The sequence below is a fragment of the Pseudopodoces humilis genome, chromosome 1, assembly GCF_049639895.1.
Source record: "Pseudopodoces humilis isolate 2021_Gansu_Grassland_sample_001 chromosome 1, ASM4963989v1, whole genome shotgun sequence".
Lineage (NCBI taxonomy): Eukaryota > Metazoa > Chordata > Aves > Passeriformes > Paridae > Pseudopodoces > Pseudopodoces humilis.
Window position 1 is genome coordinate 105,710,122 of NC_142200.1, and position 144,179 is coordinate 105,854,300.

A 144,179-nucleotide genomic window follows, 5' to 3' on the forward strand; every position below is an offset into this window, starting at 1 on the left:
TGGGGCCCTGCTCTCTCCAGAGATTGCTGAACACTTCCCTGCCCACGAGAAGCATTAAATTAATTCCTTGGTTTTTGCTTGTGTGTGCAGCTTTTGCTTTCTATCTTCAACTGTCTGTATCTCAACCCATGAGTTTTCTGGCTTTTGCCCTCCTGATTCTCTCCGCAGTCCTGCTGGTGGAAGAGTGAGCAAGTGCCTGTGTGGGGCTTGGCTGCTTGCTTAGGTTAAACTATGACAATCTGCATGATTTGTCTGTTTGAATCTGAAATATTGCTTGCTTTGCATTAAATTTCTTCAGTACAATGGGCACAATTAGAATTTGGTACCAAACTTCTGATAATTGTGCAAACTTAATAATAAGTATGGAATCCAAATGAAGCACCTTTGTGAAATGAAGGCACTCAGTCCTATTCAGTACTGCCCTGCACTTCATTCTATTCATACACCGTTAAAAAAATGCTCTTTTGCCTGTTTCAGTTGAAACGGTGAACTTGAATCAATCCCTTGAATTTTTATGATTCAGCAATGGAGTTCCAAAACACATGACTCGCTCCAAGTGAAGATATGTAAGGCATGGTATAAACACAGGGTTGTCAGAAATCAGCAGTGTTTTTCTGCATGGCATGCAGAAGTTCTAAATATGAGAGCTGGTCAGCTGTGCAGAATTTGCTTGGGTGGTGAAACCTGTCAGTGCTATAATAAGTTCTCAGCTGTAGCTGTACAATATAAGCACTTTTATTTCAGTACAAAATCAAAGTGTTCCAATGAACTGTTTGCAGTGGAGCTATAAGCTGACCTTTTAGGTTGGAACAGAGTAGTAGGACAATTTACAAGTTAGGCAGAATCTCCTCAGTAAACTGGCTTGTTTCTGGTCTCATGCTGTAAGTCTCCATTATCAATGTAATTCATATAATGTCTGAAAGCATCAGTTGCTCAAGTGGGTTCATCATGTAATAGTTCAACAACTTTATTGCTTCCTGTTACAGCAACTTACTGCCAATAGATCATGAGATATGGATAGAAAAAACAGAGTGAATGAATACTATTGATTTCATATCTGGCTGAGGACTCAGAAGGGATCCCTGTGGCCAGTCTTCCACCCTGTCAAGGTTATTAATGTTTAAACTGAGTCTCGAGTGCAAACAGCATTTGTTTTGCCCATTTGGTAGGAAAGATGAGATACACTTTTTAGCCTGAAGAATATGAAAACACTGACTGGATCACATTTACAAGTGATACTGAGCCTGCAACAGGAAAACTTCTTTAAATGTTTACCTGAAAGGAGACAAATCACTCTGGTTCATTCCTTAGGCTTGACCAAGCTTATTTTCAAAGCCAGTGCACCAGATTTTTACTTCCATTACTAGTAATTCCTGTGTTAAACAGCTGATGAGTGTCATCTTCATGTTACTGAACAACCCTTTGCTCAGCTTCTCTGACTACAAGTCCCTGGAGTGTCTCAAGGTGCTGTTAGCAAACATTATTTGTAGGCAGTTAATGTTTTGGTGTAGGTATCTCTGCTTGAGCTCTTTCAAAAAAAAAATAAATCCTAGCCTCTTCTGAAGTATTGACTTTTATAGTTTAACTATTTTTGAAAATCCTGATTTTTTTCTTGGCTTAAGCAAGGTAGCAAAGCCTGAAAATAGCCCAGAGTAGGATGCCTCCTATATTTTTTCCTAAATTAGCTTTGTGATGGTGTTTGAATTGCTGTCTTAGTTTTATTTGGAATGTTAAAATGGAATGCATCTATAGTTGGAGAAGTTTATCTTCTACTGCTTATTAAAAAACTTTTGAAAAGGCTAAAGTTAGAATCAAGCTTAGTAAATGCACTGAGTATAAATTTTTACATTCCTGGATTATTTCAAAGGCCGTTCAACTGAAAACATGAGTTGCATGAAAGCACTAGGTGTAGATGTTTTCCTTAACCTTAAGTTTGTTTTAGATTCTTGTTGGATTTAGCTGCAGTTATTGCAGTCCTGTAATAAATAATCTTTGATTTGATACACTTTGGCTGTTTTTGTGTTACTACATAATTTTGTCATAAAATGTTTTGGGTTGGAATGGTCCAACCCCCTGCCATGAGCAGGGATACCTCCCACTAGTCCTCAAATAGATACTAGATACTCATCCAGTCTGACCTTGAAAAATAAAAGGAACAATTATTTTGAGAAAGAATAATGGTAACAAGATGATCAAAAGAGGTTGTATTCCACAACTTCTTTATTCAGAATTTTAGAATTCGCTACATTCAATGCTTAAAACCAATGAAACTTTACTTAGCAAGTGGTGCTTATAGAATCTGTGACTAATTTTTAAGCTAATTGAGGTCTTGTCTATTTACTAGAACTGCAGGTTTGTTTCATCCATTAGGTTTTGCCTGAAATAAAACAATACTGTAAAAACACTGTTGAATTAGGAAGTTGTGACATGTGTTGTCTTGTTGCCTTCCTTTGAACCCTCGATGTGCAACTGAATTCATATTTGAATTTAGAAGGAAACCTGTCAGTGCTGATGGCTTGTTTTGTAAGGTTGTCCTTACACATGAAGAAGTAGTGAAGCAATAAAGTTCCAATTGAAATAAATTGAAGAGCAGAAATATTTGCAATATTGAGGGGCAGCTGGACTGTCGAAAGGAAACATGGTTTCAATAAAGTCAGATTTCATTTAGAATGTCTCTTTCTGGGTTGTTTTCTTTCTTTTCCTTGTGTTCCATTTTGTTTCATTCTGTTTCTCTTCGGTGCTGGGAAATGGAATAAAACTGAACAGAATGGACTTAAGAAAAATTGTATGGCTGAAACTGAGACGTTTGTGTCTTCCAAAAATGATTTGGTTTTAGTAAATCTTGTCAAAATGCTTGGCTTATGCCAATGATCAGAGCATGTGGTCTTGAACCAGTGAGTTAGTAGGAGCTGGATTTGTTCTTTGGGAGGACTTGGTTGCTGCTACCCTAAGCATCGCATCCAGACATGGGTTCCACTGAAGAGTTTCTCCAGGCTGCTGGAAATCTGCACAACATCTTTTAGGTGCAGCCACCAGCCACTATGACCAAGTTCCTCAAGGACTTTGATTTCATCTTAAGAGCACTTCGGAGAAATGTTATCTACTGTGTCATGGTGCAGTCCTTTGAAAGGAGTATAACTTGGTCTGACTAATGAGTGTCCGAGCCCACGTACAGAGGAGACACTCTGGACAAAATGAGGGATTGTTGGGATTCTTAATCACTGAAAACATAACAAACAAAGCTTAGTACAAAAGAGGTGAATGAATGGCATTTCCAAAGGTGTGAATTATTTTGTGTGCCTTCATTCTAGGGCGTGCAGACTTGGCCCAACTTCCAGAAAAAAAGTACTGGTCGACTCAGTCACTCAGAACTGGCTACTTAAACTGAAACTTTCACCCCAAGAGGGAGAGAAAACTGATATCCTACAAGTAGCTTACACCAAGCTATGTGTATAATAGTTGTTATAAAGAGTAGTGATAGTAGTAATACCAGTAAATCTTGGAAGTGTTTAAAGAAAGAAATTTTTTTTTTTAAATGAATCTTTTAATTAAAAGATTGCCTGATCCTCAATGTTCACTGCTTCAAGCTGCCCTCTTCCTTTGGATGTAGGACTAGAGTTTGTTCATTGTTTTTTGCTGCCACGTGAAGAATTGCAGTCCTTCCACTCTGAGGCTCTTTTTTTGTTCTCTTTCCAAGACTGATGTTAAAGCACATTAAAACAAATCACTGAAAAAGCAACAGGAGGATATTGCTCTGCTATGCTAAGCAGTTCAGTTGGAAAGCTTTCATGAAGAGCTGCTCTTAATGAACGTGTGACCTATGCAATGCCTACTCCTGCTGTCGGAGTCTTTGAAGCAGAAGACGTGTCCAGTGTGTTTAAAACTACAAAATTTGAATGGTGGTTATCACCACATAGCACTATTGTTTAGCAGCTTAACTGCTTGGTTTATCTTTGTACAGGTGTGTTTTCTGAATTGTTTTGAATCATGTAGACCCTCTTAGACAGCGCATGGTTGCTGTCACCTTTGCTGTCAGTGAGGTGAGGCACAGGACCTCTGTTCCCTATTGCCTCACACTGTGCTTTCCCCTTCCTCCCCCACCTTTTTTCACACCCTTATCACCACTGTGCTTCATCTAATGCCTTTGTGTTAAAAGTAATATTCCACTCTGTGACTAAAGGGATTTAAATGCTGTCTGTGCAGACCAGGCAACTATGATGGAGTTACCTGTTCTGTGCTCCCTTATTTAAATTCCACAAATAAATAACAGCAGTGATGAATCCTTTTATGCTGCTACCACTCAGTCAATGCCTATAGTTCCATATGGATCTTTCTTCTGCAAATTTGTGGCAGGAAATTACAGAAAATATACATGAAAATGTTACTGTACATTTCATTAACCAGAGCAATTTCCTCTGGTAAAGTGGCCAAAATGTCAGTAGATATTCTCTGACAATGTTTCAGATCAGACTGATCTATTTTGGTGGGTCAGATTACACTTGTTAAGAGCCAAGGATGAGGGAAGCACACAATTTGGGAAGAGAATTGAGGGTGAACAGTACAGACATATTTTCTCAGTTTCTGGTCTCCTGATAGCCCTTGATACTTTCTTATGTAAGGTGACTGCATGACAGTGGGCTGCCCTTCTCTGTTTCCATCTGAGCTGATAGCAGAGGGTATGTGAGCAGAGAGGCAATTACAAGGTAAAAAGCAAAGGAGACAAACCCCTTTCTGGCTCAGCTTATCAAGTTATCTGTATCTGTTGTTTCTGCACAGTCAGTGGCAGAGGTCCATTGCAGGGAATCTTTCTGGACATTACTTGCCCCCTTGGACACGGACCCCATAAATGAGTTTCACTGACTCCTTTGTGACTGCCTAAATCACAGCTGTGAGAACAAGATGGGTAGCAGTGAGTGACCAGCAAAGGCCCATGTAGGAGACAGGCCCTGAGCTGGGGAGGTGACATTCTGTGCCATGGGCTGTCACCATGGAGCGTGCTGACCTGCACAGCTGCATTGCCAGAGTTCAGGCAGGTTTCATCTGTAGCAGGTATCACTACCAGGTGAGATGCCATTCAAGTGCTACTCCAACAATTTTAGGGAGGTTTCCCTTGGTTTTAGTCTACATTTCCAGTATCCAGGAACCCATTTGTCACACTATATTAGGAACGGCGAAGTAAAGACACAGACTCTCTTAGCTGGGTTGCCCAAGAGACCTAGTTTTATTATTCCTGATCTACATGTATAGACAGGGTCAAGAAGGTCTGAGAGGTAAAATTCTCATTGGTCATTCAACCAACACATCACTATTATTGGACAATTAGGAACAACACCCTTTGACTGTTTCTTGCAAGTAAACAACAAGGATCTAAACAACACCTGCAAAGGTTGTTGTCCTTCTCCAAGGACTGTTTGGATTCCCCCTTATGCTTTCTCAGGCCAGAGTGAGAACCTTGTGTGACTTAGTTTCACACAGGCTCTGTGCTCCCTGCCTGCTTTCAGCATCCATACCCATTTACTAAGGCTTTGCTTCATGAGTGGTTGGGTTCAGCTCTTACCACTGGATGAAATTTCCCTATCCATTTACTAGCATGTGTGTTTGATTTTAGAAGGATTTAGAGGAGGATAAACTAAACATTCCCTGAGGTAGAGATTTTCTACTTCCTCAGGATTACTGAAGTCTAAGCGCACAATTTGTACAAGCTGTAATTCCACCTCCCAGAACCATTCTGTGACTGAGAAAGATTGAAAGGCTGAGAGGAGTCACAGCAATCACATTCATTTAGAGAAAAACATCAATAAAGTATTCTTTCTCATTGAATTAAAAATAAAGTGAAAGATGAACATTTGAAGAAATGAAAACCTGATTTAACTTTGAGAGAATGGCTAATGCAAAATACAGCTATGAGAATGCTAAACACCGTCTTCTTCTAAAGCCTTTCTAAGGTAAGTGATATCAAAATGGTGGAAAGATTTAGTCTGGCTAAAGTTGTATTTCCATATACATGACAGCATAAACACGAGTGCCAGTGATGAATTCATTGTCCCTCAGCCAGCTCACATGCCAGCATGAAATTTCATGCAGTCAGGGCCATAAACCAGATCAGGAATTGGTCCAGATGAAACTCATCTGGGAAAATATTTTTTTTTTTTTTTTACATCAACAGGCTTTGTAGCCTCATTCACACAGCTACAGGAACCTTCAAATGACTAAGGAGAAAAGGCATCATGGAGAAATACCCGGACAGACAACCAGCATTTTTCAGTGTCTGGGTCAAACAAGACTGATAGAAGCCTGGGAAGCTGGACCTTCAGAACAGCTGTGCTCTGTCAGGCCCTACCAAAAAACTTCTGAGCTCTTACCTAAGTTCAATGAAATTTGATGGGGAGGTAGAGCTCTAGTACAATATTTCATACAGGTTTTGGTGAAACTGGTACACAGGAGGAAAGCTGGAGAGGTCAACATTTCCTTCTTCACTGCAAAAGCTGCAGAACCCAGCTGCCTGAGTACCTCTGCCCCAAAACACTGCTGTCTCTGTGCAGGACGTGGAAAAATGGGGTTATTATGGTAAAGGAGGGAAGGCTAAGGAGAGGAGGCATTACTATTCATACAGCTATTAATTAGGTTTTTTCCTTTGGAAAGTGCTTATATTTCAGAGCTTTTCCCCACAGCTCTGTGCATAAGAGGTAAAGAGAGACCTTTCACTGGAAAGATCAAGATGCCTACAAGGTATCCATCCATAAGTCATATTGATTGCATCAGCCTGATTTTAAGATACTATTTCCATCTTCATACTCCAGACAGAAAAGCCCCTCTCCTGCCTCTTATCTGCAGGTTGTGCTCAAGGAGTGTAAGCACATCCCTGTCCCTTTCTTGGCACCCCCAGAGCTCAAGGGCTTGGAAGTGGTGGCTCCAGCTGCCACCCTTATGGAGCACTCCCAGCCCTTCCAGAGTCAGCACAGGTGGGGCCAGCACTTGCTGCAGGGAGGATCAAGATAAGGAGGCTGTCTTGAAGAGCTGTGGATACTGTAGCAAATCACTCTCTAGCTTACAGGGACTACAGTCCTGCTTCCAAGAGCACAGCAGAAAGCCAGAGGGGTAGGTAGGTCCAACCCAAGGGCCTGTAGGCTTGCAGACACAAGCATCAGAGCAGGCTTGGAAGGCAAGCTGTGGAGCTGAGGCATTTCTGTGGCTCTTGTGAGATGCATGTGTTCAAGGGGACTGGCTTGGGGACAGCAAGGATGTGGAGTATGTGTTTGTGTCTGCATTTGACCTGTGGACTCCCACAGCTCTAGAGGAAGCAGTGGTGTGTGCTTCTCTAAAATAGTTGGTTATATCCTAGGGTGTGGTTGAGTCATATTTATGCTGTTTATTATCTGCTGTTAGTTTAACTAAGTCAGCCAGACTAAAGGGTGAACAAGGCTTTCCCAGTTCAGGCCCCTTCACCAACGCAAGTGGAATCTGCTGTAAAGGGCTGAGCTCTTTCAGGTATCCATGAAGCCACTAGGAAATTTGACTGGTTTAGACCACCTTCCACAGGGATGGAAGGATGGGTTTCCTCACAAGGGTGTTGGGGACTTAATTTCATTGATGTGCCTAATGCAAACTTGCAGTGTGATGATGGGTGTGAAATAGAAATCCAAGGCAGCACATCTGAAAAGTGTGGAGTAAAGAAGGTGCGTGGTCATGCACTGAGCGTTTGGGATGAGATAAACTAATGAAATGGAGCTAATCAGGGTAGCCTATTTCATGTGCTATATAAATCAAATATACTTTATGGTAGTAATTCTGTTCTATAATGTCCACATGTCGAGAGAATGAATAAATTAACTTTCACATGCAATATTAATTTTGGTTTGTGCTAGTTGCAGGGATTAACTTTGACACATTTGTGGGTTTTCCAGGGTCTAGGCACACACATGTGCTGTGTGGTCCAAGGGCACCCAAATAGTGGATTGCTGTTAGGCACAATGCTGGATCAGAGTTTTCATTCGTGGTATACTCACAGTGCTTTGTCCTCAGAGTACATTTTACCAGACAATTGTTTTGGAAAGCTTTGATGGTTCGAAAGGCTGCCTGCTTTCTGAGTACAAAGCCAATGTCAGCAGCTCCACAAACTGCTGTTGCTGTCAGAAAGCACGGTCTGCTGGCTCTCTGCCTCCATCACCCTCTCCTTTGGTTAGCTGAGGCATTCCTGCAGCTTTATGGGGAACAGGATATAGGAACAAGTCAAGGTAATACTTAGTGTTGCTGAAATTAAAGCTGATTTAAAGTGCTCGTGCAAATTGTGTGTAGACATGTGCAGCCAAGACCTGAGAGATGAAGATGAAGGAAACATGCACTCTGGAAAAACCCTCTATGACACTTGCTGTATGTTACAAAGTCACATCCTAAAGCCTGAAATTGTGAAACGTGGGGACTGGTTTTGACATTGAAATTGAGTATCTGTGTAGATAAGCATTGTGAGGTTGTGAAGGTGTCCTGGGTTGAAAACTGACCACAGCTGAATACCTCACCAGCTCTGCTTGAGAACTCTCTTGTTGTAAGGAGAAAAAGTCCATATTAAAGCTGCAGATAGTTTTTTCCCATAATTTATAAAATGTTGGATGTTTCATGACAGTTGTTCAAGCTTATATTCAGATGATTTTGATTAGGAGGAGACAGAGAGAGGTGTATGATAAATAAGGTACATAGCAGGTCATCACCTGAGCAGTCACCAGCCTGAGTGTGCATGGACAGGTGGAGGGCATGAGCTATAATTGTAGGGTGGAGCTGTATCTATGTCTGAGATACCCTGTCTAAGGTAAAGGTTTTTGTTATTTTTATTTAGCATTCCCCCTACTCTTCCTCAGATATAAACAGAAGAAAACAACTGTGTAATATGTAAAGGAAAGACTTAAACTGCATAAAATGGCTAAAATGGGGGAGAACAACACCATGCCACCTCATGTGTTGTCAACAGCTAACATAGGTATGAAAATCTAGAACAAAAAGTGATTTGAACTGTGCCAAATATGAGAGGAGAAAATTTCTGGTCTTCAGATCAAATAGCCAGAGATTTGGTGAGAAGTCAGGAGATAATTGCTAGGAAGTATGGGAATATTAAGACTTTTGGTTATGATATATGGTTTTGTTGAACAAAGTGAGCTGGCTTTGTAGTGCTGTAGGTAGGTGCCACCTGTATCCCCCAGAAGGACAGTACTGGATAGTGACTGCCCACCCTGGTGCTGGTCAGCTGTGTCTATCCCGGGGCAAAAGTGTTTTAGAATCATAGAATCATTTTTAGATTGAAAAAGAGCTTTAATATCTAGTCCAACCACTAATCTAGCACTGCCAAGCCCACCTCTAAAGCATGTCATTCAGCACCACATCTATTCTTTTCTAAGTATCTCTGGGGAGGGTGACTCAAACACTTCCTTGGGCAGCCTCTTCCAGTGCTTAACAACCCTTTTGGTGGAGAAATTTTTCCTGGTATCCAATCTAAAGCTCAGTACAAGAGCTGTAAGATTTCAGCAGTTGTTGTCCCAGACACTGAAGTGCTGAAAAAATAATGACTGATGTGTTGAACATGACTCAGTACCCAGTAGCAGCCCATATGGAGTGGGACAGATCCAGTGCCCTCCTGTTATGCAAGGGCCTGATGGAATTTCTGAAATCTTGCACATCTAGGATACCTAGCACCTAGAAGACCTGAATTACAGTTGCCTGGTTGAAAGACTGTTTATTTGATAACTGAGATCAGTTTGTTACCTGGCAGCATAGTGTAGCATCTGCTAATTGACTGGGAATGAAGCTCAGTGGCAACAAGGAATTTGGAAACACTGAGCTGAGGGAATGCACATCATCAGCTTCAATCCAAGGGTACTTAGTCATGGTCCAAAGTGGCTGGGGTTTGCTTTCAGTTTGATGTTTCATATGCTGTTATCTGTATAAATTCAGTATGTCAGAGCTTTAGAAAATTGCTTTTCTTGCCTTTTCATATTCTCCATATGTTTTTGCTCAGGTAACTGCAGAAACATAGCTCATTTCAGTGTAAAATTTCTTATGTCAATATTTTATCCTTTGTAAGCTGTATAACTAGATGAGATGCTAATACATAACCCAGAAAAGAATTCTCACTTTAAATGGAAATGCAAAAATAATGGAATATTGCCATTCTGGAAATAGTTGTTTTCCTTTGGATTTAGGCTGATTTATGCACTCTCTTTTTTTCAAGTGCTGGCTTACAGCTAGTGACAAGGAGTGAGCCCGAAACCTGCAGCACTGATGCTCCTTGACGTGGTGTTGCTGCCTGTGTACAAATAAGGACAGGGCCTGTAAAGGGCTGGGAGCCTGTCGACTCTGCAGGCAGGGATTTAAAGCTTGTAGCTGGCATAAAAGCAGAGGCGTAAAGCTTTCATCTCAATAGCTCAAATGACAAAGGCAAAGTAGCTGCAGCAGGGCTGGCCCTGAATATTTAGGCAGATACACTTCAGAGTTAGAGCAGTCTTGGTATCCTGGCCGGTCAGATGGAAAGCCACCTTGTGTGCACCTGTACAGAGGTATTTGCATCCCTAACACTGCTCTGCCAGCGTGAGGGAGAGCAGAGATCCAAATTGTTGCTCTGCCAGTGTGAGGGAGAGCAGAGAGATGCCCAGGAATCACTAAGGGGCCCTCACCTCCTGCAGCCCTGAGAACAGCTGGCGACATTGCAGGAGCGTGGGGCTCTTGTCGGAATTGCCAGGGGGTTGGGATGCACAGCCCTGGCTCCTACCTCCAGACAAGTGTATTTCAAGGAAGAAATTTCAAGTGTATTTCAAAGAAACAGCCTCAGAGCCTTGCAGCAAGTTCAGTGTGGTGTAAATTTTTGCGGCAATGCAAGTAAAGAGGAATTTGTAGTTAAAGGTCACAAACTTTGCTTTCAGTACTACAGTAAAATAGAATTTAAAAGAGGCATATAAATAGCAAATATGTGTGTCTTGATGAATGTAACAGCATTTTGAAAAGGACAAAGGATTCCCCTGAATAATATTTAAACTTCCATGTTGCAAATTGCTTGAATGAATAAAAATGACATTTTTAGAAGGTCAGAAATTGCTTCAGAAAGGCATCTAATCTTTAAAGTTCAGTAAAGAAATCTGCTTCTTACAGCCTTGCTTCTGTTCATGTTTCTCTGGACTCACTTCCAGCTGAGGAATCTGAGCTGTGGGGGAACTGAGCCTCTCTGTGTATTAAGGTGTATCAATCTGGACAGTGGCCCTTTCTGGATGTTTTTCATTAACACCAGTGACTGTACAAGCTCAACAAACCTCTAGGAAAGTCCATCCCTTTCCCAAAGAAAGCTGAGGGGGAAATTCTGAGCATTCGGTGCAAATCGCAGTCTACGTGGCAAAGCAAAAATAGCTGCTGTAGCTGGCAGAGGATGCTGATAGGATTTTCTGTAGATGTGTGGTTGGCACCATTTTCCTTCAGCCCTGCCTCTTAGTGAGCTGCCTGAAGTGTCCCTGCTCTTGCTTTTGTGCTTTGCTCTCAGATTAGCAAGATTAGGGTTTTCCTCCCTTTCTGGGAGATGTTTAGCCATGGGTATAGAGTGTGCTGTGGATGGGGGGCTGGAAGGGCATGGGAGAAGCAGGGGCTCCTCCAGGGAAGGCAACTCAGTGTCCAGTGCCTGGAACCAATGGACTGAACTTGCATTTTGGTGCTCAGCCTGTCTCCATTCAGATACACACCTAAATGTGTTTTTGGCATCAGTGGCATTACAGACAACACAGTTAATTTCATGCCACCATATCAAAGGAAAGTACCTGCCCTTAAACCTTGCACCCCCTGAAGCTAATGTCCCAGGGAATGCAGGAGGATGGGGTTGGAGAGATGGTAGTATGACCTTTTGTAGACAGAGTAATTGGTGGGATGAAGTTGCATTTTTAAGGGCCTGTCTGAAGTAGTGCTCTGCTGGTGCTACATTGACCAGTGCATGGAAGGGCAGCGTCTGTGAAAAATGCAGCCAGCAAGGAGCAATGTTGTCTTCTTGGAAATGTTCTCATGATCCCTCCTCCTCTCCCTCCTTGCCTGGCAGATGAGGAGAGCAGTGGATAAACCACATTGCCATCATTTTTAGTGGGTTAAACAAGGGCTGTGGGAGTGTTGAGCTGCCAAACTCAAACTCAGATTTTCCCACCTGGGAGGGGAATGTGGCACAGATCCAAATCTTCCGGGGTCTGACCTCCCCATGGCAAATTCTCTTTCTTGGCCTGTCTTGTTAGTCTTTTGCATAGTAACTGACTGTACCTCACCTGGAAACGACATGTGTTGCTGTGACCTTTTACTTGTTGTTTTCTTTCTATCAATTTTGTGCAATTCCAAGGCACAGTTACAGTGTGGGCTGAGTAATTATGTTGCTGATTTACACGCCTCTTATGTAATTATAGTTACAGAGACAATATCGGCCTCCTTCTCTCTAAAGTTGCACCATGGTAAGGATGTTTTCTCACTATTGCATTTTTGGTAATTCATTTGGTCTGCTTAGACTAGCACAGGCTTCTAAAAAAAAGGATTTTTCCATGCTATCACCAAGGGGTAACAGGCACTGTATGCTCACTTGTTCTTAGAGAGTCCCAAGGGTGCAGGGGTGGATGGCACAAGCTACAGCAATATGTGTGGTTAGCACTAGATCAAGGAACAGAATGAATAGGAAGGCTTGGCCTGATCTCATCAGCAAATTAGATTAAATAGACTTTGCAGGCTGATTGAAGCTCTAGTTGTCAGAGTGTCAGTGAAGCCTGGTTCGTGAGCTGATTGGAAAATTGCAGTTTTCCTTCTGGTAACTTTGAATGTCTTCCTTCCCTTCATCCTGCTATTGTTTCACTCTGGTATTTCAGAGCTTGCTCATTTCGGTTGATATTTCCAAATAAAACAAAGTCATGTTCAATAGCAAAAGAAATATTATTTGGGAATTTGCTGTAGGAACAGTTGTGAGAATTGAGTTTTTCTGATAAATGTGTAAATAACTGAAACTTGGAGTTTGACCATCTGCCTTCATCTGTTTCAGGCCAGCTTACCTGAGTACACCTTTGGATGGATGCTGGGAAGACATCTTCATTTCATCTTTCCTGCCACTCTATACTGACTGACAAGGAATTCAGCTCAAGGTCACTGTGTAACCTGGTAGGTCTGGCTCTTTTCCCGCAATGGCGATGACATGCTGTTGTTGGACTACTTAAGATGTATTATGGCAAGCATAAATAGCTGAATTGTGGGGATCAGAGGTTTCATAAGTCTTTGGACCAAAACTCCCCATCCTTAGTGCGGGTTTGTCAGCAGTGAATTTGGTCTTCAGGAGTTGTGGTAGGAAGTTCTGGTTAGGTCAGAGCAATACACCCACCAGCTGGTGTCTTGTGCACTGGTCTGGTTACAGATGCACCCTGTGCAAAGCGAGAGGCCCACTTTGGGGAGGTCTGAAGTGGCACTGGGGCTTGATTCTGCCTTTGTCTTGCAGTGGTAGAGAAATTTGGTCACCAGGCTCTCATCTCCACTAGATACTTTTTTGGCACAGACCTATCAGTCTCTGGTAGCTCAAGCAAGGTGCCTCTAAAGAGGCACCCCAAACAAAGAAATCCCTGGCTAATTACACCCTTACAATTTGAACTCCTTATCCTTCATGTGACAGTATGGACAAACAGACAAATTACAGTCTGGGGTGTTATCACTCTTCATTGGTTCACTGTTTTGTTACCAGATGTTGCAATGTTGTTGTCTTCATACCTAGGTCAGATTTAGTGAAAGTTTCAGCTGATTCTGCAGTCGGTGTTGTAATGTGCCTGTTATAGTTCATATACCATGGCCTGGGGGCTCTGCACTCTGCCTATTAATTTTTAAGAATTATTTAAGCTGCTAGCTTTGTCTATCCTAGCCCTTATTAATGCTCAGACTGTTAGCTCCAGATTCAACTTCAATCCACCTTTGACTTCCACAACATAACAGCAGAGCTCAGGTAAAATTCAACTTGAAGCCTAACAAATCTAGATATTTATGTCTACTTTCAAATAATATAAGAATGTCAACATGCAGGCTCGCCAGAGACAGGTCTTACCTGGACCAGCCATACTCAGTTCATTTGGTGTGTCTACAGGGTTAAGACCATGGCAGGATCACCCTGTGTGGGAGGGAGGCAGGAATTTGTGTAGTATGAAGAGTTTACTGCTGGTGCCTCCAGTTTTCTGGCAGTAAGAGGTGTCTCATTGGGCTTGACAGTGTGCAGGCAATTTTGTACATGGATACGTGCACCCTTTCAGTGATCCTGGTGAAGGTTTGAACTGTCAGTGCTGCTGCAGTTTGACCTCCCACTGTCCTCCACAAGCATGTCCCCACCACCTCTCAGCATGCTAGTGGTTCTCAGAAATGATTTGGCTAAAAACAGCCCTAACAAGATTATAGTTTTCTTTCGGACAGCCTGATGGACATGACACCTTAGATTCAGACTGGCTTCAAGAGCTGTGAGAAAACCCATTGGCTTCAAACCCCATGGAGAGCTGCTGCCCAAAGGTCTAACAAGCTGTCAGCCTAAATGCTGTTACAGAATGTCCCTCCCTTCTTTCTCAGCACCCTTGTCAGTAAGTGCCTGGAGACATAGGTGGAACTGTCTGCCCTGTTGTTATCTTCCATGGAAATAATGAAGAAGAAACCAGAAGAAAACAAGGAAGTGGGATTTATTCCATCACAACCAAGGGTTCTGCTCACGCTTCTACATGTCTGCAGTTTGCAGAGACTACGGCCCAGAGAAATTTTAAGTGAATAAGTTGCTAAGAGTTTGTTGTGGTGGAGGGTGGAAAAAAAATGAGATCAATTTTATCAGTCAGAGTTTAGGTGACATTTGAGAAATGCTAAATTAACCTTCAAAATGTCTCCAAATGTCTTGTTTAGGAAAAAAAAAAAAAAAAAGGACATTCAGTCTGGGTAAAACAGACAATGAATGAGTGCATGTAAACAAATTCCCTAAAGCATTCATAAATGCATTTCCTCAGCCTCCAGTATTACATCAGGTAATGAATTATTTTCACATCTGCCTTATTGAACAAAAAATACCACCATCTGAGCTTGAAGGTGAAGAGGGAGCAATATATTTAAACTAAACCTGGATGTAGTTTGAACACAGAGAGACTATTTAAAAAAAAAATCTGCACATTCACAATATTGCTTCCCTGTTCCAACTAGAAAAAATGAAAACAGGCTTAGTTCTGTATTTTGTTGAAAATACAACTTTGACTTCAGTTTGTGTGATTCAAATTTCAGACCTTAAAAAAACTGAGATGAAAATTGAATGGAATATTAATATAGGTTAACTCTTGTGAAGATCCTTACCAGCCTTGCCTGGTGCTTGTTGGCCCTCTGCTTGCACTCCCACACATGAGATGCAGACAGATATACACATCCTTCCAAAGAGAGTCTGTCTTTTGAGGATAACTCAAGCACACTGGAGCCCCAGTATTGCTGCTGGAGCCATGGAGGGAATAGATTTTTCCTTGTTGGTCTAGGTGCCAGGGTTCCCTCAAGGCAATGCCTGGACCATTGCTGCTTGGCTCCAGGCATCCTGGCACTTAGACAAGGCCAGTTGTCAAGTTTTTCTGAGGCAGTACATCTCAATAGTCACAGTGGACCACACTCCCCATGGGTATCAGCTGAATACACTGCCTTCAGGAAGGATTAATGCCCACTAATCCTCCATTCAAGAGAAAAAGACTCAGGTGTTTGCCAAGCACCAATGAGCCAGTTTAGTCCTTTCCTCCCTCCCTGCACTTCTATTTCTTCTTAAAAATAAATCCTTCTCAAAATTACAAAAGCAGATCCAAGCAGTCACAGTGACTCAGCTGTAAAGCCAAAAGCAGCCCATATTGCAGATTAAAATTGCAATTGGTAATATCATTGTGCAGCACCGTGAAAATATAAAATCACTCTTTTCCTACTTGCTACATGCAAAGTACCACATGCAAATATTTACATCAAGCCAGAATAGTTGCTAGTAGAGAAAAAGAGGAACTGACATCCTCAAAGGGGTTAGAAACCATTTCCCCAACTTTAGAAACCATCCCCCCATTTTACCAGTACTGTGATCTTGGCTGGGTTTATCTGAAAAGGAAAAAGGAGGCAGACTCAAAAGCAATGTATGACAGGGCACTCATTCACAGATTAATGGTACAGGGAGTGGTATTTCACCACTTTTCTGTGATATTTTTTACTTCCAAAGTTAGCAATCATGATATTTTTAATCTGAAATCCACCCAGAGCTACAGTAACTGCAGGTGCTGCTCATTTCAGTCAAGCATTTAAGAGTTTACAAAGATTTAAACTGATTAAGTGTTAGAGAGGAGTGATGAATTCCAGATACTGATGTGCTAATTACGATAATGCATTTGTAGTGATTGCTTACAAGTGTAATTGCCTTTCTCATTGAATCCAGTTCTCTTTGATCCTTGGTCATGGGACAAAATAGATAGGAGTGTCACCAAATCTCCGAAAACTGGAATGTGACATCTAAACACCAATTTAGTGCTAAGAAGAGCATCATTTATTCAGGCACCTGGTTTCACAGTCTGTTCTTTATATCTCTTTTTTGTATCTTATTCCTATTCTCATAAGGTAACTGTCCCAACACTGCTGATGTTGTCCAAATTCTGGCTTTCTCCCAGACAAACTAAACAATATTTGTGTGTTCCTTTTGATTTCAATGGTAGAATTTCCATTGATGACAATAGGAACAGGAAATCTTCATAATCCTGTGAGTTTCCTCCTGCTATCCACCCATGGTCTTGTTCATCCCTTCTGTTAAAATGCTGTGCTTACTCTGTGTCCTGCTGGGATGAGGTCAGGAGTTTTCTTTACCCAGACTTTGCCCAGCCACTGGTTTCCCTCTGCCTCTTCAACACGTCCTAGAAGATACTTGAGCACTTGACTGACTTTGATTCTACATTATTTATCATTATTTTGTTTCTATCCCAAACCAAGGATGCAAAAATCATGTTAGAATCTGTACAATTTTACCTTTGTTTCTTTCATTACCCATTACTTCTCTAACTATTGCCAGAAGGCATGAGGTATTGCCATGCAGAATATAACTCTGCTTTTCAAATACCAGAAACTGAAGAAGGCTTGCTGAACTGTGCTTACAAAAGAGAAGCTCTTCAGTTTTGATAAGAAAACAACCGAGATGAGGAATCCAGCATTTCTTCCTTATGCTCATTCCCTCCACTAGTTAAAAACACCCAAAATCTGTAAAAGCTTTTTGAAAAAGGTGTGATTTTTATGTCTGTCCTTCCCATTGTGTGTGGAAGTGTATTGAATGACCTCTTTTTTCTTTTCCTTGATCTCCTTTGATCCCCTGATAACACTGGAGCTTATGCTTTATTGTTCATTATTGTTATCATCTCTAGTGCCTTTCTAGTCTTGGGCTTTGCATGCACAGCACCACTTTCTCTAGATAGAGGGGACATTCTTTTCCCCTTGATGCATAGTTTGGTGCTAGATTGTACTCATACACCTTTTTTTGTATAGGGCTAATTTACTGAATGTCCTTGTCCTGCTTTTGTGAACACTCAGCCCCCATCACTGTTTATCTGTTTGACATCTGCATAGCTTAGCAGAAGGGATTTCCTTTATGTTTACAAATCACTGATAAGTATAGTGAATCAGGTCAATGTGATATTTCTTTACTTTCTTTTTTGATCTGCCTACAGGGTTCAGATTGTGTAATGCTTAGTGGCAAAGCAATTGCAAGAGCCCTGGGGAAAGAACCTTCAGTGGAAGGTAATTCCTCAATGCCCTCTTTGCCTGCACATTCCTGGCAGAGGGCACCTGCAGCCAGCTCTGCCTGTCCCCCACATTTCCTTCTGTCCCCTTTCTGTAGCAAGTGGAGCTGGAGGATGAAATGAAAAGGAGACCCCTGCAGTTAGGGATTGTGTGGGGATTGCTCTGGATTTCAGCACATTTCTGATGCACTGTAAGGGATTTATGAAGCTGCAATGGGGTGGCAGGAGAAAGCCCTAAATGGGGGGGTTTGGTATGCCAAAATGTCATGCTGCAGTTGTCTGATTGTAGCTGTGTGTTGTAGTAAACAAACTTTCCTGATAGTCACTCTACTTGAAAAGCCTTCTTTTTTTTATTTTTTTTTTCTCTTGTCTGCTTTCAGCAATGCTTTAAAGAACTTAAAAGCAGCTTTAGAGCAGAAGTGCCACTTCTGTCTCTGCTTGCAGGTATACCACCTGAAATAGTATGAACCATAAATCACTTTAATAGATAACAGCAGAAGCTTCACAAATCCTTGTGATTCAAACTTCAGAGGCAGCTAATGTAGCAATTCAGAAGAGGAAAACTGGAAAACTGCAGTTGTATTTTGTGCTGCTGGCTGGAAAGATCATGAAATGAATACAGCTAATCATATAAAGATTGTCAGTCAATAGAGCAGTGGTTCTGTGTTTAAATGGTTTAATGACTCCACTGGTGAATGTCCTGTAGCTTGATAATCATTTGTCTTTGAGTTAATTATCTGAGTCATATTAGCTTTGTGAAGTAGAAATGGAGTAGTGGGAGGCTTTTATTACACCATAAAAATATTAAAATCAGACTGCTATACTGTTAATCTTAAATGAGAACGTCTTGGCAGAGACAAGCACTTTTTACCCTGAAGCTCACCTTCTCCTTGAACAAACAGCAAAGCAACCAGGCATGCTGAGTCTTTTATTCAAAAGCTTTTACTTTACTGAAAAAACAGATGTCAGAGTTGGTATGACTGTCTCCTAGACAGAAGGGTGGTATAGAGGCAGAGGCAGTGTCTAAGGATGCAGCTGGATGCAGCAGCATGCAGAGGTATCCAAACTGGCTCTGAATATGGAGTAGAATGACCAGGGTACTGTGGCCCCTGACTTTTTGCCTGTAACCTCATGCATGCACAAGAGTGCCATAGGAAGGCCTACTCAAGTAATAGGCTTGGACACAGCTTTTGACCATGAGTAAATATTTCTTGGACTTTTTCCAGTCTGATTCCTTCTCTCTGCAGACTGGGGTTCAGGCTGCAGGTGAAAGTGCATGGTACAAGTTACCCCACAGAAACCAGAGTTTTCCCCAGGGTGAGAAGATGAGCAAGAAGATGAAAGAGAAGTTGACAATGAATCCCCAAACTCTCCATGAATAAAGTGACACCTGTGAAATACTCCAAGACCAGTTTTGAAAGCCTGTCTATGATTTTTTTTGTCACAGCCTGAGGGCAGGGTAGCACATTTTATTGAGTTTAAGAGTTTTTCTCTATTGAGACCTATTGAGCATGGATTTTGTGCTACTTAATCCCAGTCTGCCATGGGAAGGAGTGGAATTCATCAGAATTCTGATCTTGACTAGAGAGGGCTGTATTTCCCCTGAGATTGCCTTTAGTTCCTATAGATGTGACTCTGAGCATGCTTGGTGATCCAGGAATTATGTTATACCACTGCCAAACCCATAAAAATGTCAAGAAGATGTCTGAAGTTTGTGCAAAAATCCTGGAAAGATTTGTGTCCCATAGTGTCATAAAATCCATGTTGTTTCAAGACAATTTGGTGTTGTGTGATATTCCTGTCTCTCCTGTCTGTAGTGTAATTTGAATCCACTGAATTTCAGCAGGGTATCAGGGCATTCTTTCAAGAACTAGGAATGACCTGTGAAATAGGGAGCGAGCATTACTTCTTTCACCGCTCTGTCACCATTTCAGTGGTTCCTCCCATCCCATTTCTTAGGTGTTTTGTTAGATAATTCTGTGTCAGTGTGCACTATTTTTCTCCTAGCATTTTGCATGGCCGACCTGAAAAGTCCTCTCTGCAACCTGTTTTTTAAATGTCAGTTTGTTTTGAGGTGGCAGTTAAATCAGTTCAGTCCTGCCCAAAATAGTAAATGTAAACACATTAAACAGGTCTTGTGCTCTTCCTGAACAGACCCTGATCAACTCCTACTGAAACCAATAAAAAGAATCTTCCTGACTTGTGATAGGGCTGGGTTAATCTACCAGAAATATTTATTCATCACCCAACAGGCCTCCTCCAACAATGCAAACTGAAGTTCATGCTGCTTTATCTAAGAAAAGAAATTAAATTGATTAGATACTTTCAAAATATAGCAGCTTAATTGCCTTCAGGCTTTTGCAAAGTCTCCAGCTGGCTAGACTACTAATCTTTTGCAATTATTCTCATAATTATAAAATTAAAATTATGCTTGTTTTCTGATGATTGATCATGGTTCAGAATGGCTCACACTTGCATTCTTTGATATACAGATGTAGGCCTGATCTAATGAACCCACCATATCATCAATGAAAGGTGATAAAGACCTGCTGAGATACATAAACAGAGAACCTGGCTCCAACTATTAAACAGGTTGAAGTGTGTAATGCTGAATTTCCACCAGGCCCTTTCTGATATCTCTCTGAGTCTCTGTGAGCCATATCAACAGCTTGCCTCCATGTATTGTTAATTAGGTATCTCACCCACGGCTTTGGGATTTGAAGTGAGCGTTTGCTGTAGTCATGCAGTATGGTGCGTTGCAGTGATTCCTCCTGGCCAAATAATGCTCTTTAAGAAAACTGAAGCAGAGCCATTTCCCCCCTCTTGAAGGAGAGGTTAGACTAATTTAAATGAAATTTCTCTCTTTTTTTCCCCCTTTTCATAAGAATGCAGACATTTTTCCAGACTCAACAAGAAGCCCCAAGCCACATGAAAATCTCGGTGTAGGAGGGAAGATAGGCTAAGAGTGAGGGGAGGAGCTGCAGAGGGGTGTGAAAGCAGAGGCAGCTTGTCCCGGTTTTGCCTGAGATAATTTCTTCTAAGTAGCTGGTAGAGGGATGTGGTTTGGATTTAGTATGAGAATGATGTTGATAATTTACTGATGTTTTGGCTGTTGATGAGCAGTGCTTACCCTGAGTCAAGGACTTCTCAGTGTGTCATGCTTGACCACTGAGCAGGTGCACAAGAAGCTGGGAGGGAGCACGGTCAGTGCATCTGACCCCAAAGAGATACTCTGTACCATAGAATGTCATGCCCAGTACTTAAACTGGGGGAGTTACCTGGACAGGATTACTGGTTGTGGGGATGGGGTTTGACATGGGTGAGTACACCATGTCAATGTGATCAATTCTATTGTGCTATACTTGTTTTTCTTGGTTCTCTCTTTCTTTTTTTAATTTAGTACTATAATTGTTATATTTAAATATTATTATTATTATATATAATAATATACATTGTTTCAATTATTGAACTGTTCTTAGCCTACAAGTTTTGCTTTTTGACTCTCCTCCTTGTTCCACTGGGGCAGAGTGGCAGGGGAGTGAGCAAGCCGCTGTGTAGTGTTTAGTTGCCAGATGGGCTTAAATCATAACACATCTCCAGGGTGCTCCTCTGTGAGGGTATTTTCCCTAGAATGGGGAGCCATGAGATGAGTCTGAGGGGTTCAATACCATAGAGTGGATGCTGAACACCATGTGGGACTGGAAATCAGGAAATGTTTATTTCTAGCCCTGGGGATTTTGGATCTGAGTAGCTACATGAAGACCTTTCTTAAGCACTTTGCTTAACCCTGTGGCCAAGCCCATGGCAATGCTGAAGTGCCTCTCTTTTCCATTTGATCCAGAAAAAGTTCTCTGCGTGCAGAAAACTTAAAAATCAAAGTTCTCTCAAAAATAAGAATTTACTGCAAGAGCTTGATTGACAATAACTATTTCCAAATGACCCTACACCTTGTCCCACATTACCAGCCCATTCTTTGGGGGATGTTCTGGGAATCGCTAAGTGATTGATGACATTTGACTTTCCTCTGTGAATTATCTGACACCCACGGCATCTCATAAACACCATCATGCTGAGTCACCTTTAAATTGCTATTTTGGTGCCATATTAATACTTTGCATGCTTCTTCCACCTACATTACATATATACAAATCAGTATTTCCCCTGTGTAGCTTTTTAAAAACTCTCTTGGATTAATCCTCCCAATGAGAAGATTAGGCCATGAGGTCCAAATGGGACTTGGTAATATTTTTCTACTTGATCAGTTTAAAGTCTCCTTTCACTCCTAAGAAACTATGTGAAGGCCTTTTAGCTTTTAGCATGATCAAGGGATCAAGGGAGTCTGATTTATCTTTAATTTTATGTGTAAAGCATTTAAGGGACCCAAATCCTTTAAGTTAAGGACACTTTATCAATTTACTGTTACAATATTTTTTCCCTTTGGCATTAGTCTTTCCTGCCCAGGAGGCCGAGTTCTGCTGTCACTCCATACATAACTTTCGCAATTACAGGCTTTTAGTCACTTCTTTGTAAAACCATGAGCACATGTGAATGTAGCAGAGTGGGAGCCCAGACAGTGGTGAGTGAATCCAGGCTGTCCACAAGCCACCAGTGTGGCCGTGGGCTGCTGCTCCAGCACCAGGCTGTCGTGTGAGACCGAAGAGTGCGAGTGTCTTGGGCAAAGAGGACAGAGGATTATTCTTCAAAGAGCACTGCTTGTATAACTCTGCTCTCATCAGTATTGATCTCAGCCTGAAAGCCTGAACACAAGCAAAAAGGCCAGCTGCTACCTTGTACTTTCCTGAAACCTGTGATGTGACTTGGCAGGGCAGCAATGGGGAGAGCACGCTCATGCCCGAAAGTTCATTGGCTTTTCCAGCTCTCTTGACTTAAGAGGATATTATGTCTCCAAATAGAAGTCCTCTTTGATACTATTCATATAGTCTCCTCACTGCACCATTACAGAGGCATGGACGTTAGCAAGATCCAAAATGAGAGGCACAACTCCTGGTCCCCTTGAAAATCTTGTAGAGAACACCTTGCCTTGCCTTGCTGTGGATTTAGATCTTAATAAACAGCTATAGCAGAAGCTATAAGGACTCTCTTATAACCCAAAAGTTTGTTTCCAACTCATGCAACAAGGTCTGGCTAGGCTGATCATTTTATTAGATTAATTTACTCAAATTTATTCATAGTGAGATTATTCCAGGGGGCAGGGTTTGTTGCACACTTATGTTTTCAAGTAGTTTTTTTTTTCCTTTTCCTCCTTTTCTCACTGACATTATTGTCTTAACAGGCAGCAGAAATACCTCTTTTCAGCTTTCCATTTTACTAGCCTCAACAAACCAAAAGCTCAGATTGTTCTTTGCCACATTCCCTCTTTCCCTTGTTTAACACTGAGTGGTCTCATCAGAGACCAGCAGTGACACTCACACACACACTTAGACCTCTTCTGACAAACGCTTCACCAGATCCCTGTGGAGATTGTATTAGCCCCCTGACCCCACTGGCTATGGTGGTGTCAGTAACCAGGCATCCTCTGGCTGAAGATGCTCAAGGCTTTCTTCTCTTCAGACATTTCCAGCTGATGAGTTCCCAGCTTACAACAGAATTTCTCATTATTGATGTAATCGATTATTAACACAGTGTTGTACTTACCACATTTCTGCTATTTGGGTCCTGAGGATCATCTTTCTATGTGATGCCTCAGACTCTGTTAATTTTTACTGAGTTCATTAAAGTTGCTGAATTTTAACCCATTTTCATTTGCCTGGCTTGAGACATAATCAACAACTAAGATTCTAGTGATGTACCACTGTAAACAACTCAGTCTGAGGAATCAGCCATGTCTATTTGTAAATTCATGCATATGTTTGTATGCCTCACCCTCAACCCCCATATTTTATGCATACTCAGAATAAGATGCCAGTGAAAATGACAAAAGATTATCTAATGAGCCATCTAGCTATAATACTTATCTAAATTAAACACTGTGTAAAATAAATTAGTTTGCTAAAGAAAATGAAGCGTGTTTTAGCTTTCACTAAATATTGCATTTACTCCACAAACTAATCACAATCCTAGAGGTTAATAAATAAAGTAAAATCTCTTCTCCTGTAAGCACCAAGGCTTTGTGTTGGAAGGTACACGCAAATATCTTCTACACCAGTTTATCTTAATTTGTGGAATGATCCTTCTCTTGACAAAAGTCACTTGTGCCTACAGTATACATGTATACAGTTATTTTTTTTTAGCGTACTTTCTGCAATTTCTTTCTTTTGTTTTTCTTTTTCCATCAAGTGTCTCTGAAAACTACATGCAGTCCTTGTGAGGAGTAAAACGAAGTGGCAGATAGAGTGATGCCTTCTGTGTTCTTGTCTGAAACATATCTGCACAGAGAATTAGGACTTCTGAAGGGACGCTGAACTTGAGGCCTCTTATCAGCGAGCATATTCCTTGTAAAGAGAGCCAAGAGACTATTCTCAGTAGTCTTGGCTCACAGTTACCCCAAAGTGCTCGTATCCTGAGAAATTCTTTGCCAGTGTTGTGGAGTGTTCAGTTGGGTTATTTTTCTTTTGTTTTTCATAGGGCCCTATGGTTTGAGAAAGGATTTTCCTGATTTCCTGCGTCTTGTATTGTCAAGAAAATATGTAATCTGAGTAGACATAAGGATTTCTGGTATTCAAATGTCAGGACTTGAACTAAAATAAGTATTAGACTTGCTTTTACTCCTGCTTATGTGTCTTTAGAGACTGCTGTTAGGAGGGATCTGGCGTTTGCAATACCTAATACTCCAAAAACATGTTTTGTAAGTCCAATCCTATAAAGACACGGCATGATTCCCACTAAAGCAATTAATATTTAAATGCTTAGGTAACTTGTAGAGAGAGTATGGACCTTCATTCATTTATGCCTTGTGGATGCTAGCTCTGGAGCAAGCTGCAGGGAGCCTGCAGAAACTGCAGGCCCCATAGCTTCTCAGTCCTGCCTGAGAGCTAGCCTGAGAAATTCATGGGAGGATTTGAAAACAATCCTCAGAAACAGAAAACAGCCATGCCAGGTGCTGTTTGTCTGTCTCTTGTTTTCCTTGCAGGAGAAAGTCAGGAGGTGGTGTACACCACTGGCCAATGATGGTGATGTAGCAGTTAACTAACCAATAAGAGTTTCCTTTCTGTACTTTCCACGAACTAGTCTATAAAACAAGCCTAAAGCAATAAACTAGAAGAATTCTCCTGTTCTGACTCCATGAGAGTCTGTGTCGTCTCTACCCAGCCGTTCCTAATAGAGCGACAATGCCTTGCAAAAACTGGAGATGTCTAAGAATAATCTTTTATTTTTTTGTTACTCTGTGGAATTCAAATCATCCTGTGTCATCTCAAAAGCTGTAATTATTTTTCCATGAAAAATATCTTTCAGAAAAAGCCCCAAACCTATAAACAGCAAAGTAGTGGCTACATTTTTCTTTTCTTGGACTGATAATGTCTGCACTTCTAAGCAGTGGGCTGGCAGTGTGCAGAAGGGTGAAACATGTTTCTAGGTAGAGGTTTGCTTTGGGTCTTCAATGGTCACAATGGGCAATGTTGAATTTTTCTGCCCTGCATTAGTTTTTTCAAATTAAAAACAAAAAGAGGAGACAGAAATTTTGAGAGGCAAAAGCAAGCTGAAAGACAAAATACTGCTTTGCACTTTTAGCAAGATACAGAAATCTGGTCTAAGAGAACTGAACTTTAAATTACATCAAAAAAATCCAAAAGAGAATTAAATAGCTTTTTCACTCCGATTTTATTTGAAACTTGCACAGAAAGCATACATGTTTTCTTGGATTAGTGTTAGTTTAGAAAGTATCCTAGTCCTATGCTGTTTGACGTGACTGAGGAATGAGGAATGAGTATCAGATTTTTCATGCTTCTCAGGAATCTACAGTCAAATAGGACTTTATCATCATACAAGGCTTTATGTCCTAGCAGTCATGCATATGAATATTTCTGTTCACTCTGGGAATGTCAGAAGAATCTCACAGATGCCTCTTGAAATGTTAAAGCTGTTGAAAAACAGAGCTCCTCCTGGGCTGTCATGGACAAGCCAGCTGGGTGCCCTCTTCTTGTCGTGCTCAGCCCCCTCTCTGGGCAATCAACCTTAACAGTGACTCTTGCTGCCCCCTCCTAAGTGTGGGGTCTGTCAGAACAACTTTGGCACCATTAAGCAACTAAACAGTCAACAGATATAGAGTGAGTTGCAGACAAGGAATAAGAAACCTACTGGAGACAGATGAAATTCCCTAAATCTCTCTCCCCAGAGAAAAAGGAAGACTGTGCAAGTGTTTTCCAGACTATTGGACAAACTCAGCTTTACAATAGAAGATGTGGAGAATAAAAAAAGGTAGTAAAATGCCATCTCTTGCACAGTAAGAAAGCAGCATAGAAAATAAGATGAATTATTTATTCCTATATTTAAGAACTTGGAAAAGATGCAGACAAAAACAGTGTGAGGCCATTTAATCTGAAGGATTCTCATATGAGGAAAGGCATCACAATCATGTCCAGAGGAAAAATGATAAGGAGAACTTGTAAAAGGTACATAGTATGATAATGAATGAAAGAAAAAGCTGTTTCTTTGAAAATAAATGGAGGATTACTTTATTTCAGCCCAGAGTCCTACATTATCTCATGCATATGCTTAATTTAGATGGATGGGATAATTCATGTGGTGACCCCAGTGAATATTATGTAAATTTTAGTGGGATTGAGTCATACTAAATTTGCAAATCAAAGTACTGCTCAGAAATGTTATCTGATTTCCAGGTATTAAACCTAAAAACTCCATTAATTGTTCAAAAGTAGGTAACGAGTGTACATTTATCAGATGAAAAAGCTAAAACCTACAATCTATGAAGCTTAAAAAAAGCAGTCCAGTTTTAGGAAAATTATTACATGCCCATGGGAAAAAAAAATATTGTCTGATTCTTATATACAGCCTATCCAAGGTCACTGCTGTAAAGGCTGCTGCAGATTCATAGTTTTAATTAAGCAGCAGCAATATTTAGACATAGTCTAAATAACAGAACTTCATGGTAATAAAAAGAGATACCTTATTTATTTTCCTGAGAACATAAAGCCCCATGACTTTATATATCTCCTACTTAGGAAAATGTATTTTTGTAATATAGGCAATTATAAATAAATTTTATTCGGTTCTTGCTTTACAGGGAACAAACTCATCACAAAAGATCATAATAATAAAAACGCCTTTTTAAACCAAGTCTGCTCAAGTAAGAATAATTTTTTCACTGAGAGGAAACAAACTCAGTTTCCATACAGCTGGTTATAGTACATTTTTAATACAAACACTTCAAGCTGCCTTGTAGTAAAATGAACATTGAAGTTAATATCACCCTCCACCTGCATGAGAAATTTTTCCTTACATTTGAGAACAGTGCGGTGGGAAGATGCCCAGAGGGCTGGGGAAGGGGATGCCCAGGCACTCAGAAGCAAAATTTGGCCTGACCATTGCTCCTCTGTGAAACCTACAATGAGTTCACAAGACTGGACCTTCAACAGATTATTTTTTCTAAATGTAATTTGAGCTTTGTGGTTTTGTTTGGGTCTTTTTCCAGCTCTGAGTTGGTTCAAAGATGTGTGTGGTTCCCTGCATGATTTAAGTGACAGGGATGATTTACAGGGGGTATGGGATAGGGAAATGCTGTCGTGTGGGTGGTGAGATAAATCTGCACTGGCTAAGTGCCCTGCATGGCAGCTCCCCTTAGAATCCTGAAAAGGCAGCTCAGGGCCTTTGCCACAGAAGTGTGAAAGGATCTGCACATGGGATAAGCTATGGGGTTGGCGGGGGAACGACTGGTGAACCATTTGCTAGTAGCCCAGAAATAAATAACTGTCAGATGTGTCATGTGTGAGTCCTGCTGGGACCCTGGGGTGCCACTGATGTGCCAAGGTAGAACAGCAGGGAAATACCACTCTGGAAGGGGAGGAAGAGGTACAGGGGCTGTGCCACTGGTGTGAGCTGAGAAGCCGGGCCACGTGATGTGGCAGGCAGTATCCCAGCTCTTCATTCCCCTCTTTCTGGCTACGACTTTGTTAAGTGGTTCTGTATAGTTACATAGAGTGACAATGGTGTTTTCTCATTGGAAAAGTGCCCATGTTTTCATTTTAACTGGGGTCCTTGCTCTGTAATTGCTTGTAAACACTCTATCAGTTATAAGAGCCAGATGGTGCAGTAGATGGCTTTTAGTGACTCCTGAAAAATAAAGAAGACTCTGACTAGACAGCATTTACAATTATTTTTTCTGTTTGAAGCACATAGATTGCAGCTTGCTGTAAACAGAGGGTCAAGATGAAGCCTCACAACAGGGGCATGCAAACCCCTCATACTGAGCTTGCCACTGGCAGTGTGCAATCAATGAACCTGCAGTACCCACCCAAAATATACGTGCCATGAGGTGCACAAGAGCACAAGGTGAGGGCTCTTGCCAATCAGTGTCCATCTGCTTCACGGTGCATGGGAGCTGTGGGGGACCTCTGTTTTCCTCTGTACAGGTGCCAGTGTGGCTTTGCAGAACACTGTCTGTGCTAGATGCATTCTGGTTTCGACAGGACCTGCATCTCCTGCCCTCCGTCGCTCCTTTCGCGGAAAGTCCCCCCCAGCCTTTGAGTTCTTCTTTCCCTACAAAAAAAAAATAAAGACTGGTCAGAATTAAAGGAGTCAAAAATAGTCAATCAGTTTGGGGGACTGTGTTTATGTGTTCCCTCCCCTCTTAGGGTAGGCAGAGTGACAGTAAAGGAGCAATACTCAGAAGGGGGGCAGAGGCTGTTGCTGAAGAAGCAGTAGATGAGGGGGTTGACGGCACTGTTCAAGGCTGGCAGGTTCTGAATAATCACAGATGCGTAGAAGCGCTCTTTGGTCTCAGGGAGTATGTTGAAGTTGTCCAGGATATCAAAAAGAAAGTAAGGGCTCCAGCAGAGAATAAATGCTGCAGAAGAGACAGAGAGAGGAAGAGCTGGACATTGGATAGTTTAGCAATTTAGGGAGGCAATTACACACTCATGGAGCGACTCTCATAACAGACAATATCTGTTCATGCAAAAAAAAAAAAAAAATCCTCTCCCCATTCAGGATCTTATTTAAGAGAATAGTTATTAGATTGTGCTTTTGTTTGTCTTTATTTTTATTTTAATGCCTATAAAATATATTATGTGTGTTTCTCTAAGTGTTTAGAGTGCTCCCTGTAGACATATTGAGACACTTCTGAACACTACACAACGCATAAAGGGTAAATAGGTAGCCAGTTAAAGCATCATCAGTTATAGTGAAGTGCTCTTTTAATGGTCCCTGGAGTGAGCAGCCAATCTAAATGTACACACAGCCAAAGTGCTGCTCCGTGACAGCACTGCCTGTCACAGCCACCTAGTAAAATAAGGTTTTCAGACACCCAGGAGCAAGGAATGACACTCTTTCACACTGCATTATGGTAAGCCAACGTGTCATTTGGCATGCTGGCTGGAGGTGCTGTGTACATGGAGTGTGGAGGGAGCTTCTCCTAATTTCCTGTATTTGAGAGATGAATTTGAGGAAGGGAAGAGAGGGCCGTACTGCTCATAGCCTCAGCTTTTGTTCAGAGGTGGTAGGGAAAAAAGGTTAGCCATAGATCTAGCTTTATTTGTGGGCATAGGGAATTAATCTGGCCCTCACAAATTTCTGTGTCATCTCTTCTCACAATGGCTTTTGATTCAGAATGTGCATAGAAGTGCTGGGACAGGCAGTTCACTTAACTAAGCTCTAAGTACCTGGGTTGTAAACATAGAGGTAATTGTGAAATCAGACACATGATCACATCCTGACCCAGATGAGACAGCAGAGTAACCCCATGCCTGTTTTCTTGTCACATTAATCAGAATTTCTTTGCTGGCAGTTAGCTGAGCACTCACTAAAAGGGTAAGGAAGAGGTAAGCTCCCCTCCTGTTTTCTAGAACAACCAAACAGGGGGTGTCCATGCACAGATATATGCAAAATAGCAATACACAGAGTGTGGATCATCACACTTACTATGCAGAACTTTAAGTGGTTTTAAGAAAAATCCATGTATGTTAGATGTCAATCTGTTTGCACATGAAGAGATGCTGAGTGCCTAATATTACCTAGTTCTGCTGGAATACTTGAGCATCCATGTGAGCTCTCAACATCTGATTGCCCTGCAGTAGTAGTTGTGTCTGACAAAAGCTTTCTCTGATTGCCACGCAGAAAAGTTCAGACACAGAGATGTTCTTGGGCTTGTGAAAAGTATGAATCACACTGGCCTCTCTCATGTCTGCAGATGCTGCCACTAAGTAGTGAGCTAAGCTACTCAAGTGGCTGTTATCACAATATTCTCCAATCTGAATTTTGCACAGTGTTGGAAAGAGAAGCAATCTCTTTTTTTCAGTGGCAAGGGACGACTGTCAGCCCTTGGGAGTAAACAGCTTTGGTTCCTTTCCTGCATCTCTCTGGCAGCTAATCACAAGCTCTGTGTGATGCTGCCTTTATTTATTGAGATAGAATATCAGCCTCCTAATTGCATCAGAATAACACCATTTCCCTGGGAGATAGAGAACACCTGCACCAAGTCATCTGCTGCCCAGTTGGGAAAGGAGACCTCATTCTTTCCATCTTGCCAGGCAACACACTTGTGACATCAAATACAATAGCTGCACATCTCACCTCTTCTTCTCTCCCTTGCACCACCCCAGCAGCTCACATGCCATACAGCGTCTCTAAGCCTAAAAGACAACTCAGCTGCCAAATCTTTTGGCAGTCAGGATAGGAGAAAGAATGCCTCTTCCTCTGTTCCCTTTAGACGTCTCTTTACTTTCTTTATGCACACGAGTGGCTGTGCATCTAATTTAATTTAAGGCTTATGTCAGATACATAAAATGGAAACATATCAGCCAGAAGAGAGGAAAAGGACAAGAGCAGAAGGCAAGTGAGGTGTCTGGAGTCAAGCTCCTTCTCCAAGCCATCTACTTTGTCTGTTGATGATAGAGGTTGCCAAGGAAAAGCAGCTTCCTAATGTCAGCACCCTCCCTAGCCACCAGCAGTGGGGCTTCTCACTTACCAAGGATAATTACAATGCTGTACTTGATCGCCTTCACCTTCGCCCTGGATATGAACCCACGACTGGTGTAGCCACTGGAGGCTTTGCCACCTGGGAAAAGAACAGTTCAGCTAGTGAAAGAATAGCACTGGGGACGTGTCTGTGTGTACCTTGACAGGCAGGACAGGAATACACAATCCCATCTTTCCCTGGTGTCAGTCAGGACCTCCCTCAGTAGCTCCTGAAATTTGGAGACTTGCAAGTCTGCTCAAGTTGGACAATCAAAACCTGAGCCACCCAAAATAAAAAGGGAAAAGGTAAGCAGAGCAGATCTTCCCGAAACACTGAGACATTTGTATTCTTGGGATGGAATATTCAGATCATTTTATAGCTTTGTGTGGCCAGGAATTTCTGATCTTGAGCAAAATCCAGACTTGCAAGGACATGTGAAGACACAGAAAAAGCGTTGCCAAGTATATGCTAGAAAAATTCTATTCTGGAAATGGACAAAGTTCTAGGAATAGGAATTCTAACTTCTAGAATAATCAGTCTTTACTTTTTATTCATCTTCCCACAGATGTTTCCTCTTATTTTTCTAAAGAGAATTTAGTGTCAAAGGAAAGAAGGTAAATAATGTAGAAATGAGTTTTGAATGGACAAGTACAGAAACCCCATTTCCCCTGCAGCAATGGGCATCCAATGTGACACTGCATGTCCAAGCACTCCCAGGTATGTGAGGATCAGCTGGAATTGAATCCCAAAGCTGGAGTCACAGGTATGCTGAGACTCACCAGGACAGCTAGATATGATGACAGCCTGAGCTTTGCTCTTCATCCAGATGGTTCGAATCACAATTGAGTATATGACGCTGCAGAAGGGGAAGAGTTGCTGGTATTAGGCACCATAAATTTAACAGACATCCCAGTCATTTGTGCTCTAAGAATATACTTATCTATGTGTAAGAAGTTCACAGACATGGTGGGACTGCATAGGAATAATAATAGTAAATGACAGTAATAATAATAATAATAATAATAATAATAATAATAATAATAATAATAATAATAGTATTACTCTCACACAGTATTTTTCAGAAGGAGATCTGAAGACTTTTCACTGTGGAAGTCCTTATGGTTGTCCTGGCTTTGTAGATGTCAAATCTAAGTCTCAGAGAAATGCAGTGATTTGGCCAAAAATCTTTCAAGCAAGAGCTCATTGGTGATTTTGAGCCAGCCAATGCCAAATCCATTTGAGTATCAGCCGCGGAACACTAGCCCTGAAGAGGGAAGCAAGGGAGGGACCTGGTTTTCCTGTATGTACACTTTGATTTTGCTGTTACTTTTTGGGTGTGAAGCTGATAAATAGAATTTCACCCTGAGGAATTTGATAAGGGCAAGATCCATGAGAAATGCAAATAAATACATCAGTGTTCAGTTTTGGGTCTCAAGGTGCTGTGGTGGAAATCAAGGAGGACTGAAGTGTGAAATAAATTGGAAGAGCTAGATGATCCAAAACCAGATTCCACAATTTGCATGTTTAGAGATGTTTATATACTTTCAATAGGAAAGATGAAAAGTGGCCTAGTACACAAGGACCTTGGATAGTTATGTATTTGCCCTTTGCAATAGCCAGTCTGGACTTCTATTGATTTAATATAGAATAGATAAAAATAATTCCTTCAAGATGAAAAGCTCTTTAAACCCACATCCTGCTTGAGGATATTAATTGCCATATACCTTAGTGGTCCTTACATGAAAAAGGTGCAAGGAAAGACATAATTTCAGTGTTTTGTAAAGGCAAAAATGTCTCTTACTGTGGCTTATTTTGGTTATCAGAAGAGGCATTATTCTTATTAGTCAGACTCATATACGAGTCTTTCCTACAGCACCCTCAACTGCTAGACATGCTCACAAAGGCAGCATTTGTGCTCAAAAAACTATGAAGGTTTGGAGATTTCCTTTCTGTGGAAGGTTGAGCCATCTGGTTTCCAGACTCAGTAGGTGAGAGCTGTAAATTTAAGGTGCAGTCTGGGCTGTGCAGAGGAGAATTAACATCCTTGCCCAGCGAGGGGTTTGCTCACATCTGTAATGGACTACAACTTGCTCTCCTTAATCCCTTCAAAAGTCCATCTTGGCTCCCAGCTGATTTGAACATTTTCCTTTTATCTCCTGGCTTTTCAAGAGCCTGTTTATTTAACAGCTCATACACTTGAGAGTTTCTTTGTACTTTTTACAGACAATGGCGGAAAATTCACATATCTTTTCTCCTTTGATTGTTCCAATGAATCAGAATGTGTTATAATGATAATTGTTATCACCTCAAAAATTTTACCGGATCACTCTTAAATGTTTCTATTTTCTTCCTAGCCTGCTGTCTCTAGCCTGACCTCTTTATTTGCAGTTGAGACAATGTCCTCTCTGACACAGATTTTCCTTTGTCCAGCAGGACACATTTAGAGTTTCTTAACCTTTTGTCAGGACAAAGTAGCCTAACTCAGTAGTCAAAATATACAGACTTCCTACTTTCAGCCAAATGCCATAAGGATTGAATTATGAAGCCAGGCTTCTCACTTGCTTTCCCTTTGACCCCAAAATTCCTGCCCTCTTGGCTGCAGAGTCTGATAGGGGCATGTCTTTTGCCAGATACAGTTAGAGCATCTGTCTTTTCATTGGCATTTCATATATTCATAGATTACATTCATATATACATAGATTACATTCATCAGCATTCATAGATTACACGCTGATTCATTTGAATCCTTAATTTTTAGAACTACAGATGAAAGTTGAATTCTTGTTTTTATCCAGCAGCTTATAAAGCTATATATGCTGCCAACATAGTGGATCTGTGTGGGTGATTTTGCCTCTCTTCATTTTTCTTTTCTCTGTAGCTGAAGCCACTGGAGTCTTCCTTATCAGGAACGGACCAGAGGTGGTGCAAAACTGTCCAGGGTGGGTGTCAGGTAAACTTCTGAGCAGCTCTTGTGCCAGTCACAGTTATTCATTTACAATTTGATCTTTCTGGGATTCCAGTTCATAGTAGTGCTTAAACAGTTTTAGGGTTGTTTGTTTGTTTGTTTGTTTTTTGTTGTTGTTTTTTTGGTTTTTTTTCCCCAGCAATGTTGGTATGGAGCTGACAAACTGGACTTTCCAGAAACGTGTTACCTAAAGCACAGGATCATAACAGGCAACTACATGTGTATTTCAAAGCCACAGAAGTAAAAAGAGGGTTCTTATGGAAGAGAAGTATTTTTCTTAGGAGGGAAAAGCAGCTTTTTTCAGAATATATTTGTAGCTCCTCTTTCCTGCAGAAGACGGCTGGAGGAGGATGCAGAGGTTGGTCAAATCTCAAAGAAATTCTCACTTGAAAAATGAAGTGGCAGAATAGCAAAGAGTAGCAGGGAACAGATGACGAACCGGTATTCAGAGGAGTGTTTGGAAATAGTCTGCACCATTCCAACCATATCCTAATCTCTGTTCCCTTTCTCTGGGCGCTGAACTTCTCAGCCTTCACTGCCAAGATATAAAAGCGTGTGGAACACCTTGCCACAAAGCTCTTTTTCCAACCCATGTAACATGTCTGCACACTGCTTGCCCTTGTCTCCACTGAAAACACTGGGAGATGTGATGTGCAGCTCTTGAGGTCCGGGCGTTGTCAGCTTCTTTGTGTCTGTAAGTGCTCAGCGCACCGGTCCTCCAGCTCAGGTTGGGGCTGAGAGACTAATGAAAGGGTACTAAGGTGCAAAAGTCAAACCTGGATGGAAAATTCGTCCAAGCCATTCTGAAAAGTAGCTGCTCAGGCTTTGAAGACCCCAGAACAGAAAGGACATGCTTTTGATCTGAATAGTTGATGATTTTTCTAATCCTGATAAAATGTCTATCTCGAGAGATGGAAGGAAAATACAAAAATATGGCTCACATTGTGGATGTATCTCAGAAATGAAATTCTTTGTATCTTCAAAACCAATTTAGCTTCCAAATTATAAAGGATTAAGAGGCGTGTTCATCATAGCCTGATATTAGCTAATGTTGTTGTTTAAGAAGCCTCATTGGTAATTTCAGCATTTTTTATCCATGCAAATACATGACTTATGGTTAGTCATACAAATGCAACTGCAAATAATTGCACTCCATCTGTATTTTTAATTCACAGACCACCATTTTATTTATTATTTATTTATTTCAATAAATATCCTCTGGTAAAACAGTGTACTGATACTAACCATCATAAGTGTTATTGATCTGCCCTCTCTTTAGATGCAGATTTTTTTATCGTAAATAATTGACAGTGTCCCATGCAGCCTCAGTATTTTCTAGTAAAATGAGCCCTCACCACGGCAAAAGTGCACTTAAGCTCCCTGTTAATTACTTTCATTTATCATCCAGTATAGGCTATTGTTCTTTATACTTTATTTGTGCAAAGTGATGCTTTGTTTTATGGCAGCTAATTTACAGCAGTGTTTGTCTAAAGAGAAAAGTAACCTCATCTGAACAAACCATTGCAAGCACATGTAATGGGTAAATGAAGAGCTGGGCAGATATTAGAATGTATGCACAAGATCTAGAGTTTTTATTTAGAAATGGAAATTGCAGGCAAAAAAAGAATGGCCTCACTGAATCAAGTTTGATAAATGACCTTTGGTATTTTTATTAATGGCATTTCCAGTCCTTTATTTGATTTCATTCAGAGAAATACCTTTTATTTAATCTATTTTTTATTTCATTGCAATGCTTTGGGTTTAATTCCATATTTTCAATTTTAGCTGATTCTGATTTTTTTTCTCTTCTAATTATTTTTCAGCTGCTCCAAAGCAAATGTTCTCTTTGGAGTTTAGATTTTAAACAGCAGATGGATATCTTTTTCTTCTGTGCTTCAAGAGGAGCTTTAGCAATTTTTTTTTAAAAAACATGAGTTTGCAATTATATTAGGTAAATGTCTTTGTATCATATTTATAATATAAAGATACAAAAATATATTTAGCAATCATGAATAATGTGAATAACACAAAAACCCTCTAAATTTCTGGATACTCAAGTGCCAGAACATAATTATGCTTTGGCACAGAGTAGCAATGCAGAATAGAAACACAGTAGCTCTCCTGTCTCCCCACCACAGCTTCTGAGGGGGCCAGGTGCAAATATTTGCAGGAGAGCTTGGTGTAATCTCGATTTGACCCATATTTAACCTCTGTTCAGCCCCAGAGGTTTTCAACTTTCACAGATACCATTTGAGCTTTGCTTGGTGTATATCAGAACAGGAGAAAAGGTTTTGGTTGTAGCTGATGACACCTGTCCCAGAAGAGGAGAGAACTAATTAATGCAGGTCCCCTAATTACTTTTTTTAAAATTTTCTGGGGTTTTTGAGGTTGATAATATCAACTGCAGAAGAAGTGGTAGAATAATACGAATAAGAGGGAGCAGGCTGAATTTTTAAGCTCTGTATAGAAATACCTGACTCAGGATCTGTGGTTCTTCCTGTACAGCACCAAGACAGTGGGGACAAGGGAAGCTTTAATATGAAAAGAATAAACATTCTCCACTTTTTTCAGCTCTCAAAGATATCCACACACTTGGGTTGAAAATACCAGTCATAGCTTTTTATTTTCTTTTCATTATTCAGGTCTTGTTCATTGGTATTATAATCAGATAAAAAAACTTGCTGAAAAGCCACAAGCTCTTTGATAACTGATTGCTGATTCTCTAGCTGTAGAGAAGTGGTAGGAATAGACCTCAGAAGTATTAAAATCTTTCAGGCTGTTGCAGTTTTCTTCATAAATTACTTTTTAATATACATATTTTTTAAAAAAGCAGGGGATGAGGGGGAGAGAATCCTCTGTTCCTCTGGTTCATGTTTTGGCTTGGTATCTGTAGAGTTTGCTCACACCACATCTGGGGGTTGAGCTTGTCAGTGGAAGGGTTTTCCATGGTGAGCATAAGGTTATCAGCTAAATAATTCATTCCATGGGCTGCAGTGTTATGAATAACACAAGTCCTGTGAGTTAGTTGAAGGCTGTCAGGAACACGTGAAATCAGCTCTACTGAGAGAGAGCTGAGGGCTGGATGAGAGAAGCTTAAAAGCTGATGGTGTCTGGACTGTAACAGGTGAAAACAGCTCAACTAAAGCAGCATATCTAGTGTGGAATTAAGTCCTGCACCTGAAAAGTAAGATTTTATCCTTTGTATGCACTTCAGATGAGCAGCACCAGAAAAAGTGCTGTCATCAGTGAACTACTTTGCTCTAGAGGTTAGGTTTTCAGCAGATTCAGGCAGCAGAACTAATTAAGAATTAACTCTGCCAGCCAGTGTCCCACATTGCATCAGACACCTGCCATGCAGCTAAATCAGAGTGCTTCAGCAGAGAAAATAAAGTAGCTGTGCAAACAATATGAATTCTTGCAGAAAAGATTCTATTTTTTTTCCCTGTGTGCATCCTGCCTCGCTTCCTCAGTAAGTGTGGTGTATGCCTTGCCTTCTGGCTTATCTGTATTCATGGCTTCTTCTACTGATCCTTGACTTTTCAGATGCACGTTTATGGATCTTCTCTCCATTTCTATGTTTTGGCCTTTTTTAAATAACATCTTCACCTAAAGGTCATTAAATAAAAAAAAAAAATCAAAAATGCCTTCCCACATTTCTTAAATAACACCTTTCATTTTATAAATAATCTCTTGATGGAGGAACGCGCAACTGGAGCGTACATGATCTCTCTCACCCTTGTGAAACAGCACCTCATTCATCACCAAACTGCCTGTGCATCTGAAAGTATTGGGTGGAACAAAACTTTTACAGAGAAACCGAGTCCCTGGAGATGTTAACAGCCATTCCTGCTGTTCTTGAGCCACAAACTGCTTACCAGAGTATTTGTATGCTGCAGCCACATCAGGTGGATTAGCTTTAAACTCCTGGACTGCCCATGATTTTTAAAGAAATAGATGTCACACCTTCAGGCTATGTTGCCAGATGTTTTACAGATGCATCAGCTGGGAAGTTGCAACCTTCACTTTTATGCTTAAGACTTAAAAAAGTGTTCTGAAAAATAGTCATTTCCTTCTAAATTGTATGGCATTTTTTCATAATGTCTCTGGGTTGACCTTGCCCTGATGCTAATCCTCTTTTTCTGTGGTTTTAGACAATCCTCTCTGTTCTGAAGAAGATAGTATCCCTGACAACTAGAAATAAATTAGTACAAAATAAATCCTTCCCTGCATCACTCCATTTCCTTACTTCCTTCCAGTGCCAGACACCACTTTAGACTTGTCAAAAATCTGACTTCTGCTGGCAAGGACACAGGAGCATTTGTGTTAATAAACACTGAAACCAGGAATGTTTCTGGGCAGGTGACGGACACTGCGCTGCCCGTGGCTCCAAAACCAGTGGATTTAGTTCCTGTCCTGCCATAAACTTCTTTTGTGAATGTTGCTTAAGGTTAAAGCCACAAAAATTTTAGGATGTTTTATTCATGTCTCAGATGTCAGGGCAATCTCATGAAATGCCAGTTTTACTGCCTTTCTCTTTCCCCTCATGTCTTCATCACCTTCTTGCTTCTGGGGATTTACTGCAAAGCAGGACACAGAGCTGATCTGGTTTGAATATCTTTCTTTGGCAGAGAGGAGTGGGAGCATAATGTCAACAGCTCTGAAATATTTATTGCTCTGTAGCTTGCCTTTTCTTGCCAAACAAGTATAGATGGCGTGTAAAAGGAGTGGCTGGTCTGTAACAGAAACCATGCAAATCTGTATGTTTGAGTGTGAAAGAGATGTCTCACACACCTATGGAATGACTGGTAATTGGGCAGGCTGTGGGGATTTTTTATCCTGAAACACTTAAGATGCTGGCTAGAATTTCCCAGCTGCTACCTATTTGAGAAAGCTCATAAAAGAACCCCTTTCACAGTAACAGCCAGCCTCAACATTTTCTAGTGCCATTTCTTTACACTGTTAAATTACTTTTTGTCTGTTTATTGTTTTCACTGCTACTGCTGGGCTGCAGATCTACCCATTTTTATTTACATATTTCTAAGAATATTTTTTTTGTATACTGAAAGCTAGGCTGACTTTCAGAGACAGGAAAACATGCAGAGAAATGATCCCACCTAGGAAGGAAAACTTGAGTTTCCTTTCTTTAAGGAGAACTTTCTTGAGTTTTTAAATTATATCTATACAATCTGGCACAAAACATGGAAGGTTTAGCAAACTGACATGTTATGACCAAAGTGCAAAAATCATCCCTTCTCTCTAGGGAGCAACACTCATCCATTTTGAATCCATATCAAAAAGTCAACTAGATGAGTTCAAGCACCACATGGTTTTGATTCTACCAGGGACAAACTTGTTGCCATTAAAAGCTGCAGAACTTTAATCTCTGTGAAAAAACCATAATAAACTTCAAGGCATATATTCAGGTTATGTAGTCAGTCCTGTCATCATCTAGAAGAGGCTGGCCTCTGCCCAACCCTCTCTCACCCAGGGTACCAATGAGCAGGAAGCTAAGGGAGACTCATGGCTCATCACTTGTTGGAAAAGCAGATGGACCAAGGGATAAATCCAAGGGACATTGCAAAAATAGTTCTTCTCTCAGAGTCGAAGCAGCCTGTCACCAAATTATGGGGGGGCAATATGGAGTCCCAGCAAGTCATTCTTGCTGCTGACAGGAAGAGATGGACACCAAGAAATATGATTGTAACCGGGCTAGTTAAAGAAAAGTAAGGGTTCTGAGAACTGTCACTGCCACTGGCAGCATTTTGAGGCAGTCAGGAAGCCTCACTCCTGTTCCACATCTGATTTTGACTGCTCTTTTGTGTTGGTGGCTCCTCATGGCTAGTTAACTTCTGTTTAAAGGCAGCTAACGGCAGCGCTCTAGAGGGAGGCTGATCACTGAGCACAGTCTGCAATATTGATTTGCCTCAGTTTAATACCGCTTCTGCAGATTGTGATTTGAGGCAAATCAGTCTCAAATATCTACAGCTTAGGTTTTCTGCTACAAAACAGGAAGAACTACATTTGTTCATATTTTAGGAGTAGTTGGCAACTTCAACGCTTGGAGATTTATTTCCAGTCCTGGTGAAGGAATGCTTGTTGAGTACTGTGAAGCTTAAGAGCACTTGAAGTTAATTTTAGTTTAATTAGTGTTAAGTGCAGTTTCCTGTTCTTCTATTAAAATTGTCTTTTGTAATAATGGATAAATATTCATACTGGGTTTATAAAGATACCTTTCAAGCCTGAAGCTGTGGAGATAAGTGGACACACTTAGAGATTCATTCCTTTTCTCAGAGAAAATGTTTCTGGCTGTTAATACCACACAGAGAACACCCAGGGTAAGTACAACAACCCGTGTATTATGTGATAAAAACCAAAGCTGCTATGCAGCAGGTATGGAAATGAAATTGTAATGAATGAGTAGAAATTAAAGCATTAAGCTGATTGCACACTTGACAGCTTTCACCACATACTTGCTGACTTACCTGATAATGATCAGAGGAATGAAATACACCAGGAAAGCCACAATTGTCATGTAGGGGATCCAGTAGGAGTCATCAGGCCAGAGAGCCCAGCACTGCACTTCCCCATTGGAGAGCTGCCGTTTCCCAAAAATAATCAGAGTTGGTATGGAAAACAGGAAAGAGAGGCTCCAGGCCACTCCAATAAGCACTTTCGCCTGCCTTTCTGTGTAACAGAGCCAAACAGACAGAGTCAGTGGTGTTGTTGGTATGAGTGAACCCTTGCAGCACTATTGACAGAAAGGCAGGGAGGAGGAGGATATTCTCTGAAGAAATGGAATTTTGGGCTGCAGCTGGCTGATGCTGAAAAGACTTCAAAGGAGAAAAAAGATTTCATCTCTCTCATGATAAATAGTCACGTCGTTATGAGCTTGTATTTTGCAAGATTTATTTAAGGATGCTTAGGGCCTGTTAAATCTGAAACACTATGAGAAAGGCACTGGTCAGGGTCAGCAAGTCAAAAACATGAAATGCAAATGGCACCTCTATGCCACCAAGAGAATATCATTAATGGATGTAAAGGACCTCAGGCCTGCCCTACTCCATGCCTAGAGATGCACCTTGAAGTCACAAAGATAGCAAAATATTTCCTATGAGGAAAAAGAAAATGCCTCAGTTCAGGATCAGAACAAGACTGCACAACCAGCTGCTTTTAACTCCATCTGCAACTTCACTGTCCCAAAAAACATGGGCACAAGGAGCCTGGGCATGTCCTGCTCTTCTCTGTATGGTGCTGGGGATCAAATTTAGCTCCTGCTGATGGACTCAAGCAATGCCAGGAGTGGTCTGCTAAACCACTATACAGGGCAGATGATGGTACTCAAGTGCCCAGCCCTATTTTATCTGCTGCAAAATACAGGAACTGGGAGATCCTGCTGGACTTCATCTTGAGGAACAGGAGCTAAAGAACCCCAAAACCTCCATCAGGTTTGGGTTACTGCATCATCTCTATTTCCTGCCACTGCCAAGTGAGGAAAAACAAGTGGGAAATTAAATGATGCCTGGTGGCACCCACGAGGTTTTGTAAATATCAATGGGTTGGAGCAAAAATTCCCAAGGCTTTAATTCTGGCTAAAATCCAGTTAGCTCTAGCTGAAAAGTGTGGGGAAAATGGGCTGATCTGTGCAGTACCCATGATTATCAGTGACACTTATTCCTCCTCAGCTAGATTTCAAGAGGAACAGATGGGGACAGATTTTTTTTTTTTTTTTTTTTTTTATCTGGGGAGCTTTAGTGTTCAAATATTTTATTATCCTAAAAAATACCTGAGGCTGTGTGTGAAATAGAAAACCACTTTAAATTATGCATATCAAGAAGAATGTCTTTCCTCCTTGAAGCTCAAAGAGCAATACAAAAGCATGTGGGCGAAACATTCAAAAAGTAATTTTATGCTTTATAAAACATCAGTTGCAAATACTCAGTTATCATGCTCATTTTTAAATGCTCCCCACGTTCAGGAAAGTATGGTCTCACTAATCTAGGGCTTAAGGGAACTCTGATAACATCTGTGTAAGTGAGAGGGTTAGATTAAGACTATAAATATTGTACAGGCAAAAGAGAACTGTGAAGTTTCCCAAAGCATAACAGAATAAACTTAACAAAAGCAATATTAAGAATAAATTTTGCAAAATATTTTCTGACAGAAAGGACATTTCAAATGTGAGCTAACTTCTTAAACTACAATCATGCAAGCCTCAGTGGGACCCACCTGTGTTTTTCTAACTAAAAAAGATTCGAAAAGAAACCTTAATTTTTTTGTACTATATATTGAACAGAACTGGGCAGTTTGTCTTGGGCAAGAATGGTATTTCTTCGTGTTTAATAATACTTTTCCTGAAATGTTAATTTATTTTTATTTTTAAATGTCTCTTGCATTTGGTAGAATATGGTCTTGTTAGTCTAAAGAGCTTTACAGGGCACTGATAGGTAAGCAGATTTTTGCTTTATTAGAGTAATATTAATTTTCTGCCTCACCAGCAGGGTTTTTTTAATGCCGCATTTGAAATAGTTGCTCTAATATGCTCTAAATGCCAGCAAATCACATAACTAGAGCTGAATCTGTTATAAATGAAATCAAACAAATAACTTTTGAAATACATTATTGTGTTGAACCAGTCTGAGCATTTTCCTTTAGGGCTTTTCGAACTGTGGTGGCCAAGACTAACTCCCATGGCTGGAGTGGGAATCTGAGTTGTGAGCTCTGGCTCCGACTCTCCTAAAAGTTGTTTTGGTGTGGCTGTCCCCTCTGCTCTGCTCCCACCATCCCTGCACTGTGACAATGGGTTTGAGGATATCTCTCTGCTCCCAGCAATCTGGGACGGGGCCTCTTGGAAGGAACTTTGCTTCCTGCCACCAAGAATGTCAATGCTATGCAATCCTTTGATAAATTGAGTGCCACCTTAAAATTAGGTTTTAAATCCAGAGAGAGCAGAGCTCATCCAGAATCTCAGTGATAGCACTATTTTCAGCCCAAAGCCACACAAGGATGAGTTTACACTTTTTTGGGTTTTGTCATTTCCTTAAGCAATTCTTTTTTCACCTGTTTAGTTTGCATGTTGTTTGAATATACCTGCCCAACATGATGAAGTATTCACAAAATGTTTGCTGCTATAACTTTTCAGTTTCTTTTCTTTTTGATCTTTATTTTATAATTTTTTCTCAATACCCTTTTTGTTGTAGAATTAGGTGTCTCACAGTAAACCTTTAAGATTAAAAAGAATATTTCTTTCCCATATTACACTTTCTCTGGTTATTTATGTATTTGCAAAGTATGAAATATTCAGCTGTTGAAGTTTGTTTTCTTAAAAACCAAGAACAGCTCATTGCTAATACTTTTTAACAGGACTTGAGGCTAGCAACTAAACCACAATTAAAAAAACTTGTTTGACATTTTCAAAGTGGAATGTTTGATATTTTTTTTTTCCTAAAATGATATTTCAAGACTACATGGAAACAATTTTTCAAATCAGTAAGAAGAAAGAACTCTTTTGTTTCTTGATTGAAGGATTTTGGGGGGATGAGTGTTTCATTTTGTAAAGAAATTTGCCACAGGTTGACTCAGAACTGTTCATGAAGTTCCTCTGTGTCATCACCAATGACAAAGATTTGTAAATCTCTTTGTTCTCTCTCTGCAGAATAGCTGAGAGGGCATTTCAAAAGCGTCCCACACGGCACCTCTGCAGGAATAGCTGGGTACAAAAGAGGATTATTTTATGTATATTCCAGAAAGTTGCTATGATAAATATGCCTCTCTAGAGCCTTCTTTTGGATTTAAAGCTGCCTTCTTTTTCCCTTTGAACATGGTCTTTGTGCATCAGTGTGTAGCCAGACCTTGCAAGAGGCAGATGGGTTTTGTCAGTATTCTCTCTGCTTGTGACCTTTTTCCCCTGAGCAGAGCTGCACCTGAGTGATGATTTCACTACCCTCAACTGGGGGCAACGTCTGCTCTTCTCCACTTTTAAAAAAACCCAACAAAACAACAACAAAAAACTTTACACTACAGGTATAGGAAATGGGATTTTTAAAAAGGCTTTTATTAAGATTTGAAGTGTTTTTTTGGTGGGTTCTTTTTCAACTTCAAAGCTCTTTCCAAAGATTACCCATAAAATTCTTTACTATACCCAGGAGGTAATTTAACAAGCACTGCTTTTCCTGCACCATAAATGAAGAGGAAATGCCAGCAGGTCTGTCCCACAGCTCATCCTGCTCAGCCAGCAGGTTTATGAGCCCCCACCCTGCCTGGTTTAGGAGCTCTCCTGTAGCATCTGTAGAGCAATGCCACCTCTCCCAGAGCCTGCCGGGAAAACCTTGATATCCATCTCCCTATTCTGAAAGAGTTGATCTGCAGGCTGGGTAATATAAAGCTAAATTTCACACGAGTATTTGGAGCTTTCAGACCTTAACATCTGCCAAAGCTGCACCACTGTCTCAGCTGTGATTGACTCACAGGTTTTTAAGGCCAGGAAGGACCATTAATCTGATCCCCTGAATAGAGACATCTGGCAAAAGCCATCATCACTCCAAAACAAGAATGAAGTTTGCATCTGATCAAAAGTTACAGGTCCTTGTAATTGTTCTTCCTCCCCACCTGCTACCTCTGTTTCTTCACTCAGTGCAACATACTTAATGCCCCACTTTTAATTTCCCACTTTGTGGGAAAGAAATAATTTTGTTTAAACTGTACTGCTAAGAGGCCAGGATATATCCAAGTACTATAAAAAAACCTGAAACTAAACAGAGGAAATTATAACAATAGATATCCAAACTTATATGCTATCTCTTCTGAAGATACATCAAACTTTTGTATGAATTCTCAGTACCACACCCTCCATTCTAGTCATTTTCTATTGTGAATAAATAGATAGAATAAATGTTGCAGTTCCTACAGTTATATAGTGGAACAAGGGATAGCTTTTTCCCATTAAAACCTTCTAAAAATGCTGGAATATGATGAAAACCACTATAATTTTTATAATGTCATTCCATTCTTTGCTAACACAATACTTATAAAAACTGCTGAAGGCTAAGTGAAGTTTAATAAATCTTGAAACCACAGCTACTTCATCATTTAGAAAACTGTAACAGAGTTCAAATAGTAGCTAGAGCAGGAATGAATAATGCATAGCAACAATGTTAAGAATTTTGAAAACCAAAAAATCATCCAATAATGTCTATAGTAATAACAAGGTACCAAGATTCTCCTACCTCCTTGCAAGAACTTCATGGGGTAGACTATGGCATGATACCGGTCTATGCTTAGTGACACGAGGACGTAAGTCGAGGCATAGAGAAGGACCACCTGGGGCAGAAAGTATAACGAGACAACAGTTGAGACACATCTATTGCAGAAGGTGATGTCAACAAGAACTCTGAACTATAAATGTTTCAAAACTTACTGAAGGTAAAAAAAAAGAAAAAAGGAAGAACCTCCCCCACCTTGTATATTCACCCAGGTATTTGTCCTTTTTCCTGTCCACAAAATTTAAAAGTTTCATTATGTTCATTATGTAAAGTTTATTAAACTAAAGTGTTTCTCTTTTAAATGAACATTTCAACATTTAGGACTTTTGCTGCTAGAAAAAATTCTACACAGCATTTTTGTCAGAGTTTACTGCTACGGGGGCACAAAGCACGACATTTTTATACCTGGAAGTAGCGAACGACCCTGCAAACGATATCAGGGGCCATAAAATCTCCAGTGTAGCGCCAAATTATGTCAGTCATTATGTTGATGAGTCCTGTGAATGAATCTACAAAGAAATTAAGTGAAGAAGAATTGAAAGAAGCAAATACATGACTTCAGGTGAACCACAGAAGCAGGTAGGACCCTTGGGATGTGTCAGCTCCCCAGTCCTAGGGGCAGTCATGACCACTCAGCCCAGTATGCTAGAGGAGCTGGGACAGCCTCAGAACCACCCCCAGAATTAGTGTCTAAGTGTGTCAGCTTGATTACAGCTGTGACAAATACTGAACCACTTAACGTCCTTTATTCTTTATCTGTTGTTTCATTTTAAAAAGTCTCCTGTGAAATCACCTGGAGTGGCAACCAAATGCTGCTAAAGTTAGTGGAAACTTTGTCAGGAGATAATTTGCAAACTTAATTAATTAATGACTAACCGTGCCTTGTCAGCTTAAAGTTAACCTACTTATGCCTGTACTTTTATATTTGCCAAATTAAATACACCTCAGGCTATCTTTTCTTTTTTCTTCTTCTTTTTTTTTTTCTCCCACAAGAAAATCTAAAGAGATATTCCAGCCTTTGTTCTGTTTCTTACCGAACAAGCGAGTGCTCACAGAGTTGCATGTTTTACAAATGAATCACAAGAACTGGTGCTCCTGCTTTATATATGGGTGATATTAAATTTTGTCTTTAAAACCAGCTTCTCTCACTTGGACAAGATAAATGTTTACAGTGCAGTCCATGGAAGAAAATGTGTACCAGTCCAATGTCCTGCCACTTCAAGCAACGTGCCATGTTGCTCTTCTTGCACAGATTACCACAAAGGGAGAAAACAGGTTAGGAAAACTTTTTGTGCAATTTTTCAGGACAAAAACAAGCAATATGAAGAAATATCTTCAAGCTGTATTAAAAAAAAAAAAATAAAATTAAAGTGGCGAGGTAAAGCCTTTCATTTTGCTACCACCATTTTACACATTCAAAAACCATTTCTAAAGTTTAGTGTGATAAAGAGAATTTAACCCCTGCATCAGAAGACTTTGATTTGAAATTTTCGCATTTGGAAACAAGATATTTCAACAGTTTAAAAAAAAATGGTTTGAGAAAGAAACAGTTTGGGACAGTATTTCCAAACAAATATGTTTTGCAAAATAGTTTTTTTCTAAGCCCTTTGAAATTCCAGATATTTCTAGTTGGAAATTGAGATTTCAGCTTAATGCCTCAGAAAAAGCAACCTGTTTTGCTTCACTGGAAAATCAGGGTTATTTTTTCTGTATCAGCAATCCTTTATCTCCTCGTTTTCTTCCTTCGTTTATCTTCTTCTGCAAGGCTCAGTTCAGAATTAAATTAGTGTAACTACATTGCTTCCCTCCTTATGACTACTGTTCAATTAATCCTTGTTTGCTCTTTATTCTAGCAGCGTTTCCCAGCCCCATCTTCTCTCTCTTCTCTCATCCCCTGCCTCCAGAGAGAGGCTGCATCAGAGACAATCTCCAGAAGGAAGTCTGGGGTTTGAAACATTATGTTAAATGTTAATGATTAATGATGATCATTAATGTTAAATGCTGAACATTGATTAGGGTGATGGGGTAAGGAATGATTGTTCCTCTGATGAGAACAGTGGCTTTAAGACTTTACAGAAAAGACTTTAGGTATATAATTAAGGTGGTCTTTGAAAAAAACACAGTTTGAGTGTTTCAAAATGTATCCTCCAGCAGTATTTCCAACCTATCTCTTTCCGTTTCCTCACTCCTGAATTATTTATTCATATTCTCTCTCTCTACAGTAATGAAATATATATTGGTTCAAAGCATTACACATCAATAGAGCTTCACCTCAGGGTATCCTCCGGCTTTTGATGGTCTGAGCATCTGCCAAGCAGGTGCTAAATCAGGGCTCAGCTTTCCTCAGGAGGGGAAGGTGCAGAGGCTGCCCTCCCTCCTGCCAGTCTCAGTGCTCTGAGGAGGAAAGGAAGGGGGAAGGGACAGCACCTCAGCTATCTCATTTCCCTCTTCTCACGGCCGTCTTCCTTTTCAGTGCATCAGGTGAGGGTTTAGAGGTGCATCCTGCAGCTGCGGGGGAGAAGGGACAGCATCCTGGTGGTTTCCTTCAGTAAGCAATTTGGCAGTCCCAGATAACACAATTTCAGCTTATGCCCACATCAGCTTTTTAGTTTGCATCAGGAGTGTGGTTTTTAACTTGTGGATGGCCCCCACTTCACTGGCTCATGTGATGGAGAACCACAGGAGAATGAGCCCTTGTTTAGCTGATGCTTGTCCCAAAAGTACTCTCCAGGGTTGTCCTCCTTGCATCCCACACCATGCAGCTACCAGCCAGTGCTCAGGCTCAGGAACCATGACAAAGTTTATGCAACAGAAGCAGATCCCTCTCCAGAAATATGGAATGTGGATATCTGCTCTGTCTTTTTCATGCTACAGATCTCTACCCACTGCATGTCATTACCTACAAATATATCTGTAGCCTTAAGTACTTCAGGAGCTTTAAAGGCAACTCAGGATTGTCTTTCCCTTGAGAGCTGTTGAGTGAGGTTTTTCAGGTGACAGCAGAGGCTTTTAAATGAGGCTTAAACTTCACAGCTTTTTTTGTGCTGGCAGCGCCAGCTCCTCTCCTGCAGCAGTATGCTTTAATTCAGCTGTGCTGAATTTCAGAATTGCTGTGGAGGGCTCGGCATGAGCCGCTGAGCATGTGCCCCTAAACACAACACACACGTGTGTACCAAAGCCGATGCACCCAGCTGCACGTGTGGGCCAAATTTAGCCAGATTTCTCAATGCCCTTTAATTATAGAAACATTCTCCCACTCAATGTCCTCATGCCCTCCTCAGGTTTTAGAAATATCTCTTGTCTTTTCAATCCTAAAAGTACCAGACTAACTTTTCTCAGAGGATCCTTCAGTCCTCTGCTGCCTGCTCCAGAGGGTGTTTCTTATCCCATCTCTGCAAAGGACCAGGCTCTGTCAGTATGAGCACACACGTCTCGAGGATTTGTCCTGCAGACTTTACATAGGGCCACCAAGTAAATAATGTGCTTTGTGCTGGTGATCAGACAGCATGAAGGGAAAATGCAGCAAACCTACAAATCATGACAAAGGATTGCTATATACTCTCCAGAGACACAAATATCTAGTGCTATTTACTAGACATTTAGACACTAAATGTGCTGCTCATTAATCTGTTATGCTCATCACACCTTCAATAACCAGACTTTATATTTTTCACACCTTCACAACATTTTTCCTTACAAGCCTCTTTTTACACAAAGCCCCAACATGCCAGCACTATAAACCGGGCACAGAGATAATGAATTGCCAGCAGACCTTCTGCCACTGGTAAATGAATCCTCCTCACCCTTGTATCATCTCAGATACAATTATATCCATGACCATGGCATCTTGAAATCCTCATTTGCCATGTAATTTGAATTGCTGTATTAGAGGTCAGTGCATGGAAGTCAGTTTCAGTAGTGAGATCTCAGCAGATCACACATTCCCTGGCTACTTTTGGCAAGCTTACACCTCAAACAGTGTCACTGTGTTGCATCATTGCCATCCTAAGTGGTGAATGTCAGGTACAGAAAGCTGTCATTGACATGAAAGCTCTGAACCTCAGTGTCCTCATTACTTTGAGTATCCTCACCACTCCTTACAAAGCTAGTGGCTCACGTGTTAGATACTTGTGTTCTTTCACTGATGAATGTTCCTGGGCCAAATGGGACCAAGATAATTTCTGAAAACTGTCCTAAACAACCTTCACTCACAGCTGTGTGCAAACTTGTCATTGCCATTGCCTTCTTAAAAGACTTCTAAATTGTTTTACTAAGCAGTGGTGTGTTTACTGTGGCACTGTGTCAGCATTGCTAGGCAACAGTGGGGTTATAGGCTCTTTTAATTACTCAGAAAAATAGGCACAAATTCAATTAATGAAATATACTCTATTTTGATACAAAATAAAGATGACAGTCACAATAATTTGTGACTTTTAAGCCAAATGTATATTCAAAGAAAGATACAGATTAAAAAATTCCTTGTTGAAGAGAGGACATGGCACCAGTGTGACAGGAACGGAAGAAGTTTGCTCTTGAGGGAGAGTGGATTTTCTATAAACAAATGTAAAAGAAAAATTCCATGAGATTTCAATAATAAGAAAAAAGTAGAGGGAGGTAGGGAGTAAAGATGGCTTTGGCTGGGCAGAGGGAGGGAAGAACAGCTTTGTGGGGTTTGTGCAACTGGACAGGTCTTCAAACCTTTATCTATCTCCTCCCTGTCACCACCATGGCCACAGCCAGTCCTCAAAGGCAAAACTAGTGTCTGCCTTTATAAACCTGTCAGCATTTCAAAATGCAGCATTTTTAAACAGCATTTATGAAAAAGACCAAGAAAACGCCAGAGAAGGAGAAGCGCCCTGTTCCCAGAGGAGACTGAAACATGCTGAATATAGAGCTACAGCATCTGTTGTTGGGAAATATGTCAGGTACTGAAACAACCTGTGAAAATCCTGGGCCCTAAAGGCCAACATAACCCAGGTTTCCATCACGTTCAGCAAAATGTGATTGGATTTTTTTACAGGCATGACAGAGTGCAGGCATTGCCTCTACACCTTTGAGCCCAGGAACTACTCAGTTCAGGAAGTGATTGCAGTAGCTTGGGTGATGGGTGCTGCCTCATATGGCTGATCTCAGAAATGTAAAAAAGAAATCACTGCCCTTGGAGGAACAAATCTGAATGTCAGCTTGCTGGTGGTGTGAGTGAAACAAATTTTTGTGTCAAAAAGCCCTCCAAGAAAGAAGTCCATTATAGAAAGCAAATGGAGGTAATTAGCAACTGGCATGGGAATAGACAGATTACAACTGTTTCAGATAATATGTTCATAGAAATTCATTGACTTGATGGTATTGCCAAAGGGATGTACCTGTGCAGACTTCAGGATATTCCTTTCATTACAACTTGGGAGGTTCAGACAAAAATCTGCACTAGCAAGTCCGCAAGAAAAAATCTCTATCATTTTATTATTAGTACTGACAGCACTCTTCCCTCTAGACACTTACCCTGAGGATGAAAGCCTTTTCTGTCAGAAGTGGAGAGCAGATTGCTGGTAAGCTGCAATGGGTTAAAAAGCTCCACATGTCATCTCAGCTGCAGTTTCATTTTCCCCTGATGAGAACAGTTCTATTAAGTTGGATGTGGTGATCCATGACTTCTAGGTGAAGCCGTGCCTCTTACTAAAATACCCTCTCTCTTTTCATGTCACTTTCAGAGTGATTCCATTTTAACAAGGTACATTTTGTTCTGCTTTGTGGACAGCATCACAAGGCAACACAACATTTTGTAAGGCAAGGCAAAGGGTGCAAGCTCCTGGTCAGGGCTGAGCATTTCGTATGGCTCATTTTTTTTTTGGACCTCATGATGTAAATTCCCATCACCTACCACTCCCCAAGGAGCATATCCTCTGGAAGCACCAGTTCACTAACAACTGCCTGCAAAAGAGTGATAGACCCTTAAAAACAAAAGTGGCATCATTGCCCTATGGCAAAAATAAGGTCCTGTCCATGATTTTTGAACTGATGAGGCAGTCAGTGCTCTCTGACCTTGCTGCTCTGTATTGCACTTGATGTGCTGTCAGCTAATCAGAGTCAGGGCTGTGAACTTGCCTTGCAAGTTAGCAAAACCTATATCTGATATTTCTACAGGCCTGTGGTTGCAAGCAAGTTAAATTAGATGTTCTTAGGGGTCCTGGAGGTTTGCTTCAGGACAGACACAGGGCAGAGAGAGGAGAAGCTGCCTTACCTCCAGCAGACACCCCTACAGCTTGTTTTCTCCAACTCTTCCCATAGTCTGTGCTTTCCACTGCAAATTTCACAGGTGGCTTTTCAAGTACTCACTGCACTAGGAACAATTTTGTAACCATATTTCCTAAAAAATATAGCCATCCCACTGCTCTCATTCAGAAGCTGATAGTGAAATTGGTTGTGTCCCTGATCTGGGTATCTGTAGGACAAAACACTTATAAGATACTTAGAAGATGCCTTTTCAAATTATGACATTTCAGCTCTTTAAACACTGAGGCATGAGAGCCTGCTGTGTGGCCTCTCCATGCAGTCATGGTGCAGCGAGGGGCTGTGTATGGAGCAGAGTGGGTGCAGGGGACCTGGGTGCAAGGGTTGCCCTCATGCTTTGACAACTTATTCCTCCTCTTCACAACCCCTCCAGGTGCATTTATCTGCGTCTATGGTGGTTTGCAGCCCCTTGCTCCAGCATTGCAGGGCATCTGGACACCATGCTGGAGATGGGAACAATAGGGAGGATGGCTGACAACCCCAGGAGCTGACATGAATCTGCCAATCCTGATTTTTAACTATTTTAGAAGTGTTGATATGAAGCAGATATCATTGTGCTTACGCAGTGCAAGGATCCCAGCTCTCTGCCAGACAATCTCTGGCAAAGAGACAGGAAGTGTGAGCCAAAAGTGTGAGCTGGTGATAATTCTGAACCCTAGGACAAAGTCTCCTCTTCCCATCTTGTGTTACTTGCACATAGATGAGACCACTGTCTACTAGATGAAATATTTTGTTGCATGCAATTGTTCAGTGGTTCATTCTTTGTGAAGAGAATGTGTCTCAGTTTGAATGCAGAAGACACACTCCTGTGGATCAATTTGTCTTACTTAAACATAGAAAAACAAGGATATGCCTCCTCAAAAGACAAAGGAATCACCCTGTTTGTAATTCATTGCTGCTGTTTATATTTCAAGTGATGCGTGTACTTGTAGTGTTTTCCAGAAAAAAATTACATTCTGAGATACCAAGTACCAAACAATTCCATTTTTAATTTCCTTCCCCAACATCTTGTATATAGATGCTTCTGCTATTTCTTCTGAATCCTCTATACTGATCATTTTGCTAACTCTTTACCTCAAGTATTTGAAGTACTGCAGATTCATATCTTGGTCACAGCAGAAACCCATTATTCTCATTGAAAAATGTGGACTATCCTAGAAGAATTTTCTGCTGGTGTAGTTCAGGCACCCAGGTCACTATAGTCATTGATTACCCACACTTTTTCCAACATAGTCTTAGTTGGCTCAGATATTGTTGATGCAGATACTTTAGTCTAAGTAGGAGTGGTAAGGGTAAAGCTTTCTTTCTTCCCTTCCAGCAAACTGCAAATCAGATTCCTGTGGTGCTCAAGCAGTGACACTGCATGCTGCAGCTCAATTTTTGTTGAAGCTTAGGCTTTCCATTACAGAACAGTAGAATAGTGTTCATTCCCATTTTTGTATCTGCTTTGTCTCCCCTGGTGTTTGCCTATAGCATGAAGAAAAGCACACTGGTAAGTTTCACTGGCAAATTCCCATGTAAAATCATCATGTGGAAAAGGTAGATCAGGCAAACCCACACTGAGCTGTTTTCCATTAAATATGCTGCAGTGCCAGAACAGGCTGAAAATACATTACATGTGGCCTGGTTTCTGTTCTGTAATTGAGCTGAACATGGCCAAAATGGACTTCTAAGCATTTGATCTTAATAGAGCAACTGAGTCTCTGTAGTACCACATGATATCTTTGACCTGAATTCCATAAATCCTGTTAATCATTTGTAAACATTTGGTAACCAGCTAGGCAATGGAATTAAAGGAAGTCACTCTCCAGAGAAAACCTGTTAAACACATGAATGTGAGTCAGACGTATTGGCAGGTGACGAACTACCACATGAAAATGTTGGATGTGTCGTCCTACAGCCCTTTGCAAAGATGGGTAAAGGGAAATGTGTCAGTGTTATTGCTAGTGACACAAAGACAATCTAAGTAAATAAATATCACTGCTTTAATATGCAAGAGGGGAATAGAAAAACCCTGATCTTCTTAATGTGACTTTAGTGCATGCAAAGCCTATTTCCAGAATAATTTCTCTTTGATTGCAACTACATGTGCTGCAGTACAGATGATGGACTACAAGGAGCTAATGATGTATTTGTACTTTTGATGTCAAAAGTTTAAAGTCATGTCTTTTAATAGGAGCTAATGAGATCCTAAGTGATGATTCCAAGGAAAGCATAGTTAGTCATTGTGGCCATGCTGTTGGCAGCACCACACTCGTGCAATCCTGTTTCTCAGCATTTGCTGCTGGCATGTGAAGAATTGGGTAGCAAATTCCACACACCTACCTATATTTAACAATATATTTAACAATGCAGTTTACCTATATTTAACAATAGAAGACAAACTGTCATGTAGAGTAACTGTAAAATAAATGTCCTTTGTGTCAGGTGACAGTCCTGCCTGGATATGCATCAGGGAATCAAACAGGGATCCATAAAATTTAGAGGTAATGTTTTCCAAGTAATTAAAAAATAAGTCCATTTCCCCCCTTAATGCTGAAATGTTGGACCCAAAGGATTGTACAATTTATCTGCCAAGCCCCTTTTATTAAAAACAAAACCAGAAACAATCATAACACAACTGTCATTAGGATTTGAATGTCTGAAACAGGCTGAAGGTAGGAAAACCATAATCAGTCCTTCAGGACCACATAACAATTCTGTAGCTGTCAAAACAAGAATTAAGGCTTCCTATAAACTGACATAAATTGGCACAGCAAAAGCTGACTGCTGCTTATGTAGAAAATACATGGTTCATTTCATTGACTGTCAAGTGTATCTACAAAACATATTCAGGGCCACCACTGGGCCAGAGGAAAGGCTATCAAAATAACTTTCCTAAGGTTATCAAAATAACCTTCCTAAACCATCCCCATACCTGGTTTTGCTCTGGAGCCCCATAGAAAACCCCAAGTTCACCTCTTGCCCTTCATGTTTCCCTGTGCCTCACTACATGCAACAAGAATACACCCCACCTGTTCTTGCACTCTGCCTTGTTTGAAAAATGTGGTGTTTTGAAGAAAGTAATATATGAAAAGATGCATTAAATGGGTCTGTAGTTTTTCCAGCCTGACTGAGAGACTCTGTTGCTCTGTTTTCCCAAACTATGTTACTGATATGAATAAAGGCTGTGCCTATGCCCCCCACACACCACATCTGGACTGTGGTACTGCATGGAGCTGGTGCATCAGATGTTGTCAGTGTGGACAAGTCAGACCTCTCTGACAGTGCTGGATGTAGACACTCCTTCCCTGGTTCCTAAGGGGTTCAACATGAGACTGATATGAGGGCATGAAAATTCTCCAAGACCTACACAGTGCTTTGCTATAATGGAGTCAAAGTTCCCCACCAATGTCAAAAGTATTTGGATTTCATCTAATTTTTAGTTTAAGTTCTGCCAGCCAGCCAGAAGCTGTGTCAAGGTTGCAATTGCAACCCAAAATTGAAACCCCAACATGTTAAAATCATAAAAGACATTAGTTTTTTCAAAATGTCTGGCTTCTTCTGCTGACCAAAAATGCATGAGCATCTTTGAGATTAATAACCAGATATTTGGATTTTCCCTGAAGACAATTCACTGACATTGACTATAAAGAGTGTAAACAGCGACTCTAATTTGAAAGCTAAAATAAATTGACTTGTGCCTTTTCCACATCCTGTCTGTCAACATCCTAGCAAAGAACTTCTGAAATTGGAATATCTTCCCAAATGATGAATGAATATGAAGTTTTGTGTTTATTTACAATTCACACTGAGAATGTAATTGGGAAAAAATTCATGAAGATCCAAGTATGTTTATCTACATCTGAAGCCATGAATGGTCAAGAAAGGGATATGAGTATTTTTACAAACATCTTAGAATCATAGAATTATTTAGGTTGGAAACAATCTTTGTGAGGAATAAATAGCATAATCAACAGACTTCATAAATTCAGTAATATGAAGAATTTATAACGACTATTATTTCAAGAATATTTTCTGCAAGGCACAAAAAATGCATTCTGGAAATATTGTTAGCTGTAAACAATGCTAACCTACCAAAGAACTCATATTGAAAATGTAATTGGTATACTAAAGCATTAGTATTTAAGGATTTGGAAATAGAGTTGAAAATGCAAAACTTTATCTTGCAGGATTCCATTCATTTGTGACATTTCAGAATGATCAAATTAGTCTTGAGCTAGAGAAAAATATTTTGTTTGTGATAATATCTGCACACGAAGAGGTCCAATAGAAGAACTCAAAATTATTTCCTTTTACAGATTCTTTAAAATTCACATTGACATTATAAACTGTGCAAGTGGAGCACAGAGTTATTTAAAAGCATACCTCCAAGGGGCATGGTTTTGGAAGCACAGCTTTGTTTTTCTGACGATCTTGTTGAATCAATTTTTTCCAGTCTATTTGTATTAGCTGGGTAGAGGATTCACAGAAGTGCAATTGTGTATTGTAATTTGACTTTGATCACAGTAATTTTCTTTCTTCTGTCTCCCAAGCAGTCTTCTAGAAACTACAGCAGTAATGGTATACAGCAGTGGATATTGAACTGCTTGCAAGCCACTCAGGCAGCTCATAAAAACATTATTAAAAGGCAAATGCCCTTTGTGCTCATAACTTCTAAACTACACAAGCTGAAGTGCCTTAATACTTCTAATGCATTGTAATATATTGAGATGTGCTCTCTTGGAGCTGGTGGCTTTCCAGCTTACACCTTGTGCTCTCCTGCCAGTCACCAGGGCTTGGTCTGATTCTGGCTCTCCCTCCAGTTCAAGAAATGACGAGTCTGAGCGTGGTTTGCTGGGAAGCTCAGTGACTGGCAGGTGGCACAAACATTCTTTCTGCAGAAATCTCATTTCCTACAGAAGGAACCTTTTCAGAGCATCCTGAACCTTTTCCCTTCTACTAATGAGTGTTCTCCCAAACCATGGAGGCTCTGGAGATGCCCAGTCCTGCAAAGGTGCTTTGGCTCACCTGCTAATGTGAATCTGCTCCCAAGGTGAGAGGCCTACGAAGGCCACAGAGGGCAAGAGAATTTTCTGTGCCCATATGCTGTGTGTGCTTTACCAGACAGAATAATAAAGGAAAAATTTTAAAGATAGTCCTGATGCTCACTGAGAAAGTGGCATAGTGCTTTATTTTCTGGTTGCATTAAACCAGAATCTTCTCATCTTCTCTGCATTAATCTTCTAATCTCCTAAGGTCATCCCTTGACTGGCAACATCCATGAATATTGTTATATGAGTTTTCTCTTTTACCTGAAGAAGTGGGAGTACCTGAGGATGTGCTTTTGCTAAAAATCAGAACATGTGCAGGTGACCTGGAGCTTTCCCCAGAAAGAGAAGAGCAACAAGACTTGCTGTACAGTTCAACAGCTGAATAAGTATTACTAATCCTTACAGTGTGCTGGGGAATTCTTCTAACATTTTTTATTTTCTGTAAATGTTGATCTTACTGTCTTTTTTCCTATCTTGCCTAGTTCTTTTGTACACTAAAAATTAACCTTATACTGTCGACAGGGTCCAGGTTTTGTGGCCTTAAGAAATATTTCTGCAAATTGCAGTTAAAAAGGATGCAGGATATGTTGGAACTAAGACTAAGACTAAGACTATCTAAGACTTTCACACAGACAATAGGCACCTTTCTAGTCAGTATCAAATTGTCAACGTATGATTTATTTTTTCAGTTGGCCTCAAGATCTTTATCCCAAAAAACAATTTCTCTATTAGCTCATGATTTTCCCTAAAATGGAAATTACTTTCATTTCTGGTGTATTTTGGTGTATTGGGGACTCCCCTTTGAGTAAACTCTATTGCCTTCATTCCCTCCTCTTCTCTGCTCCCCTCCCCGTCCTCCACTTCCAGCTCTGAATGTAGATATTTGATTTGGATAACTTTGGTCTTTGATACCAGTGTGAATGCTCCTCCCAAAAAGAGCACTTAAAAGTTACTTTCAGTGGTGGAGTTTATGCCTCTACCATAACCAAAAGGACTTAGTAGGCAGATGGCTAAAATTCAGTTTTAAGTATACAAAAGTTGTTTCATGCTCCTTGCCTTTGGACATGGTATGCACTTACAGTAAGGTAACTTCAGAGTGCAAAACATGCTTTTAATGCCATTACTGACAGAAAATCCATACTTGAGGTAATACACACACATTTTGCCCTGCCCCAGACAGTGCAAAACAATTCCATGCTGATTTCCATCAACCATCCGTTTTCTCCAAGGCCTCAGAAGATGGCAAACACTGAACCTTGTCTCACTTGTCCTATAACCAGGTCCCAGTCAGCTAAGGTGCTACATGCCCACACTGCTCAAAAACATCTGGTTTAACAAGCATTTGGTAGACATGTAACTACATCCTTTTAGAAATACCCAAGGGCTGCAAAAGGTGTTGTATTTTGAACAAACCCAGTTGGTTTATTTACTGCATAGGAGGCAAACTGGGAATTTGGGAGGCACTTGATGAGTACCATGTTGTGGTGTCCCATTGAACCTGGCAAGCTGTAAGTGCCAGCATATCCATGCAGGGAGACTTAGAGACAGTCTTCACTTACAGCCAGATTGCAAAGGCACAGGATGCATCACTGATTTCTTTGTCTAAGAAGCTTCAGAGTTTGAGAGAGAAGATTTTTTAGCATATTATGAGAGGACAGTTCGGAGAAATTAGGTTGATATGCAACTGATGTAGTTGTCACTTATTAATATTTGATTAGGCACCTTGGCAAAGTAAAGATTTCAGGTAAGTAGTTTTATCACTGTGCTGTCTTTTCTGCATTAAAATTTCATTAGAGTTTTTGTCTTAGAGCAATGAGATTTGGTGCTAATAACTCTTTGACACAAAGATAATTATTTGATATTTGACTATCACAACAGCATAAAATCTCATCAGAGCAGATCAGCAGAAATTGCAAATGCATGGATTCCATGAGTGGATTGGTGCTGTCGTAGAGTCTTCATGGGTCTCTTGCACCCAGTACTGTGAGGATTACTTCAAAGGGAGTGTGCCATCTAACAAGCTCAGTACTTAAAATGTGTCAAGCTTGCTGTGTGCCTGCATATGTTCCTGACAGGGATGAGCAGGAATCCAAATTTATGTTGATTCGCTGAATGAAAGATGGAAGAAATGTTTGTGGTATCCTCCTTTCAAAAAGATGAGCAAAATGCTGAAAGATGCTTGCTTTACCAGGGTTATGTACAGAGCTGTCCCCAGGAGTGGTGACACTGGATTCCATGCTAAGGATGAGGGGAAAAGCCACTCTGATTTTCAGCCCTTTTAGAGGGAATCTGTTACCAACTTCCCTGAGCAAACAGCTGTGACCTTGCAGTTCTTAGGAAAAGGATTTTAATAAGAGAGAATATCTTTTTGATTTCTAAAAGTTTTGCATGTTTCATTAAAACGAAGATGACTGAGCAGCAAATGGCATTTCTTGTATTTCAGCTGGCATATCAGATATCACTGGAGAGAAAATTTCTTAACAAGCATTGAAATTACCATATCTAATATACCTCAATTTTTTTTTCTCTGGACTTTCTAGTAATATAGCAGTAACTCCAGCACTCCCACAACACATTAGAAAACCAGTGATTATACAGTTCCTATCTCTAAAACATGGAAAAGCCATTTTCTAAGAGGGCTTGCCATTCTTTCCATATGTGGCATTAGTTCCCAATTTTGTCCCTGCTTATGGGAGCTGGAAATGAAAATGTGTAGAAATCATTCTTCCATTCAAGACTAGAAAATGTCCATCAAAAAAACCAATACCATCTCAAAATGTATTGGGTTTTTGTTTGTGGGTTTTTCGTTTGGTTTATTTTAGGGAACAAATAAACATCTCTTTTTTGTTATGTAGCTTCAAGTTCCCACAACTTCAAAGCAATCTGTTTCCTCCTGCAGACAACCCCTTATTCCCCTCTTTTAGTGTGCAGGTTTTCTGGCATATTTGAATAATGTTTTGTCTATTGTTCTCTTTTGCTGGTTTACAATGAAAGTAAAAATGTCTTGCAAGAAAGAAATCCTTTTGTTTGCTATCAGTACCTCTAAGAAACTGGCATAATCAACCACTTCTGCTTTTAAATGCTGTTATCTCTGTTCCTTAAGAACTAGCAAAAAGTTTGACTTGTAACTGAAATGTTTGGAGATTTTTCCAGATGTAATTTCCATTCTGTTTTGGCTGATCATGTTCTTGTTAAGCAGGTCTTCACTCTTTTCTTTTTTGCTTGCTACTGCCTGCTAATACAATAGGAGAGGAGAAACGTGTGACTTACCCACAAGTCTCTTTTGGATTTCAGGGCTATGATGTGTGTGTGTGTGGGTGTGTGTGTATTACAAGTGTGCAGAAACAGAATCGGATCCACGTTTCTTCCTTCAGTAATTTCAGGTGGTTCTTTCCACCAACACAGTGGGGCACAGCACTTACATGCACTGAACTCAAAAATCTTGAAGTTCTTTCCTAACCTAAAAGATTCTATGATCCTAAAGATTCTCCTTTAAGGCTAATCATGCAGTTGTAGTGTTAATGCACAGGTTTGGAGTAATATTTATCACTTAAACTACACTTTTGTTCCATACCCCATTTAGATCTCTGAAACTACCTGAAAGGAAATTGTAGAAAGTTGGGGGGCAGTCTATTCTCCCTAGTATCAAGCAGCAGAATGTGAGAAAATGGCCTCAGATTGTGCCAGGGAAAGTTTATTTTGGATACTGGGAAACATTTCTTCACAGAAAAGGTGGTCAAGCATTGGAACAGGCTGCCTAGGGAAGGGGGTTAATCACCATGCCTAGAAGTATTTAAAAGACATGGAGATGTGATACAGAGGGTCATGATTTAGTGATGGAATTGGCAGTGTTAGATTGGACATGATCTTTTCCAACCTAAATGATTCTGTGATTCTATGAACAAATTATCTGTTGGGCAGCACCTAGAAAATCTTGGACACGTTCCAGATGGCAATTAAGAAACAAATCTGAGCACAAAAGAAATAATCCTGCACTTTCCATCAGGTAATATTGCTATGCCTTGCTGTGCTTAAAAATAAACAAATTGAAAGGGTCTGAAAAACACCTTCTCTGTAAAACTTTGTATTTGGGGATGGGATTTGAGTCAGAGCCTTCTGAGGTCTGACTGAAATGGAGGAAGGTTAGGTTCTTAGTTGTCAAAAATGAATAATAACCCTGACATATTTGGTGATGTATGAACACTGGAGGGATTTATACCGTCAGCTTTAGAGATCTAAATTAGGAATTGAATCCTTCTGTGCAAGTTAGTGAAATTTAAGCCCAAGTATAGAACTGCTTGGAGTGTTTTGTTCTATTGACTATAAATTGAGCATAGGAAGGGTGACTTTGTATCTTACATATCTAGAGTGAGGCGCCTAAAATAGATGGCATGAATAATCCCTAAAATGAATACCAGTGTGCAAGAATGTAGTCATGAGATTTAATCCAATTATCTCTGTGACAATTACGTCCCATTTTTCTTCCCAGGACTGATGTCAAGATGTGGGCTTTCTTCAGACCTACTTCTGTGGACATGCCAAGAGGCTAACAGGGCATCTGCCCTCCACCTTCCCTATTACATAGAATCATGGAGAATTCTAAATTGGAAGGGACTCTCAAGGATCCCAAAATCCACCTTTTAAGTGAATGGCCCATATGGAGATAAAACCCACAACCTTGGCATTATTAACACCAAACTCTACAGCAGCTGAGCTAATCTCAGTATTAATGATGTTGTATAAAGCAAAAGGTGTAATGTTCCAAATAACAGTAAATTCCTCAGGTGGAGAAGGTCACAGATTAAAATTGCTTTGGTCAAAGACCTGCAGATGTAAATTGTCACCTACATAGTCAACCACCCAGCTGTAAGACAATGGAGGTGTCTGAAGATACTTGCCTAATCTGCATTTCACTTGGCTGACTAGAAAAGTTACCAAGATTAGAATTTTGTTCTTTTTGTTGTTTCTTTCAAATACCACATGGCTGCTCTAGTGTATGAGCCCAGACTGTACTGAATTTTTTTCTTACAGCCCTCAAAGTGCTGTAGTTGCCCATACAAACCTTTATAATCTCCACACAGCCCAACAGGTATCAGCAGAGTTGTGACAGTACAGTAATTTAGCTGCACAGTGCAAGTCTCAGCACAGGGTTAGAGAAATTATATTGCAGGTGAAAGTGGGGGGTAAAAAGCTACTGGCAAAAAAACCAAACAGCTGAAAGGAAATGCTTTCATTTTAGTAACACAGATGTCTAGTCAGGAAAAACATTTGTTTGCAAAGATCTGAAGGAATGAAAGCTTCTTTTGAAAGAGTAGAAATGGTAAATGTGGACCTCCTATGTGGAGAACTGTAGGTGGGTAAGTGGAATCCAATTTAGGCTGTGTGCATCTATTGAAATGAGAAAACAATGCCTTTGATAAAGATAGGGCATATAATGCCCATTCATCACTTTTAATCCTTTCAGAAATTACATATTAGCCAGGAAAAGCAAACAGAACAACTGATTCCATCTTAGTTTAAAATTTCATGATCTGGGGTGAATTTTGGGAGATAGGATTGTCACTGAGATGTTACATTAATCTTTCTTAGTTCTTTCCTGGGGATGTCCAGGGGTCCAAACCTTAGGGATGGCATTCAGAAACACTCCCGGATGACTTAGGACAGAAGTCTGGTGGCTGCTTGTGATTTTAAACACACACATACACTGCAAAGAGATAATCATTGCACACTGTATTGCATATTTGTAGGCATGTCGTAGTTAGTTTTCCCACTGCTTTAGAAGCAAGAGGATTTATGAACTAAAGCTTATTAAGTCCCTAAAACCTATATAAGGAAATACTCAGTCTTTGTACAACAATCAACACATCTACTGAAAATATTTTTTAACTCAAAAAAATACAAATTAAAAAAGGATATAACTGGCTTCAGAATGTTAAACTGATTGAGATGCAGATGAAATGAGGGCAAAACATCTTTGTTGCTGAATTCTCAGGTCCCAGGTGGTCCACTGGAATGTGAAAAAACCCACACGACCATATCCTATACTAAACGTGGTACTGGAACTACTGACAAGCAGAGATAGTGTGTTTGCTGTTTTGCAGAAGGAGATACAGTTTATATCCCAAGGCACTCTGAAAATTCCACTCTGAGACCCTATGTATGACAAACATACAAACTGTCCCCTTCCAGAACAGTTTAGTGCAACATTTAGGTACTGTACTTTGAGGAAAGAAAATACTTTTTTTGGTGAGTTCTCCTTGCCTGTGTGAACCTCAGCTCTGTACTTAGGCTTAAGTTGCAGAGTGATTTTTGCTACCTGAAAGGGATCTGAAGACCTCCGTTCACAGAAAACAGACAGAAAATTGCTGGTTTAAGGATGTCTGCCTAGTGGGTTGTGATTGCATTAATTACAAACCATGAATCATGGACATCTTGTCCCTGCATTTGTAAGATTAGAGTAGGCTATATAAATAAAAATCATTACAGGGTTTTTAAGGGGATGATCATGCTTGCTTCCAGTAGCAAATTTGAGAGAGCTCATTACCTTTATATTGCCACTAATGGGAGGGACATTGCATTCTACTCTTATAGTTACTGTACATCATCTTGCTGCTTTTTGTTTTGGTTTTTGATTTTGTTTTTGTTTTTGTGCTAGTGCTGCTGTTTCCTACTGCAGTGAGCTCCAGTGGATGGACTCTTAGCCAACACAAATACTGAGTCCAGCCCTGGACTTTCCAGTGAGCCCCTGAGAAAGTATTTAATTATCTAAAACTACATGAGAATTAACAAAAATACAGCAACAGGCTTCCATCTGTGGGCTGGTTAAAAACACTTAGGATTTGGTTTGGAATTGCATTCCAAAGCAGAAGTTGTTGTCAGCAAACTTACAGCTCATTTCTGCGTTCTCCAACTGTCCCATCTCTACAATAGCTCCCAGACAGCTTTTTGTGGTACATCATTCTGGCCTAAAACTCTGATTACTGCATCAAGATTTGATCCATTCTTTGTCTTTCCTCATATGCTTGACTCCAAACTTTTTTGGCACGTGCAATAAAGGCAAAGGTGATCCAACTGCCTTAGACCCCAGGATTACTGCCGAGTCTCCAAGACTACCTTTGTTTCTTATAGTCCCAGTCTTGTGGTAGCATAACTTTACCTTTTCAAGGAGGCAAATATTGCACCAAGATAAATTTCTTTTGCTTTAGACCTCACAGGGAAGTAGCTTCATGGATTGTTTGAGCACTGGTCCCAAATTCAAAGTTCCTACACTACGAGACAGGACTGGAACAAAGTATTTTCAGGATACCAAGTTTTCTACGTCAGACCTCTTGCTTCATGATTTCACCTCTAAAATATGAAATCTACTCTGTTTTCTGTGAGCATTTTCCTTTGGCTGCCTGACCAAATACTGTGAAATAGAGACCCTGATACCCCTAAAGAGAACCTATCTCCTTCACATAAAGATTATTTCTGTCTCTTAGTTTTTGATGCTTAAGTTCACTTCTGGTTTCCTTTCATGCCTTCTGAGGATATTCCACTTTTTACCCCATTTACTTCAGGACTGGTTTGAGAGAAAACACCTTTTAAGAGGGATGCACACACTGGATATTTTCCTCAGGAAAAGAGAAACTATGTTTTGACTAGCCATTTACACAGAGATAAATGGATACATACACTCATGCAGAAATACTCATGGCTCTTTACATAAGAAGTCTTAGAGTATAGTAAAAGATGATTCATAATATCAGGCTGGAATTGTACAGCACCAGTGTCCAAGTTGCATATTACAAACTAGGGAACTATGACTCATCTTCAAATCTGAGTAAAAGTTCAAAGGAGAATTTGAGTTTCTCCTAGATGTTATTAAATCTCCAGGAATGGCAATGGATGGCAAATCTGTTTTGCCTCATGCTACCACAGGGTATTGCAGGCTGTGACTACATTTATCTTGTCCTGCATTATGTCTCAGTTTGTAGGGGCAAGCTAATACATGCCTAACTTAAAGTAAGTCCCATGTCGCTTTCCTCTTACTGAATTAGTCTTCTTGGTAGATTCAGGATGGAAAAATGATTGCTTCTTTTCCAGGCAACTAATGCAGCCATGAAACAATTTTCTTATTCACATAGTTTCATGTGATGCATTGAATAAGCAATACTAATATTGCTGTGTTTACTCCCAGAGACTATTTTTGCTCTTGGTAAATTGAATTACATTTATTCTGTGAATGCAAAATGAAAGTTGTACTAAATGCTATAGTTTCCGTAGCCTGCGGAGGAAAGGTGGATGTAATCTATTTCTTTCCGTGTTTATCGAGCTGTGTGTACAGTCAGGTGATTTGCAGAGTTCTTAGATTTCCAGCTAGGTGTTTGGGAATAAAGCTGCCCTGCAAAAGCAGGGAATTTGGATGCCATCAGGTACTCTGTAAAATTTCAGTGTCTGCTTGAGGGAATATTAACAAATTACACCCTTTCTCCTCAATCTTGACAAACCTTTTTCAGCAGTGATGGGAGCATGCAGTGCAGAACATAGACGATCCATTAGCAGAGACAGTTTCCTTACATTAATTACACTTTCAAGAGGTTTTGGACACAATGAATGTAAGAAATGTACATGTCCCTCTTTCAATGTTAGCAATGAATTCTGCAGTAAACTGCAACTTCCTTTAAGTTTTCTTTTCTACAGGTAGGATGATGAAACTTCTCACCTTTCTTCAGCCTTCATATTTTTCCTACAAATTAGCAGACAATTAGTGTGGAGAGAGGAGGAAGACAGGTTTCTGGGAAGTAGTTCAGTTTTGTGCATTACGTTTCTGTGTCTTAGGTGGACAATCGTGTAAATCATATTGGTAGGTTCAAGCCAAGACCCAGCTGGCAAGATAGGTAAGTTTTCCAATATAATTGGGAGCTCTATGGATCTTTTGGCTGCCAACAGTCCACCTCCATTAAGGTGACTTGCTGATTTAGCTGCTAATTGGCTCTGTGCAATTAACTTCCAATGTTCATAATCACTGTGATGTCTGAGGTACTTATAGAACTGATGAATTTGTATGAATGATTTCTCTAAAGTGCAGGAATATTCCAAGTATCATTTTCCAGATGAAAAGCTGGAACAGAGACCATTATCTGTTAATCATGTTCTACATGTTAATATTGGTAATGGAGTTATTATATTAAGCTTTTCTACAGATCATGGAGTAACAAGTTATCTTCATTCATTCAAGTCACATAGAACGATGAAGAAAATTATTGAAGGACAGGCACAGTCCATTAAAGAAGTCAGTGCCCTACTGGTTTTGGTGTAGGGAAAAAGAAAAGAAGAAAAGAAGGACAAAATTTGTTCATGTTTAGCTCTTGTAGCTGCACAGTTAGATGCACTCATTTAGTTCATTTAACTGGAAAATTAGTTGGTAGTCTCTGCTTTCAGTCATCTAATCCAAAGTCCCCCTAGAAATCAGTGATTGAACCCAGCTGGTTTTAGCCTCGCAGTCATGCTCTCTCTGGGCAGAAGCAGCACAGAAATAAAGCAGCACACTTTGCTTTAGCAGGGTCTATTTCTACCTATAAGCTTGCATTACCCTCTCATAGCAGGTTCTCAGTGTATTGGCTTTTTACCAAACACTAAACAAGTGCGGCTGAAGGACCTTCAATTTTCTGGGACCAACTGAAGAAGGTGGCAATGATGCAAATATCTTTATATCACTTTTAAAATTACTTCCTTGTCTTTCTAATGTCATTCTCAAGCCATCCCTTAGGATTTGTTATTTGTAGCTACGTACGTTTGCAGAACATCTTTTGTTTTCCTGTTTATATGTAAGCTATTGTAGAAGTTAGGTGAAGTTCCTTCTATTTTCTCTCTTTGTTACAGACACAGCAATACCTATGTGAGCACATATTTCCAAACAAGACTACCAGACTATAGCTTAAAATTTGGCATGCAGTAAAGAGCCTACATGTATTTCTAACTCCAAAAACACGCAAAATGTAACACTTCCTAAAGTACTGGTCTCTGCTAAATGGTGGAATAGAAACACACTGAGCTAAAGGTCATGACATTTCAAGTTCCTAATTTCCAGATGTTAATGTTGGAGAAAAAGATCTAAATAAACTCCCTGCTTCTGGTCAATAAAAGGAACTTAAATACATTCCTCTGTCAGTAGCAGTTAAAGTTGAATGGAAAATAATGAGAAGCAAAATTCTTTCTTCTTATTCATTCTTTCCAATTCATTCTTTTCAATTCATTTATTTTCATTCAAATTCAGACTTTTTCAATGTATTGCTTGATTGATTTTGGAATTGGTCAAATAATAGTTCTTACTGTATTAACTCTTTGGCCCATAAATTACATTTCTTATCCACTACTACTCAGATAATTGGGTTTGATGTATGCCTCATGTCCACTGCTTTTACATTTTGAGAGTAAACTTTAGAAGGCCTTCATTTAGTAGAGCTGAGTAAACTGACCCAAGCATATATAAACGTGTGGACAAACCATCTTTTCTGAAAACAACAATATTTCACTTCAGTATTTCCAGCTTTATACAGTGCCTATGAACTCATCCCACTCTTTGATCTTGAACCACTTGGTGATTTCAGTTGGAGGCAAACATCTTAAATACGCTAAGACTCTGAAGTTATGTGAAATGGCATCAGGTAGGGGAAGATGTGAGAGATTTCCTGCCAGGAGAGATAGCTATGCCATGAGCATAACTTGTGCTAAACTCAGAAGAAATCTGTTTGGGTAAAAGTGCTTAGAAATACCCTCCTCACAGGGTAATCTTCAGAGCTTGCTCTTTCTGAGAAACTAAATTACCTTGGAGATAGAAATCTGTAGGAAACCTAGCTTTAGTTTCAGTCTGCACAGACAAACTTGTTTCTAAGAACAACATTTTTACAGAAGAGGAATCTGCCCAAAGGCAAACTGAAAACTGAACACAAGGCAAATATGGCAATATTCCTCTTCATCAAATTAGCTGATGCTGAGTGATTAGTACTATTGTTCAGCTCAGCTGTTAACTCTTAGCTGATTTCCTAGGGCTTAATTCCCAGATAATTTCAAAGAGATTTATGCATGAACTGAGAGTTAGACATAACTTAAATATGGTACTGACACAAGCATTGTAAAAGTGTATATTCAGTGTGAAATATTGTGGATCCAGGCTTCAGCAACACCCTTAAGCATTCTGAAGTTGAGGGGATTACTCCCACACATCCCTGAAACATTGATCACCATGTTGAGTTATGATGTAGTAAAGGATCAGTAAGAGTCTTCTCTAGATTTGCAGAGTGGGTTGAACCACTGAATAGTCAGTGCTGAAAGAAGCCTCAATCAGTTAGTTATTTCTCATCTGCATCTGGCTTGGCAACCAGTCAAGAAGAACAACAGCGCTGACTTCTGATTCATGTATTATGCACAGTTTCGCTTTGAATACCTTGTTTATTCTAACACGAAGGTCGTATTTGAATTTAATTTTGGTACTACAATAGTGGGAATATGTGAGAATTGAGGGCACTACTAAACTATTGAGCCACAGATCAATAGACAAAAAGTTTTAAGATGGCCTTGAAATGCCTGCATTGATAAAGCTATATCCATTATTCTTTCTGCTACTGGGCAGAAATAATAAATATTTTAAGAACTTCAAAATAAATGGAAGTAGTAATATTGACTAAGCAGAAACTGTTTGCCAGGAGATTAGGCTTTAGTTGGTAGGATTTAAATATGCTTGGCATGTCAAAGCAATGTGACAAGTCAGTGTTTTCATAATGTTCTGCGTCTACCTCATAGCTTGTTGTGAAAGGATGATGGCTGTTGCCAACCTGCTTTGTTCTTAATAATATTTTTAAAGATAAGAAAGTGAAATGGCTCCATTTCAGGAATTAAGTCATTTCCTTGTGCCAAAATACTGACAAGCAGTCTTGGTGCCGGAAGATAAATTAGAGTTCCGACTCCTGCATCACAAAAAAGAAATTGACATTGCTTGAAAGGAGCCTTGCTGTTCAAGCTGGAGTTACTTCTTTTAACGTTGCAGATGTGAATGTCAAGTGAGTTTTCTATGTGAATTTTTGTAATATGGAATGGAACAGATTGTTGAACTCAGGCTATTTTAAACGTCAAGGATAATTTTAGGGAAGGGGAAATCAGAAGAATCAGCAAGTGGAACACACGGATCTCAGTCAAATTATAACATCAGCTGTATAGTACTATTTGCTGCCCACATCTAATGGTATATTTGCCTTGTTGTCTTCACCACTGACACTGATTCTTTCAGCTCCCTCAAAACTGCACGTATAATTTCTTCCTTTCCCTTCATGCTGACAGTATTTAAACCCCTTGTGAATAGCTCTCCGTGCACCTCCATTCTAATACAAAAAGTCCCCTTTCCTATGGGTACCAAATGGAAAAATTCCCACTCATACAATTATCCAGCGCAGCAACAGCAGCAGACTCCTCCCAGCACACCTGACAGTAAATAGAAAATGGATGATGTCCATCTGGGGCTTCCTCTGCTCTTCTGTTCTTTGCTGTACTTCTGCTTGGCTGCCTGAGTACATTCCATTCGTCTGGGATCGGGAACTCTTTGAGCAGAAACTGTTTATTTTGAAACTCCTGTGAACACTGTAGTGCTTGATCTGTGATTGATGCTTCCAAGCTGTGGGGTGAGGATCTATTGATCTGCCTTACCTGATGGAAAATACCACTGGCACATGAAGGAAGTGGCATAAAGGTCACGACTGAGATAAGAAGTAAAACCATTTATTACAGATGACTTGAACAGGAGAACCAGCTGTCAGCACTTCAGACAAGGAGTCACTGCAAACCTTCACCTCCTCACCTTGCAAGGATTCTTACATCACCTGTTACAGGCCTGCCTCTTTGCATCAGTCTGCACACCCTGTTTCAGCTGACAGTAGTTCTTCAAACTGAACATATTTCTGAGGAGATGAGGTTTGGGCCATGGAGTTCATTTATTTATGAAACTCAGGTTGAAGATTGGGCTGAGTAGTGCTCTGGTTTTCCAGTTTAAACACAGGTACAACAGACACCAAAGGAGGATGTGGTATTGTTGGAAAATCATATATTAAATGGCTCTTTAGTGAAAAAGTGCTGTATTTCCTACCATAGCTTAGGGGGGTGAAAAAAAAGCAATAGAAAGCATATAAATATATCCTATATACACAAACAGTACAACACAGATGTCTTGTAAGCAGGGATTAGTAGCAGGACACTGTTATAGAAACAGCACATATTTTCCCTTGGGAAACTTAAACCCCCAAAAATGTAGTCCATTCAAGACCACAGGGAAACAATGTGCTGCTTATGCTCATTTCCTTTCCTTCTTGCTGAGACAGACATTTTACAGACCAGGCTTCTGTACATTTCACATTCTGTTTAAAAACTACAAAGTCCTTGGATCAACATCCTTTTGTCTATTTAAAAAAAAAATCTAAATTCATTCCTCTCCACCTTAATATTGTTATATTTCCCTTACTTCATTAAACTGGACAACATGAAGTTATTTTCACTCTTAACTGCAGGAGCAAAATTGGTGGAGTAGTTTTAATAGAAAAAACACAAGAGATACATCTTAAACTAGTTTAATTTAAACAGTTCCATGACAACAGCTGGAGACATACCTTCTGGGAAATACAGATGCAAACTCAGACTGGAAGATAAGATGGTGACATCAATGAGTTGCAGCTGCTGCATACTACTACATCTAGCAACATCTTTTTACATCAGAGTCAGACTGAGCCCTAAGACAACCAGCCATCCATTTTCTTTATGGCAAACTACAACTGGACATTAGGTGGCAACTGAATTCTTTGCCACTCAACTCTTCATTTTCTTATTTGTCATTTCAATAGTGATTCCTGTGCAGGTCAGGTGCCCTTTCCCCTCCCATACACTACCTACCTGTGATTGCCAGCTGAGTAACAAAGTAGGTCATTCGAGATTTCCGCTTCCTCCTCCAGGTAGAGAAGAGCACGATGGCATTTCCAGCAATTGTGACAATAAAGAGAATCCAAAGAGTCACCAGCTGCTCTGTCTGCAATGGAAAGAACAGAAAAAATCATATTGATGGGTGGATGGATAGACAGTCTCTTATCCTCAGACAAATGAGAATGGAAAGCAGGAGTGAAATTTTGAGTTTTGCCAATTGATTTCAACAATTTAGTCTAAAAGACATTCTTGGTTTTTTTCAGAAAATACTTAACATGCATCACTGCTAGTGATGTTCACTCCAGTTTGGTTTGCAGTGGCTGTATATTACTTCTCTCTTCACAAAACCACTAGCAGTGTCTGCATTCTGCACTTAGTGCTAAAACGAGAGTCAGCTCAGCTTTCTTGTGCTGCTCCAGCAAGCTGTGAAATAACCAGCTGCCTCACTTCATAAGGAATGTTGATAGATGGGCTCCTTTGGAGGAATGAAGGGAATAAATACTTCTCTTTTTCCCAACTTCAGTAAGTCTGGGTCGTTCACAAGCCCTATGAAATTCAGACATTCTCTCCATGATCTAGATGTGCACCAAGACTGAAAAGGAATCATGACCCACTAAAGAAAAGTGTAATTGTGTAGTGTCTGAAACGTGATGATAAAACGTCCCCTAGTGGTGTGTGTACAAAGAAAACAAAGTAAGAAAGCTATTCGTGCTCTCAAAACATCAGGATGCTCTGGCTGCAAGATCACACGGGTATGTGTCCACGTTTGCTTGTTTGGTGAGTGCACACTCAATCTTTACATCCAAGCACCTGGGATGAGTTTTAGGTAATGTCAATGCAGTCGTTCTGGGTTTTTCAGTTGCGGACAGCAAACCCACGATGTGGGAATTAGAGGAAGATGGAGGAGGCAGGTAAGGGCTGTGGCTGAGGAGGGGTGCCAGGTGCTGGTACTACAGACGTGGCCTCAAGGACCTGTCCCGAGCAGGTTGGGGGAAGGATGCTGTCAGTAAGACCCCCATCTACCTGGCTGGCCTGATGGTGGACCAGAAGCCAGGGAAGAACACTCATTAAAAGCATTTGTAAGCCACTATAGGTGAGCAGAAAACAGAGCTCCTTCTGCTTGCAAAGAAAATACCTCGCTGTGAGCATGGGGAGGGAAGGTGAAATAAAAGGAATGGAGCGAGGACATGGAGCTTCTTGCTTTGTAATTAGCCTTAGTGCCTTCTTGGCACTTAGCCTCACTCCTGGCCAGCAGCCATTGTCCCATCGCCCTCCCTGGGCAGCCTCTCCTGGGAACCAGCCTCAACTTTGCTCCAGGTAGGGAGCCACACTACCTTGTGGATCATGCGGTCATTCAGGGAAAGCAAGACCTGATGAGGAGCAATTTGATGCTGCACTCTGTGCCTGAGCCCAGAGATTTGTTTAAGCAAACAATCAAGGTCATGTAGAAAAGATTTCACTTTTCCCAGCATGATGATTTTCAGCAGCATAATCTACCATTCATGTCATCTCACCGAACATTCCAAAGAGACACAACTATTCTAAATTGTCTTAGTATTGTCTAGGTAATAGCAGTGTCTCAGAGATGAGTCACCACTCATCTCACCTACCTTGGGATGGGCTGTCTCCACTGAATATAGAGTGACCTAGATGATACAACCTGTGTGGGCTAGATACTCAGCTTTTAGATTAAAAAAAAAAAAAAAAAAAAGAAAAAAAATCCATATTTTTGGGGTATCTGCAAATCTCTTGAATTTATTGGAAAAAAATTCCCTTAAAAATGTGTGGCAGAGATATGGTGAAACTATTTTTATGGGGATGCTTTTCTTAGCACAGGAATTGGAAAGAAATGTCTTTTTGAAAGACAATAAAATCATAAAATATAGGATTTCACGTCACTTTTGACGTTGAAATCAATGATTTCTCCTCGGTGTTTGTTTTGGTTTTTCCATTTCAGAAAACATATTTCTCACATAAAGAAAACTAAGGGACTAGACTTGCTCCCATTTTCTTTGATATAAAATCAGAAGATAATTTTCTTGAAAGGAATTATATTCCTGTACTATACTGATAAAGATAGGACCAGAACAAGGATCTGATACTCAAACTTTCTTGTGATTCCCATGGAAGAAATAGCTATGGAGCAACAGAGGCTGTATTAGAAGGATGTTTCCCCATCATAGGAGCACAACACAAATGGTCAGATTAAATCCCTTCTGCCAATTTAAAAGCAATGCCTAACAGTTAAGCAATGTCTGACTCCAGAAATTAAACCAGACTGCAAAGATAAGTTAAAAATGCAAACACTGAAAATAGAGGAAAGTCTGGAGGGTCATAGACAAAGAAATAAAGATGAAACTTCTATTAATCTATTTGTGGGAGCTGCCATTCAGACAAAAGGGGAAAATATCTCATTCCTGGGGATTAAGGAGGCATAACAATAGGCAACTTAAATCACTGCAGCCTCTCTCAGTCTGTGTTAACTTGCAGAATGAAAACTTCCATGATTATTAATGGGATGCCCACTGTGATAAAGGCCTTTGCAGAGCCTATGATTTGAATTCAAAATTATCCTCATGAATTGGAAACACCTACTGAGAAAAAAGCAACATGCTGTCCAACAAGGCAAAGTGCAGGACTGCAGTGTAGTGAGAGTAATCACATTTGGTTGGACCAGCCTTTAAAACACCAACCCTCACACACAGCAGATGTGCAAAGTGTCCCAGAATATCATGGCATCACCCTGCCATGAGAGCAACAGCCACCAGCACTTTGGGATCAACACCAGGCTCATGTGCTTCTGCTCTAACCTTTCCACTGGGCCATGTCCACTCCTGGGCACAGTGCTTCAAGAGAGACACACAAAGGTGTTGTCATAAAAGATATAGTCAGGCAAAACGACCAAATTAATCAAGTTGCCCAATCCAGGAAAATCCAACTGCAGGAAAAGATGAACATAGCCTTGAGGACACAAAAAGACTAATGGGAAAAGGTAAAGGACTAATCTCTTAGATCCACTGTGGACTGGACAAAAATCAAAAACTGTGGTACAGAATTCAGGATGAAAATTTAAAAAGAAAAAGAGGGCTTTAAAATATATCATAGATAGAGAGACTGAGGCAGTAAAACTTCCATCTGTGAAGGCCTTAAAAATAGTTATTAGATTAGAGAGATAGCTGATGGATCTTTGAATTTCACTCCAGCTGAATTTTATCTAGTTTTATTCATCATCTTCAGGCTGTTTAGACATAGAAGTGTTTAATTTCATGTCTTGTTCATTCATCAAACAAAAATCCTTTCTTAATAACAATCTGGGACAAAGTAATTTACAAAAAGCATTCCTCAATAATATGATGTGCAAACATCAGAAGGATTCTGATAAAAAGGAAGATAATGATATCTCCCAAACCTCTGTTGACCAGGACTTCTTTTGAAATGGGCATTAATAATTACACTGGATGAGAATGCCATGAGAGACTAGTGTCATACAGCAGTTATTTCAGGTTAGAAAAGCTAGAGATGTTGTTGACATTACTAAGGTCACCAACAAATGAAAGTAAAGAGGATTTCTTTGGCTTCACTTGGGCCATTGCACACACTGCTGTCCCACAAGGGTGCTGTGTTTGGAGCATGGAAGTGCTTGACACCCAGAGAGCATATTCGTATTTTGCTAGGTTGCTCCAAGATTAAAAGCAGTTTTAGTCAATGAAGAAAATGCCTCTTCATGGGTGAAATGTAAGCCAGAAGACATGCCTGAAGATTGTGTGCATTTTCCTTTGGCTATAAAAAAGGCTTGTCATTTTCTTTCTCTAATAAAATTTCTGAATCCAGAGGCTGTAATAAGTCTAACAAGAGGTGTATTGGATTTGAGGCAAAGATCGCCCATGCAAACACCTTTAATCAAGCCCATAGTTAAAACCTTTTGGAGATGTTGGATGGCATTTTGGTACCACAATGCCATCCCTTCTTCCCATCCTCCCCAGCCAACTTCCTGGATTTATCTTCTCTCAGGATTTGTATCCCTTTTGCAGAGGAGCACCAACTGTGACTGTGGAAAGGGATATACCTGATAGCCCATCCCAGTGGAGGTGCTGTTCCTCATGTCTTGAGGTGCAAAAGCTTTTGTCTAATATTAGAGAAGTTGCCTAATAGAAAGAGAGGTTCAACTATCAATGGGCTAAGTTTATTTGTACCTGAACAGGGACTCAATCTAAAAGAGTTTAGCTCTATCTGCTGAGGCTGCTTGGGAAACAACCTGGAAAAAATAGGTTTCCAGGTAAGAAATGAGCAAAATAGAAAAAGAGAGGGAGAGATACTCCATGCCTGGAGTGGCTGACTGGCCTCTTAATATGAGGACTGCAGGCCTTTAGTAAATTCTTGGTCCTGCTGACCTAGTGTCTTTCTGCACCATGTTCTTGGTCTCTTGGGTGAAGAAGAGGCATGATCCCTCATATCACAAGCCAGTAGCAGCTTAAGTCTCTGAACAGCTTTTTCTTGACAGTTGATAAACACTGGGAATACATAAATGATCTTGCCTTTGGTATATTTTAAAAATTATGGGGTTAGCGCTGCAGCAATTGAGATTGTAAGAGGGATGCAATCATGGAACAAGCCAAGCAATTTTGCAAGAGTGTTCTTAATATATAAGAAGAATATATAAATCCCCTTGTTAAATTGAGTAACTGTCACGCTCATGGTCAGGTTCACCACTAGTAGATTGCATTGCACTTTCTTGTAGGAGACATAAAAAGAGAAAAATCTTTTCCCATTCTCTAAAAATAATCACATTAATTGCAGACCATTTAGAAAAATGGAGCAGTCTACATTAATAATTTTTTTTTTATTCTACTGTAGAAGATCTGGAACCTTGAACATTGAAAACTGAGAATGTTCATCAGGATGAATTTGTTAACATCCCCCATTTAGGATGGAAACTTAAAGCCCTTAAAAACCCTAAAAAACAAGACAGAAACAAACCAAACAAAAAAACAAAAACCCAAATAAAACCCAAAAAACCAGGAAAGTTAATTTTCCAGAGGCAGACAGGTGCCATGCAGTTTGACTGATTTCTGTCAGGGATTTATAATCAGCTTATCTCTAAGACAAATTGCATTTTGGACTGCAACACTGAAGGGAATCAAAGAAATATACCCATTAACCCAGTTAGGCAGTTTTAAAGGTACTGGCTGAACCTCTGATATAATTAATTGAATTTTTAAATAAATAAACAAAGCAAAAATAATAAAACACCTCTTTTCCAAACTGCCAGCCTCCTCCACAGCAAAAACCTTAAAGGAGCCTTCTGGGGTCTAAGTACTGCCTACAATTATCTGGCAGGAGGGTGCAGAGAAGATGGAGCCAGATTCTTTTCAGATGTGCACCATGAAAGGGTGCACAAACAAGGGTTGTAACATGGGATATCTTGGTAAGACATAAGGAGAAAAGTGTTCTTCATGAGGGTGGTCAAGCACTAGGATGGGAATCCAGAGACATTGTGGGATTTCCATCCCTGGAGATATTCAGAAGTTAAATAGACACTGCCCTGAGAAATTTGGCATCTTTTGGATTTGCTTGCAAGTGGTTGGTTCAGGCGACCTCCAGGAGTCCTTCTCTACTTGAATTATTATGCACACACACAAGTATGCATAAGACCTATTTTCTTAAGGAATATTCTTAAGACTAAAAGGTACTTAGACATAATCAAACGAGTGCTTTGCACATGCTGCATATTATTTAATATATCACAGAAACAAGAACAGCTCAGATCTTTCTGGAAATCTTTATGTAAATTAAAATTTGCTCTGCAAGTAAAGAGTATGGGTGTAAAGGCTACTGGCATGGGAATGGCAAAAACCTATTAGTCTCAGGAAAAAGACTTTAAAAGTATAACATGGCATTTTTCTTATATTTATTTGAAATCCTGAGACAAATTTCTGCCATGTGTGACCAACTTAAACTGTGGGCTTTCAGAAATGAAGTATGACGCCACTGAAGGAGTCATGACTACGGTTATGCTTACCACATACAAAAGAAAGGTTCCTTAATACACAAAAAGAGAATGAATTGAAGAAAAGCTGTAGGTGCATTGTGTATACTTTAATTGTAGACAACAGCTCTGACTGTCAAGCAGGAAAAAATGTAAGGGGCACCAAATATCTTACAAGAGGCACAACAAACAGAATACTTGGGCTAGAAGCAACCTTCACACAGCAAATACTAATGACCTCAATGTGAAGATTCAGATGAATTAAGTCATCTCCTAATGCTCAATAAAAGAAAAGCTGGAAAAAAAAAAGGCTGAAAAGCTCTTGATTCATTTGCTGATCGTCCTTGTTACATTAAAAAAAAAAACATGCTCAAACAACTGGGAAAGTCACTGAAATCTCCAGTCTTAGCTGTCACAAGCAGCAGGAAGTTGTACTGTCCACCCCTGTAAGACAAATATGCTTCAAAAGAGGGTTCTCCATCCAGCAAGGCAAAACTGAGAAGATGTTTCTACACAGAGTTCACACAAGATATTCCTGAAAACTCTGGGGGGAAAAAAATTGATTGACATATAAAAACCCAGGGAAATTCATGTGAAGGTAAGAAAGACTGGGGAGAAAAGAAAGTTCAAAGCTAAGTTTTATATTTTGTCATTGAAAGTGCTTCCATTATGATTGAATTTGGGAGAAACACATTTGGGCAGGCAACAAGCCCTCTAGGAGTTCATTTATTTTTTTTAAATTAGTGTGGTCTGGAATGGAGCCTGATTCAAAGTGCATAAACACCAGTTCAGCCCCAGGATTGACTCTGGGACTGCTGCTTTCTCATTTAAATGCTACCAGTTGTGCTTGATAGCCCTCCTATCCCCAGTGCAGAGGCTGCCTCAGTGAGCTGCTTTCTAACTGATTGTCTGGGTTTTCCTCCCAGCCCAAGGTCATGGAACATTCTGGCAAACCTGGAATGCATTGCCACATGAAGCCTTCATAAGTTATCAAATGTGCTGGCAACAGTCACTTCCCAAGGAGTCCTTATCGTTGGAAAAAATACACAGCTGGAAGGAACACAAGTTGATTTTTTCTGTTCTCTCTGAACTTGAGAAGCAGTTTTGTATGAGTTTGTGTCGATGTCATATTCCACTCATAGTCTGTTATGTTTTTATGTGTTACATAGAGTAAAGATCTATAATATTTTCTTCCTTTTAGACTTAGGGAAACAGACAAGAGAAAGTCTATTCACTGAGGGCACTTTCTCATGGAAGGGGCCAATTTTGTTGTTAAGATTACTTTTTCATCTTTTTGAAATCTAGCAAAGCCACATATATATGTATAAATATATATATTTTGTGAACCTCTGTTTTTCTAAAAAACCTATTTCCTAGCTCTGACTTCCATGGATGAGCAGGGTCCCTTCATTGCACATAATCTAATGCATGCTAGTTGCAGTGATCTTTCTGACCTCAACAGCTGAACAAGCCCCCACTCTGCCCTAAAATTCTGCATAGGTATGACGGTGGCATATGTGACTCATTCAATTCTATCACCAAATAGTTCTTATTTGCCATTCTGTTGTGATTTGGTACAAAACAGATAATGAATGGGGGCAGTGCTGCTCAGTTATTGCAGGATGTTTTACCTATTATACTCTAGAAAAATTCCACAGAATTAGACAGATATTCCTGACTTAAAGGTCACCAGAAAACATAAATTTTTAATGGTGTACCTCTCTATATTTTTTGTAGAATATTTTCAATATGGAAAGATAGTATTAAGTCACCCATCCATAATTTTATGATTTTTGACAGCCCTATTTAAAATGCTAAATTGTTGTTTTTCTTAATCACTTAAAATGATTATGCCTAGTTGGCAAAGTTAAAATACCTCTAAAAATGTAAGAAAATGATACTTTCTAGGCATATTTGTACAGGAGAGGCAGGCAGGTGCAAACCATGTGCCTGTGTGGAGCACATGGACAGTAGTATGAAGATTGCCAGTGTAGAACAGCCCAAATCAGCTGTCTCAGAGCTGCTCCTGTTGGGCTGTCGTACTGCCAGATCACTTCTGTGTTGAGTTTAAGCAGCTGGATGAGGCCAGCCTGGCCACCAGCACTGCAGCAGCAGTTTCCCAAGGAGATCATTCTCAGTGCAGCATCTCAGGAACAGCAACAGTCATTACAGCATATTGCAGAGGCTGTGTTCAGGAGTCCCTGACACCTTATTTGTGTAAACTTAATCCTCCTCCTCTCCCCACACTGAAAGATCACAAAGTTAACTCTGAATTATTTGATATGTCTGTTTTCTAAAATGTGTGATTGCATTTGCAGAGATTACTCCAGAAATTTGACAGCACCCATTATTATTTTCCTATTATGTATTCAATGATGGGATGCTCTGTGATATCTGCTTGAAAATCAGAATGAGCAATAGCATAAGCAAATGCTTTTCAGGAGATAAAGTGACTCCTACATTTGGATGAAAGGATAGGGACATCAGTCTGTGACTTCAGCAATCTCTGAGAACACCTGGAGCCAAATCCATGTAACTGGATAGTTCTACAAAACCTCTCGACATGCTGGTCTCCTCAGCCCTTTGACAGTGATGGTAAACCCTGACCTTTGTAAAGAGCATTAGCTCCATGGATAGGCAGCCCATGCTCTTAGAGTTGTGCTTACCTGTGCTTACCTGCTTACCTGAGCTGGGTTGTGCTGTCCTGTTTAATATCTGAGCTAAGTGGGCTAAAGCACACAGGTACAAGGAATGCTGCAATGTGTGGGGAGGACACGTTTAAAATCATTTGGGATGGCTTTGATAGACACACAGTTCCTCCTGAGAGCTGTAGCACTTCAGTGTCGCTGCTGTGCTAATGCTGAATGGCACAGGGTCCAGGGCTCATGGGGCCAGAGGCGTGTCAACATTTGCAGTGGTGATTGGGGTTCCCAACAACCTTGTATATAAACAACAAAACCTTTGTGTCCTGCTGCACAGGTGAGGACTCTACACAGCAGAAAACAAACAGTACTACTTGATGGATTCCCAGCTCTGCTGGGAGGTAGGAAATGAGGGTGGGGCACAGTCCCACTGAGAAAACTCACAGTTGCTGTTCCTTTCTCTTTTTGAGCGCTCCAACCTTTACTTTCCTTGCATAAAAGCAGGACATCTCCTTTCTCAGCAGAGCTCTTAAAACAGAGATGATCCATACCCAATCTTTCTGAGATGACCACATGCTCCTACCATTGTGAAAGCTTCTGGGCTGTTTAGTATCTGGCAGGAGGAAATCCTTCCTCCAACCCTGACAAAGCCTCCCAAAGCTTGTGCAAAGTTGGGCCAAAACTATTTTGAGATTCCAGCTTTTCTCCAGACAGATTTCCGATTTTTACCTTGTCAGGCTTGCAGAGTTAAGAAGGTCCTAAAGTAGAGGAAGGTTACAGGTATTTAGATGACTTCTGCTCTTTCAGGACTACTGTATTTGGCAGGTGCTGTTGATGCTTACTTAGAGCCCTTTTATGCACGGATTAAGCACATATGGAAGAGATTGTAAAGGGATGTAATGAACTCTCCTCTGGCTTGGGAGGTTGGAGCTGTAATTAATACCAATTTTCACATCTGTTCTGAATTAGGTGCTGAAACAGCCAGCAGAATTCCTCATAGTTTAAGTCAGTAACCTACCTGGATACGCCACAGAAAGGCACCCAGGAAGAAAGACGATCTGGGTTTTCAGGGACAATTTGCCACAGCAGCAAGACCTAAATGGCAGTGGGAGTGAGGCAGTGCCCTTGCTATGGGAAGCACCAGCTCATCTTGTGTGCTGAGTGGTGCATGGATACGCCCAGTGCTGCCCCAAAAGCTGCTACTCTGCATGCCATGAGTCAATCTAATTAGCTCACGTGGCCCCAGATCAGACTTCATTAGCAGAGCTTTGGTGAGCAGTTGGCCCTACTGTAGTAACAACTACCAGAGGAAAATCTGCATTCCTCTAAGTGGAGGAAATGCTCCATTTTTGAGCTTAAATATATCAACAAAATCCCCCCTGGCCTTCCCTCAAAAGCCAACAAAAACCTGAACTGGTAAAACAGTATCTAACCTGAAACCGTGCAGGGTTTAGTTGTTAAGCAGAGGAATAGACAAAAGTTCAAATGTTTCTGAAAGAGAAGCATCCACAGCTCAGCCTTTAACAGGACATTCTGGCACTGAAATGCTCTAATGCACAGTATTTTACTTTTGTCACGTTTCCACCACGGTATAGCACAGACACTACCTGGGGTGGGTACCAGCTGTCCTTTTGCAACTTGGGAGGAAAAGAAGACACCAGTGCATGCTCATGTAGTTTGAGCAGCATGTGAGATACCCTGGCAGCTGTCATTGGGTAAAATCATTAAAAGGTCATTAAGACAGATACAGGGTGTCACTCCCTAGCCTCCGTTTATCAGTTTAGATCAGGTTTTCCTATGACTGCTTTGATAAAGTAGGTTACACCTGCACTTTCCCAGCAGAAATAGCTTGTGTGTTCTCTCTGCACCCTGGCACACAGGCTCTGGGGTCAGTCTGTACAGTGACCACTCACCTCCCCTGCCTTCACAGTCAGCCTATACACACAGCTTATATAGTGCATTTGAAAATCCAAACCCGATTTGTAAGCTACCTTCTGAACACTCTGTTTTTCAAATTCCTTCAGCCTGTTCCAAACTTAAACTGTTTTAGCTGATTAACTACAGCATTGTAAAGAGGAAGATGATGCTGCTTGGCTTGTTGAAGTTAGCAAGGATGCAGCCACAACATGGGCAGAGCTGGTGGAGGACAGCCAGCTGAGTCAACAGGTATCAGCAGCACCTTCCACATGTGAGTTTTACAGAGGGCTGGAATTGCTGGCAGGGAGCCCTGTCTTCCCTGCACTGTAGTCATCAGAGCAGGTGCTTCCTCCTTCCTTTCCTACAGCTGCACCAGCTGTCACTCCTCTCTAGAGTCAAAATATTTCCATGCCTATCAACAGCTAGCAATTGATGTGAAATCAGTGAGCCTCCTTGCAAAGTTCATGCTACATGTGCCAGAGCCAGGCATCCAGCAGAGACTCAAGTGCAAGTCTAATGAGAAGCCCTCAGCTACAGAATCGTTTCCTTTAGCAATGGATGAGCATGCATGACTATCCTTGGTTTCCTAATTATTGTAATTTACTCAATCTCTCCTGTTAGTGAGCATTTTTCTGCCTGGGGACTTTCTAATCATGGAATTAATTGTCACTTTTACCATTATAAAATACTGTTCCCATGACATCGTTCAAATTTACAGCCCTAACTGTGAAAAGAAGACAGGAGATAAAGAGAAAGCCATTAAAATATTTTTCTTGTCCCTAATGATTTTTTTAAAGAACATTTTAGGAGTCTAATATGGAGAGGGGAAAAACAAGGAATAAAAAAACAATTTTCACCCTTGAAATCTTAGGTAGGAAGTACTACTTTAGAAATTATAAGCAGCATGTTAAAACAGACCCTCATTAATTAAGACTAGCACTATGGATCATCTCTTTCTTTATCAGGGCTGGGAACCTGCTGTAATTCCACTGATTCCACTAGGATTGTGTCAGTTCACTACCAGTCTCACAGATACAAAAATTGGTTTTGAATATATCCTCTTTTACCTCACATGTTGTCAAATGATATACATGCCTTACATCTCTTTGGTGCCAAGCTCCAGAAGGAAAAGCAGGGTACTCCCAGTCAGACTTTTAGTGACTTGAACTTGTGCACCATACCATAACAGTAAAGAGACACGTGGCATTGAGAACGAAATTAAGCAGTAGCAACAGGCATAGAAATCTGAAGGAAATACAAACTTCAGAACTTCTCTAATCTTTTTCCTACATTCACATATTGCTAGGGTGATGCTTAGTTTTGGAGATGACAGGATACACTTCCCATTAAATTCAACAGCATTCACTACTGAATGACTCATCCAATGCATTCTTAACAGCAGATTTCAAGAGACACTGCAACCCCTGCTCAGCTTACCAACTAACAAACAAACAAACAAATTAGAACCTGTCCCTCATGATTAAAACAAACCCCGAACAACAAAAACCCCCTCTCACTTGTGTAGGATGTTTGTTACAGCTGGCAAATTGGAAAGAAATCTCTTATGACAAGATGATGCCTCAAAGAAATTACATTTTTTAAAAAATGTGTTAAAAATAATACAAGCTTTTGATTAAAGATGCATGTATAATTACCTCTACAAAAAACTGGTACTGTCCTTTCTTGGAAGAGGACATGTAAAACTAAGACATGTAAATCTGAAATCAAATTTCCACAAGTAGTTTGCTTTTCAGTAAGTACCTCACATGCTGTTGGCTGTTTTTGCAAGGAAAAAAACCCACAAATATCTGGGGGAAAAAAAGTTCAACAATCTTAGTTGCCTCCCCATATATGCTCTGAAAATGCTCCAAAGCTGCAAGCATTTGAGAAAAGTAATGCACGCCTTAAAGTAATACCTTAAAGGAATAGTAAAAGGATCCCCACTCCTCTTCTGCCACCACTTCTGTGAAAGTCACTGTTTCAGTGAAGGTGACAAGGGTAAGATCCAGGCAGCCGGTGCCTCCCTGGGAGCTGCTGCTGGCTTCTGTGGAGTTGACCTCCATCACTGGATTTTGCTAAAGTTGTCTAGATGCTTGTTTTAGTAAGAGTTAATGCAGCCAGGCTTCTCCCGTAAAAGCGCAGCACAAAACCAGCTTCTCACTGGCTACCAGAGGTGTCGGGCTTCAGTGCAGCTGACTGATAGAAAAAAAAAAACAAAACAAAGCCAAGCTGGCATTCCTTTGAGCTTTCTTTTGTTACAACTCTGATGACAGCCATGCACATGCTCCTTCCAACAGCCAGTAACAAAGTCAGCACACATGGACCCAGCCATATGCTTTGTCGACTCTGGATTACCTTGCACCTCAAACTGTTAGCTCTGGAGTCTGGCACACCTGTAAAAACATGGAGCTCCTCCCTGCACTAAACCCAGGAGCCTGGGTATTCCACTCAGCAGCATTGCTTACTTACCTTAGCAGAGCTCGCTATGATTTTGATTACCTTTAGTCTTATGGTATATCCATAAACAAGCACCAAAATGCTCTCCCATATTTGCAAAACCCTATTAAGTTTGTAGGCTTAAGGTATCACAATTTCCCTGTCAATATCTACCTGACTTCCTAAATAGACCTCTCCCTCACTTTTGTTGGAGTGTGCAGCACACCAAGGAAGGCAGTGCTTTCTTTGTCGTATGGAAAGCCTGTCTGGAAAGGCACAGCTCCCTGATACTTAGAGGTTCAACACTCTACAGAACAAGGTAATCAATTATCTCTCTCTTCACAGATTTTCTGGACACTGATCCCACATACCCATTGTTTAAGCAGATGTTTTTACCCATCTCCAGTGGCGTCACCCCAGCTCTACACCAAGGTGACAGATGAGAGTTCACTCCCTTTCCCTGACCAGAGCTCAAAATCACTGGTAAATAAAGCCCTTGCTCAGCTTTGTGAAGATGCTCTGCCTCAATGACAGTGCCATCCTCACTTGATGAGTTTCACACCCCACCAATTCAGTCTCTCCTTACCTGCTCATGACAAAACCCAGTCCTGTGTTTATGCAGGCACACATGGATGGCCATGGGTGAGCTCAGAAGTCTTTAAACTCCTTTCTCTTGCTAGCACAGCACACCTTCTCCCCAGGTCCTGGAGCAGGGGGCTCCATAACATGCCCACATCGTCCATGTCCCTGATCTTCTTGGGACTGTCCCCATCCCTGCCTACATGAGCAGCAAGAGAGGGGTCACTAAAGGGCCCTTCAGCTCCTAGGACCTGTATTAGCAGGGTAAATTCAGGGAAATTTAGGGAAATTCAGGTCCAAATTTTGACTCTGAACCCTACCAACTTAGGACATGCCTGAATCTAAGGCTTTGGACCATGCTGTTCTAGAGACTGCAGAAACCTCTGAGTGTCTGAGCAATATTCAGACTCTCCAGAAGATGCTGGAGTCATCAGAGTCATTCAGCAGAGCCATTTAGAGGAGGGAATCAGTCTAGACCAATACAGATAACCAGTACCAGTCATGAAGCAATCAGCTCTGAATAATATGCACCAGTGATCAATATTTAACAGTGACAAATGATTCATGGGTTGAAACATGAAATAGATAAAAAAGAAGTATTATAAAGAAAATAAGATAAAAAGAAATATTATAGAATCACAATATTTTGCTGAAAACCACTGGGGAAATGCTCATATACATATTATATAAAAGAGAGGAGAAATATTTTGGCATTTTTTTCTGACGGATTGTACAGGTCAGCTTTGAAACTCTGCTAACAAGTATTTAGGTAGTATCCAAGCTTCTTGAAAACATTTTACCATTTTTTTCCCTCTTCTTCCTTCTTTGTATCTTTCTTTCTTATATTTACAGAATTCTCTTAGCTAGAGTTAAAATTTATTACACTGAACTTTTGGGTTTGCTGGGTTTTTTGCACTTCCATTCCTACAGAGCTGTAAAGCTCAAGCATATTACAGGCACAAAGAGGCTTTTCAGTATCTACACCACACACTGACTTTCTCTAAGTAGCGCTTATGGTGTTGTAAAAGGTTATACCGTGCCCTGCTCTGGCACTCTCTGGACTGCACAGGGCTAATTCAGGTTTTCCATCGCTATTAGCTTTTCTGCCAGTGAGTATTTCTCAGTTACTCAGAATGTTTTTTTGAGGGCTGGTTTTGTCAAAATGCTCTTTAGCCACAGAATTTGAAGCTGTGGGCTGTGGTACCACTCCTAGAATTAAGCTAATTCTCTAGAATAAAATACTTTGTTCTTAAACCACTACAAGTCATTAAAACTCTTTGAAATCTGGTGTTCAGAATTTTTTCCCCACCCCACTCTCCATGGTGAGATTAAGCAAATTCTGAAAGGAATGGCAAAGTAGAATACTTTTAGGATTGAATCTCAAAAGCTTGCAAAAGGCAAGATCAAATCCTAGGAAATCCTCTGTGCTGAAGGAATAGCTGATTGATTCTAGTAACTTACTTTGTTTTTTCCTCAGTTGGGACCTTGAAAATTCTCTGAGAATTTTCAATATTTTAAGAGATTGAGGCAGTTTTATAGGAAGAGAAATTCAGTGTTCTCTCTGCTTTAATATAAGATGCCATCCAATTATCATCGTAAGACAGTTTTTTATCTAATATATAATAAAATATGCTTCTTCCTTCTTAACCTTTACAGTAGCTTTTTTTTTTCAAAGTCACTGTACTGTTGCATTGCACCACAGCATGCTTCATAAATTGGAAAGATATTGAAAAAATCCATAAGAATAAGAATGGATTATTTGAAAGAAGAATAGAGAACTTGCTTTAGAAGCTTCTTCATTTGCCATTCCCTTCATCTCAGTCTCAGAAGCTACACACTTTTGGTTTTCTTAAATAAAACCTTCAACCGAAGGACCAGAAAACCTAAGAGCATAAATGGTTCCACTGAAAGGTGAGGAGGGTATTCTGTGGTTGCTGTGTGCAACAAAACTGATATCCTCCATGTGCAGAAACACAGGGGCAGATGTGCAATGCCCTATCTTTTATCTCCCCATAGTGGCATGGCACTCCTGACTGGAAAAAAAAGAGAACCCTGTGCCACTGCAGAAAGTGAAACCAGGACATTGATGTGATGTGATGTGATGTGATGTGATGTGATGTGATGTGGTAGATGTAGGTAGGTAACTCTGGAAAAGGAAAGGTTAAAAAAAAGGAAAAACAAGAAGCAATGAATCAAAGTTTTTAAAGATCAGGTACAAATTAATGATTTTGATTATTTTAGACTGAAATTCCTCCAGAAAAAACCTCTGGTCTTTCCTGCACGACAGCTGTGAAATGCAATAGGTGGAGATGGGTTGTTTTGTACACCACACTGTGGATGCTCCATGGCCAGCAGAGGTGCTGTCACAGGAGATGTTACACTCCAAAACTCAGCAGCAGTAGGAGGAGGGACTACGCAGGAACATCTCTTCCTCCTATGCTATCCATTTCTGTACCTTGTCTTCCCTGGCAGAAACTGTTCCGTGGCAATATTTTTGTGCATGATGTTGATAACTTGCCAAAAGTCAGCCAGTGTAAATATTCTAATGAATCCAACTGTTAAAAAGATTAAGCACGTCTGAAATGAGCAGAAAAAAGGTCTGCTCGAGTGTATATTATTTTTTACCGAGACTTTATGGTAGATTTCTTTTTGTTGTATTTAGGCATCATTCAGAGTAAAATTGAAAAAAAATATTTGGTTTTTTGCTCTTTGGAGCTTTGACACCCTGGAGTAGTTAGGCATAATCATATTAAATGCAAAGAACAAATAATGGTATCAGACTGTAGGAAGAAAGAGAATATTTCTTACTTGTTAAAGAGCAGCAAGTTAATTGCTTTTCTTTAAAAAAACATGCTTATCCAAATCTTTATATGCCAGCTTTGGAAGAGAAAGCTTAGCCCGCTCTTCCTGATGCACAGCTCTTCTCCCCAGAAGCTGAACATTTGGGACAATTCAGAAGGACTCAGCTGTTGGCTCTGGCAGCATAACACCACTTTACAGCTGTGTGCCCTCATCCCTGCTGCACAGGAGAGCAGAACTGACAAATTAGTGACACAATTCCTGCTGTCTGTCAGAAACTCGTTCTCCTTTGACTTAACAAGCTGCTTAGCGTGTCCATTGGTTCCCTTGCGCTCCCTGCCTCCAGAGGGATGCAGACCTGGGCATCAAGGATAGACAATACCCAAACAGACTGGATTGATTCTCTCAAATCTGGAACGAAAAATGTCTTCATGTGGTGCCAGTGCCTGGGATGTGGCTGGGAAGGGATGCCTGTGTTTCTGGACTCGTAGGTCACTGCAGTGTGTGAAACAGAGGGCTTCATATGTGCCTCACTTAGGATGCAAGTATTCCGCCACACATTTGCACTCACATTTATACAGTTTTTGAGCCTCTCCAGGTGGAGATGACATGAAATATCTAAATCTTCAAGACTTTGAAATAACGTCTTTTATAAAATCATTTTATATAAAATGATCTTCTATAGGCTAAATACACAGCTATTGGGTTTTCTTGACAGAAACCCCTAACATCTATTCTCCACCCTCCCAAAAGAAGTGGCTGTAACTAGGATTCAAAAATTTGAGAGTCAAAGTAAGACTTCAGAAGATGGTTTTAACCTCCTCCCAGGCTTTTAATTTCAGGATCTGCATCCCAAAGTAGCACCTGGCAGCAGCATGTTGACACTGCCAAACTTAGCCATTCCCAGGATGCTCTTTGTGAGGTGTGAAGAGTCTCTCTGCAGAGACTCTGGGGTTGTGACTCTGTCCCATCTGTGCCACATGGATCACCTTGGGCCACAGGGCCAGCTAACAGCACACCGCACTCACTGCATACCCAAATTTCTTGGTTCTGGAGTTAGAGGCTAACAACTACAGCAGAAAAGCCCTTCTTTTTGATGGAAAAAATTGAGTTTGATTTTCATCCAGAATCTGAATAAACTTAATTTTGATATAAAAAGCATCACAGAATGAGATAACTGTTTTCTGCTGAGTTCTAAGCTGATCTCTCACCTGTCAAGTATCCATCCAGCTTTGAATCAGATCCCCAAACTGATGGCAAGTTGAATTTTCCTCCTAATGTCAGTTTTGAATCAGAACTTTTGCAAACACTTAGATTTTACCCATAGTAAGACACTAGAGTTATAAAAATCACAGAACATTTTTATAATAAATGATAAAGTGCGAGTTGGTTGTTTCTCTTTCTTGTATAATTAAAACAGTTTTTTTAAAGAGGAGATTTTTCCTCATCTTTATTACTGTTTGTAGTCTCTTTCCAGATTGGTTCATTTTTCAAAAGGGATACACAGCCATTTCTCATTTCTTGTTAAGAAACTTTTGCAGAAGAATAAGGAATCCTTAAGGGATTATCCTTGAAAAGAAGCAAGCAGATGAAGAAAACACAGAAAGGAATGCCATTAAATATGAATATTGTGTTAGTGGAACTGTCAGACACCCTGAGATTTCAAGTCCCTTCACTCTATTCCCCTCAATATTACCATCAAGGAAATAATATATTTTGCAAGGGCCTGATTCTCCATTCATTTAAAATGTTGCAGAGCAGAATTTCTTCCTGTTCTGTGACTAGAATGGCAAGTAGCTTCCATGAGAAAGGAGCCAAGCCCTGTGAACTGAAACAGATGCCTGATGAATGTGCACTCCTATAAAATATTGAGGCAGTCAACATAGTCACTTGGAATGTTCTAACTTTTAAGGAGCTGAGCAGGTGGCCGAAATGTATGGCATCCATCAGGTGCTGGCATGTAGTTATGTGTACAGATGCCAGTGAGTAGGTAGAATAAATTCACAGCTCACATCACCACCGGAAAGATTTTTCCTTCAAAATCTTCCACTTCCAATTGCCAAGGTACTGTCTGCCCTTCTCAGAGCGTTGCAGCTGGAAAGGGGAAAAAAAGCACAGAAATCAAGGCAAGCTGCCAAAAGGGAAAGGTGTTTTCAGGTGAGCCCTGGCCAGCTCCCAGCAGAGCCAGCAGGAATGCAGCCAGCCGGCCGAGTGCATCGCCCAGCACACCGTATGCTCATTAACAAGGCAACTGCAGGGAACAAAACACCAACCTTATGCTTGCCCTGCCCCGCTCCTCCCTCTGCTTAAGGTCCCACTTATCTACAATGAGCACCAGTGTACCTAGAGAGGGGGGCCAAGAGGCTGTGCAGATGCAGGTACTAGATCCCATTTTGTCTACAGCTGACATGAGGAGCTTCTTGTAAAACCTCCTGAGACGCAAGCCAGAGCCCCAGCAGTCCAGAGCTCTGTTTTCCTCAGTACTGGAAGGCCACTGGAGGAAAATTGGGTTTGGGATTTCCACAAGCCAACTTCTTAGCCACTACTGACACATAATTCATTTAACATATATTAAGAGGAATCTTTTTCAGTTCTGTTTTCACATTGCTGCTTAGAAGCAGTTTTCTTTCCTTTTCCCATGTTTAATTGAACCAAAACCAATGTAACAGGCTGTTGGACAAGATGATCGTTGTAGGTCCCCTTCCAACTGAAAACAGTCTAGTCTCTTCTGTACTAATTCCTAACTCATCTTAATCTCCAGAGCATGGATAACCACATCGTATCTGCTTTGGGAGAAAAGTACTCCTCTCCTCCCACTCCTTACTTACCTTTCTGTCTGCTACTTCTGGTGAGTGCTCACAAGAGGTCATTTCCATTATTCCCATTCAAGCCTGCATTGATATAGGAATTACTTCCCTGTTAGATTTCAGACAATACCTGGATCTGATAAACTCTCTTCTTCTGCAGGGGGTGAATCAATGGCTAAGACTCAGGCTTGGAGTTCAGGGAAGATAGTAAGCACCTTGCTCTTCTGTACATTCCATTCTGACCATGGCCAAGAGATCTCCTCCCCCATGAGGAAGAGCTTTGGAAAGTGAACATGTGACAGAAACTCAGGCCCTTCTGGATGTCATTCCTCCTTCACCTGGATGCTCCTGCCTGCATAGTTATCCCCAGACCTGGGCACACAGAGCAGTTGCAGCACTCAGCAGGTGTTCAACTGGAATTTTTGACAGACCCTCTATATGTAGGGATCTGATTCTCCATTTAAAGAGACCACACCATTGGTCCTCAAGTGCCAAATTGGAGCCAGTGAAATCAGCAGTGAGCTAAAACTGTGCTGAGCCTCATTTGCAAAGAAGGAGTAGGTAAACCCACACAAAAAATGAGCTGTTCAGAGCAAGCAAGTTTTGCCATCAATTTCTGTTGGGCAGAAGGTTTTAAAAAAGCACAGTTCTAGATGAAGTTTAAAGTAAAGTTCAAAACATAGCAAAAAGATGGTAATTAATACATAAGAACATGTTTTCAGACTACATTGCCATCTTTAATCTCTGATCAAATAGTGCTACAGATGCTACAGAGATAGAAGAGGGAAACAAAGGGAATTAGTCTAATCCATCAACACTAAAAGCTTGGGAAAAGACCAGCACAAACCACCACAAATCTACCCATCATGTAGGTCAAAAAATGTGCCCGTAGAGAGGTCGTGGGAAGAAAAGAAACTGTGGGAAGAAAAAAATTTAAATGCCTGCATCCCTGTTCTACTTTCTATGGCAGAAGTTGTACCTGAAGTAATGAATACACTCTGTCTTGTGGCGATGAGCAGCCGAGTGGAATTACAGATTTACAACAGAGGTAGAAAGCCATTAGATGAATTGCAGGACCTTTTATTACCAATTGCAATTTCATGGCAGAGTTATTATTTATTAAATATAGAAGCAGCCAGTTGAATTCTAACTGCTTTTTGGTTTAATTCCTGTTATAAAAAGACTGAAGAAATTACACAGAGCAGACTAAAAGTGCTCTGCAGTAGCAGGCTTCTTTCTCACTGCCTTCACATGGATACACACACACACACACACAGAGAGAGAGAGAAAGAGAAATAAAAAATGTCATTGTATGGAAGGGGAACAAGTTAAACCCAATTTCCCTTTAAAAAAGCCTAAGGTAGAGTAAAATAAATGTACTGTACTGCTACCATTACTGCACCTGGAGAGCAGTTTGGACAATGTAAGACCATCTATTACTGAATCTGAGTTTTTTACCATCTCCAGAAGAAGATACAGTTTACCCCCTGCTCTCATTCAGAACCACTGTGCAGACAGAAGAGAAACCTGTGAAATGACATGATACAGGTCAGAACTAGTAAGTGGATGGGGAGAAGAGGACAATATTGACCATAATTTCATCCCAGGTCATTTCCATCAACAGAGATTGTGTATATTTTGAGGCAGCAAAAGGGATGACCTATTCAAACCCCAGCAGCTTTGTGCCAGCACTTACTTTGAATTCACTGATCTGCAGAACAGTGGAAAGGAAGAGGAACCAAAGAGAACCACTGAAGAAACTGTCTCAGCATGGCTCAAATCTCAAGGCTTTGTTCATACTTATCTGTCACTGCACATTGGCATGAGCAGGGTGTTTAATAACTTACGTTGGCCAGAACACCAAATGCCATAAAAAAAATTCTTTTACTAATAATTTTTTCTTTAATGTTCAGCAAATAATAAAAAAAAAGACTCAGCAGGAGAAAAAAAAATACAAAATTCCTATAAAATATATTTTGTATATAAAAAAACTAGTCTTCTGCACACCAGCTATTTTTAGACTATAATGTAGATGTAGATTAGTCTGGCATGATATAAACCTTCATTTCCAAAACAACATAGTCTTTTGCTAATATATTTTTCAGGCATACTTCTTCGGATATTATCTGATATTCTTTAGCAATACATTGATGTTCCTGATCACACTATGAAATGTATTTTCATTAAAAATGTGGAAATGAGCTGCTATCATTTCCATTTCTGCACAAATAAAACCATTCAATTATGGTTTCAATCCAATGAAGAAGTGAAGCAGGACTGACTCACATGCTGACTTGAACACAGAAAGCACAGCTAAAAGAAACTGTCTAAAGAAAAATACAAAATTTAGCAACCAATTTAAGGTTGTGGATACAATTGTTGTAAGTGGTCATGTTAGCAATGACCAATCAGGCAGCAAATTCTAACTGGGCAAATAAATTCAATCCAGCATTTTTATGTCTCCGCATTTTGAGACTGTTGTGTCTCTTAGATCATCTGCATTTCAATAAGGTGACGATAATGTGGATATCTCATGCTAATGATTCTTTGCTCACCATTGTAAAAGTGAGTATTATGATATAAATGCACAGAGAAATGCGAGCTAGGGTGTTGTTTTTGGAGTGGGTATGATTACCCTTCACAATGGCCTTGCACACAGGCAGCCCTCACCAGCTAGCTGAGGACAGCTGCTCTATGTGCAATAAGTTGAGGACCAGCAGCACCAGACCTTCATGCAAATAAATGGGCAGAGCCCATTTTCGTTTAATTTTCATCTCATAGGTTGTGCCCGAGCATGTGAGCAGCTGATGTGGCTTGCTGCATTTGGGAGGTAAGCTGTAGGTTCTTTTCACGTTAGTAATGATATGTATATATGTATAAGCAGAGATGATTTACTGTCTATACAAATAAAACCACATCTCCTTTAGTTAGCTGAGAAATTCCCAGCGCTTGTCCAAACATACCTCTGAAACAGGTAATATTGTTCTTGCAATAAAGCAATAGAGGATAAAATAATAAGTATCATCTAGGAAGCAGGAGTGTGAGAAGTTTTGAGTGCATAACGGTGGTGTGGGCGGAATATATGAAATAGCAAATACAATACCTAATTTGCTGAAGTCATTAGAAGCAAACCAGAAATCAGTGTGGGAGACATTCGTTGCGCCTGCTGCTCAGAACTAAATTTTCAGAACTTTTAAAAAGACCAAAATTGTTGAAGAAGTCCTTAGGTTTTATCTTTGTAACAGAAAGAAAATTGGAAGGGAAAAAAAAAATTATTGTTATGCATCCACATGTATCAAGCCAGTGAGAGATTAAATGAAGGAAAAGGAAAATGTCTCTACACTCGAAGCATTCAAAGCTTTGTAGCATGATTTGCTTCAGGAGAAAATAATGTTTTCTGTGGTTATGAACATGCAAAAAGATTCCAGACTTTATATGAACTGCTGCTTGGGGATTAGATGAGGATTTAATATCTTTCTCAGAGAAAGGATTAATTAAAATCTGTCTTCTTTGGGAAGGTGATGAGCAAAATAATTTCATATGCATATAGAGATTTTGAATTTTTTCTCTACAGAAACGAAATGTATTTGATGACTTTTCATTTCATATCTTTTTCTTCAGAAAAAGGAATAACTTTATATTTTTATTCATAGGACTTGCTGAAGGGATTTTAATGTGCTTTCAAAATGTCAAAAAAAATTGAATCATGGGAGTCTCCTTTAGAAAACTTAGAACATCTACTGTTAGGAGCTGAGGAAAGAGTGCTTAAACATCACTGAGAATCTGTCCTTTTGCTACATATTTTACAATGCTTAACAGTGAAATTGGTTAGGAAGTCTACTGGCTACTGATAGACCTAATCACATTTTAAATTTCATGGTCATATTGTGATAAATTTTACCTCTCTTTCCACAAAAGGCCTTGATTGTTATCAAAAAGCTGAAGCATGCACACACACACAATTGTTTTTTGTTTATTGGCAGACCTTAGCATGTGGTGTTTAAGAGAACTTGGATGAAAATCCAAATAAGCTGGCCCTGCCTCAGGGTGTGAGATGTGGAAATGTCTTTCACCACCTTGTGAAAGGAATGACACAAATTGGAGCATCTTGTAGGATACCTGCTGGTGGCTGGCCCCCTCTATTCTCTTTCTCTCTATAATGCAGCAATTCATGACAGTTACAGTGAAAAAAAAAATTAAAATCTTCCATTATTTGTTTCATGACAGTAATGCCAGTAGACATGTCTGAATTCCCTCCAGCACTGATATGAAAGAAATAGCTATTTTACAAGGAACAAATGTAATTTTAAAAAATGCTAAAAATATTCATTTTGAGCCCTTGAGACTAAAAAAGCTATGATTCTCAACTTCCTTGTCAAAACTAACCTTCCCTTTTATGAGGAGTTTGACACCAGCAATCCTTTAACTGTACCATTTTAAAAAATGAAATATCTGGCAAATTTACATAAATTTATACATACATATGTGTATATACATATACATGTGTCTATATATAAGTATAATTAGTTGAACTTTAAATTACACAGGCTAAATTTCAGAGTTTTTAAATTACTCAGAGCTAAATTTCCTGCACTGAAACTTATTGACACACAATGAATGGATAGTTAGTTTTAGAATAAAAAAGAAAGAAGAAACCCGAACAAAACCAAACAAATAAGAAAAAATACAAAATAAAGCAAATAAAAACCCCAAACACACAAAAATCTATGTAATAAGTGCATAACCCGTACCAGAAGTGTAGGAAAGTAAGAAGCAATGAGTGATAGACTGAAAGATCTAAAGAAGCAAACAAAAACAAAGGCTCTACTGGAGAACTTTACACACTTTCTTGTGCAGTTTCTGTCCTTAAAAGCTTGGGACCTCAATGGGGCTTTTTTTGTCTTTCATCTGTCTCATTTCTTCAGTCCCAACAAGTACAAAGTCGAAGGCAAAGGTTTGTCAGCTTCTACTGCCCTGTTTGATGAGCATCAGTGCCCCTTGCTCAGGTAGGCAAGGTCTCTGCCCTGCAGCACAGCACAGGTAAGGCCAGCAAAAGCAGGTGATGCTCCTCCTGATGAGCACACTCGAGTAATTATCAAATAGTATAGCAGGGAACAGCATCTCTTGGATGGAGCAGAGAACAGAATTGGATGATCTGGTCTACTCATTTAAACATGGCTCAACCTCAAGGAGTGTTTGCCTGAACTTTATAAGACAAGTATAGTCTCTATGTTTATCATAGATTCAAGGAGCTCAAAAAAGGATTGATGGCCTGCAATTTTACAGTCACTGCATGGTCTTGTAAGAGGAACATGGATTAACTCTCCTAGCATTAAATATTTAATGTGATAAAATATTTTCTTAAGGGTATGGAGGTGTGACTTGGTCCTGCATTTTAATTATGCTTAAAAAAGTCCTGCTGACATCTAATTTGTTCTGTTCAAATCCCAACATGCTCCAAAGATAAATCTCTTCTGTTTGAAGAAGGTTGAGAGAGTCAAAGGAGAAGATCAAATAATTAGGCATAGGTGAATTTAAAATCACTGTTCCATACTGTAAAATAGATTAGACTTCAAAGACAGAACAGTAAATTATACTAATGTATAATATATATGTACAATTTCTCATTCTGTTTTTGAAAATGAAAAACAAATAAAAAAATATATGTTTTCTTAATTCATCCCAGACTCTCTAGATACCCGATACTAGATCAGCAATTACATTAAATAATTCATAGTAAAATCTTTGTGATACCTGTCCAAAATTAACCTGAGCTTGCACCACATCATAGCATAATCATAGCTCTGTCTAGCTGAGACATTTCACCTTCTGTACCTTTTTTCCTACACTACTTTTTGGAACTGTGCTAATGAACTATGAGGACAGGAGGTCTGAGCTCACTTGCAGTGAAATGAAAATAGAAATTTTGAACTGTGTTTCTTTAGGTCAGGTAACAGGTTTTTTAGTTTAATTACAACTAGATGAAGCTGTAATTGTCTCAAAACTTGTAAAATGAAGACAATTAAATATTCCACGGGGAAAGTGCTGAAGTTGAAATTTCTCTGACCTTTTGGTTTAGCTGAAAATCTTTGCCAAGTTGAACACTGCTTGTAAAAGCAAAAACACCATTAGGATTTTATCACATTGGCCACTTACTGGTTCTTGGTGGTTTGCCTGCAGACGAACCCAGACCTTACCTGTGTGTCACCACTTAGGAGCAGCGCCCTTCAGTTCAGGTCAGAGGCAGAATATTTTTCCTCCTCTCCTCTGTTCCTGGTATCAATCAAACTGAAGAAGAGCTGGATAGCAGAGAGGGAGTGTCCTCCTGCCTTTTTCACCTGGGCTCAGCCCCTTTGCCCACAGCATAAAACAGCTCACCTCCAGTCCTGGGTGTCCCCCAGCAGACTCAAGTTTCCCACCTTAGGGAAACCAGTCATGCAAGGTTTGGGATAGAGCTCCAGTGGCAGAGAGGTTAAGGTTTTTGGCCACCTGCAGCATCGATATAGTGGCTGGGTTTTTCAATGCTTTTTTACAGCAGAGACCATTAAACCATAGAATGTCCCTCCTGAACACTATAAAGTGGATAAATAATGAGTTCAGCTGTCAGTGGTTTCTGCACATTCACTGCTGCCTTTCAAATGGAGGAGCAAACCCAACAATTTGACACGAGCAATTAAAAGGAAAGAGGTGAGCAGCAGTTAATTTTACACCCTGAAAGCCACCCAAGGTAATACCTGCTAGTGGAGCCAGGTTACAAAGTGACCATGCAGCCTGAGCGGCCACATTCTGGTGATATACCTCACTTCATAAAGGCTTCTCATTAATTAACACATTAATTGTTGATGGCAGGGTTTCAGCTGCAGCAGGGCAGACTCTCTGGGGACAGGGAACTTGCTTGTGGGAGCGAACAAACCAAATCCACTCACAGAGGTGAATTTTCAAGCTTGGCCTGGTGTATCCCCTATACCTGGCAGTGGGAAAAAGGCTGTTTGTGACTAGCATGACTTTGAAATGAAGCTTCACACCTCTTGACACCTCTTTGGTCTCTTCTGGAGACCAAAGCAAATGTGATTTGTTTTGTCCTGTTTCACAAGGAAAACTTAGTTTGATCCTCAGCCTGAAGAGACAAGGTGAAATTTCATTTGCACACAATCATTTTCCCATAATTATATTTAAAAAATCAATAGACACAGCTGTCCTACGGCCTGCCTTAATTATAAAAGTACATTGATGCTACCAAAACCAACTTTCCCAGAAGCCCACTACAACAATCAGGTATAAGAAACCTTGGAAACAGCAGCTTGCAAGTGGCTGATCAGTTTCTAGCATTCTGCAGTATCGTGACACATTTTTCCCTCCAGATGGCTTTCCAAAGACCACTTTAACTCCATGCATTCTCTGAAAATTACTCACATATTACAGGGTCTGCTTTTTAAAAGGCAGAAATCAGCTGCTCCCTATGTGTGAGGCATCACGATTGTTTTCAAACTCAGGTGGAATTTTGAGGACAAATCCATGTAAAAACTAGCTAAACATTGATGGGTTGCCTTGAAAAGCTAATAGAGGCTTGACAGACCATCAGTGACAGCAGGAAGAGCAGGTACTCCATGAGTTTTACCTGTGAAAAAGATAAAAGACAACTGTCTCTGCTGTTGTTTAAAAATCAGCAGGAGCACTCATCCTCAGTGTCCCCAAGAGAAGCCCTACACACATTGGAACCAGAAGAAAATACCCTAGAGATGCAGAAGGCAGAAGGGTGTGTTATGTGATTGATCATAGGTTACTGACACACCAATCCTGGTGGTTCCAGATGGTTCCAGCAAAAAGTTGGAGGAAGGACACAGATGACAAATTACATAAAACTCACCACAGTATTAGTCACACTACTCTACAGCTAGTCCCCCCATATCGTTGGATTTTCCAGTGTCTTGTATCCATGGGCATACTTACACCTTCAAGTATTTCCAACTGCTGCACAGACACATTTCATTATCCTAGCTTGGAAGAAGATAAAACACAGGACTCCTAGCTCATGGAAACTTTCTTCCCTTCACTCCCCAGGTCCCTATTCTTCCACTTTATGTTTCCAGACTCTTGTACAAATTGACAAGCGAAAGGTCTGACAGGGCTCTTCATTGAGCAGCTGTCTGTTGAGAGCCAAAAGTTAATGAGCTTTCGATTTCCTAAACTCAAACAGAGAAAGTGCAAGCTCTGGCGTGGTTCTGCTGGAACTGTCTGGGATTCAGAAAACACACACTAAGCCTGATGGGTGTGAGATCTAGTACTGCAAATAAATCACTGCCTTTTAATAAAAGAGAATTGTACCTCCTGCTTTACTAGCAGCTGTTTTCTCAAGTTCTGCCTGTCAGTCAGTAATGATCCTTTTTACTGTCCATAAGATGTCAATGCCATAAAAGGCAGTGCCTCCTAAATCATGGGTTTGCTGGAAACATCTTCTCACCTATAGATCCTACTCAGTGCAGTAATAAACCAGCTTTGTCAGAGCAATTACAAACTCACAAGAGGACTTTGCACTGCTGTTCTCCATCAGCCCAGCTAGGAGAGCATAGAGCACTGATTTCAGCAGGCAAGAGCCACATATATCGTGGGAGAGGACATAGGTGCTTAGAGCAAATATCTTAAAAGACAACAAACAAAATGACAGAAAACTTGAGCTAAATGAGAGGAAAAAGTGCTGCTTAAACCTCAGCCACATCTACATATTCTCAGCTGCAAGAAACTTAAAACTTGCAGCCCCTCCTTTAGGTGTAGGTAAGCATCAGAGCATTAGCACACAGCAAGATGAATTCTCCATCCAGAAAATCTATGTAATAGGAGCAAAGCAAGACAAGCCCATCATCTCTTCAGTAAATGGTCCAAACCTTAAAGGTCTGAATCATTTGCAGCCATAAAACAACTGTTCAGTGTTTTCAAATAGCTGTTGCAACCATCGTTATTCAATAACACATCTTCCCTTAGCAAAAGAGGAAAAAATAATGCCAGTGCATAGAAGATATATGATATATAATGTGAACATTATTAAGTACCTTATTTAAGCATTAATCTTTAACCTTCACAAACTTTGTGACAGCATACAATGATACTTGCTGGAGGCAACACTTTTTTCATACTCACACAACAGCGTTATTTATAGCAGAAATGCTCATCTGAACAACAAAGGAGCAGGAAAGGTAGTGATGAGAGATACATTGTAGCAGGCAATAAATCATACAGCACTGAATCATTGAATGCTAAAGAAAATGAAACTACCTGAAAATAACACAGTGATTTAGCCAAAGTCCTTTAAGATGTGCTTAATGCTAAGTGTATTTGTTTCTTACTGAAGTAGTGAAAATGAAGTTTTTATTCAGAATTAAGTATGTTCTTAAATGTTCTGCAGAGTCAGGATCTAAAGGAGGATGACATTTATGGTGATTTCCATCTAAGCCTACAGGATAAACAATGTTTTCAGGGAAATTCCTAAAGCCATCAAACACATAGGCACATCTCAGTTGATAAAACAAATATCACTGACAAAATAAACTCTATTAACATTCCTTTCAGATTGCATAAGTGGCATTCCTGTAAGCATTCATTTTTCACCTTCCACTAAAGTGCTTTTGCTCATGAAAAACTGCTTTAGGAGACTTAAATATATCTTAGAGCTGTTACAGATAAGCCGTTCTTCTTTACTCATCATTTTCATGCCTTTCTAGGGCAACAATTCAAGACAGTCAGGAATGAAACACTGAATTTATCCTTTCAGTCTCTATCTTTGCAGACTGCTTGTGATCTTCATATGTGTGGAATTCTTTGTGTGTATTGTGTGTGTGTGTGTGTGCATTATTTTGAATTTGTTTTTATTGCCTTAAATAACATTTAAGTGTCTATCTTACATTCTCTAAGAATTCCCCATAATCATCACTTTCATTAAAAAATCTTTGTTCATCAATCCATGAGGATCTGGTCTTTACAATATTTAGCACAATTATTTTATATAAATAATTATATTTTCCCTGATTTAAGACAAAAAAACCTGTAATAGTAAAAAATGATTAAAATTTTAAGGATGTGGCCTATGCAAAAACACAAAAAACCAGTTTCATCAGGGGAGGAAGTGAGTAAAAAAAGACAAGGGATCAGTCTTCAAATCCATCAGCATGGGAAGGGATATGACATGATGGACACAAATTGCAACAAGGATTTTAAAGTAGACATTAGGGGCAAAAAAAATTTTCAAGTTACAAGGCAATCTCTGGGACAGGTTGTCTGGGGATGTAACATAAGCCCATCCTAGGAGTTTGTCTAGTTCAGCTAATGAAACATCCATCAGGAAGGGTTTAGGAATAAATTTGTCTGTCCATGAGGATAGGAGACATGTCTCTAGACATGTGGTTGAACCATTTCTAGCACGTTTTTTTCTAATTCCAGGGTAAAATTTCAATAGAAAGTAATAAAGGAAAATGGAGGAAAAATCATGCTAGTTTCCTTATGCCAGACTGAAGAGACAGGTGTTACTTTGATCTTGGAGAGTTGTGGCTCTTCAGAATACCCCTTAATGATGCACACATTTTTATCACCTCAGCAGTACGAATCAGCTGCCTAGCTGTCCTGGAGTCTACAGAACACCCCACAGGGCTGCCACAGGCTGAGATATTCCCCACAGAAAACTTGACAGACCTCTACAGACTCCAGGTAATTTCCATTTATTAAGATAAATGTAAAAGCACCTCCTGTGTGTTACTGGAAGCTTGCTCTCTGCTTAAGAGGGACCATAGGTTTCCTTGCCATTTTCATATACATATGTATATATATAAGTTTTAGCTTAGCAAAACTAGCTCCTGCTACTGGTCTTTGGTGATGTAAGGTAATATATCTGACCATGTGAAGCAATCTTTGATACAGAGAGCATCCTCATTCATTAAATTAGTTTCAGCCTGAGTCTATAATAATGTGACAGCATCTTCGCAATGAAAGCCTTTTGACTCACACTCCCTCTTTAAATGCTGAGAATACGAGCAGCTGCAGAGGTCAGTCTCAAAGTGTGAGTCATAAAATGAGTTTCAGACTCAGTTATATAATGAATGTGAGCACACAGCCTCCTTTGCGCAGAAATAAAGCAGAACTCTATGAATCAAATGAGAAATGGCCAGAAGGAGAAAATGTTTTCTGGTCTTTGATGTAAGTCACTGGTATTTTTCAGTTTGAAGACCCCATAAAAGTTTTCCAGTGAAGCTGTGTACTATCTTCAGTGAATTTCAGCCTCTGCTGATAGCTTTGCTTTGCTTAGTACTCCCACTGATCCCTTAGAAGTTGAAGAACACAGGTATATGTGAATTCCTTAAACTAGTGAAGTTTAAAAGGGAACAAAAATTATGTTCTTCACGAGCCTGCCTCAAAATGTTTGCAATTACCTTGCTGTTCTGGTTGCAATTAAGGAAAGTGCATCCTGCTCTGTGTAAGTAATATAAAATGAGCAACCTTTTCCCCTCAAAGACACAACATCTAAGGATGGAAGAATGGGTGTATTTCAGAGCAGAATTAGGTTCCAAGTAAGATTTCTGTTGGCAGATTTTCCTATGTTTTTATATTAAATTCATTTCAGAAGGCTTTTAGGCTATTATTCCAATATCAGCTGAAATCAGTGATATTGATATTGATATTAATGAAGAATAAAGACCAAGTAGTCACAGAATTAACATGTTTTTAGTTTTCTGTAAACAATTAGCTAAAGAAAATACATTCAGGGCAGCTTTGCAGATCTGCTGTATGCTAGGTACTTCTCTACTTAACTCATTCCAGCCGCAATTACAACAAACCCAATTTTAAAATTATTTCAGCAAAGTTTGCTCCATTCAGTGTGTGAATCTGTAGGACTTTGGCCACCAAAGCCTGCAACCTTGTCTGCACCCCTGGAAAGAACCCAATGCAGCATTCTGAAGAGGTTTTGCAATGAACAGAAAGGTTCTCACTTCAGCTATCAGACATTACCTCCCCACCAGTTGGTGCTTTGATCAGCCCATTACAGCGACGCGACAGAAGTGATGTACAACACAACGCGGCATGGTGGCTATTTTTACATGCTCTGAACAGCTGCACAAAACAACACACTGCAAAGAGAAGACAATGAGATTTGTTGTGCTCTCATCTGGGGCTTTTTAACACCCATTTATTATTTATACCGAGCTGTAAAAATGGTCTGTGCTTGGCAGTCCTAACAGGATTGAAATTATCTAGGTGAAGTGACACTGTGCTCAGCAGTTGACCTTCCTGCAAGTAGAACATACATTATGCATCTGATTTTAATTTAATAAATAGTGTTTTATTTTCTAATAGCCTAATGTTTTTTTCAAAACATTATTGGAATTTTCTTCAGCTATACCTCAGGATACATTTTAAATGTGGGGCCATTTTATTTAAATGTCGCAACCTATGTACGTATTTGACAGTTTTCACCCAGAAGCAGCACAGAAATATTAGAAATCATTATAGAACTGTTTAATTTTTAGGGGGAATGTTGCTGGTAGCAAAAATGTGACAGGCTAGTAATACTTATTTATTGAATTTCTCCGTCTTGCACTGAAAGGAATATGCTTTTTTAATTCTTCTTCCATCTTTAGCAATTTACTTCAAATTTACTCAATTTAGAGCTTTTTCATTCACATATCGAGTCAAAATCTAAACAAAGCAAACTTCCTGGTTCATGTCCAAGCTGTAAATTCTATTTGAAAATCCTCCATCTTTCAACATGTGTTTTATGCTTCCCAAAATCACTTCCTTTCCTCCTTTCAAAAAAAAAGCTATTTTAATCCATGACACCATCTAGGTCTTCTCTCTTTATGCAAACTGCCTCATCCTTCTTCCGGATCTTTCCAAGGGTAAGGATTTGGATATTTTTCTTTTTGCTTTCTTTTTAGTCAGCATCTTGTAGGACATGCAAAATTAAAATATGAATTACCTTCTAACAACAAAATAAAAGCTAAAGGGCCTTCTGAAATATATGGTAAGCTTCCCAATAAATTCAGTAAAGTGACAATTCCATCCTGCAAAAACCAGCATATTTTCTAGTGCTGGTCCACAGATATGGTTTTAGACACACACAAATACATGTTTTTCACTAGGTTTTAGACATATACATCTTCCTTAATGTCTCCATCTTCAATCAACACACTATTTGAATTTAAAACACTAATATGCACTGTAGAGAGAGAGACATGCTAATTAACCATGCAAGAAATCCAACAAAACCCACCATTAAAATATTAAGAAGCACCTTTTAATACCACTTGATGTGCTCTTAAGAGATAAAACTGTGCATGTCATAGATTCCCTCTACCTCCACTCAGTCCAGTTATTGCACATTTCTGACATAAACCCTTCTCTGATGAGACAGGAAATCCTTTCTGTACTTGGACAGCTGTGAAAGGCATCTCAGCATGGACATCAGAAAGCCTTACCTCTTAACCCTTGCCCTGACACCATGCCACTGTTATACAGTTGCTAGTGGCCAAAGAGAGTTTACCACAAGAGCACTGCAAGTAGGCAGGTGCAGGGTTTTGAGCAGGGGAAGACAATTCAAAAGAACAAATTCAGTACAATTTTGATTTCCCAGAACTCACACCAATTGTATAAGCTGCAGAGCTCTTCATCAAAGACCTTTAATTTACCCCAAAACACAGGACTGTTACTTCACCAGCACACTCTGCTGCTTTCTGTTGGTGCCCAATTGACTCCAAAATAAATAATTTTCCAATTATAAACTATTATCTAGCAGAAATTTAAAAAAGACAGATAAAAGTTTGATTAATTTTATAACATTTCTTAATCTGTTTTTATTTTGCTATAGATTTTTGTACATTCCTGACAGTTTTTCCCTCCCTATCTTTGTAGCTAGTCCATAAATCTTTGTTAACTTATCTTTCCCAAAGAGCAATATATACTGTTATTCAGCTTGCATTCTTCTATTCTGATCTCTTCCTTTCTGAGAAATCAGATAGTGAGTAAGAAAGAGCACAGTGAAAATAGTATTGTCAGAAATACTAGTATTGTCAGAAAAGGCACTGTATTTTAAGAGTAGATTGGCATTTTTTCCATTAATTTAAAAGCTATCTAGTCATAACTTCTAAATTGAATCTAAATCTAATACCATGAAGCATCATCTTTCCAGTAGTTTTCCTGACCAGTCGTTTTCTTTAGAAGTTTCAAACTGGAGATCACTTTAAGGTAAGGTAAATCTATATAGCAATACCCTTCTGCAGAAAAGAATCAAAAAATACCCACATGGATTCTGTCTAATCACATCATATCTACAATATTTTTTCAAACTGAGTTTTTTTTCCACCAGCTGTGTTAGCTTAATAACATATTCAAGATGCACCTTTTATTATCAGGTTACTACTATTATATTTATTTTGGGGGACATTTTGGTTTTCTCCTCTTTTATTTTTCTCACTGTGTTCCAGGTTAACTCAAGGTGGAAAGGCTTTTTAATCTAGTGTGTCACAATAATCGTCTTGCTCCTATTATTTTATTTACTGAGCATCTTCATAAAATCAAATACCCAGAATTTAACCGCAAATATTTATTCTTTGTTTAAAAAAAATAAATAAAAAGGAGTTGATTTTCTTAATTAAACTGACACATTCAACTTTTGTTGACATAATGCAAGCAAAGCTTGAAAAATTCTGGTACTTTGATCCCTCAGACTGAATCATCAGATTTCTGGTTTTTTAAGTGCTTTGCTCAATCCTGCTTCTAATGAAAGGCAATGTTTTTTAATGAATGAGTAATAGGAATGACATTCAGAAAGCTTCAACTGAGTAGCCTTGGCAATGTAACTTTGGCTCAGTGTAACTGTAGAGCTTTAGACCTTAGCTGATTAAAAGCTGATCTTCTCATGAAATCTTTAGGTTATATGCAGAGTATTCAAACTGCACTGTATTGTAATGCAAATGTATCTAAGTTAATTATAATGGAAACTATGTTTTATTAAACTGCTACATAGTTTTCTCATTTTGCAAAGCAAATGTAAAATAAATGTTTTGTCACGATTCTCTCCTTTTCCATTTCCTCTAAGTCCACTGCTATAAGCCAATCTGTCAGAATGTGGTTTATTTATATATTTGTTCAAGCAATGGCACAAGAGAGAAATGTTAATGCTCTGCACTCCCTGCTGAATTTCAACTGCAGTTCTCCTCCTCCTTTAGGTTGAAACTCTACTAAATAGTTTTCAAATATTTTCAAATGAGGTTTCTTTGAGAGGCAAAATACCCCTTCTCTCCCACATGTGGAAGTTTTTTGGGTATTTATTTTCTCTGCCCACTCATTTTAAATCTTTCAGCTGCTGAAATTGTCATTGCTCAAAGCTCCTGAATTTTATCTCCTCTTCTGTTCTAGGGGGCTTGTTTTCAAACAGCCCTAAATGCCACACTGAACCTCTTTTCCACCAGGGTCAGGGAGCCAGAAGGGTGCATGGTTGGAACACCTTCCCCAGGACTGTTTCGAAGGACTGATCAGAGACCATTCTGACAGGACTTGTGGCCCATAGGGGACCCACCACACTTGAGCCGTCCATTCCCAAAGAACACGACATCTAGAAATTATTCATGCTAGAGAATTTTTGAAGAACTGCAGCCTGTGGAAAGAACCCACGGTGATGAAGGTTTGTGTCCTATAAATGGAACCCTAGATGAAATAGGGACAGTATGAGTGGAGGAAGAAGGAGATAAGAGTTGTCAACAGACCACAATCCCCATTCCCCATTCCCCATTCCCATGTGACACTCGGGGAGTGAAGGGGATGTGGAAGAGTCAGGACTGAAGTTGAGCCTGAGAAGAACGAGGTGGGGAGTAGGGGGAAGGTGATTATATTTAATTTCTCATTATCCTTCTTTGTTAATAACTGGCAATAAATTAAATTGCTATTCCCCAAGGTGAGTCACCCATGACAGCGATTGGTAAGTGACATCCTTGTCCTTACCTCAACCCAGGAGTTTTTTCATCTTATTTTCTCCTTCTGTTCTACTGAGGATGGGGAACAAATGCTTCAGCTTGGTGGGAAAATGACAGCCAGACAAGGTCAACCCATACAGGCAGAGAGATGAGTGGGTGAAAGGATCCTGCTCTACCTGCTTTCATCTAGAGATGCATAGGACTTGTTTTCTCCTTTTTGCTCTGAGCAGTACCTGCTAATGGTGGGTATTTTAAAGCTTAGCTTGCTTGCTGTTTGTTGCTTTGGGCAACAAACTTAAAAATACAGGATCTAAGCAAATTGGTCCAACACAAAAATAGGAAAATTCATTGAACAAATTTGTAAACTTCAGCTATTCTTAATTAGAGTTCTTTCTTTTTCTCTTCTATGTGACTTTCTTTATATATCTATGAATGTCCCTTAACACTGTAAGAAACACTTCCTTCCTCAGCTGCACTGGGAAAGGAAAAACTCCTGTAAGTGATAAAAACACATCAAAGGTCAGCTCTATCCTGAGAGTTCAGGTAACTCAGTGCTTTGTGCCCTGCAGAGACACATTATAAGCTCAGATGTGCTAAGCATTTCATGTCCTTGAAAGAAAACTAAGGGTTCTCTCTGTAATATGACAAGTATTTTTGGAAAAGAAATATAGTTAAAATAACCTTTAATTTTGTGAGAGGCATCTGCACTTAAATTTTACAAGGAATTTGGCAGAAGCCACAGATCCAACCTGTCTCACACGCTGGTGTGCATGATTAAGGGGATGCAGACTGGCCCAGCCAAGGAGGTGTGCTGCATTCCTACTTAATGTGTGTTACTGTTGCCAAGTAACATAAATCCAGTGCCGCAGTCAAATACTGCCATAAGTCAAGAGCTACCCTCCAGCTAGGCATCAATCTTGAAATGAGTTACAAAGATGCAAACACAACCTTTTCATCGTTTGTCTGCAATGGAATATTGTTTTGTCCCTCCTATTTTCCTCTACTTCTTTCTCTTCCCACCCAGGTATGGGCAAAAGAATGTGACAAAAGTATTTGCTGTCTGTCAGCAATTTCTAACACTAAGTGGTCTGTCATCATTTCTTTGACACTAAGTCAATAGTTATTACACTCAGTTCAAAGTTTTGGCATGTTGCTTCCTAATCAGCTGGTTGAACCTAGAGACAGGACTTCCAAGAATTTAATATTTTCTCCAGTCAACCAAACTGTCTGGGCTTACATGATACAAGGCTGTGCAAGTTTTGAGTCTCAGATGTTCAGCGAGAAAATGTCTCTGTGGTTCACAGTATACAATGAAGCTGAAGGGAAGCAGACAGAATGTCCTCTTTTCACCCTAAGGGTCACAAACAAGCTCAGATTAAAAAAAATAATAATAATTAAAAAAAAGAAATGGTAAAACCAAACCCCTTTCACAATGTGCTGGTTTGGGCTAGGGTAGAGTTAATTTTATTCACAGTGCCTGGTGTGGGACTGTGTTTTGGATTTGTGCTGAACACAGGTTGGTAATATAGAGAGATTTTGTTATTGCTGTTATTGCAGGGATTACACAGAGCCTTTTATGTTTTCTATACTGCCACACTGGTCTGGAAGTTGGGGGTGTGTGGGAGGCTGGGACAACCAGGACAGGTGACCCAAGCTGACCAAAGGGACATTCCAGATCACGTCACATCATGCTCAGTGTATAATAAAGTGAAGGCAAGAAGGAAGAAGAGGGGGATACTTGGGGTGATGATGTTTGTCTTCCCAAATCACTGCTGTGTGTAATGGGGCCCTGCTCTGCTGGAGATGGCTGAACACCCGCCTGCCATGGGAAGCATTGAATTAATCCCTTGTTTTGCTTTGCTTGTGTGAAGCTTTTGCTTTTACTATCAAGCTGTTTTTATCTCAACCCAGAAGTTTTTCTAGCTTTCACACTTCCCATTCTCTCCCTGATCCTGCTGGTGGGGGTGTAAGCAAGCAGTTTGTGGGGTTAAACCACAACACACCTTTTTGAATATGATCAAGCAAAGGACTTATATGTATGGAATCCCAAAACACAACGTTAATTTGGCTTCAATGAAAAGGTAAAGACATGTTTATGCACCTCTGTGAAAGTTATGCAAGGTTTTTTATATGCTCTGAGAGCTTTCCATGGTGGCATTACGTAAGTGAAGGCCATCTATCAAAGCAAAGGATGCAAAGTTTCTGCTGGAGAGTAATAAATACCAGGATGTCTTGAGTCAGATTATCCAGAGTCTGGGATTATAAATAAGGGAAGAAAGAGTTCAGGTTTAAGTTTATTTAGGTTGAACACAGACTTTAGTTAATTCATATTTAATGGATTCAGGTTCAGTCCCCATTCAACTAACAGATGGAAATTGAAATATAAATATTACAGGTCTTTTGACTATTTTTAAACCACAATTAACAAGACTTTTAAGTGAAAATGTACTTGAGAAATTAATAGAAAAATTAAGGAGTCTGATACAACATAGTTTTTATTTGCTCAGTTGTTTTACCCCTCAAAAAGGCTCATAATACTAAATACTGGCAACTTGTGCTTTCATAGCTGGATTAGACAGAATAATTTTTGCTAGTAGATATAGCCAAGTTGCATCCTTTCAGCAGTGGCTTCAGAGACTTAGTGTCACTTCTTGCTCATTGAGATTTGGTTCATCTGCAATGCATTGCCTGGATTATTTTTCAGAGCATCGAGGTCTCTGTATAAAGCTCATGAAATCTTAAAATCAGAAGAAAGAAATTTCAGTTCTTTAACTAACTTTCAAGGTCAGCTATGTTCAACGCTGATTCTGTGATGTCATTATTTTTGTTTTTTGAGCAAAGGATGTCTCTCTTCAGTTAATTGTATGTTGGACAAAATTTTGCGCTACCATTGCCCAAATTTTAAAGTAGGACTACTATCTGTGACCACTATACACATCTGATGAAATGCATATGTTCACACAGCTTTTGCTCTTTATCTTTTTTTTTTTAATGACATTTATAAAGCTTCAGGAGAAGAAACAACCCAGTGGTTACAGCTGACCTTTTAATAAAATACCATGAGGTTCCTCATAGCACTGTTCACATCAAAGAGTCTTTGTTGCTGTCTTAGCAGGCTTCATCACTTATTCCTTTGGTGTATCCTATGCTCATTTCTGTTTCATGAAGTGTACTTCAGATCACTTTATGTTGTAGTCAGGTGTTTTATAACATGGCAGGAATCCATGGGCTCAAAATGTTGCTTAAAGATATTTTAATTTAAATGTTACTTGTAGGACAATCTATGAGGGCTTTTAGCTTGATTTTTTTTTTAAAAAAAGCCAAAACCTGTAATCACGCTGTGTATCTTTCCAATTCTTACCTTTTGAGTGCACTGGCAACCTGCAGTCACGGAGCACTGGATGTGTCCAAGACGTAAAGATCCTGCAACTGCATGAACACCAGCTACAGAAAGTACTGGTGTCTTCACAGAGGATTCACAGAGGAGGATGCTTTTTTTTTTCTGCTGGGATGATTTTCAGTTTTCCTGAGCAACAAGAGGCCATCCAACATATACACAGATGAGTACATACAGAGGCTACCAAAATATATGGTACAGCCACCAAACTGCATGAACAATTACTGCACATGGTGGCTTCTCCCCTGCTAAAAATGGAATGGAATATAGGAGAAGAGTGTGGTGAATACAGTATGGTATTTAAGGAGACATACATATCATGCCTTAAGAATTGTATGAGAGATTGCATTAATTTTAACTTCAAAACATAACGGGAAAACACCCCCCTCTTATTTAAAATGCATTTTTAATGCCCAGAGAACATTCTGTTCTGCAACAGCACACTTATTTCTTTAGTCCTGAGGCAAAATGCTCAATCAGTAAAGTCTGTCTTCCCTTTATTTTTGTTGATGGTAATGACCACTGCCACTATTCTTATACATCTCAAGTGTTCGTAATTTCAGCATTTGTTCAAAGTTTCAAGTCTTAATAGCACTGAGTCAATTATTTTGCAGGATAATGATTTGTAAACACTTAGAGTGACTGAATCAAGGAGAGGACACAGGAAGCAATTTGCTGTACTTTCTGTAGAAGTGACTATGAAATACAAAGAAATGACCATGAAATACAGAACTTGTGTTGCAGTATCCTATCCTTGGATATGGATTTAACTGAAAATATGTTGTTGGGGGAAGAAGATACTTAGGATTTGAAAGAAAGTGCAGCAGTTTTCTCAGATGATGTATTTGAGTGAGTTTTCACAGACTGGTTTCTGTGCTTAACTACTGATTTTGCTTCTTTAGCTAATCACTGTTATACCTTTAAGGACATTCTTGGGAAATGTTTTTTTTTGCCACTCTCTCCCTTACTGCAGCTCAGCTGTTGCTGTAACTTACACTGCAAGCACCATTTTATGAATTAACCAGAGGCTGGAGATGTGTCTGCTTACATTTGCACAGAATGGAATTAAGGATAGCAATGTAGCTTTTTAATAACAATAGGGGTCTGAGATGCTGCAGAGTGATCTTGATCCATACATGGTCCTTCCACTTCAAATCTCAGAGCTGTACACAAGATTTCTCCTACTCTTACATGGCCAAGGAAGTAGATTGAGTAAAAAATGCCCTCCCCACTGCAGCTCAAGTGTTTTTCTATATCACCTCTATTGCATCTGTCACTCCTAGCATAGCTGAAGAAAGCAGCCTTTACTAGATGGCACTAAAGGAAAACAACCCCATCAAACAAACAAACAAGAACAAACAACAAAAACTCAAACAAACAAAAAAGGCAAATAACACAAAACAAAAAACAAAACCAAGACCAAAACAAAACAAAAAAGAAAATAAAACCCAAAAATTAAAAAAAAAAACCCAACTAAACGAAAAAAAACCACAAACCCAAACTACCAAAACCATTACTAAATAAGAGAGTTTTGAGGTTGGGTTTTTTTTAATGCATCTAAGATGCTATTCCCTCTACATGCACACACTCTTTCTGGTTTGGATTTGGTAGATATACTGTGGTCCAAAAAAAAAGCTGCATCCCCTTTGATTTTCTGCTTTGTGTCCTTGCTGGACTGTAAGCTGAGGAGTATCTTATAACAACTTTAAAAGCTGTGACTCACTGAACCCTGGATAGAGGGTTGGTCTTTGATCTCAACAGCCTTACCAAGGTTATGTCAAGTGAACAGCTGCCTCTTCCCCAGGCACGTGGGACCCAGCAAGCAGCTTGTTCAGCATCACACCCAACTGCAGGCCTCCAAACTCACCTCTTAATGAGCTAGGCAGCACCCTACTTGCTATGCTGGTGGTATATACCCAGGTTTGCTGCCTAAACAGACCTTGCTCTCGCTTTCCTCGGAGGACAGTCTAGACCTGCAGAATCTTCCTCAGGCAATTCACTTGACAGCTCTGCTGCAATAGAGGATGGGGCTGGAAGGGTCTTTGAGAAACCTGGACCACTGAAAGGTGTCCCAGCCCATGGCAGGGGGCTTGGAACTAGATTGTCTTTAAGGTCCCTTCTAACCCAAACCATTCTATGATTCTGTGAATATTCCTTCTGGCCCAGAGGCTCTTGGCACAGCTCCACATATTCTCAGCTGATTTTTTCTCCAGATGCTCTCTCCTGACTGGCTCCTCCAGCAGCCTTCTGGGAGCACTCTCCCTAAGGAAACTTGTGCCCCTCTGCCTCATGGAACAAGACACAAGACCATTGCAATACAATAAAAATAAAAATAAAAATGTCAAAATTCAACAGCTTTCTGGGACAGTGCTGCCACATTCAAACTTGTATCTGTTGAGATGCTGTGATTTTTCAGGAAGATGTAGGAACTACCTCTTGTCAGTGAGAGAGATAATTGATCTACTAATTGTGGCTAGTGGGTATGCACTTGTGAATAATACACTGTTACACAGCTGAACACCAAGAGACACTGTGGATGTGGCATATCCATCAAAAAGCAGACCTTGATGCCCATTTAGTTTAATATGAGTAGATTGCTGTAAAAGATGGCTTTTGCTGTCTCTCAAGATCCCTGGAGTTCTTGCACTCTTGGCTTTGTGAAGCTCACATCACACATAGAGCTCAGAGAGGGTTGTACAAAATTAATCTCTATTGAAGAGGTCTTCCCTTGACCAATACTGTGGAAAGAGTTAAAAACCAATTATTTAAAGTAGGATAATAACCTTTACCTCTGGCACTAGAGGAAATACATGTTTAACGTTACATTGTGCACAGATAGGATTCTAATAGGATTCTAATTTGTGTTGGACCCCAACACAAATCTACTCATCAAACTTGTTAATGAAAGCACTCCTTTGATTTAAATTTCTCAGTACAGTGCTCATGTGGAAATCTTAATGAAATCCAACCTGGAGTGCTGCATCCAGCTCTGGAGCTCCAAACATACGAAGTAGGTGGACCTGTAGGAGTGAGTCCAGAGGAGGTCAGGAATAGGAGCAGAGGTCTGGAGCACCTCTCCTATGAGGACTGCCTGAGAGAGTTGGGATTGTTCAGTCTGGAGAAGAGACTTTATGGAATCTTCCCAGTACCTGAAGGGGGCCTTCAAGAGAGATAGAGAGGGATGTTTTACATGTAATGATAGGACAAGGGAGAATGCCTTCAAACTCATAGAGGGCAGGTTTAGATCAGGTATCAGGAAAAAATTCTTTACTGTGAGGGTGATGAGGCACTGGAACAAGTTGTTCTGAGGAGCTGTGGATGCCCCATCCTTCTCAGTGAGCAAAGCCAGGCTGAATGGGGCTTTGAACCACCTGGTCTGGTGGAGATTGTCCCTGTCCATGACAGGGATATTGAAACTAAATGGCCTTTAAGGTTCCTTCCAACCTAAACCATTCTATGACTCTGTGATTCCATGTTTGTCTGATCAAACAGCCTGTAGGAAGGTCCAGATGTAGCTACCCAAGAAAGCAGCCAGATCATAGCTCCTGTCTGCAAATATTTAATCAAATCTTCACTGCACCCTGTACTTTCCCATTAGTTAAAATGCTTCATTTCATTAAGCACACAGTTGAGCCTCAGTCATCACCAGCAGTATGTGTTCACCTTAAACCATGTGTCTTCAATTGGCCACTTCCAGTCTCCACGTCCCCAGTGCACAATAGCACAGGCATCTCGCACAGAGCTCTCATTTTTCTGACAAGGTCTCAGTCATTAGCCTGTTATCTGTCTGCTCACCAGTTGCCCTCCTGTCACGCTCCATTACCTCATCCATATTGCTGTAATAATTAGCCTTCCTGTTTACAGGCACGCTCAGCATCGCTACAACATGTACACATCTCAAGAAAAATTCCAGGCGAGTAAAACCAGAACATATCCAAACCTAATGCACAAGCAAGAATACAATAATCATTTGACCTCTTGTATTGGCTAATGCACCTCTATCAGCAAAGATAACAACACTGCCTTTACTTTGATTGTGTTTCACATTCACAACATGATCCTAAGGAAATACATTTATTGACTTGCTTATTTATAAAAATAGCTGCTTTTACATGAGTTGAATTTTCCCTTTATTTTCTTCAGTGTGTTCTAACAGCTCTATATCAGAACACAGAATCTGAAGGACCGTGCTGAAGGATCATTGTATCTGGTCCATTCCTCTTACAGGCACAGCCTCATACTATTCCTTTCACAAACTTTTATCTAGCTCAGTCTTAGACATGGACTTTTGCCCCCACTACTGTTAGAAAACAGGTTCAGAACCTCACAATTCTGATGGTTGGGAATCAAATTTGCACCTTCACTCTATTTATGGCTTTTTAATAACCATTTTTCACATGCCTCCGTTGTCACTTCTATCAGATTTGTCCTGCTTGTTGGGAACTTAACACTCTTGAGTACTGACATGCTAATGCTCCATAATGTTTTTATTTTGTTTGGCTAAAGAAACAGTGTCTTTTATGTCCTCTAGGCTGGCATCAGGCTCCTTGTTCCACTCTTCACTCCTTCTGTGACAGTCCCAGGATGACTTAGTCTTTCCAGAGGAAAGAATGCAAATTTATATGTTTATCCTGATAATATTTTAAAGTGTCTTGTCACATGATCCTAGCTCCTTCGCTGTCTTTGTTGAAAAGCTACCCCTGAAACTGAACTACTTATCTCTGTTCCTCTTTTTTTTCCCCATCTAACTTCACATTTTTCAAGCCACCATACCACAACTGAACCATCTAAATATTCACCATTAGATCCTGGCTTTCAGAGGTCATTAGAAAAACCCTGCTGAACTTACAGAAGGGAAACAATTTTACAGTCTGAATTCTTATCTGTGGCTTCAGCCTTCTCCCACTACCCAGACCATGACACACAAAGAATAATCTTCTGTAATCATGCACAAATCTCCAGCAAGTTCAGCACATAAACATTAATTCATCCTTGCACCCATTCACCTCCCTCAGCTATGACATGTTTGAAAGAATTCTTCAAATCTGTTCACCTTCAGTTGGTGAAAAATACCTGCAGTATAAAACAGATGAAAGCTTCAGTCAAAAAACACTGGTGGGTGTTTGAGCTTGTGCTTCTGCTCCACAGGAAAACACAATTAAAGCTGATCCATTTGCTTCTGGATTACAGCTTCATGAGAATCCCCTTGGAAGTTTCATTGCAGAAACAGTGCCACAGAAAATATAAACCAGAATTTTCTTCTTTTGGCAAATTTCATTTAATGTAGATTCTCTACTCTCTGTCTTAAGAAATTCCTTCAGTTTTCACATGCCCTTAATGATACTTGAACAAAACCAGTAATTTGGCTTTCAAGCAAACAGTCTGTGTGGGCTGTTAGACTGCAGCAAATTGGCCTTTCTAAAAGCCCCAACACACACAGTGGGTTTTATCACCAATTAAATAGAGTACTTGAGCCATAACTGGACATTTAGCTTGGAAAAAATAGTACCTTTGCCAGCGCTGTGAGAAAAAGTAAATGGGAGACCTCTGTAGAGCTTTCAGATTTGTACAGCAGTTTCCTATACTACTTACTAGAAATTGTGACAGACAGGGAAAGATTACAGGTCCATCTGTGTTAGCCTTTTAGTTCAGATCAAGCGTGCCCTTTTGAAGTGAACCTCCCAATTTTCCCCACTTACCACATTTTGGTTCACGTGGTTGAGCAATCCTGCAGAACACAAACTGGGTGTCTTTTTAAAAAAAAAAAACTTCTTTTAAAAAAAACTTACCTGTAAGAAGCTTTCCACAACTGCCAATAGGGCACTCCAGTCACTGACATATGTGGACCCTACAGGATGAGACTAACCAGAGCATATCCCCCTGAAACGTGTGTACCCTGCCTGCTGAGTCTGCAGGGTCAGCTCCTTTGCTCTGCACATCCACCACTACTATTCCACTCTTCTTACTGATGCAGGTGGACGGCCCAGGTCAACCCAGATGTCTTGCCCCTCAAGGATTACCTTCTACTGCTCAGCTTCATTACTGCAAACTTTCAGAAATTTCAGGGCTGGAATTCAGCTATGCCTCAAAACTTTTGGGTTTTTCTTCAAGCACATCTGTGCCTGTTAAGGCAGAAAACAGGACTGAAAGTACTGTATGTATTCACCCACTTTCCAGAAATGTGGCATTTCTGCTGGATGTAATGTGAAGCAAACACTTCTGAAGTTTCAGCAATTCTCCTTGCACACCTGGAAAAAGAATACACACAAAGCAATAAACCAGAAATAACTTACATCCCTCAATCTGTTTGGCTAGGAAAAATCATAATCCATAGTGAAGTTAGAGATGCATAAGCCTGCTCATCTTCTGGCCCCAGGTGAAAAAAATATATGGCCATGCAGTGCTTAAGATCAGCCTGAAGCCTTCAAAGGCTGAGGAGACTGTGTGTAAGACAACCAAGACCCTTATGGACATCTCTGAACACCCATTTGGCTTGTGCTGAGTTACTTTTTTTTACCACAAGGCTCAGAGGGATGAATGTACACTCTGGTGGGTGTAACACCACAGCAGGGACACTTCCTTCAGAGCTCAATGAGCAGCAGTTTCTGGGGGGAAGTGCTGCAGCAGCTTAGAAGTATACAGCAAAAAGCAACAGCTGGGCATGAGCCACACAGCCTTATAATCCTTACAAGACTCAGAAAGGCAGCATTATAAGGCATTTTTAATACCACTGATATGCCAAACTCAATGCAGAAGGGCTTATTCATTTAAGCAAGGGAATACAAATATAACCACATATAAGCAGCTCACCCATCCCATCCTGTCACACACACAGAGAAACCAGAGCTACATGCATCTATCCCCTGCCAAGAACAGTCTCCAAGGAGAGATTACCATGTGCTATCATCCTGAAATGCATTAATTTGATCAAGGAAAGTTATTAATAGTGGCCAACTTCTTTATCAAATCTCAACCTCACTTACTGCCAGTATATTATCTACAAACATCTATAAATCCCAAACTACTGGTGCCTCTGTAAGTCTTGATAACATTAGAGCTGTAGACAGGGTCTTGAGGGTATGAAAAGCTCTTTTTGTCCCATTCTGACCTCCCTTGGTGACACTCCTACCTCTGTCTATGGCACAGGATCCCATTTTACCCCATGTCCTAATGTATAGCAGTGCCAATCTTCAGCTCCACACAGCCCTGAGCTGCCTGGCCATGGGACCTGCTGATCTTGTCCCCCACGTGGGGTGTGGGCTGATGACTCTGACTGGGCTCAGCCCATCCCCATCCCCATGGAGATGCCCAGACTGGAACCCCCATGATAGCCCAGTCCCAGCAAGCAGCTGCTGCATCCAGCTCTGGTCACTCAGGATCAGGGACTATGATGGTTCATACAGATAACTTCTGCTCCCTCTCAGCCCTCCATGAATACCACTGCTAGAAATGCATTTTCTAATACATCTTTGCAAGATTACTGGCACAGCAGGGCCATGAGACCCTTCGTGCAGCATGTGACCAGCTTTCTTAAAATAAATCCATTAAGAATAAATGAACAAATTTAGTTACAAAACATTAAAAACACAAAGGAAAACGTGACAAGTAAAATTCAGGGCACTGGGCAGAATCAAATATCATCCAGCTGAAAATAAGTATCTAAAAAAATGAAAAAAATAAATTGTCTCTTTCACATCTCAGAAGCCACTGTATAATGCCAAGAGAGAGAGGAGAGCTTTCCACAAATGAAATTTGAATGTCAGTCTGAGAAACCTGTAGAAAACTGGATACTTCTATTTCCCCTGTTCAGTCTGAGCAACCTGGGAACAATCTAACTGTCCAAGAAGCACTGCCAAACATTGAGAATTAATTCCTTTTAAATTGTCATCCTAAATTTGACACACCTAATTTAGAAAGCACTCGTCAGTTCTGAAAATCTTGGTTTTCATCTGAGAGTTTAACAACAGTAAGACATAGGGGACACAAGCAAAGTTAACATCTGCGTGGCAGAATCATTAATTCAGTGACTTCTTTTTTTTTTTTTTAATGGAGGTTTAACCTTTTTTCTATTAATTTGATATGAGGGTTGTCACATGCAATTCCAGGACTTGGTGAAACTCAGGCAGGGACACTGACTAATGTTACTAAAAAGATGGCTCAGTAAACATGGTAGATTTGTATTTATTTGGAATAAAAGGCAGTATGTCTGCCAGAGTGCTCCACATGAGCTTTGTGACAAAATGAAGATTTCTACAAAGTCTGCAGTAGGATGAACTCCAAGAAAACATATAGCTTAGGATAAAATTATCAAGTACAGTAAGTGGTGGAACAGATGAACACATTAAAAGACTTTTTGGAAATATAAGCTCAGCTGGGAGCTGTATTTAATTCCCTTCCATAATTTATATTTAGCCAATGTTCTTCAAAATTCTGCTGCTGTAATTAGTGCATGCAATCGGGGAAAAATTATTGAAAGTATATCTTAATGAGAAGACATTTCTAAATGTCTGAGTATCAAAGCAACAGTGAAAGAAATAAGGGGACTTTTCCCATGCTGAGTCTGCAACCTCAGCACAGAGGTAGCCAAGTGCCCATGGACAGCTAGGAATTATTGGGAGACACCATCTTCAGTGTGTCACTTGGCTTTCTTTTCTACCACCACCTCTCTCTCCTTGTTTTTCTTAGGCTGTTCCTGTCAGTAACCCCATAGGATATACCTGTCAGCTGGTTCAGAAGGTGAGAAAATAAGCTCTCCTCTGAACTGCCAGCCAGCAGGATTATAGTAGCCAGAAAAGAGTCTTTAAATGGAAAGAGGAGAAACATCCCATGAAAGAGATGTCCCCAAGTTAATAATGTCTGCACCAAAAGGCATACAAACAAGAAAGAAAGAAAGTTAGCTTAAACCAGAACTAGTATCCTAGGGAATGAGTAACAGTCTCTGTTTTCACAATTCTATGCAATCACAGAATTACATAATATCCAACTTCTGGCCTGGCACAGAACAGCCCAGAAAGTCACACCATGTTTCTAAGAGTGTTGCCCAAATGCTTCTTGAACTCTTTCAGGCTTGTGACTCTTTCAGGTGTTGTGACCACTTCCTTTGGGGAGCCTGTGCCAATGCCCAACCATCCTCTGGGTCAAAAACCTTTTCCTGTTATCCAGTCTAAACCTCCCTGACTCAGTTTCAGGCCATTCCCTTGGGTCCTGTCACTGGTCCTGTGAGTGAAGAGATCACTGCCTGCCCCTCCACTTCTCCTCCTGAGGAAGCTGCTGACTGTGATGGGGTCTCCCTTCAGTCTCCTCTTCTCCAGGCTGAACAGACCCAGTTCCTTGTGTGGCTTCCCCTCAAGGCCCTTCACCCTTCACTGCAGCTTCTGCAAAACCATTCCCAACTGGGTAAGGACCAGGCAGACCTAGTTCCTTCCTTGTCCAGCCTCAAATCCAACACACAAGGCTGCAGAGGCACGCAGAGCCTCCACCTGCTTGCCCCCCCTCCTGTCCTGGGGATGAGGAGGGAACAGGTTCACATCAGTGCCCTCTTCCTTTGCCTTCCCTTTGGCAGTGAGAGAGCAGTGCTGCTGTCTTGCTCTGAGAGGCTCCCAAAGCAAGCACCAGGCAGTACTGCTGTTCCTATGGGGCCCATCCTGAGGGCTCTGAGTGTCCATAAATTGTACAAACCAATACTCAGGGAGGAGTGTGTCATCCAGGAAGAGTCCTTTTCCTAGGGCATTCCATGCATTGACACTCACACCAAATTTTATAAATTATTCTGGTTTACAGAAGATGAAATCACTCATCCAAGGCAAAATGCCACCAATTCCATTCTTAAGCTTTGGGTCAGGAAGTGAAAAGAAATAGTTTTTCAGGGATTAACAATCAGATTTTCCATGTTTGATTCATTATGTTTTTAAACTGATTTTGAGGAGAGCTCTTCAAGATATGTGCCTCAGTCTTTGTCACAAGCCCCTGCAATGAACAGAGTGAGAGTATTTACTCTTCCTCTTCAAAGTGTTATTAACAATGAAATAAAATCTACAGAGATTGTGTGCCAAACACAACATACTCCAAGAACAGAATTGTATAAAAGTCTAAAATTTAAACATGATGTTACCTTGGGCACTACTCATAACTAAGATATTTTATAGAGAGCCATGCTTATGTTCTCTGAATTAAAGAATAAATTACTTTAGCAGAAGTTACATGAACAAGGATATACATGGAGGTATACAACTTACTTGTTCATATCCTGCATAATCACTCATTCCCACCTCATAACCAAGTCCTCAAACTTAATAAAATAAAAGAAAGAAGGACTGATAGCACAATTTTGAAGACAGCCAGCAATGTACTGCACTTAGGGTTCATTTTCATTTGAAGTGGCGGTCATTCCACAATGAAGCTGTATTAAGAGAAGTATAAAATGTTATTGCTTCAGGCTTTTCTTTACTGTTGTATCAACACCAGGAACAATTCTGTCATTACTGCCACAGGAATACCAACTCCTGCCCACACACAGAGATCTCAAATCCCCATTTAAACCATATCACAGATAGTTCAGATAGGCAGAGGAAAAGTGAACTGATAAACTTGCAGGACTAGAGTCACAGGCCATGGCTTGTCTTACACTAATTAATCAGCTATTAATACAAGCATTCTGTCTTGCAAACATTCCTTCAGCATGTAGTCCTTCTTTTTCAAGTCAGAGTATACTAATGCAGAGCTAGGTTCTGAGCACTGTAGTCAGGCAAGCCCTGTTCTGCATATCACCAAATGTAGGGACTACAAGGACAGCTCATCTTGAATGAGATGGAAAACCATCCTAAAGTTCCTCTTCCTACTTCATGCTCTGGTAAATGCACCTGACTAAAACATAGATAGCGAGTTATTATAGTTATTATTGTTATTATTGTGATAGTTGTTATTTTTCAGCTAAAAGACCATTTTTAAGCTAATAAGGAAGACTTAAAGACAAATCTTTATGCTTTCAGCACCAAGAGAAGAAAAGTCAATATATACAAATGCAGGGTTTAAATCTGTCATATTAATTCAAACCTTTAAATATTAATCTACCTCAGTGTTTTAGTAATACAATTGTCTTCTTTATCCTCAAATTGCTATTTATGAGTCAGTATGTTACCAAGGGATACCATCCTAAGGAATCTGTTTCAAGGAGGTGAATGTGTTGCTGGATCCTAATCTTGATTACCAGGGATGTGTTTCTGTGAGGCTGCATTCATGCACGGCAGGAATTTTGGACTGGTTTGCACTCCTTGGACAGTTTCATCTGCTTGCCTGAAGGTAGGATAATCCCTGCAGCAGATTAAAAGCATCAAAGATTGATGCAAAGATGTTAAAAGGGCAAAGAAAACTTCATGCAGGTATGATCTACTTACATCACCCATCTGAGACCCAGGAAAAAGGGGCAGATGGCTGACCCCACATCTGCAATAAGGAGGAATGTGGCCCATGGGGGTGGGCTTGTAGAGTGAAAGACTTGATGCTGAGGACCTGATTTCCCAAATCTACTGTTCTTGGTTTTACTTCCAGACTATTTCTATTCTGGCCTCCTGGCCAGGATGCCCATTTGTGGCTGAAGTTCTGCACTCCAGCACATATTCAACCTTCATTTCCTCTTGAATCAACACAGCTCATGAGCTCTACGGTCACTCCATGGTACAAAATTAGGTGCAGGAAATGTGGGAAACCAGGAGGTTCACTTAAAACTTCACTCTGATCCAAACAAAAACATTAACCTAAGTGGACCCTTAGTGCTTAATTGATGCTAGCAAAACACAGCTTTGGTCCATGATACAGTGTGCCAGGGAGAAAGGGTACAGGTGACAGAGGCTGGAATAGAAGAACCCACTTGGAAATCTGGCTAACTTGAAAATCTTTCTGCCAAGAACTAAAGAACTAATCAAACAGGTCATCATGGCATCATATATCTTTTCTTCTACTGAGCTGTCCAACTTTTTTTTCATGTCATTTATTACATTGACTACTGATTGTGCTTTTTATAGAAAAATCACACCTGATATCGAGATTTGAAGACTGTTGGGATACAGCTGGAGGGGGAATAAGATTAGTTTCAATAATCACACTGCAGGAAAGGAGCATCTAATTCTCCACCAGAAAGAAGAGCTTTTAAATTAAAAGATGACATTGGAACCAGAACAAAAGGACACAACATGGCAACGAGTAAACAGTCTGGAAAAAAACAAGAGATTTATAATCATTGGAGAACGGGAAATGTGGAACTAGTTTCCAACAGAATCCAGAACACATTTTTCAGGTGAAATTCAATAATTTGCTAGAGGAAACTTCCAGACATGGTCATCTACAATGCTGGACTACCATCATAAAGTCCCTCCTAATTCCATAAGGACTGCATCAAAGCACAAAATCAGTAAAGGACATGAGGGACAACTCACCCCCATGCAAAAGGAAGTGATCTTTCTGCTCTCAAAGTGGAAGAGCGGTAGGTTTGCATCTTGTCTGGATGAGTGCTATGGACACTCAAAGCACAGCATTAGATAGAACTCTTCACATCTCAGAAGTCATTGCCTGCCCCCTTCTTTGGCATGCAGATAGATGTTCATGGGCTTAGCTCCAGTTTTGGATATAGATCTCTTGGTACAGAGTTTATTGCTCCAGCTTGCCAAGAAGCAGGTTACTGTCTTTGGGAATAACACTGCTATCTTGGGAACATGCAAATGCCTTTCCTTGTAAACTGTAAACTGCCACATATCTGTTAATATTTAGACCAGACTCCCAGCAACGTCAGTACCTACCAGATCAATGGTCTGCACTCTCACAGGGCTTTCAAGCAGTACTGCCTGAAGATTGACTGGGCTCCAAGGTCCTACTTGCTTTCAAATGCCCACAATCTCAGATTTTATCCATACAGAAAACTGCCAACTACTGCTTATGGATATATAAAACTCCTCAGCCCTTCACTAATGATTTGTTGCAGTGTTCCTATGGAAATGGAAAAAGATCTGTCCTTGTGCTTGGAATTGGAGATGCACTGGACTGTTGTTATGGAAATGTTTTGCATTTTTTGCAAATGCCAATTATATGAAAACAGAAATCAGGCTGAAAAAATATAAAGGTATTTTCTGCACTGTAATATTTCAAAGAGACATATTGACAGTGCCTCTGAGATAATGGACAAAAGAAGAAAAAGCAAATCAGGAATAGCTAATTGCTGGGTTTGGTCTGAAGTAAATGTCAGAAAGGAATCAAAACACAAAAGGCAGCGGCTAAATCATCATAAGCTTCTACTCTTGCTGTCTTCCTTTTCAAAACATTGCTCTTTATTAACTTGGTTTAATTCAGTTGTTGCAAACACACACACTCTGGCAGACAGAACCATGATTTCTGTGCTTTGGTCAAGACAGAAAATTGTAAACAATATGTTAATATTACTGATATTTTGTTTCAAACAAAATCAATTAGTTCCACTACTGACAGGAGGGGCTTGCACCATTTTCCAGGAGCACACTATTGCAGGCTGCGAAGAATGCAATTTTGACACATCGTATTGCAATGCTTTTATTTAAAAAGAGCCATTGTTCTCCTGCTTTCATTTTTATCTTTGCCTACAGATAAAACTATTCACTGACTTCTGCACAAATTCTTTCAGCTAGTCTGAAAGCACACATCTTTTAAAACTAAAAGGGTATTTGATCCAAATTTTCACCAAACTCCATACAGGTACATGCAGTGCTAATACACCAATATCACAGCCCTTGCCACCTCTTTGTAAGACATCTTGCACCCATGGCAACCTCGTGACTAAGTAATTAACTGCAGTAATAAAATATTACAGTCACTATTTTAGGGAAAAAGATTTTTTTTAGGTCAAAATGTGTCAGGCAGCTTCAGAGTCACCTCAAAATTAAGTCAGTAATGAAAGAAATCACCACCACGATTTTGATCTCATTAATTGCCATTACCAACTTGATCCTTGTAATGATTTCTATTATTATTCAACTGCATATTGATGTTTGTCTCAGTTTTGGATTTCAGTACTTTCTTTTTCAGTATTCCCTTCTTCCAAAAGAATTAGAATCAATTCAAAGCACACATTTCCTGTGTAGGCTCATGCTTTAATATTCTACCAGTACGGTTTGCTTTTAACCACCTTTTCTCCCCACCTCCATCACTGCTCTTCATTTATCATTCAAAAAAAACATGCTTTTGAGAATCCGTAGCATTTAATGGCATCATTATCAGCACAGCTTTCTTCTAGCATTAAAATTCATACTCACACTGGTAAATATGCAAGGGAGTGTGCCAGGGTAAGAAAAGGATGTGTGCATATCTGCGTGTGTGTGTGAGTGTAAAATGAACCGTGGGTATGGGTGAGCACAGGCAATCTTCTCACAGTCCCTGCTTGTGGGGACCTCCAGACCGTCCTGGCCTCTTTGGCCTCTTTGCCTATTTCACTGACTATTTTTGCCACATGAAGGTGACTCTTTGCAAGTACCTACATGCACCAGGAGTTCTCAAAACAGCTTCCAAGGGAGGTGACGTTGGACCAGCAAAGAGTATCTGTGATCAGGCAGAACTCTGTTTCTCCTGGAGCCAAGTCCATGCCCCATGTGTGGCACCACGTTACCAAGAGCTACCTTCTGGTCACTCACTGAAAGGGGATTCCTCAAACCTGAGGTCCACTTGACCTCAGACAGCAGCACAAAAGTACCTTGGCTCCCTGCAGCACTCACAGAAGAAAATCTCATGTTTTATGATACACACGCCCCTTCCTCCTCCCCCACATTTTGCACTTGCATCATTTCAGACCATAACTCTAATATACTATTATTCTTCTGAGGAGCTAGAAAACATTATTTTTTTTCCAGTTTGGTTACTCAGTGTTGGATGCCACAAGCCCACCAACATGTTAAAGGTATCAGTACTACCTACAGATGGTTTTAAAGGCAAATCAGTCTTGTGATGCTTAAGTAATGAAGTCGTGTTTTCAGTAGTGACATCGTAGCAGATTTGTAAAGGCCCTCCAGTGCTTTAGCCCTCACACATGTTCCTACCAGACATCTTTGAAATAAGGAGGCACAATAGTCTCATTAAAAATAATTGGAGTTGAACATATAGCTACTTTAGAAAAATCTTCCAAGTACCTACCTGTATCTTTAAGCATCTAAATACCTTTAAAACCTGGGCTGAAGGGAATACAAGTCATTAGCATTTCCTGCCAAGCACCACTTTTATTTTTAATTAAAGTGATGCTATTTCTGTTGATCCCGTTGGTCCTTTCAGTGACCAAATGCCAGAAACAGCAAATTCTAAATTAGTGCTGTGAAGATGCAATGGAGCAGCACCAAAAACTTGCTTAATGAAACCTTGCCCCCTCCCAGTGCCCTTGGGACATGCAGCAATCAGTGAAGAAGGCAGAGAGGTCAAACCTTTCCTCCTGTCTAATTACCCTGCCTGCCATAGCCTTGCAGTATTCTAGGGTGTAATTTAAACCCTAAGACATGGTTCAGAGTTTCATGATCTGCTGGTGGTCTACTTGGGATGTCTGTAGTGGGACAGATTGCCTGGACTCCACTGCTATATGGGACCCATGAACCTAATTATCAGCACTGATACGTGCCTTCAGGTTTTTGGGTCTAATCACAGATGACTTGAGAAAGGTAGTTTACTTCTAACTCACCTAATTTACAATTACACCAACATATACAGCCTTGACAAAGGAAGAAGAAAATATATTTCAGTGGGTATTAATGGCAATTATTTCTAATGAACAGCAAACACCATGCTGCCAGAAAGTTTCAGTGGGGTTGCTTGTAACACCTCACTGTTGGAAACACACCTTGTCCCCAGGACTATAGCAATTTCTAGAGGCCCACTTAGCTAGGTTGGCCCAGAAGTAGGCAAATAGCGCACAGTGCTTGTATTACCTTATTTTAAAAGACCCTGAGTACAAGAGAAAGAAATTCTAATAGGCAGTTTGATGCTAATTAGTGAATCACATTGGTTAGAAAGGGAAGTTTTAATCTTTCTTTAAGAAGGAGCTGAGAACTCAGTTGGCAGTTTTGCTGTAGCTACTGTCCTGGGAGTGCAATGCACAGCCTCTCACAGTACTTCCAGCTATGCCATAATGACCTATAGGCACTGTAAATTTTTAGGGATCTGGTCTTGGAAGAACATCAGGTTAGCTTCTCTCACTATTGCCAAAGAGCCATCCCTCTCCTCCCTGCCCCGACATCAAAGAACACTACCACATTTTATAACGGAAGAGTTCAGCACCAAACACTTCCATGTGGTTCAAAACTCAATGAATGCAAGTACAGGTGACATAAATGGCCACACTATTTTTTCTTCAGAACAGTAACCACCAACACACTGCTGTGATGGTTTGGTGCACATCCAAACCATCTGCAAATCCAGATTAAAGCTCACAATTGTTGATCATCTAGTCAGTAAGGAATCAGTCCACTGAGTCCTGCCTAAAAACATTAAATGCCTCCAATATTTGCACAGCTCTAAAACCCTAACAGAAAGCTTTGAGACTGAACTCTTAAAATTCACCCCAGCCTTTTGAAATGGATTTGATAGTAAGTAGGCTCAGATTTGTTCTCTGAACTTCCCAATCAATTTAATCTTGCAGTGAGACTTATTTTAAACTAACCTGGATATCTGTCCTTTCATTCCAGGTTTCTTACTTTTGCTGTAAATATCCTTCCTCTGTTAGGTAATGAATTTTGCAGGTTCAGCTTACTGTAATCAGTAAAGCATATGCCACAGTATAAGCTGCAACACAAAACAAAGAAGGAATTCAATGTATTCGGGGAAAAAAAATACATAAAATGAAGATATGTTTCCTTTCAGAGACTTAGCAGCTTACTTGACTACTTCTGCATTTACCTTGGCTTTTAAAAACAATCCACCCAAGACATTTCCAGTGCACATAGCTCACAGCCTTCAGAGAGTCCAAATTCACACCTCAGGGAGGGATATATAAACTAAACTATCTCCCATTTACAAGTGGCAGAGCAGCATTTAGACAGATTAAGTATTCTTGTGCTGCACACTTGGGAACTGAGAGCGCTATGCAGCTACTCCTTACTTGCCTGCACTTCTGCTCGTACAGCTTTCCTGCTGACCTGTACATAAAAACTCCAAGTGTCTTCTTTTACCCCACTGGTCTCCTGACTTGACCCTTCCATGGCTAACACTCCTGCTTTATCAGTGCTTTATGTCTGCAGTGTTCCTGCCAAAAGTAAATTATCCCCAAAGCAACTTTTTCTCCAATAGTTTAGATTGAAATTTGTGGCCTCATCAAGGGGAGATCTGCTGATTTGACTCTACTTTTTGTGTCTTCACAGTCAAGGCATTCATGTATCAAGATGGAATTACCTCAAGAGACCTGTAAAACAGACTATCCGATTTACTATTTTTGTGTTTTATGCTTCATTGTCAGCCTCAAACAATCAATCCCATTTCTTACAGGCATCCCAGTAAGGAAATCCAATTCTTACACTGTACTGAAGTAGTACTTTAATATATCAATATTGCCTGGAATTGTTTTTATTGTACAATAACAAATCTTCTGGAAAAACTAAAATCTTGCCCACCAAATTTATCATCTCTAGTAGTCTGTATTTGAAACTACAAGCAGTGTTGAAGTGTATCAATGTCAAAATATAGTGATAAAAATTAAATACTCCGCTTAGATAAGAAGAGGGCAAGGCTAAAGAGCTCTGATGTGCAGGGATTTTTGTGATGCTGCTGAGTTCATACAAATTGTTATATTGATTGCACTGATGAATGTAGTGGTGCAAGTTCAGGGGAAACCTGAACTGAAAATCTTAAACCCTCTTTTGTTCTATCACTCTGAGGTAGGGTTTATTTTTACAGTAATGCAGTAAACAAAATAGTTTTCCCTTATTCTTCTTTTGCCTTCAGCTAAGACAGATCTAGCCTAACAAGGCTTCATTTGGGGACTGAAGGAACTGAACATCTCCATTTCCAGGAGATGCTGGCTACTGAGCAGAACAAACATTCATCCTGCTAATGCTACCCTGATAAGAAATGCAACCTCCAGACTAAAAAACACCAGGTTTTCAGGAAAGATAAAGTTTTATAGAAAATTTTTCTCCTCCTCTTGGATGTGTTGGATGACCTTGAAAATTTCCTTTCTCTGCCTAGCCAAAGGAGAGAGTATAGATGAAAACTCAATCTGGACACCCAGCTTTTAAATGCTAAACTGAAGAATATTAATCTGTTCCTTGGACTCACAGCAATTTGTTCCTGCCAGGATGCTAAAGAAAGGAATGGCAACTGGGCTTCTCTCAGCTGCAGTGCTGGAAAAAACAGTAGTGAAACTATGCACTAGAAGGAAGGCCACTCAACAGCTTGGCTGTTTCCTGTTTATGCTGTGACAGAGAGGGGAAAATAAAACAAAAATATGGTGGTCTTCTAAGCTGGAGAAAGAGCTTAGAAGATGTATTTACTTAGAAGAAGTATTTTTACTGTTATCAAAAGAGGAGCATGAAGTAAACAGACTGATGAAATGACAGGAATGTCATGACAACATGCAAGCAGGATTCACAAAAAAATCCCATTTTAAAATTAAAAAACTAAATTTAAACATTAAATATGTGCACTTTCCTGTTAATCTTTTCTTTCACTTGCAACAAGGCAGCTGTTTCACTGAAGCAAATCATCTGCCAAAGGAGACAGACTGTGGAAACCCTCTCCCAAAAGGCAGGTTTAAAATCAGAACAAAAGAGCTGATGTGTAGCTGAAGTTTCTGATTACAGGTATTCTTCCTACTTTGAAGCAGCCATGGAAATCCAAGTGCTAAGCCCAGATACGAAGGCTGTCAGGATCCCTGAACTGCTTTGACAGCACAACCTTTTTCCCCCCACCATGCATACAGCAAGAACTGCCACCAGAGAAGAGCTCTGCCAAAAGAAAATACTGAATTGACTGCCTCACTTACCCCCTCCTGTGATTTTAATCTCACGTTTTCACAAATTAAGCAGAATCCTCTTGATTTCAGCAGGGACCAGATGAACCCCATCCATGAGAGCAGTATCTGAGTGTTAAACATCTGCCTTTCCCACGTTGGCCTGATAAAATATCAAAGAGCATACGGACCATTTATTCAAGCAAAGAGTGTTTCTTTGGTTGTAGATGTTGCAGCTGCCTCAAGACTACCTAGAAATTAACTGTTCAGAATTTGGATGATTTTAATTAGCCCTCCAGAAAGGAAATGTGTTATCTACCACCATGACCATGAATGGGAAAATTCAAGAAACAGCAATTTACACAGGGCTGCAGCTGCAGACATAAAAGAATGAGTGTATGTACAACACATGCATATTCCTACAACAAACAAACACTTGAGCTTCATATTTTAAGCCTTTAAACTTTGTGAAGACACAGAAGAAGCTGAGAGTGATGTCAAAACACCTTAGCTCAAATTGTTGCAGGTACTTAAATTGATTTCAAATGTCTCTTATGCTTGTTCTGAAACTACCTAATAATAAATTGCATACATAAAAATCACAGCTGAAAATGGGACATCTCTTTCTCCTGATGAACATGGAACCAACGCCGGGGCACTGAGCTGTGTTTAAAAGTTCCTGTGAACGTTCATAAGAGCCTTGTAGCAGAAAGAGATGGGGAGAAGAAGGACAAGAGCTCCCAGGTACCACGGAACAGCTGGGCCATGGACAAGTCTGTTCAATAGTTTTGTTTCCTTTTGGAGATTCAGTGTTTCTGAGCTTTTTGGCAGGTGGATGTTTTAGTGAGATTACCTTTGTGCCACAGCAAAAAGGCAGGGGTGGGTTGGCATAACCCTACATATGCTCAGGAGCAAGAGCTCTGCCAACTGTGATTTGGATGAGATAAAACTGGTAGTACTGATAACCTCTCATTTTTTAAATTATCTTGAATATTTTTTTTTCCCATAAAATTTGACAGAGCTCTGGAAAGTGTGAATATTTGAAAATGGTAAAATCTTGGAAAGGAGTGCAGTTGTTAGTCTCTGGTTCAGGTAATGATTTTAGGTCTCATTTTTAGACTTCAAGTTTTATCATAATTTTAAAACAGGCATTTTCCTTCTTCTGTGACTGAGATTTTCATATAATAACATGAATTAATCTTCTAGAACTTTAAAAATAACACTGTGAAATATTGCACCAGATACCACAGGACTAAAGATTTTTAAAAGGAGACCACCACAGATTACACTGCTTGGGTTCCTGACACAGCACTGTTACTGCAATAGGAGATCCCGCTGCCCTTCAGTCCCCAGTCCCAGCTGAGTGGAGAATCTTCTTGGTAAGAATGTGCCAGACAAAATTTCCTCTTCAAAAGAAATGTTTCTGCTGGATATTAGCAATCTTTTCATGACTGATCCACTGGGAGAAACTGTTTAATTAAGTTACTGTGCCAGCATCTGAATAGTTATCTAGTTCTAGAAGGATACTAAGATTGCATTATAATTAGATTCCTCAAAATTCTTTTTCACTAGGCAGCACTGAAACGAAAACCTCCTGTCAGTTCTAGATCTTAAAATTAGTTTTAAAAAAGAGTTTTAGACCATCCATATTTGAGTTAGACTGTTCAACACACAAAACTGGCTGTGGTAAATTAAATTTAATTAATTAAATAAATTAAATTTAAAAATTAATGAAATGTGGCATCTTTATCTTGTTCACATAGAAGCCAAGCCAAGAAAGATATTTAAAACCAGCCTGAATATAAGGCAGTTTAGGATTGATCGTTCCACTAAAAATAATTATGTTATTATTGCACTTATGCAAATTGTTAGACTTCAGCAGAGTTAAATTATTCTATGACTTGACAATGTAAATTTCTTTCCAGAATCTCCTAATACAAAATTCTGCCTTCATATTTTCTACAGGTCTTGGTCATTCCTAATCAGGGATTGCTACCTGAATTTCTTCCCTGCTAGGATTCAAGGTCCAAAGCAATAACACTGAGCACAGGCAGTTATGCAAAACATATAAAATCCACCTGGGAGCTGAGCGTTTGACTCCTGTTAGTTCTTTTGCTTCCTCAGATATTCAGGGCTGCATTTCCTTCATTTCAGAGTTCAAGGCAGAAGTTAATTTAGTAAGAACTCGTGGCATTACGTTGCCTACCTGCTACAAGCTGGAGTAGTCCCAAGGTGCTCTGCCTTGCTCTGGGGCGAGCACCAGTGGCTACCCCGAGCAGCAGGGAGATTGCTGGAGGTGTAGAGAGACACTTCTGCATTGCTGCTCGTCACAGGCACCTTGTGCATGCTGCTGTGTCTCCATCGCACTCCCTGGGTGATCCTACACCTGATTATTGCTCAGCCAGGTGGCAAAGTTTCTCATATCATGTTTTCAGCTGAATGCGATTCAAGAGGAGGGAGCCTTGTTCCTGCAATGCATTTCCCTGTGAGGTTTTCACTTGCATGTCATCTGGAAAAGGATTCTGGAGGCAGAGCACAACCTCGTACATGAACGATGGTTTGTAAGAATACTGAACTGTGAAGTGTGAAAATCAAATACACATGCACCCAAAAACATGCCTGCACTTCAGACTTCAAAAGGATGGACAGCGCTTAGTCATTAATAGAGGAAGCTTCTAAGATTAAACTGCATTTATTTTAAGAATTACCAAAAGAAGGAAATGACAGATAATAAACAGTTAAATGCTTCCAACTGTCTGATTGGCCTCCAGCATCCTCTCTTTGCACAACTTTGTACAGCCCAGTATTTGCAAACACTTCCAAACACCTGGAGACACAGTCTTTCCATCATTGAACCTGGAAACAGTAACAAACTCTGTCGACTTCTCATTTTCCCCCTGGTTCATTCTGCTCATTTTTCTGATTACCAAAGCCTCATTTGGCATTGATGCATTTTGCATGCACAAAAAGTCTCGCTGGAGATGGAAGTGTGTTCACTTAATTGAATCTGCCTGACAGATGTGACGCAGTGAGATAATGAATATGCAGTTGACAGATGTCTATGCAATGTACATACACATATTAGGAAGCAGGGACACAGATTTCCTGTGATGGAAAACAGAGAGCTGCTTATTGGAGCTGAGCTCAGAGTTGTTGCAGATCTGTTTCATTTAAGAGAATGACATAGTTGGAGTCTAGGGAGAATCTGGGGTAAGTTCAAGACCACCAGCTGAATGAATTGAGACTGTTTGACACTTGCTGCTGCTGGAAAGGGCCTTTCCTTCCCACTCGGGCTACACAGCCCTCCTATCTGCCTTGCAGAGATTCAGGCACTTACTGCACACCCCCAGGCCAGGGATCAGCAGGCAGCAAAGCCAGGACAGGGGCTCCATGCTGCCAAAAGAGAACGATGCTGCATCCACAATTTTTGGCACATCATTTCCTGTTCCTGCCCATATGGTCCTGCTCATCCCCAGCTTCAGCTCTGCCACTCCTCAGATCCTTCCAGGAACAAATCTGTCTCTTCAAAATGGCATAGCCTTGCAATGTTATGGCACAGGGAACATGCCAGTCTGGCTGCAAAGAGTGGTGATCATTTTATTGTTTATTCCGTGCCAGTGAGCACTGCTGGGGTGTTCTGCAATGTACACCAGAGACAACATAAGAGCAAGGAGAGGCTGACAGGTAGCATCATTACAGGTGATGGCAGCAAGGGGATTTTGACTGGCAAGTGTCAAACTCAGCATTCCAGTCCCATATGTTGTTGTGCAGAATCAAACGCTGTAGAAAACAGGCTCAGGCAAGGACTGCAGATGAAGGTAGTATTTTAAATATCACCAGCAATGTGGTAGGGTCACCACTAGATTCATACTGATTTAAAAGTTTGCATTAAAATTACCAAAGGGAGTGTGATTTATCACAGTATCTGGTAATGACTTCTCCACACAATTTTCTAACAGTGGCATTTTGATACTTGCTGTGCAAAATTAGGTCTGCAGACTGGCAGTCCCTACATCCTTTGGATGTATGTCAGTCTAGAATTTCCTCTGGGACTCTTCACAGGATTCAGAGCCTATGCCAATTTATTATGCCAATGCCAAAGGCATGAGAAACTTGGAGCTTCTCTTGAAGTGCTGACTTTCAATGAAAATTGGAAAGCAGTATGAAATTCAAAGTTAAAAAAAAAAATCAGATCTGTATCTGCAGCAATCAAAGCTGAAGGTTATGTGAACAGAGCTGTGATGGGCTTATCTCTTTCTCATGCACTTCATGAAGTGCCAGCCATGTCTCAGTGCTCTCAAGTGCTCACAGCTTCCCTCAGCCTCATGAGGATGAGAAAGTGATCGGCACCTTGCCGGACTGCACAGCCCCTGTTTGAGAAGACAGGAGCAAACGGGTGGCATGTTTTCCTTCATCCCAGATGGGATGCTTGTCACGTGTCTTGCCATGCAGAAAGCCATGCAGAAAGCACAGGGAATTCTGGGTCCTTTGCCATGTATTTGGAAGTCCCCCAGCAGTGAAGGCAGTGAGGTGTATGTGGTGCAGTCATGGAACAGCAAAACTGGGACTTCAGGGATTTCTCCTGAATCACATAACTAACTCTGCCGCATGCAGGAGGCAGCTGTTTGTTTCTCAGATAATTAAAATCAGTCACATAATTCCTTAAGGATATATAATTCCCCCTAAACCAAGTAAATAATAAAAGAGAGAAAGAAAATCTTGTGGTTTTTTTTCAAATAGGGGAACGGCAGCAGAAAGGTATTAGACTTGGACCAGGCCTTTCTGTCTTCAAAACTACACTGGTATCTCAGCCTCCTACACAATGCAAATCTTCCTCACACCCATCTGCTTTGGAAGCCATGAATCCCAAAGAAAAGCAACACTGACCAAAGGAGAGAGCTGCTGGTGGGTGAGCAAGAGGTATAGCAGGAGTGCATGGATATTACTTCTTTCCCCATCTGGGGTGCAAATGGACATGGCTATTACATGGCCCCGTGAGAGGCAGGTGAGAAAAGCAGCCTGTCCTTGATAACCTTGCTTCCACCTGGTATTTATGTCTTTTTGTCCTGGTGGGATTATGATTGAAGAAGATCCCTCTCTGTGACATATTCCTGTGGGACACCATGTTTCCTGAAGCACCTGCCATGCTAAGCAGGCATGGAGAAGAATATACTTAGTTTATAGTGCCATAGGAGGACACAAGAGTGAGCACTAGGAAAAGGTACTGGGATACTGGCATCTGTATCCACACTTACACACAGGTTTGTACCTTCACAGGTAGACATATTTCTATAACAAATTTGTCTAAATCACAATGCTTGGAAGTTAATCCTGAGTCTCCACCATAATCTCCATAATGGATCATCAATTATTTGGTCATTAGCTGCCATCTTTTTTCCTATGGTTTTCTAGTGGAAGCTCCTACAAAAAGTTATACAAAAGATTGATCAAAGTTTGCTCATGTTTGACCAAGAATAGTTCTGTGTCAAGTTCAAGTCTTGACAAACTTACTGCAAGACAAATCCAATGCAAGTTCCCACCCAGAATGTTTTACTGGACCACTAAAGCAGTTAAAACAGTATAACTACATAGCATGGAACAGAAGGTCAAGAAAACTGGTACATTCAGTTAGATGAAATGAAAGAAATGATGACTTAGGCAAGTCTAAATTTATCTATTAAATGGCTGCATAGCATCACTTTTTGTTGTTTAATGACAGCATTACAGAGCAGTTTCATGAAGATCAAGGAGTTTCCTCATCTGTTCCCCAAAATCTCAGTTTGGCGTTTCGGGCACTTTAACATTGTAAATGCGAGTGAGACAATAACAACAGTAAAATGCACAGTAAACTGTGGCAGTTTATCAACATTTGCATACATAACTGTCATCTAAAATGCTTTTGGATGTGTTCTAAGATTAGTACAATGGATAGATATAAATTTTACTTTGTGTAATTGTTTCCAAAGCTTGGTAGCATCGGAAATCAACATTCTGCAAAACTGCATATTATGAAAAGCTTCTCAAATCAAAAAATTTATGGTGAAACAATATTATATGTTAAAATGTAGATGCCATAATAAAACACATAGTGGTTTTCCCTGCTGCATTTCCAGGAGGGACTTCAATCATGTTGTCATATTTGCACAGTGTAATAGCTTTTCCTTTAATTTGACAAGGATCATTAGAACTCTTTCTGTGACCAAGGGATTTGCACTAAAACAGTTCTAATTAAACGTTTGGTGAATGTGTGCACTGTTAAAATAGTCACTGAGTATCAAAAGCCTTATAATTAGTATTTTGCAGGTGTTAAGCAGACATGCCTTAGGGCTTTGTGGAAAAGTCAATTGATAGCAAAGCATAGACAGATGACATTTTCTCTCTCAGAATAGTCCCATTCTGACAAGAACCTGAGTCTTAAAAAGGCTTAGTTTAACTCAACTCCCGTTTGACCGGAAATAGGCAATCAAGACACCACCAGAGAGAAGAAAAATGTGAAGTTGGCAGTAGTCAGACTTACAAACAGCAAGATGCCACCCAGAAGTTGTCTGTACTGGCTAGCAGAAAATAATGAGTGGGCTCAAAGACACTTGTTTCCAAAAGCACACGTCCCCATCTGGTTTTGCACATGCAGCATGGTAACAGCAGGTACCTTCCAGCTGTATTTCTTGGCAACCATTCAACTTGTCAACTGGAGACTGTGCACCTGGGGCTGGAAGATCAGTTTAAAATGCCAGCATACTGTCAACTGCCAAATTTCTGTTGTCAGTTTTGGGGGGGAAATCCACCCAGTACAATTGCTTATTTCTATTTAAAATTAAATAAACCCAAAGACTACAGTAGCAGTGAATGGAAGTGTAGGAAATGTAGTTCAACAGCTACAGCATCTTTCCTCCTCTCTCAATGCCTATGTCTCCAATAGACACACACTTTCTACAGTTTGGGGTTTCTTATGTCAGATTAAATATCCACTTACAGAAATTACAGACCTATGAAAGCAATAATTATAGTTACAGTTTTTCTCCTCAGAATATACATTTATGTGTGCTGATCACCCACTTCATAGATAATAATATAAAACACTCAAGTAGATGATTGAAGGATACGACTTGTGTGTAAAGCCAGATGCTGCTGGGCTTGCTGCTCCCACAGCCCAGGAGAAGCTCTGAGGCAGCTGCTTATTCCATCTACTCTGAATGGCCTTGGGTGTTTATGGACACACAGGAAAATGACCCTGCTCATCACCTATGGCACGGAACCCTTTTAGTACTGTGAGTTATACCCTTGGCACGTTGCACTAAAGGTATGACAGGGATCCCATTTCTAGCCAACAGAGGAAGAAATACTTTTTTGTGATGGTAAACGTAAAAGACTTTAGCTGAGTGAAGAAAATTCAGGGATAGGAAATTTACAGGAAGCTCTCACAATAAGGAGAGCTGTAGGTAAAAATGCTCTTGCTATAAAAGTTTGATATGCAGCATTTTCCCACCTAAAAAGATGCATTCAACATGTATATTCTTTTTGCCTGGATATTGTAATTATTTCTTTCTCTCTCTGACATATCTTTCAGGTTGCACAAAAGCAAAAAGACATAGAAACTAGGTAAAAATATTACATTCTTCATTGTTCCAAGATTTATCAATCAGGCATACTGGTCTAGACAGATGGGTTAGAAGTTTATAACCTCCTTAACTGCCAAGAAATAATAATCTGCAGGATTTCTTCATCGTGAAAGGATTCTATACTTCAATTCAATTTAATACTTACAAATACCAGAAAAAGCTGAAACAAACAAATTGCTCGAAGAGTAAAGAAATGTCTGAAAGAATGAGGAATTTACTGACAAGTCAAAAGGAAATCTAAGTAGAGTGTCCTATATGTGCCTTCTAGTAAATTGATTTCTGGATATGGAAAGTTGGTACATTATAGTTTGGCTACTGAAAGTTTAACAAAACACACAATCTTTTAATCTCTAGAGAACCAAGAGATGCTTAAACTGATCAGAGTTAGATTTCCTCTTTCAATCAGTCTTTTACCTGCTGAATAAAATAAAAACCAGGAAAAAAAAAATGTACTAAAATGATTCAGAAGTATACATGAAGGGCACATCACAATTGATGTCTGCAGAAGCACTGAACACAGCCTTGACACCAAAATCATGAAAAAAAAGAAACACTGGAAAAAAAAAGAGCAAAAGTAGCTGAAATCTGCACTTCAGGATCTTTATGTTTCAAATCACATTCACAATCTTTGTTAACAAATAAGAAATTCAACATTGGTTCATGCAGAGAAATGTTACTGCTTAACCCTGTGAAACCGATGTCAGGGAATGGGACAACAAGCAGCTCAACGGCAGCAAAACTATTTCCTAGTAAGGTATTTTTTTTTTTTACCCAAATACTGCAATATCTTGTGCCACAAGGCAGCATTTCAATAAGCTGCTTGAGGGGAGGAAGCAATTCCCTAAAGAGTGCAGTGCAGGTGTAATGTCAGAACAAAGAAATGAGCAAATTAATATAGCCTGGTTTGTGGTTAGAAATAGCATTTCTTGAAGCATTTCTTACATTTAAGAAGAAAAATGGATGACTTATAATGTAACTGAAATTTACATAATAGTTTATTCTTATTTCTTGATATTAATTATAACTATATTAATAAAATAGTAGTACTAGCAGCAGCAGTAGTAGTATTAGGTATTTAGTGTTAGTATTAGTACTAGTATTATCCAAGACAAAAGTGAACATACATTTGGCAGAAAGTTTTAAAATACTATTTGGTCTACTAATATTTTAAAACCAGCTTGTCTAATGTGCAAAGGAGCACCTACACTTATACTCTTGATCTCTCCCACCCTCCAAAGCAAGACAGTCCTTACTGAGAGTGGCCCCTGGCCCAAGCTGGCCTCTGGCCCCTGCTCAGGAATTGTTTGGGAGAGCTCTACTTGTCACTTATAACTGTCAAAGGCCTTCTTACAAATTTAATGGGACCAGAGTCCATCCACAGAGCCCAGGACTATCCCTGGCCCTATGCACTGACAACCACCCTCCTTTCTGTGTAATTAGTGTCTGATTATGAAATAATTCTGCAGCTTTCAGGTTATAAGAGATGACCAGCGGTTCTAGAGGTATTAGTATAGACTTTGATGCAGCATATACTACAAGTATCATTCAGTTAACTTATGCCTCCAAAATTCTCATTCATGATGCCTTTGAATAGAGGATAAAAGGTCATCTGTGGGCATTTTGTCAAATCTTTATAAAATAGACATTACCTTGTTTTATTTTTTCCAGTAAGATTTGACAATGGAGATCAAGTTTCAGACCTTCTCCTTAGAGAAGATTTCCAAATTTGTTTCATTAATAAGGAATGAACTAAGCTGACAGGAAATGGACACTCTGCTCTGGAGAGACACTCTCCTATGGCTTGATGGCTATGTTGAGCAAACTATTCAAGTGGTGAAGGGAGCCATCCAACCTATAAACGCCTTTAAAAGTCCCATCACAATATTATAATCCTTCCTAATAGAAATCTCAGATGTTAGGAGCTATAAAGCCCTTGGATAGTACATTGCCCTCTCACTGAACACTCTCCTTCCATTTCCAGCAGATGTCCGTGATTCTCATCCAGTTTTCTACATAGGGAACAAACAGCTGTGTTCCCATACAGCAGAACACAGCAGCTCTTCCACATGATATTTAACAGACATCTTGTGGGAACCCAAACTTCACAGGGGAGAGGGGAATAAGTCTGGGGCATGTCTTCACTTTCTATGAAAGGAGATATTGCACTCCTTTAATTGCCAAAGGCCCATATTAAAATAAACCATCCCCTGATCTATCTGTTAACATCTTTCCCACCTCAAAGGTGTCTAACAAAAAACAGAACATGTAGTACTGTAATCTTTTTTCCCCTCCTTTTATAGTGATTTCATTTATTCAAGACACTATTATGGGGAGATGACAATAATGGATGACTTTAGTGAACACAGACAAGATTTTTATGTTTCCAATCAGCACATGGTAATACCCCAGTTTAACTGTAGGTAGTCTATTAAGTATCTGGAAAGCCACTTAGTCTTCTGGACAGGCTTCAGAATTCCTCTGCACCTAACATTTAAAACTACACAAATCAAAAGTCTTTCTTTTCCATCCCCTCTTAGTCTGAGCTCATTAACAACTTGGTAGGATTCATCTCTCCCTACTCCTGTGATGAGCCAAGGAAGCCCTAAGAACGATGAAATACACACCCTCCACATCCAGTGTAAACAGATCTAGCCCCGTGCACCACCAGCAAACTCCTCCTAGGTAACTGAATTTGGAGTTGCAGCCAAGTTATCCATCATAAATTAAATGTTTGAATGAGCTGGGGGCAGTGTGGTGCTGCACGGTTCAATTGTGCTTTCTAATGCCATCAGTGATAATTGTACCTTGAGTCCTCACAAGGGCTGATTGTGAGTCAGACATCCTGGTGCCTCAGACAAATCCATTTCCAAGTGCAATGCAGAAAGCCAGACAGTCTGCTTCCACTCCTATTTGCACACAAGTTTGTATCACTAGATAAAAGAAAACCTTGAGCAAGAACTGTGGTATAAACTACCCCCTAACACTCACACCTACCAAGGGTAACTACCAAAACCCCTTAAGCTGAACATTACAAACTCTGCATTTGATAAAAGGTAGGTGTTCTTGTTTAGCTTTTGAGAGTGTACAGAGACAATTTGTGAATAACATGGTCTGCAACATCCTGTGTTAAAATTCTGTTTGTACACTTTAAAAAGTCAGGGACATTTTTCCTTTCAGTGTAGTTGTTTATACTGACTTTCAGGGGCTTTGCCAGACTATTACTCTCCTGAAAATAAATAAAAAAATCAACAAAAATCTAGACCTGGTCAGACATAAATCCTGTTTATAAGGCACTGCCTTTATTATCGTTAGTGTTCTATGAAGCAGCAGTGACTGAGCCATAGCCAGTAAGCACAGAGAAAAACTGCATGTCTACCTTGTGTTATTTACTTGTTGCAAATGGATCAGGCAGAAAAGAAAGACTGTAAGACACTTCATTATCATCTCATTGGTTGCAAATACAAATAAGTAAAGAAAAAATTTCACAATTTCAAAAAACATCGCCATTACCTTTTGAGACTGGGAGTCTGAGTATATAACTTTGTGATCATTAAAGTCTTTCTGGTAGAAAATTCATTCTTCTGCATAAACATCTTCTTTGTACTAGGGCTGAGAGATGAGACAGTACTTTTTCTCTCAATACCCTTTGCAACAGCTTTCTCAGGCTTGCTCAGGTCATGTCATTCATCTGTGGAAGCTGCAGTACTGTACAAGAGCAGCACAGACAACCCTGACATCACCCTCTTTCTCCACCAGAAACAAGGAAAGCTGCTTGAAAAGCAGCATTGAGAGATATGATCCTTCAGCATACCTGTTCATATCCTTCAGAGTTCTCTTCTTAAGATTTCTTCTTTCAGTATGAAAGGCAGTGGCAACGTGACAGATCTGTAGATATTTTTAGTACTTCTCAGGGAAAAATCTTTTTTTGACACTTTGTTACAATTATTTAAAGTTCTGTTGAAGACAAAGATAGAGGAAAAGATCCAGCATGTAGATAAAATACACTTACCACCCATCTCATAAACATACTCGTCACTGTTTATGCCTTTCACTACTGCCTATGGGGTATTTTACCAAGCCTTAACTTAAGAATAAGCCTTAAAAACGGCCTATTCTTAAATTAAAATAGCTGATACATGTAATCTAGTATTTAGAAGAATTTTACTGTTTTGTTCTATAATTCAAAACTCCAGTTTCATTGCAAAACAGATAGATATCAGTGGCCTTAAAGGTATATTTTAAACCTGTTAGCACATATGAGGTGAGAAGCAGGCCCATGATGTTCCTCTAAAAACAAAATGCAGTGCAGTGAAGAACATATTTCTGTGAAAAAGACAAACACGTTAACACATTTCCAAGCAGAGATGCCACAGTGCATCTGTGCCACGTAGGTCCTCCAGCTGGGCAGAAGGCTGCTCTGGCAGGAACGCTTTGGGAAGTCTTGACAATCATCCAGCCAATGGAGAGAAACATTCTGAAGAGCTGCAGATAAATCTGGGGCAGAAAAAAAGAGCAGGAATTTGTGTGCCTATTAAGGTTAATGGAAAAGAAGCTGCTGGATTGTTTGAGCAATCACTATTACACTCAGTAAGTCAGACTGTGTTTTTTCTTTATCAAATTACATTTAGCAGGAATTTTTAATCTCATACCAGCTTCAAATCTACTTTTATCCAAAGGCATTCGAAACTTCAAGGAGACCATGACTAACAAATTATTGTTAGAACAGCAAGTCTCTTAAAGCAACCAAAAACCTTTATAAAATTTGCCCATAAGGAGAGGTAGAAAACAGCAATGAAATCTGCTGGGGAAGAAGAAAGCAACAACAGCAGGAATTTTTAGTTTAAGCACAAAGCATCAGTGTTAAACATTTGATAAGTCTCATGGTTTTGTTCTGAAAATAGATGAGAGGGAGTGTTTTCGTGCATGACTAGTCCCACAGCAAATAAATTCATGATTAAAAATATAGCTTATGCACAGATGGCTGCAGAACAATTACTATGTATTAGTGTTTCTCATTCCATATTAAACTTGTGATGTACTAGAATCTCCCTCTTCTCCCACTCTGAAGATTTCGCAGAGAGATTTTATTGCATCATTAGTTCAATAATTATGACACGGTCATATTGTATTTAACCTTGTTTTACTCCTCCAAATGCATAATAATTCTCTTTCTTTTTAACCAGTTCCTTTCATTTAACAAAGTTGCAGTCTTCTTGTAGTGATAAGGATGTAGGCAGTCAGATGCCATCTGGCAATACAACAGCCTGCTTGCTGTCCACACACATCATCCAGAGTTAAAAAAGAAAGAAAGAAGGAAAGAAAGGAGAATAGCCAGGCTACCTATCTGCAATTTAAGCAGTAAATATCTCAAGATGCCATGCATTAACTGGAGCCTGGGGTTTTGGAACATGTACCATTCATTCAGCTGGACACTCAGCCTGTAATGAGGACACACCAGATACACTCCAAAGACTCCAAAAACAGATACAGCAATTCTGACAAAATGCAGACCTAACACTAAGATTACCACTAAGGTTACCATCCTTTCAGATCAGATTGAATTTACAATAAGGAAACAATTAGTGACACAAGCAGGCTTGAATATATAGACTCATTTTCTCTTGTTCTCTTCTAGAAGGATGTGAAAAGTAACACTCCTAATGATATTATTCCTATTATGCTATTAACTCGAGAATGCTTCACTTTTTGTGCAAAGATTGAGATTTATTTGCAAAAACATATACTTGGTTATGGGATCTTTTTTTTTTTTTAAATTCAGATTTCACTTATTTGGTCTATTCTGGGCACATAATCTATTTATATCAGTGACTTTTTTTCCTTGGTCTTCAAATTATAACTTGTCCAAGTGCTGTTTTCCCCATCCATCATTTCTCTCTTTTTATGATTAGAAGTATTTGACAGCAGATTGACGTTATGTACATTTACAAAGGCAGCTGAAAAACGGCATACTTTTTTAGTTTTTCTGAAAGCTACACTAATATAGTTTATTCTCTATCAAACACTATTTTGGTTTTGCAAAACAGAGTAACTCTATGTCAGATTTTAAAATAAAAACCTATTTGGCTATTTATGCTTTTATCAAAAAGCTCTCTTCCTTCTCCCAGTTCTCAGGGAAGTTGAGCATTAAATTCACACTTGAGTAGCACATGATACAGCTCTGACCCAACTGGGTATTGCCTGTCCACTCAGACAACTGAACCTTTACCTTTGAGCATCCCAGAGCCCCTCCTGGCAGGGTACATCATGATGCACAAAGTGCACAAATGACACCACACTGGGAGAGGAGGAAAGAGCCTCCTCATAGAGACACCTTAACAGTGTGAAAAAAAAAAAAAGCAAGCCAACAAGGCCTGCATGACGTTTTACAAAGATAAATGGTAAATGCTGTACCTGGGATGCAGGAATCCCACACAGCAGTTGAAGGCACAGCTTGGGTGGTCCTGATGGGTGGAAACCTGGATGTGTCTCAGCAGGGTGCCCTTGCAGCAATGAAAGCAAACGTTGTCACAGGTTGCACCAACAAGAGGACAATCAGCTAATCAAGGGCTATGATTATTCCAGTCCATTTGGCACTTGTTAGGGCACACCTGTAACACTAGGTCAAGGTTAAGTCTCCTCACTTCAATAAAGACACTAAAAACTTGGAGAGGGAAGGACCATCAATATGATGAGAGTGTAGTAGGACTTGACAGATATAAAAAAAATTGAAGGAACTGGGTATGTTCAACCCAGAGAAATCTTGAGAGAATCTAATCATACTTTTCCAATACCTGAAATGTAATTACAGAGAAAAGACAGAAAGTACTTCCACAAGAATGCATAGGGACAAAAAATAAGCAATGGATGCAAATTATTTTGGAAGAAATGCCACATGATAAGGAAAAATTGTGAAACATGAGAAAAAATGAACATTAGAATAGGTTGTCCTATAAGATCTCTCTTGCTGGAAATGGCAAGATTTGACATGAACCTGCATAACTCAATTTAAGGCCCTGCATTCAACAAAAGATTGGACTGTACAATCACCAGAGGTCCCTGCCAGCCTCAGCTTTTACTTGGTTCTGCTATGCTATGCAGATCTATTGACTGGTTCATGTTCAAAGGTGACAGACAAGAACTTCAGAGACTAAACCTCTGCAAATAAACAAGAGTCAAAAGGAAGAAGATGCTGCTCCCATCTCTAGCCGGGAAGGTGAAGCTCCTTGGCACGAAGAAATACTTATTGCTGTTACCTACAGAATTCCATACCAGTAACATTTGATACACAATCAAAAACAGACCAGTAACTATGTAAAAATTGTTCCATGTCTCAGAATAAAATATTTTATGAATTTAAATATAAAAAAATTCAAGACAAGCACTTTATTATTTTCCATCTTTCACTGCCTGTGAAAATCCCTGCCATGTTTACTTCTACTCTCCTGACTGCTTTCTTCAAATTAAAGGGGGTTGGGATTGTTCTGAAGCCAGTGTATGGTAAGGTGCTTTGGGCCCCCTCTCCAGCTGTGACAGAATGCCCACCCTGTCTGCCAGGCTGAGCACAGCTCAGGTAGCACCACATCCCCTTCTCCCTGCCTGCACACTGCCAGAGACAGAAATCCTAAGGGAGGAAGAGAGCCTGGGAAGAGGGGGAAGGGAAATCAAACAGGTAAAAAAGATCCATGGTAGTAAATCACTGATTACACTGTTCCCCTGTCTGCTAGCTATGGACGAGTGTCCAAAAAAATACAGAAATCTGTCTTGCGATATAATCTATTGCTATCACACTTATTGCTCAGCATTATACTAATAAAATTGTATTTCATAAGGTTGGGATTATAAAAGAAGAGAAAAAGAAAGAACAGAAAACACTGAAATAGGCATTATAGCATTATAGCATTATAGCTGTGGGTATAAAAGTCACATGTAATACAACAAGGATGGAGGGATGGGAAACAAGTGAGGGAGGGAAATAAAAATCGATTCACATAAGTAAATCTTCCCAAAGATGTAAAAGGTTTTTGACCAAGTGAAGAAAAGAATTATTGTGACAGCTACTCATGTGCACTCCCATCAGAACTTTGCAGATGACAACCTGTGCTAACTGGTTCCTACTCACTGCCCAAATTTTTACAGCTCCTGTTTGAATGCATCACTTCTTCCCCTATCTGTATGCAGAGTGTAGGTATCCCACGCTGGATTGTCAGCTTTCCCACTGGGGGCTGGATGCACACATAACAAACATAAATACTCAGGCACTGCAGTCCCCAAGTCCCCTCAGTGGACTGAGGCGCTCTTCAGAAGCTGCCTTGCTTTTTCACCCACAGCATATTAATATTAAACTGTTTGCTTAAAAAAAAATAAAAAAAATCAATTCAAAAGACAAGAAAGATTTCATTTATTTTCTCTCTTCCAACTAGAAATTATTTCAACCCCAGAGAGAAAAACCCCAAACATCTAACTGCCAATATAATTTTAAATTCTAAATTCAGTTTAAAATAATTTTTTCTGGAGATCAGAAGGGCTACACTCTGACATGCAAATCTTACCCATGAAGAAAAGAGCCTTTACATTCAACCCCTAAGTCATTCCTGATGGCAATTAAAGCTCATTTTATCGCTGAAAATTCTCTTCAGTGCGGTCTTTCGACAATGCAGTTATGTGAGTCAGAAATGAAACATCAGCCTTGATTCAAAACCATTTTATCAAGAGTGTTTCCAGACCACTGAGAAACCCTCTGATTCCTGATTTAGTATGT

General features: G+C 40.0%; 1 protein-coding gene across 1 annotated transcript; it reads right to left on the bottom strand.

Annotated features, from left to right (window-relative positions):
* Positions 1 to 28,357: 28,357 nt before the first annotated feature.
* Positions 28,358 to 82,960, bottom strand: NPSR1 (neuropeptide S receptor 1). The gene is made up of 9 exons (XM_005519166.1): positions 82,814 to 82,960; positions 70,326 to 70,458; positions 45,496 to 45,599; positions 45,055 to 45,148; positions 40,315 to 40,516; positions 31,647 to 31,723; positions 30,877 to 30,966; positions 28,578 to 28,758; positions 28,358 to 28,451 (listed from the first exon to the last, which is right to left on the bottom strand). The coding sequence occupies exons 1-9, from the start codon at positions 82,958 to 82,960 to the stop codon at positions 28,358 to 28,360; spliced, it is 1,122 nt and encodes a 373-aa protein (XP_005519223.1).
* Positions 82,961 to 144,179: the final 61,219 nt, after the last annotated feature.

Coding starts and splice junctions, on each gene's coding strand:
- NPSR1 (XM_005519166.1), bottom strand. CDS start 82,960: ATGGAGGTCAACTCCACAGAAGCCAGCAGCAGCTCCCAGGGAGGCACC. Junction 45,149..45,495: donor GGGTCGTTCGCTACTTCCAG/GTATAAAAATGT, acceptor TTTCTGCCCCAG/GTGGTCCTTCTCTATGCCTC. Junction 31,724..40,314: donor ATTCCTCTGATCATTATCAG/GTAAGTCAGCAA, acceptor CCCCTTCTGCAG/CGTCATATACTCAATTGTGA.